General features: G+C 43.1%; 1 protein-coding gene and 2 long non-coding RNA genes across 8 annotated transcripts in view; all 3 read left to right on the top strand.

Annotated features, from left to right (window-relative positions):
- Positions 1-20,354, top strand: part of DST (dystonin) — a gene marked incomplete in the record, with an annotated part of 422,913 nt that extends 402,559 nt beyond the window's left edge. For 2 of the 6 annotated variants that reach the window (XM_064476599.1, XM_064476600.1), the window contains 14 exon segments: positions 1,083-1,226; positions 2,083-2,271; positions 3,689-3,818; positions 5,647-5,810; positions 6,594-6,756; positions 8,080-8,234; positions 8,400-8,474; positions 9,354-9,371; positions 12,091-12,208; positions 13,341-13,412; positions 14,380-14,579; positions 14,971-15,081; positions 18,070-18,193; positions 19,277-20,354. In XM_064476599.1, the coding sequence (XP_064332669.1) occupies positions 1,083-1,226; positions 2,083-2,271; positions 3,689-3,818; positions 5,647-5,810; positions 6,594-6,756; positions 8,080-8,234; positions 8,400-8,474; positions 9,354-9,371; positions 12,091-12,208; positions 13,341-13,412; positions 14,380-14,579; positions 14,971-15,081; positions 18,070-18,193; positions 19,277-19,551 (1,938 nt within the window). 6 annotated transcript variants of the gene reach the window in all.
- A 32,474-nt stretch (positions 20,355-52,828) lies between these two features.
- Positions 52,829-56,571, top strand: LOC135318588 (uncharacterized). Its single transcript, XR_010376755.1, has 3 exons — positions 52,829-53,030; positions 56,048-56,188; positions 56,458-56,571. It is a non-coding gene; the product is annotated as an uncharacterized LOC135318588 (long non-coding RNA).
- Positions 56,572-57,371: 800 nt separating this feature from the next.
- LOC135318637 (uncharacterized) lies at positions 57,372-143,917 on the top strand. The gene is made up of 4 exons (XR_010376923.1): positions 57,372-57,449; positions 59,317-59,414; positions 135,296-135,528; positions 143,890-143,917. It is a non-coding gene; the product is annotated as an uncharacterized LOC135318637 (long non-coding RNA).
- The last annotated feature ends 262 nt before the right edge of the window (positions 143,918-144,179 follow it).

Here is a 144,179-nt window from a genome sequence, read left to right as displayed (position 1 = left end):
AGTTCCATGAACGTATTTGGGTTTGGGTCTCCGAGGGCCCCTCGAAGCCCAGGGTTGCGCGTGTGCCCTACAGAACAGAGCCCACCTGTGGTATCAGCACCCTCCCAGCAGGGCCAGGAACCCCCCAGAAATAGCAGGGGGCAGGTATCCAGAGCAGGGATAGGAGTTTTAACAACCACTTATCTCTAAATGTTTTTAAATAGCGTAGAATTACCCGCAGTTATAGGAAGGGCTTCTTTGTAATCATCACATTTTGCAGTAGCATCATGCGTGCTTCTTCATGTCCTCTGCCTCCCTTCACATATTCACCAGCAGAAGGAAACCGGAATATTTAGTTTCTTAGTCACAAGACTAGAGACGTCTCAGAATAATCCAGTTTGCAACAATGGCGCTCTTTCCCACGCGAGCACAAACCACGGAGGCAGCACTCATCCTGGAAGAGGCCGGGATGCAGGGGGATGTTGGTACCCAGTCCCCAGAGCTCCGGCAGGGATGCAGGCTCCCGGTGTGGGAGTGATCAGTGCACGATGGGGTCAGCTGGCCTTTGGCGAAGCACAGCTGGTATCAACCTCTGGTTTCCAATCTCCCTATTAGTTGTTTTTTTATTCTTTCACTTAACGGGGGCCTCTATTGGGAAGAATGAGAAGATTTTTTAAAGTAGGTCATGCAAGCGGAGGCATTGAACCTGGACCCTGCAACAGCAAAGATGCAGAAAGAAACGGTTAAAAAGCATTTATTATGCAAAATTGAATAAGACACAGTCTTGGGATCTTGAGGACCAGAGCACCTAGCAGCTGGGTGTGTAAACAAATCATTTCATCTGTGCAAAGAGCCAGACTAGGAGGTACGTGACAGAGAGATTATCCTACACTTGTGTTTTGAAATCCTGTGAGAAGGCACTTTATGCAATTTTTGTCCCTTTTCCTCCCTGAATTCCTCACTTACAGGATGCTTTCCAGCTGGGAATAAACCGATCGAAGCTCTTGTGTGTTGATTGAACTCTGGCAGTCCAGTTGGACGTCACCGGCGTTTGGTTTTCAGCCCGTGCCCACAGCTGAGTTATGTCTTTGTTTCTGCTGTAGGAATTCATGAAGAGACTGGAGGAGAAGCGAGCTGCCCTCAATAAAGCCACCAGCATGGGGGACGCTCTCCTGGCCCTCTGCCACCCGGACTCCATCACCACCATCAAGCACTGGATGACCATCATCCGGGCCAGGTTCGAGGAGGTCAGTGTGTCCCAGGCCATCTTTCCAGCGGCACTGGCTTTGAGAGTCATGGGCATGGGGGGGCGGGGCATGGAATCTTGAGCAGTTAACGATGCATTTATGGCCTTGGAGTAACAGGAGGCCCCTGGAGAGGGAAATGTTCCTCACGAGACTGTTCCAATATGCATCCCCTGTCTCTGCAATCCCCTTTGCTTTAAAAAGTTAAAGGCGTTTTGCAGCTATGTCCCTGAAACAAGAAAAGGCCAGCATTTGGCTCCCTTTCAAAATGTCTGTCCCACTTCCCTGTCGTGTCCGTTGAGTAGGTTTCTCAGAGCAGCATATGCTCATTGAATGAATTGCACATATAGGTGAATTCATCCTGTATCTCAGATCTTAGCTATTTTTATTTCCGCTCCTTGCTACATGGAGTGACCATCCTTGATCCTTCAGGGGATGCATTATCTGAACTTAAACTGGAAGGCAAAGGGCATCTCTAAGCTCCCAAGGGTGATCCCCTCCCACCTCCTAGCATCGCAGGGGGCTCCTGTATCCTCCACAGGCTGGTCCTTAGTACTACTGATGGGAATTAAACAACAAGGTCCTACTGTAGAGCACAGGGAACTGTATTCAGTACCTTGTAATGGCTTGTAATGAAAAGGAATATTTACATACATGTTGTCTAATTGAATCGCTATGCTGTATGTACACCAGGAATTAACGACATTGTAAACCAACTATACTTCAATTTGGAAAAAAAAAATAGAAAGACTGGAATTGTGCGTCTAGCCAGGGTCGACCCCAGGTGACATTTCAATTGTGTGTCCTTTACATCGGTTAAGATGGAAGACACTCAGAGAAGTTTCTGTCTCCCCACCAGGTGTTGGCCTGGGCGAAGCAGCACCAGCAGAGGTTGGCCAGCGCGCTGGCCGGGCTCATCGCCAAACAGGAGCTGCTGGAAGCCCTGCTGGCCTGGCTGCAGTGGGCAGAGACGACCCTGAGTGAGAAGGACAAGGAGCCCATCCCGCAGGAGATGGAGGAGGTGAAGGCCCTCATCGCCGAGCACCAGGTGGGCAGCCGTCGTCCGCCCCCAGCTCCCCAGACCCCGTCTTCTCAGAAGACGGCTCTGCGCATCTTCCCTTCCCGGCCACAGACCTGCTCCTCCACTCCTTCCTCTGCGTTTCTGGTCCCACCACCGCCCTGAACCACCTCTCTTCTGTCTCCTGGTCTCAACAGTGTCTCCTGTCCCTGTGTGACTGGCCCTCGCTCCTCCCTTTTGGCACCCGTGGAGCCGGGCCCGGGTCTCAGGGGCTCCCAGCCCACCTCCTGCTTTTCGCTGCCTCTTCCCCCTCGGTTCCATGACTTTCATTTCTGCTCTCTCGGTGCCCTCGCCCTCTCTCGCTTACCGTCCCTTGTTTGCATCTTCTGTGCTCTGCTGCTAACATCTCCCGAGAGGACCGTGAGCAGTTCAGATACATCCCATGTCCAAGGGGACATGTTGTCTTGCTCAAAAAAAAAAGACTTCTCTTATGTGTCCTACCTGTTTTCAACTCTGAAATGATGGGCGTCACCCTGACTTACCTGTCTGCTTGTTAGTTTGTTTACTATGCATTTACAGGGAGAACCATTAAGCGTCAGCTTGGTTGGCAAAGCAGTTAGCGCTGCTGTCGCGTTGTAATTAAAGTGTAAGTTACGGGTGCCCGTGACGGCCCCGGAGGGTCTGGGCCGTGTTCTCTGTCACCCGATACGTGAGAGTGATCAGCATCCTCCAGGGGAACGGGCGTTCCAGCCGTGTGTTACTTCACTTCTCACATGTGTCCCCCTCCTCCTTTCCCCATCACTTGTCACCTAAGCCACCGCCTCGGCCATGTGTTCTAGACACACCGGTACCCAGTCAACCGTGATAGTAAGCCTCGGGAAGTGAGATCCAGGGCAAGATAAGTTAATTAACCTGAATGGCATTGACGCTCCTGGGCAGAGCGTCTGTATGGACAGGAACACTGAAGGTGTATCCACATTTAAGTGGATGCTGGATGTCCCCATCTGTCAACGCCGTCGTGAACATTTCAGACACGTGGGTGAGCTGTGCCACGGGAAACTCCTAGGGACACCCCCGCTGACTTGCCCCTTTGCAGACAGACGCTCACTCCGAGGTGCTTCGGGGAGAGCCCGGAAGCTCGGTCCTGGCTGGTGCACAGACAGGTGGCGGTACGCCCACCGCTGCACCCCGTGAGTGGTCTTCAGACTAGAGCAAATCGCTCTGTTAATGCTCCTGGCCACCTGACACCTTCTGCGGTCTTCAGAAATGAGTACAGGCTGTATGATGGTGGTTAGGTTTTTTTTCCCCTCTAGATGAAACATGCTGTTTTATTCTTTTATTCAGAAATGACAGTGCAGTCCTTTTATCCTCTTGTTTTTAGTGCATTTCTAGAGATGCTTTCCTCTGGTGTAGCGGCATCTGACTGACCCCGTGTCTTTCCTTTCAGGCCTTCATGGAGGAAATGACCAGGAAACAGCCTGACGTGGATAAAGTCACCAAGACCTACAAGAGGCGGGCGGCAGACCCTTCCGCCTTGCAGTCCCACATCCCTGTCCTGGACAAGGGGCGAGCAGGAAGTAAGCAATGGCCAGTTTCTTTAAAATGAAGGTGGTTAACGAGGAGGGGAGAGCTCCATGGTAGGGCGCGTGCTTAGCACGCACAAGGTCCTGGGTTCAATCCCCAGTACTTCCATTCAAAAATAAATACACAAATAAATCGCATTAACCCCCCCCACCAATAAATAAATAAATAAAAATAAAATGAAGATGATTAAGCAAGGAAGTTAGTTTCCTTTTGTTTTGAGTTAGTGTTTGAAATTTTGGAGCAATCGGTGATTCTCCAGGAGTTCCCTATGAGGTTTTCTTGAAAGAATCCCTGGGCTCAAGTTTGATAGCCACTTATTTAAAAATAAAAAGATAAATCTAGGTCTCTATATGTAACTTGGTTTGCTCGAGGTGTCTCTTTCAGATTAGCCGGAAGGAATTAGACAGGTAACAAGATCGGGACTCATCACCCGCTCTAAACTGTCCCCTTTTGCTTCTGTGATAGAAATAACCTTAAAGTGGAGTGGAACAGAGATGACCGTGACCTGGATAAAGGTCATGACCTAACTGCTCATGAGTGATAAATAAATATATAGCGATAAAGAAATCTGAATAGATTTCGGTCGTGTTCCCATGACATCAGGCTCTGTTTACTTACTTCTCGGGCTACCTTGGCCCCACGAAATGACATTCCGTGCGATCCTAGCTAGCCTGGATAAGATTTAAAACAAGCACAATTTACACCGCTTTGTGTATTTCTGAATGGTACCTTAGTGAAAAACCATCCTGGATCTGTCATAGTTGTGATTGCACCAGGAGGCGAGGTAACCATGGTTACGAACTCTGGAGACAGACCTCTTGGCTGTTCCCACCACTCACCCGTTGGGAAACACAACCATGGACACGTCACCTAAATCCTCCCTGAGCCTTAATTTCCTCATCTATAAAGGAGAACTATAAACCCTCATTGGACTGTGGCGAAGACTAAATGAGCTAATGTGTCTCAAGTCCTTAGCATACTTCCTGGAATATGGTTAAACACTCAATAAATATTAGCTATTAATATTTTTACATAGTCCCCTGGGAGTTAGGAGTTCTGGGTAAATCTCCACATGGACCCTAACTTCCTACATAACCTTAGGCCAGTTAGTTTATTTTTCTAGGTCACATCTCATCATTTAGTCAGACGAGGAAAATGCACTGAGATAAATTGCTCTGTGAAGTTACGCACATTTGTGAATAACAGCCAGAAAGACGGAGGAAACTTTAGTAAGGCGGTAAATTAGGGTGTGGGAACGTGCACAAGAAACGCACAATCTTGGTGGAAAATGGACTTGGAAGAGGGCTGGAATCTGAAACGTGCACTTCCATGGTTGATGGGGAATTTGTAGCGTTTCTTGCTCCGACTCCAGCGAACACCCGGTGCCCCCTGCCCCCACCTGCCCTCCTCCCAGCCTCGTTCTCCAAGAAGTGCAGCTGGATTTGCTGGGACTGATTCTCACCGACCTTGCATCACCCTGGTGGTGGCGGAGAGGAAGATCCTGGGGTACATCTTTGTCATTAAAACAGCACACATTTTAGGCTAGAAAACGTTTTAAGCCTAAATTTATTGAGAGAGCATTCCAGGCTCCTGTCAAAATACATTTCTCCTCTACTGTCTCTGAGCCGCGTGCGAACCTTGTTAAGTAAAAATACGTTTGGACCCTGACATCGTGCGTCATCTAAATTAGGGGGTTTCTGCTTGTCACCCCAGCAATGAAGCTGGTGCAGCCTTAACTAGGAACACTGAAAGTCACGCCTTCATGTGTTTCAGAACCATGGACACTTTTCCGTGCTAATAACTAAAGCTCTGTTTTCACAGGAAAACGCTTCCCAGCTTCCAGCCTGTATCCCTCTGGGTCCCAGACGCAAATCGAAACCAAGAACCCCCGGGTCAACCTCCTGGTGAGCAAGTGGCAGCAAGTCTGGCTGCTGGCCCTGGAGAGGAGGAGGAAGCTAAACGACGCCCTGGACAGACTGGAGGAGGTTCGGGAACTCAGACATCTGCCCCCGGGTTGTCCCTTGCCCTCGCCCGCCATAACGCACTGCCCGCATCTTGATTTTTCAATGTTTCTGATAATAGCTAAGCGAACTCTTTGCTGTCTGAGTGCATATCTGGCTTCTAAAATTAATGCAACGAGTGTGTATGTTTTTGTAGGGGGGAATAAAACTGATCTGTGGGACCTGGATTGAGGGAATCAAAGTAAAACGCAAATATGTTTTAACATAAAACAGAAACTAACTCCTTAGGAGAAAGTCTGGCTTGACATACGTCTGCTGGCAGCATCGCCTGGCAACTATGATCATTTATAATGCAAATCTTTTCATCGTGAATATTTTGTGACCTGAGGTATAGAGTCTCTGATTCTGGAATTGGTAGGTTTTTAGAAGTAGGGGAGTTGAGAGTGGCTGGGGGTAGAGAGAGCGAGGCCTTAAATGGTGATGTTGAGCTGGGCCAGCCCCCCAGGGACCCAGTGCTGGTGTCACCTTGGGCCGTACCTTTGTGACCTCAGCATCGTCAAATTTCAGTTTAACTGTCCAAGGAGTTTTCTTGGTCTTCCCTCTTTGTAAAGAAAAAACAGAGAGAGTAACAAAGTAATACTTTACAGGAAAAAAACCTTCAGGTCCCCTCTGCAAGATCATACGTCTCGTTGAAGGAATGGTGCATATGTTATCTGGAGGATCATTAAACCTAACTTTACTCGCGTTGTACGAGATGTAATCTGCGCATCACGCTAACTCGGCCAAAATGCCTTTTTTCCTTTGCAGCTGAGGGAATTTGCAAACTTTGACTTTGATATCTGGCGCAAAAAGTACATGCGATGGATGAATCACAAGAAGTCCCGAGTGATGGACTTTTTCAGGAGGATCGACAAAGATCAGGATGGGAAAATAACCCGACAAGAATTTATTGACGGAATTCTTTCCTCAAGTAAGTCCCGAGAGAGGTGGCCGTGACTGATGTAATCTGTAAGGAAAACGAGCCCAGTTTAAAACTGTGGAGCCAGTAAACTTGTGTTACCAATGCAGCATCCTCTTTAAACTTGGCGATGAAGTCGCTACCCTCCAAAAAAAAAAGCAGGGGCGGTGGGGGGGGGTCCTTGGTTAAAATTCACGGCTTTGGAGTCAGGCACGCTTACTAATTGTGTAACCACAGATCAACTCCTCTCCTCTGGAGCTGTGTCCTCCTGTGGTGGCATGAGGCTAATAACGCTTAACTCTTAGGTGGTGTTGCCTGACATAAAATGGAGAATCAGTAAATGCAAGTCAGACTCTTTCGTCTTCATTCTAGTTCACATTCTGATCTAGCATTGTCACCAGTAGGAAATGAAAATGCTAGAAAAATTCTTAAGGTTGTGTCGTCATCTTGTGTAACAGTTTCGCCGTGTCTGTGATTTCTCTGGCAGATGTTACTGGAAGCCATTCTTAAAGTCAATTCCATACAACTAGTCCCTGAATAAAGTGGTAGTTGACCCGCATGAAATTTGCTAACATTAAATAGTTCTTTGCCTAGAAAAAGAGCAGTTTCATAAGATTCACCCTAATTCATAGTAATTCAAGATAAATTGAGGCCACATATATATAGATAGTGTGGTTGTATTTGTATGATGTAAATCAGGGTTTCAGTTTTTAAGGACTTTAATTTATTTGATCATCCTAGTAACATAACTGACCACACTAGGATTGAAATGTACAATCAAGAATGTCTTGGGTTAGAAGTAACAAGTTAATGCTACTTTCTCTTTTTCTAAACTTAAAATCTCTTTTCAAATTTTATTGTAAGTAGATCTTACCTTTCAGTGGGGCTCTGGGATGACCTTTGCTGAGAGAATATGTTAGTTATCACTTGTACGTGGAATGTCAACAAGAAGCCAAACTCACAGAAAGTAGAAAAATGGTTGCCAGGGGCTGGAAGGTGGGGAAATGAGGGAGAGTCTGGTAAAAAGGTGCAGATTTTTAGCTCTAAGATGAATAAGGTCCGAGGATCTAACATATAACATGGCGACTGTGGTTGACAGCACTGTCTTGTATAACTGAACTTTGCTGAGAGATTAGAATTTAAATATCTGCACTCACAAAAGAGAGTGAAAGAGAACTGTATAAGGTGATGGACGTCTTCATTAAATAGATGTGGGGGATCCCCCGACGATGTGTGCCTATAGCAAATTATTACCGTTATTCTTTGAATATCTTATAATTGTACATGTCAGTGACACTTCAGTGACACTGCTTCCTGTCGTTTGGAAAATGTCAGAGTTCCCGACCAGCCGTCTGGAGATGAGTGCGGTCGCAGACATCTTTGACCGCGATGGCGATGGGTACATCGACTACTACGAGTTTGTAGCCGCCCTTCACCCGAATAAGGATGCCTACAAACCCATCACGGATGCCGACAAAATTGAAGACGAGGTACCAATTCCCTTTCTACCACGTTTCAACGGTGACAGCGTGTCCTGCCCAAACATCGCGCCCCATTCGTGCAGTTGTTTGGTGTCCCTATTGAGTTGCTATGTCGAGGTTTTCAGGCTCCCACGAAGTCATGTTAAAGGGAATACCACCGTTTGTGTCTGGCAGGTGACGAGGCAGGTGGCTAAGTGCAAGTGTGCGAAACGATTCCAGGTGGAACAGATCGGAGACAACAAATACAGGGTAAGTTTTCAAAACAGCCGTGCAGTTCCTTCACAGGATAAAAATTGAGATTTGTACGCAGTTCGAGCTGCATTGTTTCCCAGGAACGCTAATTCTTTATTTTTACCTTCTATCAAAATTTAATGATCTATGAAATTCCAACTTTTGTCATTTTAAGTGATACAAAGATAGCTTGCGTTTTGTACGTCAGAACATCTCTCTGACACATACGTTACTTTTAAGGAGAAAAGTATTCACAGGAAGACACATCTTGTATATTCAGGGTCCTTCCTATTACTTTAATATATTTTACTGCAATTAGAGGTAAGTTCTTATATTTTCAGTAACAAAGCTCTTCCAAGCCAGGAAATGAAGTTAAAATGTTGACTCATTTCTATAAATGTGAAAAAAGGCAGTGTTTTCCACTTTTGCAGAAATATTTAAAAATTTCAATCTCCATAGCCCATTGTTACCTTCAAAACAATTACTTGAAGACCCTTGTGACTTTGTCCCTCTTTCTCTATCTTTTTTCTTTTTTGGAACATCTCGTTTGTAGTAGGTAGATAGGAAATGTGCTGAGTTTCCTTCATACAGTATGTTACTTACAAATGAAACATTATTCATTTTCCTTTTATATTTCCCCATGGGACAATGTTCATCTGCCTAGTTGAATTTTTAACTTAAATTTGAAACCCAAAGACTTTCCAGAAAATCTGGGTAGCAAGTTTTCTGATTATTTGGTTTGAAGTTGGGAAAAATGGGTACTCTGCACATCTCTAAACTGGATATTCTTATCCAGAAGCCCAAACTGTGAGCGTGTGTGTGTTCTAGAATCATATAGAAAGTTTCCTGTTGAACTAATTGTGTCTTTCTTCCATTTTTCATTTTTTTTTTTATCAGTTCTTCCTGGGAAATCAGGTATAAACCAGTGGAATGTATTCTCAAGTTCCCAATGATTTTTTTTTTTTAACTTTAATTCATGGTCATCAAAGCTTGCCCTGGCCAATCTTCCCCGTGCTGTTCCCCCAGCTACTACCTTGTTGGTTGGCGTGGTGTTTCTGTAAACGCTCTAAGGGTCCTTGATCCTGGATTCCTCTCTGCCTTGTGTCTCAAATGAGGAGATTACCTTTAAGCAAACCAGATAATGAATTGTAGCTTGGCTACAAATGAACTGTAGCTTGGTACAGTGTGACAAATGCCATTTTCAGTTCCTATTTTTAATAATACGATTCATGTAGATCTCAGACGAGTACTCCTTGCAATGCAGATTTGATTGTCCACACGTCTCTTGGCAGCCTCGCTGGTGTTTAACCATCGAGGATGTACAGTGTGGGGTCAGGTAGGGAGAGACAGGGAGCATCCGGCAGAGTGACGTGGGAGGACATAGCCATGGGACATCTCCATGACACTCGGCTTTAGTAATACGTTCTCCCCAAAGCAGCTGCTGCCCATTGGGGATGTAGGGCTTAGCATCCTGAGCAGAAAGTTCAACACTGGAGGTTTTCAGTGATGTCAGCTCCAGCTCCACATCACCTCTTGTAACATCTGTGAAATTTCAGTCACAACTTTCTGCCGTTTTGACCTCCCATTTGAGCCAGTACCAACTGCGCAGGGGCACTGCCTCACGATCAGAATTCTAGAACTGAAGACAAGAGAAACCACCATGTTTAAAGAAGAGTTTTTGTTTTTTGGTTTTTTTAACTCCACGCTTTTCAAAAGAACCATGCTGTTCATAGCACCCGACCATATCATGTTGGATATTACGCCCCCACTCAGTTTTTAAGCCATCTTCCATCTCAAGTTTCAAATCATCTATTATCCTCATTGACTGCAAACAACTTAGGTTTTTCAAATAAAATTTTTCAGTTATTTTGAGTAGACATTTTGAAAAACTTCTGTTAGTTTCCATTAAGTTACCTTTCCAGTCGTGTTATTTTCTGAGTTAGTAGTTGGGACAGCATCTTTCGTTTATGGAAAGGATGAAATACCTCAAAAGGTTTAATTCACTGAAAGCACAAAGAACAGCCGTAGGGTTTTGTTGTTGTTTTTTGTCTCAGGATTTAGCTGAGAAAATTAGGAAGATTCTAAAGACAGTGTTCGTTGTCTAGAGAATGCCTTCTCAAAATAAAACTGAACCTTCGCTTTTATGATACTTGAAATATGTGTAGAAGATAACTTATTTCCCTAAAACTTTTTTGAACATAATCTTGGACCCAAAGTGTATCGTCTAATTATCTGGTTCCTTAAGGGTAATTTTCTTTAACCCCCCTCCTTTCCCTTTGCTTATTAGCAGCACCAGATTTTTTTTCTAACAAAATAAATCTGTATTTTGATTCTTAAATTTCAGTGTACATTTCAAGAGCAGATTCAGATATAGGAAAGCTTTAAGTCTGAAGGCTTAAAAGACTGTCTCAGAGGGAGCAGTATGAAAGGGTTTGACGTAAACACACGCAGACCCACTGTGCATTTTACATGCTTTCCAGGTCCTTCTGAGTTTCAGGGTCTGGGATGGTTGGCTTTGTTCTTTGTTTCTTCCTGAAACTCAGCATTCAACTTTATGGAAAAGTAGCAGATTGGTTTTACTTAGTTTTCTATTTCTCCATCGTGAGACCAGACAGATAGTCACCACTGTATCTTACCTGCCTTAAAAAGAAGCTATTTATGTCTGATTGACTCTCTCTCTGCTCTGGTATCCACTGGGTTGGCAACCAGGAAATTCAGCATGGTGGTTTTTATAAGTGGGACTCGAGCTTATTAGAAATGATTTGAAAGTATAAAGATCATTTCTCATGGGCTTTCGTAATAAATAACGTTTACGATCAGAAGCCACATGCAGGCAAGACATTCATTCAAGACTTGCAGAACCTGTAGCGGGTTCGGGTGATGGGCGATCCACTGAGAGGATAAGAAAAAGGCGTGCTGCTCAGTGTCGGCAGTTTTGGGACGCACAGCTTAGGAGAAAGCCTTTTAGACTTGAAAGCTCTAGATGTATAATTATGTGTCAGCTACCGTTCTAATCTTACAGTAACTAAAACAGCACACTAATCCAGCCTTTAACAGATTAGTCCCCCAGATCATTAGTGATGCAGGAGTTTTATTTAACTGTGAAGTCTCTGTTAGTCATGTTCATTTACTACGTTAAGTCAGAAGTGCTCAGAGAAACCAGAATGAGTTTCTGAAGATCTCTCCCATGGATTTCAGTGGCAGTTTTAGGTGTAAGAGGAAGTTTTAATGAAGAAGAATCAGACTTCGTTACATTTCCTGTAGCATCATCTCATTCCTTAGAAGCCCTGGGCAAGGGGGCCAGTGCTGCTTTTCAAGGCTGTGTTATTTCTAGAAACTTTTTTTTTGGTTACTGCCTTACGAATGTCATTTCTGTCAGGAGAAAGGAGCTCATTTTTAGAGGAGAGCTTCAGGGATTACACGTGGTAACCCTCGTCTTTTTTTCAAACTCTGGGCTAAATCAGCATGCAGCCAATCTAACGCAGATCATCACAAACCCCTCTCTTCTGAGATTTTACTAATCGCTGTGAACTAAGCAAGAAGTTAGAGTGGGGTGCCTATGCAGATCGCACCTCCCACTTGAGTTGAGAATTACCCTTGACAATTAGAGGGTCTTCTGTCTTCATCTTCACAGTTTGGAGACTCCCAGCAACTGCGACTTGTCCGAATCCTGCGAAGTACCGTGATGGTTCGGGTCGGAGGTGGATGGATGGCCCTGGATGAGTTCTTAGTGAAAAACGATCCTTGCAGGGGTAAGAAGATACTTGTGTCAAGATAATACCTCTGTGAAAATGGATGTTTTGTATTATTTTCTCAGCGTCAAAAACACATTGGGTCTAGTTTTGGTCCTTACAATGAGGGACATTTCACATGGGTCTGTCAGTCTGAAGTTCCCAGAGAACTTGTGGCAGTCGTGTAAACCACGTTCCTCTCGTTGGTAAAATCCTGGAAAAATGGACTGGTAGGCAGGAAACACTAGAACAGATTTTTTTCTTGATGAGATGGCCCCCGCCCTTGCAGTTTTCAAAAGGGGCAGTTGTACCAACCAGGGAAAGTTCATCTGTCATTAAATAGCAAAGTTAAAAGGAAAGAAAGTTGAGTGACAGGGATTGAAGAGACCGTATAATGAAAAGTGTAAAAGTGAACGTTTTTATGAAATTAAGGGGAGGTGAGGAGAGCAGTGTTTAAAATTTTTTAAAAAGTAATAATAAAGTGATAACTTGACTCTTATTTTGAAGTCACAACTTAGAGCATTAAAAATATGCACGTATAAGGTGGGAGGGTGTAGCTCAGTGGTAAAGCATGTGCTTAGCATGCACACGTCCTAGGTTCAATCCCCAGTGCCTCCATTAAAAAATAAATAAATCTAATTCCCCCCCCCAAAATAAAAATAAAACAAAAAATTATTTTAAATGCATGTGGAACATCATAGCTCTCAAGTATACTGGAGTGAGTTCCAGGCAGCCCGCCAGCCAGCCTCCTTGGCAGGGCCACCCACCCTGGGTGGTTACACACCCCTGCTCTCTGCCAAGTCACGCATACACCCACAAAAGGAGCAAAAAGAAAAAGGCTCCCTTTTGTTTTACATTTTGAAAACGATGCAGCTAAGATAGTGCAGTCCGATTTGTGAAACAAGCAAGTGAGCGCGCGCCGTGTTCCCCGGGGCTGCTCAGGGACGTTAGCGGGGCCGTGGCCAAGTCTCCCAAGTACCTTTCTCTCCGCGAGTCGGACCTTTGAGCGCTGCTTTCCCCTCATGCGACTCTTCTTCTGAGCTGTGTGCTAAGGCCCGGGCTGAGTGACCTTCGCGTAGTCAGCTGCTGACTTTGTTTCTGCTCTTGCTAACAGTATTCTTGAATGTGACTGGTATCCTGTCATTTTTTCTAGTTCATCATCATGGGAGTAAAATGTTACGTTCGGAATCAAACTCTTCAATTACTACCACTCAGCCTACTCTAGGTTGGCGACCCCTCTCTTGGCCTCTCCCCTCTGACCTCTTCTCTTCCCCTCTGTTTACATCCTCGCTTTTAATCGTTTGTTTCACAATAACACGCTTCATCCATCGCGTATGGCTTAACTCACATCCAACTGAGCTGGTGCTTCCAAATTTCAGTGTCCGGAAATTTGACAGCCCTGCAGTGAGCGTGGCCAGTGCAGGGGTGGTGCGGTGACGAACCCGCGCTCGCACGCTGCACGCCGCGTCCCGGGGGCAAGTCCTCCGCGTGCACGTGTGTCGGTCTGCGCGTTGCATCACCGATCCCCTCACGGATCCTTGGGTCTGGTGTTTGTGATTGCATGTTGTAAGACCAGAATTTTTAAGGCATCCAAAAAGAAAAAAAAAAAAAAATTACAGCTGCGCCCATATAAGTGACAAACCTGAACGTTTTCGTGTGGTCCTTCTGATTAACAAACCATCTCTGGTTCTGTGTAATTGTATGGTAATTAACCCCATCGGTAAAATACTGGCCTTCCCCGCACCTCAGTAGGACATGCAAAAGACACAGCCCCAGCTTTACTGGCTTGTCCCCTCGGGGTGGGGACAGGGTGGCGAAACCTAGCAGGCATCCGCGGCGGGTGGATTAACAGTATCTGAGCATGAGCTTCTTCCTCATCGCCACGCTCGCTGACTCTTTAATAGTGGTTATCCTTGCTGGCGTCTAGTGTTAGAATAAACACTACTTTATTTTTTTTTTTCCCTCCCCGACTGACTTGTCGCCAAAAGGAATGCATTGTCCAGGAATGCATTTGATTTTTTTTTGTTCCGCTGAGGGAGTTGGCATGGCAGAGAGGGTGTCCTTGGAACCCGCCCCGTGGTCTGTGCGGCCGGGTGGTGGGGGGGTCCCCCCGCCCGCGGCTGAGCGCCTGTCTTTCCCCCTTCTCTCTCTCTCTCTCGTCCGGGTGCCTTGTCGTGGGTGACGCCATGCAGCCAAAGGCAGGACCAACGTGGAGCTGCGGGAGAAGTTCATCCTGGCGGATGGAACCACTCAGGGCATGGCGGCCTTCCGCCCCCGCGGCCGGAGATCGCGGCCCTCGTCACGGGGAGCCTCACCCAGCCGATCGACGTCGGTGTCCAGCCAGGCCGGCCAGGCGGCCTCCCCGCAGGTCCCTGCCACCAGCACACCCAAGGTAGGCGTGCCCTCCCTGCCGCCCCCGAAGGCCCCAGCATCCTCAAGCTGGGGTACCCGCTTTCTCCAAATGCACTCCTCCTCACAATGTGGCAAAGGAAGGATTTACAATCTAGAGAGAGACCCACCTGGAGATTGTCTCCTTAGGGGCTTTGGTTACTTTTCAGATTGGTTTTTCTTTTTAAAGCTTCATTTTTTTCAATTTATTTTTTATTTTTGTATTTTGACATATATACAATTTGCCCTCAAACCTTTCCATTGATTTTTTTTTTTTTTTTGCATTATTATTCTTCCCACGAAATGTGACTCTTGGCCATGAATGTCTCTCTCTGCTGCCTTGGTTGTCACCTGCTCTCCTTCACGTTTGTTTGATTTGCCGTTGTTCCATACAGATTCTCCATCCTTTAACACGCAATTACGGTAAACCGTGGTTGACCAACAGCAAAGGGTCACCTCCCTGTAAGCCAGCCGAGTGCTCAGACTTTACCGTGTCGTCTGCAGAGGTATCGTAAGGCTCCAGCTTGCAGTCTAACCGCCTCCTTTAATCGAAGCAATCACCTACTAACACTGCCTCTTAATAAATGTACTTCTGATGGTACTGGGGCTTTTTACAGACGTCTCCAAAATAAGTCTTGACCCAGCGTTTCCAGGAAGACAGAGGCAGGGGTGAACAGAGAAAACAGGTTATGGCTCTTTGGTGTCAGCTTAACGTAGACACACCCGCAGGCCCTGTACCTCCTTTGTTTTTTGTTTGTTTTCTGTTTTTCCTCTTCCTCATACTTAATTTTGCTTCTCTGTCCTGGGAGAGTGCAGTACAGGAGATTATACCCAGACCTAAGCAATGTTTCTTTGAAAGGTGATGGTGTGCTTTGGCTTCTAGATACAATTTGGGCAAGAAATGTTACATAACCCCCTTGAGGGGAGAGAGGGAGGCCGTGTCATTTGCAAGACAGTCGCTTAAATGAAAAGAATGTGTATTGAGTGTTCACTAAGGCCAAGGTCCTTCTGAATGTCTGGTTCATTTATTTCTGCCCCAGAAACGAGACATAATCTTTAAGTTATCAGTGCAGGGGCCGGGGGGCTGAGGGACGCAGAAAGTTATCTGTCATTTTCAAAAGGTACCTGTATCTTTATCATTCAGTCATGATTATCATTCAGTGTGCTCGGTTTTTTTTTAATGGCTTATCTGTGGAGATAAGATACTTAGGTGATATAAGATTTGCCAGGATTAAGTCATATATCATATTATTCACATTCAATTGAAAGTCAACCATACATTCTTTTAAAGAAATGTCTGTCAAATGACAGACAAAGGCACCAAATAATCACATATTTGATTAGAATCACTGTGCTTGGGGGTGGGAGGGGATCCCTAAATAAGATTTTTTTCATTTAAGTATAGTCAATTATAATGTGTAGATTTCTGGTGTACAGTACAGTGTCCCAGCCATGCATATACATATGTATTCATTTTTTTATTAAAGGTTATTACAAGATTTTGAACATAGTTCCCTGTGCTATACAGAAGTAGATTTTTTTAAAAAAAGTTTCTTTTGTATCTAGTGGCTAACATTTGTAAATCTCAGACTCCCAAATTTATCCCTTCCCGGTAACCATACGATTATTTACTGTGTCTGTGAGTCTGTTTCTATTTTGTAGATGAGTTCACAGTTTTAAACCAAGGAGGTGTTTTACATTAAAGCCAAGGCCCCTTTACCAAAGTAATATAGGACCTTTAGAAAGCCTTTTATGCTTTTCAGAACTCTTACATCCTTGAATCTTCACCCCAGTCATGAGAGGTCAGCAGAGAAAAATGCCGTGGCCCTCATCTCTCAGACTGGTGTGATGGAACTGTTGCTGATGGTGGTAGAATTGGGGGCAGAAACCCATTCTTCAACTCTTTCCCACCCCGTCCCCACCCCTTCAAGTGGGCGGTGTTAGCGTCACGTTACCTCTGAGGTGTCCGTCACTTATTGTGGACCTGTTGTAGCCAAAACTGAGAAACGGCTGACGGAACCTTGGGTGACACATTGTTTTAAATATCTACTCCACTGCTCTGTTAGTTCACATTTTTAACAAGTGGAAACTCCCCCAAATGAAAGTCTAAGCGTATTATTTTGGCTACTAGGTTTCATTTCTAATAGCCTCGTAAGACAAAACAAGAGTATAATTTTATAGTGACAATAAAAATCAGGGCAATCAAGGCAGCTGAAGAGAATGATTTTGGTCCTTTTGGATTACGGACTCTGCCCCCTCCTGTGATGTATTTCATACTGAGGGTCCTCACTCCCTCCTGCATGGTTGAGATTCTGAGTTAAGGATTCCACTGGGTCAGAGCGTTCAGATCTCGGGCAAATTACTCACCATCACGGGCCCTCACTTTTCACGTTTGTGAAAAAGCGACTAGGTAAGTGTGAGGACTACTTGTGGTTAGAAGTGTGAGAGTATCTTGAAAACTTAGACGGATACAAGTTCTATATAAATTCCATACTTAAATGTATGTGTAAAATACAGAAACAAATTATGAACATTGTTAATGTTATCATTAATTGCAACTCTGATGTGTACAAAAGGTCTACATATATTTTATTAACCATTTAAAACGATTAAGGAAAAAATATTTTTTTAAATGCATATATAATTTGTATAGATTTATTTCCTCTAAACTCTGACTGCGAGTTCTTTGAGGAATGTGACACCCTTTTACTTCTCAGGGGATCTGTTTATTTTTTTTAACTTTGGGAGAATTTTCCAAATGTTAATAGTGATCTAGAAAAAGTACAGTGATTTTAGCCTTAGAATGAAACTTCACAGATGTGATTTTAGACATTTCTCTACAAAGTCCCGTAAGAATTTTTTTAAAACTCACCCCTAAATGTTGCCTAGGTATCTAGTGTATAAAGACCCCAGAAGGTGACAGATTCAAGAGACGAAGGGACATCCTACCAAGTTATAAAATGCCACTTTGGGGGGGGGGGCAGTTAGTTATGTTTGTTTAAACGATGACTCTCTAGGCAACACTCCTGTCTCTGCTTGTTCGCGTCTGTCTAGCTCGAAAAGCACTGCAGGCAGCAGGGCAGCCCAGCACAGTGTTTCTGAGTACAGTGTTTCTCTCTGTACCGTGCGGTCACCACCATCTTTCTGGCTGTACGCTCTTAACTCTGTGTAATAGCCACCGGCAATCTGAAAGATACTAACGTACTCACAGTTTGTCTGTTTTGTTTTCCTGGGGAGGATCTCCATTTTTGTGTTTTCTCTTCAGCCTGAATTCATTCCCTTTAGAAGGTCCCCTTTGAATTCAGGGAGAGAGCGAGCAATTAGTGGAGAGAAAAAAGCAAGCGGGAACCCCATGCCTCGTTTGCCTGCAAGGCTTCTCCCCTCCACCTCCCGCGTGTCTGCCGGAGGCCTCCACCCGTCTGTGCAGGGCTGTCGGTGGAGAATCATGGGCCGGGAACAGTACCCTGAGATGTCGTTTCTCTGATTCAATGCAGGGAACACCCATCCAAGGAAGCAAGCTTCGACTTCCTGGATATTTATCAGGGAAGGGTTTCCACTCCGGGGAGGACAGCGGCCTGATCACCACGGCAGCTGCCCGAGTGCGGACCCAGTTTGCTGGTGAGTGTGGGGGTCTTCCTTCCTTAATGGCTGTGTGGTGCGGTCTGAAAATTCCGGTCCCATTTCCTCCTTGGGGGAGCTGTCGCCGATCGAGGCCACTGTGTTCCTCTGAAATGATCAGTAGTCCCGGTCCTCCATCCGCAGTCAGGGATACGTGAGTCATTGGCATCAGTGACTCGAAAAATCCCTTTTGGGTTTTTTGGGGGGTTTTTTTTGGAGGAGGAGGGATTAAGTTTATTTATTTGCTTTGTTTATTTTTAATGGAAGTACTGGGGATTGAACCCAGGACCTCATGCATGCCAAGTACACACTCTACCACTGAGCCACACCCTCCCCTCGAAATCCCTTTTGGAAAGTCCCAAAGAAAGATGACAAGAGTGATGACAGAGTGACTGCAGAACAGAAGGAAGACTCCAGCAGGACCCAGCCCTTCAGGCTGGAAGGTCTGACCTCTTCTGTCTGCTTGGAAATTGCACTGCGCTCTATCTCAGGTGGCTGGAAGACCCGGCCACACTGGCCCGGACCCCAGTGGTTCTGAGAGTTCTTCACAGAGAGGGGAACTGTCCCCCCCAGGGTTCTGAGGGCAGCAGGCAAGAAGCTTCTTCAGAGTTCCAGGTCCTCGCTCTGAAATCCCTTTGTGTTTTGAATTGCTTATCCTCGGGCTCTGCACACTTCCCTGGGTCACACATGCTCAGCTTTGGAAATTGTTTTTAAAAAACTGTAAAAGTGTATTTATGCACGGAGATACACACTCCGTAGACAGAGTGTAGACGGCCTCAGAAGGCCAGAGGGGCAGCCTGGAAAGCAGTCTACACGATCCATCCGTGTGGCCAGCAAAGTTCCGTTCTAAGTGGGGTAGCCCCAGACGTGCTTCCCTGTTTGCAAATCTGGCTGTTGGTGTGTTTTGTCTACTTAAGCAGAGGCTCCTTATTGCCTCCTTGAACCCATGAGGATGTCCTGAGTGCCTCCTGTGAGTCCTGCAGAATTGCTGAGATTCAGCGTGGCACCGGGCTTCCAGAGTCCACTGCAGGTGGACCCCGGTCTCAAGGGTGACCCCCCCCCTTTTCTGCCCTCTCTCCTCAGATCCCAGGAGGACCCCCAGCCGCCCAGGAAGCAAAGCCGGCAGCCGGGCTGGCAGCCGGGCCGGCAGCCGGACCAGCAGCCGCCGAGGCAGTGACGCATCAGACTTCGACATTTCAGAAATCCAGTCCGTGTGCTCAGACGTGGAGGCCACCCCGCCGACACACAGGCCCACACCCCGGGCAAGCTCCCGGCCGTCCACGGGCAAGCCTTCCAGAATCCCCACGCCCCAGAGGAAACCAGCTGCCGGCAAACTGGACAAGTCCTCCAAGAGATAGTGCAGTTGGTTCCACCGCAGCCCCTTCCTTGAGCGTTTAATATTTAAAAGTGTGACAGATGTACAATATGCTGTAGAAATTATTGTGAAATATTGCCAAGAGGTGAGTTTAAAATTCTGCGGATGGCCTTATTTGTGTATTGGTCTTTTTATTTTATCTGTATAATTTTTGGTCCGATGTTCTGGGGAGAAAGCCGCATCCCGGGCGAAGGGGGAGCGCATTCACAACATGCACTGTCATTTCTGCACTGGAACGCGTGGCGCACACGCTAGGATCAGTCACCGCACCTGCAGGTAAGTCCACCTCCTCTCCGACAGCACTCCAGCCGAGTGCCTGACGTTAAGGATACCTCATGACACGTTCTTGCTTTTCTGGAAACTCTGAAAAGCCCAAAGACACCCACAGGGATATATGTATATGTATATATATTCCGAGATGACTTAAGTGTAAACTGAAAGATGGGAGGTGTGGGGCAAAAAGACAAACACACCCACCACAGTTCTTACCGTCCTACCTGACTGACAGACACAGAACTCACAGGAAGTTCCTTTAAGCACCTGCCAATGCCAGGCGATTCCAAGACTCTTGCCGCGTTTCTGTGCCGTTGCTTGACATGAGGCCAGAGACGTCCTGGACATTAGACCTGTTACCCTGTAAGAATATCGTGATAAAGTGCATTCATATAAATGTGAGGTTTTCTTTTGCTTGAGTGGACAGTAGCACCCATATCATTGAACTCATTTTTGTATCAGAGCAATTTTGCTTGCAGAAAGCTATGAAATAAAACATGTCCCCTAACTACATTGCGATCGAATTAATCCCCCCCACCCTGCCCCCACCCCCGGGAAAAATCAGTGTATTTTTTTATGAGCAATATCAATTTGGAGTGACCAAAAGAGACTTAAAAATGGGTTTATTTTGATTTCTCATCTGAAATAATCATGTTCTGGTATTATATCTATATTTAATAAATATATACATTTTAATTTATTATGTATACTCACATACTATAGAAAGATACTAGTATGCATTTAATAAAACATATTCACTGGAACATGTGGAATACCTGATTATTTAAAGTGAACTTTCTGTTTGTTGGTTCTAAATAAAGGTTATATGTACAGTATCTTTTAAGTAACTGACAGGCTAAGTTTGGGGGACATGAAACAAGGATATAATATATAACAAATAAATAATAAAAATAACATTAATCAGTCATTCTACAAACATTTTATTTTGGGGGGAAGGTCATTAGGTCTGTTTATTAGTTTTTTGTTTTTTTTTTTAAGGCGGTACTGGGGGTTGAACCCAGGACCTCGTGCATGCTAAGTGCGTGCTCTACCACTGAGCTCTAGCCACCCCCCATATTTTGGGCCAAGCTACTGTTGGTGATCGTAAGGCTATACAGGGTCCTGGCCCTCTTATGTTCAGGGGGAAAAGTTAATAAATCACTAAAGAAACATGAGCTGAAACCAGGGGATGTGTGACAGGTGCCTGGTTTTGTTAATGTAGTTGTGTTATTCTGGCCTGCGTACATTTAAAAATCGAATGATAGAATTTTCTTAAATATAAAAACGGCCTCAAATATAATTAGAAGGAAGGGAATGACTTCAGCTCAGCCTGCTTGAACCCTCCTCCCCCACCCCACTAAAGAGCTAGGGATTGTAGTTTGGTGCAGCCATTATGGAAAACAGTGTGGAGGTTCCTCAAAAGACTAAAAATAGACTTACCATGTGATCCAGCAACCCCACTCCTGGGCATATATCCAGAGGAATCTTAATTCAAAAAGATACATGCACCCCAATGTTCACAGCAGAACTATTTACAATAGCCAAGACATGGAAACAACATAAATGTCCATCGACAGATGACTGGATAAAGAAGCTGTAGTGCATTTATACAAGGGAATACTACTCAGCCATAAAAAATAATAGAACAATGCCATTTGCAGCAACATGGATGGACCTAGAGATCGTCATTCTAAGTGAAGTAAGCCAGAAAGAAAGAAAAATACCATGTGATATCACTCATATGTGGAATCTAAAAAAAAAAAAAAAAAAAAAAAAAAAAAGACAAATGAACTTATTTACAAAACAGAAACAGACAGACATAGAAAACAAACTCATGGTGACTAGGGGGGAAGAGGGTGGGAAGGGATAAATTGGGAGTTTGATATTTGCAGATACTAATATATATAAAATAGATAAACAGCAATTTCATCGTGTATAACACAGGGAGCTATATTCAGTATCTTGTGACTGTCATTGGTCACCTGGAGGCATTTACAGAATTTCATTTTGGTTTGCTTTCCCAGGCCCCCAAGCCATTAGAGCCACCTGGGTCTAAAGGCTCCTTGTCTAATGAAGTAAACGGTTCTTCAGCATTAAGGAAGCCGAATCCTGCAATGGACTTTTTTGTCTTAAAATTTAAAACTACTCATTCTCACATACGGGTTACCTTCTTTTGAAAAAAATGGAGTGCAAAGTAGAGGGGCCCAGCTCAACCACAGATGTGGTTCCTTTCACAGCACATCAGGGTGGAGGAGCTTGGGAAGCGCCCTGCTGGCCGTGGGGGATTGACCTGTAAGACTGGAAAGGAAGGGAGGCTGAGGAAAGGTCATTTCCTTTCCAATTTTTTTTAAACTGAAGTATAGTCAGTTACACTGTGTCAATCTCTGGTGCACAGCATCACGTCCCAGTCATGCACATACATACATATATTCTTTTTCATTAAAGGTTGTTAACAAGATATTGAATATAGTTCCCTGTGCTCTACAGAAGAAATCTGGTTTTTTATCTATTTTTTTATATAGTGACTAACATTTGTAAATCTCTAAAACTCCCAAATTTAGCCCTTCCCACCCCCTTTCCCTGGTAACCACAGTAAACAATGCTTTTTAATCATTTTAAAACCTGCTTTACATATTTGCAACAAAGGAAATTATAATGAGGTCCAGTTACTTACTACTTGGACAAAAGGCTCAAATGCATGTGCTTGTTTTGGTCAAAAAGCACTCTGACGTCACCAACCATACACGCACAGGTGCCCAAGCTGCAGGGTGTGTCCGATGATGCGGCCAGCTGGCTGTGAACTTACCTCTGGGGGCCCACAAAGGGGGCAAGGATACTAACTTTATCTTTCATTCCTTTAGTAACTAAGTTCCCTTGAGTCCCTTGGGGTTGACTTGATGGCTACCAAAACCCACTTGGGAGTCAACAGAGTCGTGGATGAGTTGTGTGCGCAAGACATAGTTCGTATGACTATTGACAATATCTGACCTACTTCACCAAATTGTTCAGCTTCGGTTGATTTTATATAATTCTGGTGTCTGCGGAAATGCTGACTAGCTAGCTAGGATGAAGGACAACAAAAATACAGGGTCTTTCTTCCTTGCTTCTACCACCAACATGCTGAATGAGGAACCTGTGCACAGCAAAATGTGTTCAAAGAAATTCTGTTACTTGTTTACCCACACTTTTATGGTACCTCATCATTTGAAATGAAAGGGTGCAAAGGAGATGAGAATAAAAAGAGATTCAGAAGTTTCCAAAAGTTATCCTCGGGTCAAAACAAAACGTTCTTTGAGAATATTATTCATCTTAAGGTAGAGCTGTTTTTGTCCCAGGGCCAGGAAATTTAGTTCCCACAGCCTGAGACCCTAACTTCTCTGCCAGTGGGCTCCACACTTCTTTGATGGCCTATTTCCATCAATGAGAGTTTTCTGAGCAAACACTTCCAATGGGTGTCTATTGGATGTTTTTCACTAATTTCTCAAGGCTCAATATAATCTTAAGAGTGAGATTTGTCTGTAACAACATTGCTGAAGGGTTATATACTTATTTCAAATAGTCTTGACAAGTTTTTGGCGCCAGTCTGGTCAAACCTGATGAGACCCTCCCTAGTTTAACTCACAACATGGCTGGTGAAGGGCTTGTTCTAGAAGTGTCATTCTGCCGTTTTCTTGTTTGGTCCTTGCATTTTAAGTGCTGCCTTGAGTCTAGTTTATTTGCAGGGATCCACTGAAGCTACATTTTGTAAAGATCATTAAAAAGAGATAAAATCTATACATTTGTTGAGCTTGACGGAGACAGAGCGCAGTCGACTGTACGTGCCCAGAGCCAAGTGAGGAGCTGGGAGCTGTTGATTTTCCCACCCTGTCCTCCTGTGACCTGGGATGCAGCCCGTGAGAGGATGCTGTGGGTACCACCACAGGGCGCACCACTGTGGTCTGCAGGACGTCCACGGAGGTTGATTCCCCCTCCTCCTCTTAGATGAAGTGTAAATAAAAATATAAGCAGACATCTTGTTTTCTTCCCACGTCGTCCTGTTTTAGTGATCACTGTTCTGCACTTTTCTTCTACCTCTTCTTGGCCGTCATTTTCCCACAGGATGGAAGGATGCTATCAAGAATCCTACTTCCTCTGCTCCAGTAATGAGCACACAGGAGTAGGTGTATGACCGAGAAGGACTCAGACTCGGGGCATTGTCTCAGGGTTGCAAGAATGTGAACTTTTGGGAGCCCTCAGCATTTCGTTAAAAATGAGTCTCGGCTGGTCCAAGTCTATATTAATTTTCATGGTGCTTATGGTAGTCTCCATGGAGAAATCAGTCATAGTCACCTGCTAGGGAGGCGGACAGGGTGAAGAGCCTGCCTTTCAGCTGGGATTGGTTGTGCATCAAAGATTTAAGTAGACTGAGGGATGTGTGTGTGTGTGTGTGCAGGGGAGGAATCTGGCTTTTCAAGAAGGCGTAAGTCTTAGGAATGTGGTATGTTGATAAATACCTATCAGATCTGACTGTGGGCATGAGTTAAAAATGGATTAACATCAAGACTACGTTTCTGAAAGAAGGGCCAACTTGGTAGAAAAACGTACATGGTTATATTTTTAATGGCTAGTGTCGAAAAGTTTGTTTCAAAAACAACCAGTCGGTGACGTATGTTCTGGTTGACAAGTGAGTCACAAAACACCTGCTTGACAGTTGACCAGTGAATTCAGGGAACAGACTCGGTTTGAAGCAATGTCTTCAGATATAACACATAAACGTTACAATGATCATGGATTAATTTGGAATTGTTTCTCCTGGGAAAGCTTTTGCTTTTTTTTTTTTTTTTTTTTTTTTAGGTACACTTGACTATGCCCAGATTGATTTTTTGAAGTCAGTTTTGGTTTACAAAGCTCTTTGGTTTACAAAGCTCAAGACACAAATATATGTCTTATATGAGGTTCCTAACCAGTTATTGAAACAGTAGATAAGTAGTATGTGAATTTTATGAAAAATTTAAACAAAGCTAGAGAGGTTGTTATTTGCCCAGGCTCACATAGCTAAAAATGACCAAGTAAATAAATATTTTCATGCTGAGACTAGTAATCATCCCAGTACACCTCACCATTACCCCAGGAACTCTGTGCTCCTGTCTGAGAAGGTGACTTCATGAGGACAGTGTGGTCATGACCTCTGAGGAACCACACCACATCTGCATTTTCCAGAGCCTCAAACTTCATCTCGAGATAGCTTTAGACTCTTCCTTTGGAGTGCTGGAAATGACTTGGCTTCCAAAACTACATTCGTTTTCCATTGTCTCATCAAATTATCTGCTTCCAAAAATGCAGTGACCTTCTAAAATTGGTTTGCTGAGTAAGATGGTCTGATTCAAGGCAGCTAATATTTAAACACCCTTTTCCTTCCAACCATTGCAAGATGTGTAATGAGTTCCCCTGTAAAGTTGCTTCATCACTTAGCTACCAAAGGGTCCCAATTCCTCCTGCTGCCACATAGGTATCCTGAACGGCTTCCTCGAATTAGACTTTGGAATATATTATATTTTGCTTAAGGTCACTAGTAATGTATGCAGATAAATGCTTGAACTCTTCAGTATGTGACAGTGCAGTGTTTCCAAAAATTTATTTCAGCTGTGGAGACATATGATGTGACCTAACCAAAAAAGGTGTAATAAAGATACATAAGGAATGATGTACTATCAAGTTTTCCTGCTTCATTTTTGGTCAGTTTCACTATAGGGCTTTACAAGGTGGTCCTAGGCATGTGTCCTGATTCTGTCACTCAAATATAGTCCAAGTCATGTTCATACTTTCATACATGTGTTCTTTCGCTCACTCTTACCTACCTCTGAATTTGTATCTTTTAAATTTATTTTTTTTAATTGAAGTATAGTCAGTTACAATGTGTCAATTTCTGGTATACAGCACAACTTCCCAGTCATGCATATACATACATAGATTCGTTTTCATATTCTGTATCTTTTAAGTATCAGTTTAATATACCAATATCAGAATCCTTTGGTTTTTGCCAAACCATGTTTGAAAAGTAGTTAATTCGGTGAAGAACTTTTATTTACGCTGACTCCATTTTGGGAGTGGGGTATTTTATACATTCACTGATACATTGTGTTATCAATGTCTGATTATTACAACTCTATACTTGTTAATTGCAGAAAATGCAGTAAATACATAAAAGTACAAAAAGGAAGCTAAATCACCCATCAACTTACTAAGAATAAATCTGATCAATTTTGGGGTGACTATTATTTTGTTTTAAATTTTTGATGTCATACTGTACTTCCATTTTGGTGTCCCCAAGTATGCACTTAAGCTAAAAAAGGCCAAAAGCATTGTAAATTATTGATCCGTAGTTATTTCAGTCTTTAAAACTGGAAATGGGGTGGTACTTGGATTGCCTTCCATTGCTGGACAACAACTGTCCTACGACGTGGGTGATTTCAAACAACTAATGTCACATTTTCTGTGGACAGGAATTCAGGCCAAGCTTCAGGGTCTCTTACTGCAAGGCTGCAGTCAAAGTTTCAGCTGGGGCCACAGACATCTGCGTCACACTTCATTTGAGGCAGGGTCTACTTTCAGATTCACTGCTTGGTTGGTTGGCTGGTTGGCTGTCAAGATTCCAGCCCTCATGGGTTGTGAGACTAAGGGCCTCAGTCCTCGCTAACTGCTCTCGCCACGTGGGCCCCTCCAACATGGCGGCTTGTTTCATCACACTAGGAAAGCCAAGAGGGCGGTGGAGTCTGACACGACAGTCACAGTGTGTCATCATCTGAGCACAAAAATGATGTCCTACCACTGCAGCCATCTTCTCCCTTAGAAGCAAATTACCAGGTCCAGCGCCCACCTAAGGGCAGGGGGTTGCACAGGCCATGACTACCAGGAGGAAGGGTTGGTGAGGGCCATCTTTGACAGCCACTTACCATAGTACTCAGTTAGAAAAACTGTTCTAATCCACTAACTTCTTTATGTAATGAAGATACTGATTTTAAACACTTCAAAGTCCCTTTCATCATCCTATGGTTTGAGGTATGACACACCAAAAATTCAATTACTAGTTCAACACCACCTAGATTGGAAGAGGAATGTTTCTTCAAAACTCTACTAAAGAGTGACATCATAAATCCGCTAGAAGAGAACACAGACAAAACATTCTCTTGACATAAACCATAGCAATGTTCCCCTAGGGCAGTCTACCAAGGCAATAGAAATAACAGCAAAAATAAACTAATAGAACCTAATTAAACTTGCAAGTTTTTGCACAGTAAAGGAAACCATGAACAAAACAAAAAGACACCCTAAAGACAACCTACAGAATGGGAGGAAATATTTGCAAACAATGTGACAAGGGCTTAATTTCCATAATATATAAACAGCTCATATAACTAATAACAAAAAAAACAAACAACCCAATAAAAAAATACACAGAACTAAATAGACATTTCTCCAAAGACAACATACAGATGGCCAACAGGCACATGAAAGGGTCAACATTGCTAATTTTCAGAGAAACAAATCAAAACTACAATGAGATACCACCTCATACCATTCAGAACGGCCATCATTAAAAAGTCCACAAATGATAAATGCCAGAGACTGTGTGGAGAAAAGGGAATCCACATACGCTGATGGTAGGAATGTAATTTGGTGCAGCCACTATGGAAAACAGTAAGGAGATTCCTTAAAAAACTAAAAAAAGACTACCATATGATCTAGCAATCCCACTCCTGGGCATATATCCAGAGAAAATTCTAATTCGAAAATATACACGCACCCTAATGTTCATAGCAGCGCTATTTACAACAGCCAAGACATGGAAGCAGCCTAAATGCCCATCAACAGATGACTGGATAAAGAAGCTGTGGTATATTTATACAATGGAATACTACACAGCCATAAAAAGAATAAAACAATGCCATTTGCAACAACATGGATGGACTTAAAGATTCTCATACTGTCAGAAAAAGACAAATATGACATGATATCACTTATATGTGGAAATTTTTTTTTAAAATGACACAAGTAAACTTACTTAGAAAACAGAAACATACTCAAAGACATAGAAACCAAACTTATAGTTACCAGCGGGGGAAAGGAAGGGGAGGGATAAATTAGGAGTCTAGGATTTGCAGATACACACTACTATATACAGAATAAACATAAGGTCCTACTGCAGAGCACAGGGAACTATATTCAATATCTTATAATACCCTATAATGAAAAAGTATATATATATATATCTGAATCACTTTGCTGTACAGCGGAAACTAACACAACATTGTAAATCAACTGTACTTCAATTAAAAAAAAATACTGGGAAGAAGCAACACAAACATCCCAGCAAAGATTGTCTACCCCAAGCCACGGGAGCGTTGTCTAACACGGAAAGGACAAACAAAGACAGACTGGAGTACACATGGGCATGGGTGACTCCCTAAAAGGGTCAACGGAGAGGCCCCGGGCAGCGAATGAGCAGCATTCCCCAAATACGGTGAGAGGACGGACGGGGAACGAAGGAGAACCACCTCACCCTGTCTCGGTTAAATGCTGTCTTGCCTCGTTCTCCTCCTCTAGGTCCCTCCCCCCTGTAACCCAGGAGGCGCCATGCTGCTGTCACACGGACACATTCGATTCTCTCCACTGGGGATACCTAGTTCTCATGGCTGGGCACCCGTGCCTGTGGTCACTGGCACCTAAATGCTCCTCTGCTGACCTAGGCGCTCCCAGGAATTAGCTAACTGGTTGGGGTTAATCTCATTCAAATTTTCTTCCAAGGGATCTGACATATGCAGCACCCGCATTCTAAAGGCTCATACCCTGGTGAAGCAGGGGAAGTAAATTTGGTGTAAGATTAAATACACCCCGAGGGCCCCCTCCTCGTACTGTGTCCCAGCGCAGTTTGACGTTGGATTTGTGCCGGTGAGATTGCTTTCCGATTCAGAGGAACTGCTTCAGAGAAACACGTTTCCTAGAAAACACCTCATTGACAGGCACTGTTTTATGGACTTGGAATCAAATTTCATCCAAGAAATTGTATGCATAATGAAATGACACTACTTGGGGATTTCTGCAGCAGCCGTGAGCCAGCCTGCCTATAAATTCGTGTTAATTTATAACCCGGGACCTTGTGCATGCTAAGCATGTGCTCTACCACTTGAGCTATACCCTCGCCACTAAAGATGTAAGGCTTTTAAAGAAGTTCATGAAATACTAAATACAATGTAATTCTCTTTTAAATATATGCCTGTGCCTGCATGTCTATATGTACCTATAAAAAAACAGAATAGGATATTCTTTGATTATAGATGATTTTTGCTCCTGCTTTTACTGTGTTATACCATGCAAATGTCATTCAGTTAGCTTATATGACTTTTGTTACTAACAATAATGGCTTTCAAAGTGTATTGTACAAAGAAGATATTATTTCCTTGAAAAACTTACATTTAACAAAAATGAAGTTTGGTGCCTTCATCCACCGTGGAAAAAAAAACAATTGAGATCTCACTTTTCATACTATATACATACGTTGGCTTTCAGGGGCAGGCAGAGCTGTTTTCCAATTTTCATTACTTCTTAGAGAAAAGCCAAAAGGTACTGGAGCCATTTTGGAGAGCTTGACTCCTTCCCACCCCTTCCCTGACACACTGTGGATTGCAGTGAAAGGATGACTGGAACCAGCTGTTCCTGAAGGTCTCTGCACTAGAAACCTCGTTTTCTCAATTCTCATCCAACCCTTTGAGAACAGAATTATCTGACACTGCTGCTTAGGAATTTGATGAAGCCCAGGCTCTGAGAACTACATGTCCAAGGCCACCAGTTAATACATAGAGGAACCTGTTTACCAGTCCAGTTCTGGCTGAACCAAAGCCTACGGTTGTTCCATGGTAGATACCTCGCTACCTGCGTGAGCCATTATTTTTCAGATGTATTTTTTGTGTCCTGGCCACACACCTATTCATCAGTATTGGGTGCTTAAGCAACTTACAAAAAACCTGAAAATATATTCCCCATCCTGCTTACCCCACCACCAACAACAAAAAAAGTAGCATAAAGTGCGTATTTTAAAAACACAGAATTCACCTAGTTTATGCAAACATTACATCCTTAAGAGTTACCCCTGGGGAGAGATTAGAAAGACAAAAGCAGAAGGATTTAAGATGCCAGTGGGGAAGCAACAAGAAATGTGGGTCTTGAACATCGTGAAGTCAATTCAAACGACGCAACTGATCTATGCTCAGCTTTGCAGGGAAATCCTTGGCTTCAGAGGATCATGTGTAAACGCTGTTTAGGATTAGGCTGAATTATGGTTCCAAGTGAGCAGAGGAGTCCACTTTCTGTGCCAAGAATCAGTGATCTTGGTTTATGGTTGCCTCTTATCTCTTTGACGTGTGGTGCCTGGGTCTCTTAAGATCAAGGACAGCTTTTGGAGCAAAGCATCGTCTTCTTGCCTACTGCCAGAGAGAAAACTGCTCCCAAGCTGGATATATGGCTGCAAATGCCAGAACTACAACATTTCTCATGTGCACCTACCAACAGGTTTGTGAAAAAATGCTGAAGAAGAACCACCACCTGATTCTAGTACACATTCTAGAACACAGATTTGAAAATGCGAAGTAAATCTTATCTACTTTTCTACGGAGCTAGAATACTGCAAAGACCCGTTATCTTTGTCAGTTGCCCTCCAGTCATGGCCTCCCTGTGAAATAGATGCACTGGAGTGACTGATCATCTGGTCACCCACGTTGTCTGGTAATTGACCTGAGTGGTGAGGGTGACCAAACAATTTCTGGTAAGAACCCTCCCCACACACTCCCATATATATACACGCCATGCACTTGGGGGGGTCTCTTTTCGTTTTTAATCCAACCCAAGAATCCTCAATCATCCATCTCAAAGCTTGAGTGTCTGTATCATGGAGTATTTAAAAACAAATAAAAGGCAGGTGAAGCTTTAGAAGAGTGCAAAAGCAATCTGGGCATGCAAGACTGACGACCTATAGGTAAAAGCAAAGATAGGGTTTTACAAATGGGAATGAGAAAGCCAATGATAGGATATAAGATAAACTTTTATCTATAGCATATAAGAAAAAAAAGTAGGTTGACTGCTCAATGGTAGACATTGGATGACGTGTAAATGACCTTGAACTGCCTTAATAGAAATGTAGTGCCCAGTATGGAGGAGTTGGAGAAAGCCCTGCTCCACTGCAGTACCTCACCATTGTAAGGTGTGGGCACCCGGGCACTTCCGGCAGGGTACAGCTCAGAACCATATTGGGAATGGACGCAAGAATACAGAAGAGTAAGATTTTATCTTACGTTTTAATGTAAGTGCCTGCAAGTTAATTATTCCAAGGAAACTCATTTTTTGCAAAAGAAATGATACAGCTTGGATACTGCTTACTTTAAGGATAACAAGTTAGCTTTAATGATAACAAGTTAACCACAGTTAACAGGTTACTTACTGCAAATCTGATGAAAAAATTCTCTTAAACTTCTAAGTGGACTGATAAATCATTTTCCAACAACTAACATTGATTCTCTCAAACATACTCTCAAGGTTACACTCAATGGATTTGAGAAATAACTGGTAAAACCTCTGAATATTACAGAAGGCTCTTCATGCTTCAAAAATGACAGATTTAGGAATCCGACTTCATGACGCCTAGACACAGAATGTATCTAAGAGTAATCAGTGGCTAAAGATCCTCTAACCATTTCTCTGATATTCCTCCCCATCCCCCAAGAAAGGGAGAGCAGCAATCTGAGTAGTTTACCCTTGTGAAGACAGTCTTTTCTAGGTTTCCATTAACATTATTCAGAATATGGAATTGCGACTATCAAACATTGATAAAGGAAACTGGAGACAGTTTACAGAAATAGAAAGATGCTCTTAGATTTGAAGAATTAATATTGTTTAAATGGCCAAATTACCCAAAGCAATCTACAGATTTAATGCGATCCCTATCAAATTATCCAGGACACTTTTCACAGAACTAGAACAAATAATCCCCAAATTTATATGGAATTACAAGACTCAGAATTGCCAGAGCAATATGGAAAAAAAAGAGCAAAGATGAAGGCACAACCCTCCTAGACTTCAGGCAATACTACAGAGCTACAGTAATCAAAAAGCACGGTATTGGCACAAAAACAGACATATGGATCCATGAAACAGAACAGAGAGCCCAGAAATAAACCTACACACCTATGGTCAATTACTCTTTGACAAAGGAGGCAAGAATGTACAATGGAGTAAAGACAAGTTTCTTCAGAAAGTGGTGTTGGGAAAGCTGGACAGCCACGTGTAAATCGATGAAGTTGGAACACTCCCTCACACCATACACAAAAATAAACTCAAAATGGTTTAAAGACTTAAATACAAGATAGAACACCATAAATCTCCTAGAAGACAACATCGGGAAAATATTCTCTGACATAAATTATAGCAATGTTCTCCTAGGGCGTCTACCCAGGCAACAGAAATAAAAGCACAAATAAACAAATGAGACCCAATTAAACTTATAAGCTTTTGCAGAGCAAAGGAAACCATAAGCAAAACAAAATGACAGCATATGGAATGGGAAAAAATATTTGCAAATGATGTGACTGACAAGGGTTTGATTTCCAGAATATATAAACAGTTTGTACAACTTAGTAGCAACAACAAAAAAGAACCCAATCCGAAAATGGGCAGAAGACCTAAACAGACATTTCTCCAGTGAAGACACACAGATGGCCAAGAGGCACATGAAAAGTTATGCTCGGTATCACTAATTATCAGAGAAACACAAAACTACAATGGGGTGTCACCTCACACCAGTCAGAATGACCATCATTAAAAAGTACACAAATGATAAATGCTGGAGAAAAGGGAACCCACCTACACTGCTGGTAGGAATGTAATTTAGTGCAGCCACTATGAAAAACAGTATGGAGTTTCCTTAAAAAAATTTAAAAACAGACTTACCCTATGATCCAGCAATCCCACTTCTGGGCATATACCTAGAGAAAACTAATTTGAAAAGACATATGCACCCCAATGTTTATAGCAGCATTATTTACAATAGCCAAGACATGGAAGCAACCTAACTGCCCACTGACAGATAAATGGATAATGAAGATGTGGTGTATGTATACAATGAAATACTACTCAGCCATAAGAAGGAATGAAATAATGCCATTTGCAGCAACACGGATGGACCTGGAGATGATCACACTAAGTGAAGTTAAGTCAGACAGAGAAAGACAAGTATCATGTGATACCACTCAAATGTGGAATCTAAAAAATGGTACAAGTGAATTTATTTACCAAACAGAAACAGACTCACAGACATAGAAAACAAACTGATGGATACCAAAGTGGAAAGGAAGTGGGAGGGATACATTACGAGTTTGGGAATAGCAGATACAAACTACTATACATAAAACAGATACATAACAAGGTCCTACAGTATAGCACAGGGAACTATATTCAATATCTTGTAATAACCTATAATGAAAAAGAATATAAAAAGGAATGTATATGTATAACTGAATCACTATGCTGTATACCAGAAATTAACACAATACTGTAAATCAACTATACTTCAATAAAAAAAAAGCTGTGGAATTATGGCCCTTTAACTGGGCCAAATCATTTAACTGGGCCAATAACATTCTACAGGACCACCAGTGAGTAGGCGACAGATCTTTATTTCATCATGAGAAAGGACTTTTTATCTATCACAGCTTTCCTAAGGGGGCTGCCTTGTAAGTAGAATTACCAGATAAAATACAGGACACCAGCAAAATCTGAGTAAGTGGTGAAAAATTTTAGTATCAGTCAGTCCCAAACATTCCATAAGACATTCTTATACTAAATATTATTCACTGTGTATCTGGAATTCAAACTTAATCCTGTCATCTTAACCTGCTAAATCTGGCTACCTATTTGGAAACGGTTGTTCTTATCACCAGGTGCTGGTGATGAAAAAAAAAACACAAAGATCACACGGAGGTGTGGTATTGAGGGTCCGAGAGTCAGGAAGGAGAGCTGGGATTGTACGGAGGAGCGCAGGGTCCGGGTTTCATCATCTTCATGGGTGCCTCCTCCGAGACAGAGCTCTGCTACACGTGGGCGGGCGGCGGGAGGTGGGGGGCGTGGGTGGGAAACAACTGACTACAGTTTATAACTTAAAGGCACAGTGGCTTTTCATGCTATTTCCATTTTCTTTGTTTCTTGCTCCTTTAGAAGGATCAACCCAACAGCTCTCCAGCCCGTAGGAGGTACAGGGGACAGTGAAGAGTGCAAAAGAGAACAGCAGTTTGCTCCTTACGAATGTTTCTTGAACTGGTGGGAGTTGCTTGGGAACCTGTTTATTGAGAGGATGGTGTTCCTACCAGCAGTTTTGCAATTTTCACCACCAAGATGCAGCCTGTCCCCTATATTTTTCTGTTTTGCTCCTAAAAGAATACGGCATAGGAAGAACCCTTCCCACAGATGGGGATCAGGGTAAATAAATTCTGGCAGGGCCTCTAAATCACATAAGAAGAGAAGTTAAAAGTTGGCCCTGTTTTGAAGTCGATGAATCCACCGCTTTGGAAACATTTCTTAATGTTTCCGAATAAAGCACTTTAGGAGGCGTCTTCCTTAAAGGAGGTTGTACAGCGCATGGTTTTAACGACTTGTCACGTGAAATCCTGAAGTCACTCCCTGTTGATAACTGACAAACAACCAGAGTTCAGCTGAGGTCCCTTTTGGGTTCGGTTCTCCCAGGCGGTGTGATCTGTTGACTGGAGACTGTTGTTAAGGCTGCAAAAACAGCCTCCGGCTGGGTGTCGGGACAGAGCGCAGGCTGCCCAAGGCATGAAAATCCAGCTGCGCACATACTTGGTGGAAGGGATGTTGCTTGAGATGTATTCTGAGATTACAGCGATGAGGAAAATGACAGCACCCCCAGAGAACCTGGGGCCAGAGCCACAATGGCTTTGGGGACCCAATAGACAAGAAAATACCCAACTTTGTGAAATGTTTTCCTTATTTTAACTGGTAGAGACCTACTTTCCCTCACAATAAGACTAATGTTCCCCATGCAGAGGGAAACTGAAAAAGTCTGACAATACAAGAGAGAATTTAAAAATACAGACTTTTAGAGTGGGGAAGGCTTTCCTAAGCAAGACACCTAACACCATGAAGGGAAGAAGGATAAGTGTTTGTCCAGCACAAATTGTCCCCAAGTCAAAAGACAGACTGGGGGAAATATTACAGCATATTACATAAGGATAACGTAACATAAAGGATAACACGTTCTAAACATACGTGAGAATACAATTCACATCAGGAGCATGAATGGGTAACTTACTCAAAGGTAAGAGTTATGAGAGCGCATTTCATTCCTCCTTAGCTGTCCGGCAGGCGTGCGAGAGTCCGACCGCGCACAGCGCGGGCCGGACGCGGTGGCCGCCCACCTGGCACCCTGCCGCCCAGCGGGCTGTGTCAGCGCTTTAAGGGCGGGTGCCTTAGCAACGCTGCTTCTGGAAACGTCTCCAACAAGAACGTGGGCTACCCTGGAGCCGTTTTCCAGGATAAAGAATATTCCCCCTCATCGGACCCAGTTGCTCTGCCAGCCAAAGACCCAGGTGGTGACTCGGCACTGCCTGCGGGCGGAGGGGAGGGCGACACGGGAGAGCAGGTGTTCCTGGCGTCACACCCGTCGGGATGCAGTTCAGCTGAGCTGGAAGCCAGGGTGAGCTCACAGCCTGAATGGCCACGGAGAGAGCTGGTCCATGGAGATGTCAGGCGGGGACACGCACTTCCACGTTGCGGGGAGAGGGCGCCTACACACACTCATCCCTCTTGCAGGGGGCACTGGAGACACTCCAGGATTCTTCCGCTTTGAATCTAGCCCAATATTTGCAACTTCTTCTTTGCTCTTTCCCCTTTGAGTCCCACGTTCCCTGCTCCACCAGCTGACAGGAGCTTCACTCCCTCCTGGGACTACTGTTCCCACGTTTACATCTTGCAAATCTGCAACATTTCCAGTCCCCCATCCTCTGAATTCCTCCATCCTCAGCAGGACGCTGGGCCTCTGTGGTCCCCTGCAGGAGCCACTGCCTCCTGCTCTGGAATTCTCAGACCTTCACACCTCATCTCCTAGGAGAGTTTCCCTCTAATCTCACATCTGTCTCAGCTGACACTTAGCGAGGAGCCACTGTTGAAGTGCCCGTTCAGTCCTGGTTCCCAAGGCGTCTGGGAGGACCAGCCTTTGCTCCACCAGCTCTCCTCTGTCCTCAGCTTTGCTGTTTCTTAGTTTTGTTAACATCATATTTTTAATGGGAAATGTATTTACATGATTCAAAAGTTAACACTATAAAAAGATGCACACAAGAAGTCTCAGTTCCACAGCATTCCATCCCATTTTACTAGTTTCCTATTTCTTCTTCCAACGGTTCTTGACCTGAGCATGCCTGTGTGTGTATATATGTATATATACACACACACAAATAAACCAATGCATGAAGGAGATTATGCTAACTTTTACCCCCCTTAACTCCAAAATTTAATTTTATATTAACTGTACTATACTTTTCCTTTTTTACATAAAAATATCTGGTTTTATACATATGTATACACACACATATTTAATGTGACAAAATACACATAAAAATGGTTAAGATGGTAAATTCTGTAATGTATATAGCTCAGTAGTGTTAATTATAATCACATTGTTGGGCAACCAATCTCCAGAAGTCTCTTCATCTTGCAAAACTGAAATTCTGTACTCATTAACCAACAATTCCCTATTTCTCCCTTCCCGCAAGCCCTTGCAATCTCGATTCTCCTGTGCTTTTATGAGTATGACTACTCTAGATTCCTCATATAAGTGGAATCACACAGTATTTGACTTTTGGGGACTAGCTTGCTTCACTTAGCATAACATCCTTCAGGCTTATTCATGACTGTAGCTTGTGTCATAAATTCCTTCTTTTTCGGGGCTGAATAATATTCCACTGTATGTATAGACCATGTTTTGTATATCAATTCATCCATCAATGAGCATTTGGGCTGCTTCCATTTTTTGACTACTGTGAATTATGCCACTATAAACAGAGATGTACGCATCTCTCCAAAATATCCTCAATTCCTTTTGAGTCAATGTGCAGAACTGCTGGGTCATATGGTAGTTCTGTTTTTAAGTTTTTGAAGAAAACTCCATACTCTTTTCTGTAGTGGCTGTACCTTTTCACTCCCATCTGCAGTGCCCTCGGATTACAATTTCTCCACGTTCCTGCCAACATTTGTTATTTTCTGTTTTGTGTTTTGCTTTTGATAGTAGCCATCCTAATGGATGCGTGGTGATATCTCACTGCAGTTTTGACTTGCATTTCCCTCATGGTTAGTGATCTTGAGCATCTTTTCATGCACCTGTTGGCCATTTTGTCCCAGCTTCTGACTATTCCAGGCCTTGAATAACTTACCAGCTTAGTGGCAACAGAAATACTTTGGCCCCCTTCTTTGCGATATTCCATAATATTTTATTTCCCTACTCCTTTCAGCTGAATGTTTACAATCTTCTTCTACTTCTAAGGTTAGTTCTTGCCCCACTTTACTGGCTGTAAAGACACTGCTGAGGAGGGAGAGATAAAGATGGCAGAAAAGAAGGATGCAGAGCTTAGCTCCTCCCACAAATACATCATAAATACATCTACATGTGGAATAATTCTCACAGAATTCTAACCGATTCTATGGAATGCAGGCAGATCTCATACAACTAGAGCTGCAAGAAAGACTACCATGTATCCAGATAGAATGGAAGGAAGAAAAAAAAAAAAAAAAGGAATCAGGATGGGATCTTTGCCCCGAAGAGGAAGCTATGAAAGAGGAAAGTTTCCCTTACCCTGGCAACCCCCTTCACCAGCGGGCAGATCAGCCAGGACAGACAGGGAGCTTCAGAGGCTCAGAGGAGGCTCAGAGCAGCCAGCCTGCCCCAGGCAGAACAGAGGGGGACTGGCACAGAAGGTCCCTAGCCAGAGATGTGTACCTGCTGGTGTGCATCGTGGCTGGGTGCTGAAACTTGGGCTTCAGCAAACATGTTTAAGGATAATATTGGGGCTGGCTGTGCAGAGACAGCACAAAGGGGCTGGGGTGTGGTCTGAGCCACAACTGGGGGAGTATGCAGGATGGGGCCCGGGTCCACCAGAGAAGCCCCATTGTTCATGCATGCACAAAGGGAGAGGCAGCCCGCATCATAACAGCCTCATTCTTGGTGTGCTCACAGCAGGTGTGGCCCTGCCTCTGAGAGCTCTGAGAGCCCACGGACCCCGTGGGTGGCCCCCATGCAGAGATGGGCTGAAATCAGAACCCATCCCCAGGGCCCACATGGCTTCAGAAGCAGGGCTGAAGTCTGAACTGCGTCCTGGCAGCACTGGCAGATTTAAACCACCAGTGGCTTTGTAAGCTCAGTGCCTGTGGGACATCCGAGCAGGTGACTAGCACTCCCGGGGCTGGGGTGGCCCTGGCATTAGCAGCTACATGCACATGGGGGTGGGGCTGGGGTCTCGGCAGACTCGGTGGCCCCCATGGTGTGTCCGGGTGCCCAGCTACAGCAGATCTGCACCAGCAGGTCTGTGGGAACAGCGCCCAAGGGACATCCAGTCTGATTGCCTGTAGCCCCACAGCTGAGGCGGGGTCAAGGGCAATGTCAACAGCAGTGCACTTTGAGAGCACACACAGCGGGTGATGGGCAACCCACAGAGCCCTTCCCAGTGGACAGTTTCTACTGAGGGATGCTCAGTGGCTCCTCTCCCAGTGGGAGCGCTCCTGCCCTGCACACCTCACACTGCAGCTCAGAAACAGATCTAGGGGCTTCTGCTCCAACAACTGGGGAGCAGACCCTGCCCCTGCCAGGGCTGAGAGAATCGCAGAGCAAAGGGGAGGCCCCACTCAACATCCAGTGCGCGCTCTGGTCACCACAACACCAATCACACCCCCATCACGGGGATAACACCCAGCACACACAGGGGAAAGACGTGGCAGCCATCCATACTAAAAACAGCCCTCGCAACAAAAATATTAGACTCATGCAGGCTACACACAGATGCTCCCACGTAAAAACAGCTCACCAAGAACACAGTAGAAACTGTTTCTCCTAAATTTATGGAATCAGAGAAATATAAGGAAGCAGAGCAACCACTTCCAATTAAAAGAACAGAGAAATCCCAGGAAAGAACAAACAATGAAACAGATCTGTGCAGTCTACCAGACCCCAAGTTCAAAAGGAGGTAATGAAAATACTGAAGAAAAAAAGTTTAAAGTTATCAATAGAAATGCAGATGACTGTACTAAGGAAGTAGAAACTATAAGGAGGAGACAAAATTAGAAAACTCATTTGCTGAGACAAAAGCCTAACTAAAGGCAACGAATAACAAAGTAAATAATGCAGAAGAATGCATAAGTGATCTGGAAGAGAGAGTAATGGAAGTCACACAATCAGAAGAGCAGACATAAAGAAAAATGCAAACAACAAAAGGAATATACAAGATTTATGGGACAATATAAAGTGAGTCAATCGACACATAATAGGGATCCCAGAAGGAGAAGGAGAAAAGAGGACTGAAAACGTTTTTGGAGAAATTATGACCAAAAACTTCCCAAACCTAACAAAGGAAACAGATATCGAGGTACAGGAAACACAGAGGGTCCCAAACAATGTCTATACCAAGACACTATAATTAAAATGGTAAAAGTTAAGGAGAGGATTCTACAGGAAGCAAGAGAAAAAGAGTTAGTTACAAGGGAACCCCCATAAGGTTATCAGCTGATTTCTCTACAGAAATGTTGCAGGTCAGAGGGGAGTGGCAGGATCTACAAAGTCATAAAAGAGAAAACCTGCAACCTAAGATTCTCTACCCAGCAAGAGTATCATTTAGAATAGAAGAGATAAACCATTTCTTAGGCAAGCAAAAACTAAAAGAATACAGCAAACCTATCCTAAAAAATGCTGAAAGGTCTAAAACTATCCTAAAAAAATCCTGTCCTATAAAACCTATCCCCAAAGTCTATCCCATCCTAAAATCTGATTCTAAAAAATATTGGATAGTCTTCCCTAAATAGAAAAGAAGCAAGAATCTACAGGGAAGAGAAAATCACATGGAAAGTAAAGCACTTAAATAAGACAGTATAGAATTTTTTTTAAAAAATCACAAAAATTTTGTGAAAGCAGTAACTACAATGAACAGCAAGAGGATAAACATGAAGATGTAAAAAAGGACATCAAAATCATAAAGTGTGGAGGAGGGGGTAAGAACGTAGATCTTTTTAAAGAATATATTTGAACCTATGTGACTACCAGTCTAAAGCAAGTAGATACAGTATGGGGCAAAGTTACTTGAAAAACAGGTTAACCACAAGTCAAAAACATATAATAGATTGAAGTAAGCCAAAAAGAAGATAACTCAAGCATAATACAAAAGAAAATCATCAAATCACAACCAGAAAAACAAAAGAAAAAGAAAGGAACAACAAAGAAATACAAAGTCAACTGGAAAATAAGCTTTAAAATGGCAATAAATACACATCTATTAATAGTTACCATACATGTCAATGGACTAAATGCTTCAATTAAAAAAACAGTGGCAGATTAGATACTAAAACAAGAGCCTACAATATGCTGCCTCCAAAAGATCCACTTTGGGGCGAAGGACACACATAGATTAAAGTAGAGGATGGAAAAAGATATTTCATGCAAAGGGAAATGACAAGAAAGCAGGGGTAGCAATACTCATATCAGACAAAATAGACTGTAAAAAGGCTGTAAAGAAGGATAAAGGAGGACACTATATAATGATCAAAGGAGCAAACCAAGAAGAGGGTATTACACTCGTTGACATACATGCATCCAATAGAGGAGCACTTAAATACATAAAAGAAATACTAACAGACATAAAGGGAGAACTGGATGGGAATACAGTAACAATAAAAGACTTTAACATTTCTCTTCATCAATGGACAGATCTTTCAGATGGAAAATCAATAAGGCAACAGAGATACTAAATGACACAATAGAATAATTAGACTTAATTGATATTTTCAGGACATTGCATCAAAAAAAAAAAAAAAAAAACCCCAGAATATCCATTTTTGTTCAAGTGCACAGGGAACATTCTGTAGGACACATAACATAGGACACAAAATAATCCTCAACAAATTTAAGAGGACAGAAATTATTTCAAGCATCTTTTTGACCACAACGGGATGAAACTAGAAATCAACCACAGACTGTGAAAGGAGAAAAAAATTGATTACATGGAGACTAAACAACATGCTACTCAAAAACCAATGCATCACAATTAAATCTAGGGAACTTAAAAAACACTTTGAGACAAACTACAATGAAAACACAACCATACAAAATCCATGGGATGCAGCAAAAACAGTCCTGAGAGGGAAGTTCATAGTGATACAAGCCTTCCTCAAAAAAAAAAAAAAAAAACTCGAATAGACAACCTAACCTATCACCTAAAAGAATCAGAAAAATAAAAACAAACCCTAAATTCAGGAGTACGATGGAAAAAAAAATATCGGAGAGGAAATTAAAAGATACAGATTAAAAAAGCAACAGAAAAGGATTCAAAGAACACCCAAGAGCTGGTTCCCTGAGAGTAAACAAAATTGACAAACCTCTGTCCAGGCTCACCAAGCAGAAAAGAGAGAGGACCCAAAAGACGAAATAAGAAATGAAATTAGAGAAATAACAACCGATACTGAAGAAATACGAAAAGCCCTAAGAGTACCGTGGACAATTACGTGCCAATAAATACGACAATCTGGGAGAAATGGGCACATTTCTAGAAATACACTGCCCACCAAAACTGAATCAAGAAGAAATAGGTAATTTCAACAGACTGATCACTAGAAGTAAAATGAATCTGTAATTAAAACAGAAACAAAACCTCCCTGAAAACTAAAGTCCAGGACCAGGTGACTTCACTGGGTAATTCTACCAAACACACAGAAAAGAACTTATGCGGATCCTTCTCAAACTCTTCCAAAAGATTGAAGAGGAGAGAAGACCTCCAAACTTATTCTGTGAAGCCACCATCACCCAGATACCAAAACCAGACAAAGACAATCCTAAAAAAGAAAATTACAGGCTAATATCTTTGATGAACATAGATGCAAACATTCTCAACAAAATATTGGCAAACTGAATCCAATAACGCATAAAAAAAAATCGTACCATACACCACGATCAAGCTGCAGTCATCCCAGGGACACAAGGGTGGCTCTATATGCAAATCAGCATGATACACCATATCAGCAACAACAAACGACAAAAATCACATGATCTTCCCAGTAGATATAGAAAAAGCATTTAACAAAATTCAACATCCATTCATGATAAAAAAAAACCCTTACCAAAGTGGGTACACAGGGGCATATCTCAACAGAATGAAAGCTACTTATGACAAACTCACAGCCAACATAACACTCAAACGATGAAGAGCTGGAAGCCTTCTCCCTCAAATCTGGAACAAGACAAGGATGCCCAATTTCAACACTTGTATTCAACATAGTATTGGAAGTCCTAGCCACAGCACTCAGACAAGGAACAAGAGATCCAAATTGGAAAGGAAGAGGTTAAATTGTCATTATATGCAGATGACATAATACTATATATAGAAAACCCTAAAGACCCCACAAAAACTACTGAAAGTGATAAAAGAATTTGGCAAGGTAGCAGAATACAAGATTAACATACAGAAATCTGTTGCGTGTCTTTACACTAATAACGAAATATCAGAAAAGGAAAGTAAAAAAAAAAAAATCCCTTTTAAAATCATATAAAAAATAAGATACTTCAGGAATAAACCTGACCAAGAAGATGAAAGACTTTCACACAGAGAATCATAAAACATTGCTTAAGGAAACTGAGTATGATTTAAAGAAACAGAAAGATATCCATGCTCTTGGATTGGAAGAATTGATATTGTTAAAACGGCCATACTACCCAAAACAATCCACAGATTTAATGCAATCCCTATAAAATTACCCAGGACTTTTTTCACAGAACCAGAATAAATAATCCTGAAATTTATATGGAAGCACAAAAGACCCACAACTGCCAAAGCAGTAAGAACAAATGAAGCTGGAGGAATAACCCTCTCAGATTCCAGAAAGCAAAAACTCTTCAATACCACAGAGCTACAGTCACCAAAACAGCGTGCTATTGGCCCAAAAGCAGATGTATGGATCAATGGAACAGAACAGAGAGCCCAGAAATGAACCCAGAGACTTAAGGTCAATTAATCACCAACAAAGGAGGCAAGAATATACAATAGAGAAAAGACAGTCTCTTTAGCAAGTGGTGTTGGGAAGACTGGACAGCAGCATGTAAATCAATGGAGCTAGAACACTCCCTTACACCATACACAAAAATAAACTCAAAATGGCTTAAAGACTTAAATGTAAGATAGGACATCATGAACTTTCTAGAAGAGAACATAGACAAAATACTCTCAAACTGTACCGGTGTTTCTTAGGTAAGTCTACCAAGTCAATAGAAAAAAACGCAAAAATAAACAAAATGAGCCCTAATTAAACTTTTAAGCTTTTGCATACCAAAGGAAACCACAAACAAAACGAAAAGACCTACAGAATGGGAGAAAATATTTGCAAACAATGCAACTGACAAGAGCTTAATTTCCAAAATACACAAACAGTTCATACGTCTCAATAGCAAAAAAAAAGCAAACCACTCAATCAAAAAATGTTCAGGAGACCTAAATTGACAGTTCTCCAAAGAAGACATACAGATAGCCTATAGGCTCATGAAAAAAATGCTCAATATCGCTAATTATTAGAGAAATGCAAATCAAAACTACAATGAGGTATCACTTCATACTGGTCAGAATGGCCTTCATTAAAATGTCTACAAATGATAAATGCTGGAGAGAGTGTGGAGAAAAGGGAACCCTCCTACACTGTTGGTGGCAATGTACTTTGGTGAAGCTACTATGGAAAACAGTACGGAGATTCCTTAAAAAACTAAAAATAGAGATACTTTATAATCCAGGGATTCCTCTCCTGGGCATATATTCAGAGGAAACTCCAATTTGAAAAGGTAACATGCACCCCAATGTTCCAAGCAACACTATTTATAATAGTCAAGACACGAAAACAACCTAAATGTCCATTTCCAGGTGACAGGATACAGAAAATTTGATATATATGTACAATGGACTACTATTCAGCCATAAAAAGAAACAATGCCGTTGGCAGCAACGTGCATGGACCTCGGAATTATCATACTAAGCAAATCAGAGAGAGAAAGACAAGTATCACATGATATCACTTACATGTGGAATCAACAAAAAAAAAAAGACACAAGTGAACTTCTCTACAAAACAGAAACAGACACAGACATAGAAAACAAACATATGGTTACCAAAGGGGAAAGGGGAGGAGGGATAAATTATGAGTTTGGGATTAACAGATACACATTATTATATATAAAACAGATTCATATCCTATAATAAACTATAATGAAACAGAATGTGAAAAAGAATATATAAAGTTATGTGTAACTGAATCTGCTGTGCACCAGAAACAAACAGAACATTGTAAATCAACTGCACTTCAGTTAAAAAAAGAAAAAAGACCCTTCTGAATCACGGCGTCTTCATTACCTTAACTTTTCCCATTCTGTAGGATTCCTCCAGATTCCCCTCCATCCTCCAGATTCTGAATTATGTGATAGGCACCATCCTGAGGGAGAGAGGAAGCCAATAAATTCTGGGTCTGCTGAACACCTCCTTTGTTTAAACAACCTAAACGGCTGAGACATTCCTGCTCCCTGCTTGATGTTTTGTTACCTGCCGCTCCAAGGGGCTTGCTAGGTCTCACCTGGACCTGGGCACCATCCCTTGAAGATGATCAATACTTCCACCTTCCGACTCTTGAGTTCTGAAACTCACTTAATAATGCTTGAAAAAACATGTCCTGATCTTCTCAATCTTTCTCCAAACTGCCTACATCAGTGGTTCTCAATTATCGGCTGCACTTTGGAATCAGCTGGAGACAGTTTTAAAGACTAACACCTGGGTTCCACCCCCAGAGACTTTTACTCAATTGGCCCAACTGTAGCCTAGGCATCAGGATTCCAATGTGCGATCCAGGTTGAGAACTACTCACCTAAATTTTGGGGATGATTAATTATTGAATGGCATTAATAAATTAATTAATGACTCGTATTAATAAACCTTAACTCATCCCTCGAAAGCATCCTAGCGTGGGCTCTCTCTGGGGGTTACCCCAGTTGCCTCTCCAAGGTCTGATCCTCTGCTAATTATCTTTGGCCCCCAGGCTTCTTCTATGATTTAATCACAAGTCCCCCTCCCAACTGCAGGCGTAAAAGGAGTGCACCGCTTTTGATCTTTCATATCTCTTGAGTCTTCAGGAACAGAGTAGAAGTAAATATCTTTCCTACCCTGCCTTGAACCCCTCTTACAGGCAGGAATACACATTGTCAAATATTAGGTCCAAGGCTTGTTGGAAAAAACTGGAACCTGAAGCCTATGATTCTAGAATTCAATTAAAAATTACCTATTTCTAAATACATCCAACTGGCATTTGCTGCGGTAAAGACACACACGCAGCTGCAAAGGCAAGAAACTTTGAGTCTAGCAGGAAAATGGGTAGAAATAACACGGGGGGGATGTTGGTCTGCACCCTACAGGCTCGCAAGTCTTGTAGTTGCCCGGTCTTGAGGCGGAAGGAAGAGCCAGGAGGGAGCGTCAGAGACGTCAGTGGTTTAATAAATGGGGGTATCTTACGTGTCTGAAGGAGGATCCTGGAGCGGCCCCCCATCGCGTGCGGCAGCCGCAGGGCAGACGCAGTAGCAGCCTTCACCACCTGGGGAGGAGGTGTCCACGTATAGGCGGAACTGACGTCCGGTTGGCTCATCAGTTACCAGGGAAACCAGCGGCTGGGGGGCGGGGCGAGGCAGTTACTAATGAAGTCCTCTAATTAAGAGGATTGGATAGTCGTGTGAGAGAAGCAGGGACTCGCTGAGCAGCGGTTGTAATGGGAGCAAGACCGCAGCCTTCTTGGATGGCCGGACCCTACCGAGGAAGATTGACAATCGGAGCGCTTTGAAAGTAAGTCGGTTTACCTCTCCTTGGGGACTTCAGAATTCCTGGCTCTGAGGTCAGTGCCCACGATTGCTTTCAGGTGTACCACCTCTAGAATCTGTGACTTCAGCATATTAAATGCTTTCTACTTCATATGAATTAGCGCGTGTGTGGATTACTTACTGGTTTCTCTCAATGGTTTCCCTTCTGCAGTCACAGGGGCTGCTTTGTGGACGTCATCTTTGCTTTAAGTCCCAACAGCAGCCCTGATTCGGGCTGCTTGGGCCATATGAGGTCAGAAGGTGTGATAGCTACGTCTCTAGCGAACAAGTCAACCGGCCAGAGCTCTTCCAGTAATCGGAGGTCAACATGACTCAGCAAAAAATGTAATTAGTCAAGATGTAATTTACGTGGTCGCTGGAGCCCTTCAACTCCCTTTCCCTGGAAGGAGAAAAGGATTGTTTAGACTCTGCATGTCTTTGGGAGGTTAGTCAGCTTAGGCAGCTGAAACAAACTAGCTGACTAAGTGGCTTAAACAACAGATCTTTATTTCTCATAGTTCTGAAGGCTGAGGAGTCCAAGATCAAGGTGCCAGCAGATTTAGTTCTCGCTGAGAGCCCACCTTCTGATCCACAGATGGTTGCCTTCTCCTTGTATCTTCCCCTGATGGAAAGCAGAGAAGCAAGCTTTCTTGGGTGTCTTATAAGGGCACTAATCCCATCATGAGGGTCCCACTCTCCTGACCTAATCACCCCAAAGGCCTCCCTCTCCTACTCCCATCACATTGGGATTAGGGTTTCGGCAGGTGAATTTGGGGAGGACAGAACATGCAGTCTTTTACAGCCCTTCTCTGTGCCTTGACCTCATCAGTGTTCAGGATCTCTACTGATGTTACTCACTGCCTTCCACCTGCCAGCCTTCCTGCCTCCTCCGGAATCTACCATCCCTGTGCCTGATAGACACTGAACCACTCCGGTGAGACCAACCCACCCACTTCTCTCTGTGTCCCCAGGCATGGAGTCCCTGCCTCCAGCTGAGCTTCCTCGCAGGTCACACAGATCCTGCCTCGCTTTAGTGACTCAGCCCAAAGTGCTCAGTAAGTGCAATGAATGTTATCTGCAGGTCTCAGTTGCAACAAACATAAACTGACCCAATCTAGCTCTAGAAACAACGGGGCTGGTCAAAAGGCTACAGAAGAATTTCACAGAACCTGGTTTCCATCTCAGTAAGGACAGACGGATGTCTAGGACTTGGGAAGTCACAGACAGCCACTCCCTGGTCCTCTGATTCCATCTGTCTCTCTCTGTGTGTCATTTCTGCTTCTTACTGCATGTGGATTCCTGGCTCCTGATTCTCTTTGAGCACCTCCCTTCTCACCTTTCTCCCAGCCTGAAACAGAGATCACTACTTGTTCTCCAATATCCAGGTGTGGCCACGTGACCAAGTTCTGGTTTGATGTGGAAGCCCTGTCTGCAACTTTGTGATTAGAGAAAAGGGGCATGTTCCTTTCTCCATCCTGCCTTGATCACGGATATGGCAGTGATGTGACTCTAAGGATGGATGGCCACAAATTCAGAAGAGCCTGGGTCCCTGGCAAAGAGGAGTTGCGATATCAAGTTTGGACAGTTTCTGTTCAGATTGTTACCTGAGAGAGAAAATAAATTACCTGGAAAGAAAAGCATGATCTCTTATCTTGTTTAAGTCAATTTTATTTTTGTCTTTATTCCAGTGGTTGAATCTGTGTCCTGATAGATGAGTCATTTGGCTTGTGACTTCAGCATCCCTTGATCCAAAATAAATATTACTTTAGTGCAGGTGCTCACCATTGTCCAACCAACTCCAACTTTGAGTTTCCATTTTCAAATTTTGATGAAAAGGAATCTGATTGGCGAAGCTTGGGTGAGCTACCCAGCCTGGTCCAATTGTCTGCGGCTGGGGTTTTGGTGGGGGAGTGGCAGAAAAGGAGGTCTATGTGACACAGAGAGTTGCTTTATCTAAAGACGGTCAATGTTGCAGGTTCATTAGCAATAGGATACAGGTGTTCTGGGAATTATTAGCCTGCCAGAAATGCTGAGATGCAACACAAATGTCCAGAAAACTAGCTTTTGTTGATTTAAAAAAAAAAAAAGCTTCTAGGATATGTTGGGGATCAGGAAAGAGTCAAGCCAAACCCTCAGAACCCTCCACTTTTGTAGGACTGTATAATTATCACTGAATAAAACAAACATCCTGCATAAATAAATAGTTCAAATCATAAAAACATGTTTTAAGTAGACCTTTAAGATTTTATACATAGTAAAAATATTTTTATGCCTAAAGTATAAATATTTTTATGCTAAAATTAACTGGAAGACTCAATATAGTCAGGTACTTGGTATGCTGGGAAATTTAGGTTATTCAGATTTTGCTGTCTATGAAGTTATTTTAGCTGTGATGTTGCCAAAATGTTTTTATCATAATATAATTAAGTGGGTACAATAGGCACATTTAGCTCCGATAATTTCATGCTCAAGTTTAAGTGTCGTATCATACTGAAACTCCAGATCAACATCAACGGACAATGTGAGATTATTGGAGATACAGTCTCCAAGATGCTCCCTCTCTAGCAATGAAGCCATTTCATTTCCATCAAGCCCTTTCAGTAGCATTTCCAAACGTGTGATCTGCAGACCACTGGGACCCAGAGATACTCCAGGAAAAGGGGCGTTCCAAAGTTCCAACAGCTTTGAAAAATATACTGCAAGTTTAGAGTTCCCTCTTGGAGACTCATAATGTGATGCATAACCAAAGTTTTGCAGCATCCTGCTAAAATGAAACATCTCACTTCTGTTGAACATTGTTTAATCCTGTGTTTCCCCCGAAGTTCACATTTTGGAAAATGCTGTGTATCTGTATGGATTAGCATCGGGAGGGACAGATGCAGTGATGAGGTTGTGGATAGAATTATTTTAAGGAACAGAGGTCCAAGTAGGGGCAATCAGAGATGAAAATGCTCAAGAAGGACAACGTTTTCATGCTTTTGAGCTGTGAGGGGGATGTAGACAGGTCTAAACAGAGCAAAAGGTGTGAAGGGAGATGTTTACTAATCTCTTTGTATATTTTTTTTATTGAAGTATAGTCAGTTTACAGTGTTGTGTCTGTTTCTGGTGCCCAGCACGATGCTTCAGTCATACATGAACACACATATATTCATTGTCATACTCTTTTCCACCGTGAGTCACTACAAGATACTGAATAGAGCTGGGATCTGGATGCAGGGATGCTAATGCTGTTCTGTCTGTTACCCCCCTTTTGTCCTGTGTGAGTGACTGCATCCTCTCCTGGAGGGTTGGGTGGGAGTATTTAGCGGGTAAGGACCTCCACCTTGAGCCCCAAGAGCAGCCCATGCTGGGGGCGTCCTGTGCAGTCAGGAAAGGGTCAGTCACCATGTCTCCCTTCTCCAGAGGCCTGGTCTGCAGGTTGGTCTCTGGGTCCATCTTTAACCTCTGAAATAGGATGGGTGTTCTGAGCCAGGTGTCCTGTCCACCTCAGGTTTAGAAGTCTGTTCCACCTCCCACGAAGCAGTTTCTCCTTTTAAAACCTCCGCCCTGTGGCACGCAGGCGAGCTAACAGAGCTTCCCGAGGGCACTTCTGGGGGTGGCTGGAAATTGAATCTCCCTCCTTCCAGCCCGAGAGCCTGATGGACAGCACTTGCCCAATTCCCAGTGATAAGATTAACTTGCCAAGACTGCAGATTCAAGGTGTATTTTAAACTGGATTTTATTTTGCTGTGGCTGCTTTGTTTATTTCCTTATCAGTGCTGCGGTTTATTTTCCTCAGTGTTACTCAGGCCTTTTCCCTAAGGAGTCTGAGAAGCCCCCTTTTAAATGAGAGGGTTTTTTTTTTTTTTTGGTTCATCTTTGGTTTTTAAAAATTGAGTTATATTTGATACACGACCTTGTGAAAGTTTAAGGTGTACAACATATTGATCTGATGTATTTCTATGACAATTGCAGCATCACTTAACACCTTTATAACGTCATATGGTTCTCATTTCTTCTAGTGTTGGAAACAACTAAGGTCTAGTCTCTTAGCAAGTTGAATTTTTAAAAATTTTATTTATTGTTTGCTTATTTTTTTGAATGTTTGTTTTGAGGGGGAGGTAATTAGGTTTATTTACTTATTTATTTTAATGGAAGTATTAGGGATTGAACCCAGGACCTCATGCATGCTGAGCATACGCTCTACCACTGAGCTGTACCCTCCCCACCAAAGTTGAGTGTTTATAGTGCCATTTTGTTGTCTGTAATCACTGGAGTGTGTATTAGGTTTCCAGGACTTGGTACCAGGTTTCTCGATCTTGGCACATTTGGGGGGCAATATAACTCTTTGCCATGGAGCCTGTCCTGTCCTGGGCACCGTGGGATGTTTGGTAGCTTCCCTGGTCCCACCCACCCTGATGCAGCACCACCAAGTTGTGACACCAAAAATGTCTCCAGGAAGTGCCAGCTGGGGAGGGGAGACTCACCCTGGACTGAACCACTCCTCAGTCATGGCTCAGCAGGGAAAAAGCCAACACTTCAGCTAGTTTTGTATTTCTACACTCCCCACCCCCAATGCAAATGGTGAGCACCTGCAAGCTCCTCTCACAGAAGGATGTGGACTCTCAAGGGCACAAACTCATGTGCTTCCAGCCCTGAGCCTGGCACAGTCTGCAGAAAATGTTGGATGAATGAAAAAAGTGAGCGATGACTGCCTAAAAATTCTTCCCAATGCGGTGAATTTGAGGCAACTGGATGTCAGCTAAGCCAACCACTGTGGCTGGGTTGGCTAACTGCACACCAAATAGGTTGCCTTGCATTCGTTTTGTTGAGTGTTCATTCATTCTTTGACTCGGAAAACACTTCCTGATGTCTTGCCACATGCAGGCAGCCTGGCCCAAGGGCTCCTGGCCGGGGCACTGGCACTGGATGGTGTGGGTCAAAGGTCAGACCCTGCTGCTGCCACATGTGGGTTTTGTGACCCCAGGCAGGTTTCCTGACCCCTCGATGCTGTGACACAGACCTTGTGGAGTTAGTATAAGGATTCAGCAACTCAATATATGAACAGCACTTAGCTGTTTCCCAGATGCCCAGTAAGTGCTAAGTGTTTGCTGTTACTCTGCCTCTTTGGAGAAGTAAAGAGGGTGAAGTACCAGTTGTGCAGGAAAACCGCTCTCATGTGGCTCAATATCGCTAATTATCAGAGAAATGCAAATCAAAAGCACAATGAGATATCACCTCGCACCAGTCAGAATGGCCATCATTAAAATATCCAGAAACAAATGCTGCAGAGGGTGTAGAGAAAAGGGAACTCTCCTACACTGTTGGTGGGAATGTAGTTTTGTGCAGCCACTATAGAAAACAGTATGGAGATTCCTCAAAAAACTAAAAATAGACTTACGCTATGATCCAGCAATCCCACTCATGGGTATATATCCAGAGGGAATTCTAATTTGAAAAACTACATGCATGCCAATGTTCACAGCAGCACTATTTACAACAGCCAAGACATGGAAACAACCCAAATGCCCATCGACAGATGACTGGATAAAGAAGAATGTGGTATATATACACAATGGAATACTACTCAGCCATAAAAAAGAATAAAATAATGCCATTTGCAGCAACATAGATGGGCCTGGAGATCATATTTCTAAGTGAAGTAAGCCAGAAAGAAAAAGAAAAATTTAGAACTCCTAATTCATCCCTCCCCACCCCCTTCCTCCGCAGGTAACCATGTTTGTTTTCTATGTCTGTGAGTCTGTTTCTCTTTTGTAGATAAGTTCATTTGTATCATTTTTTAAGATTCCACATAGAAATATGGTATTTGTCTGTCTCTGTCTGACTTACTTCACTCAGTACAGTCATCTCTGGGTCCATCCATGTTGCTGCAAACAACATTATTTTATTCTTTTTTTATGATTGAGCCCACTTTTCAATATAATTTGTGTAAGGCTGAGCTGTCCTATGGCACAGTCACTGGTGGGGAGGGGAGGATTAAAACAAAATAAAACAAAACACCACCAACAGCAATTAAAAGAAAGTGAAACCTTTCCCACCATCTGTCCCAAAAGAGAAAGTTGCTTTTTATTTTTAAAATTTTTAATAATGTCTTTCTTTCTTCCTCCCCCCATTCCTCTCTTTTCCTTCCTCTTTCCTTCTTTCTCTTTTTCTTTCTTTCTTTTCTTTCCTTCTTTCCTTTTTTCCTTCTGTTTCAGTTGATGTAAATTGGGGATGCTCTTCCAAGGGACAAAAGACATGTTTAGGACAGAAAGGGGAGGAAGGGGTGGGGCGGGAATGGTGGCCATCAAGAAGGTCAGAAGGCCAGTGTGGGACCATGAGGTTGTCCGTGGGCCTTCCTTTCACTCATCTCTTCTCTCTCTCTCTCTCTCGGCCAAGCTCGGCCTGCAGCCCTGGGTGACTTGCTCCTCCCAAAGTGGAATCTGTTCCTCCATTTAACAAAGCCTTTCAGGGGACCGCGCGTGCGCCGAGTCAGGGGCCCATCCTAAGCCAGAGAGCTTAAGTGGCCACACAGCTAGCGGCCCGGGACTAGCCCGGCTCCGTGGCTGAGCGACTCCTAACAGCAAGCAGCACCTTTCCCTGAGCGCCCACGGTGGGTCAGCAATGGCTGAGAGGCTTCACACATTTATCATCCTCACCACTCCCATTTTGACCGCCCCCAGCCTCATCCGGCTTCCCCCCGGCTCTGCGCCCCGCCCCTAGCCTGCCCGCACCACGTCATCACGGAGCGCTACGCCCCACCCAGCACGCCGGCGATACGTCATCACGGAGCGCTACGCCCCGCCCCCAGCCCGCCCTCGCCACGTCATCACGGCGTGCTGCACGGGAAGGCACCAGGAGAAGACGCCCCTTCCCAACTCCGTCGCTTGCTTACCTGCCCTCGAGTCATCGCTACCGTACAGTTGACGGGGGTCCGGAGGGCCCCTGAGATGACTGGACAAGGACGGAGGGACGACAGCCGTGGTGGTCTCGGGAGGGACGAGCTTGAGCCCGAGCGCCGCGTCCAGCCGCCCTTGGGCGCTTCACACAATGTAATTTCTTTTTTGTTGAGGTATAGTTGCCGAGCAGTATTGTATGTTACAGGTGTGCAATCTAGTAATTCAAAATTTTATACTCCATTTATAGTTATCATAAAATATTGCCTAGCTTCCCGGTGTTGTATAATACATCCTTGTAGCTTATTTTATACATAATAGTTTAAATCTCTTAACCCTCTCCCCCTTCCTTGCCCCTCCCCTTCCTTCTCCCCTCTGATAACCACTAGTTTGTTCTCTAAATCTCCAAAAGACCAGGTTTTTTATAATTTTTAAGAAGGCAAACGGGGAGAGATGGTGGAGGGGTGGGTGGTATTTTATAAAAACACAGGAACGTTTCTTTAAACTTATTTTTCCTCATCATTTACACATCTGAGTTCTCCACAACTGCAGCTGCTTCAAAGTCTTATCTTTCCTGACTCCAAAGTCACCTCCAAAATTGGCCCTTCTAAACCCCACTGATGCAGACTCTCTTCCCGCCTCCATTTTCCAGCCCCTGGGTTGATTGATCACCCGGGTTAATTTCACCTCCCACGAGTCTCATTTGCTTTGTGGTTCTCATCACTGCCCGGATTGAACCATCTAAGGCCCAGAGCTGAGCCACAAGCCCGTCAGCATCTCTCCTACTCTGAAACGTGTGCAGAGAGAGGAAGGATGACCTAGAATCCTCCTTAGACATAGAGACGGGGAAACAAGCTACAAATATACATTGACTAGAGATTTTTGATACCGTTTTAAAGAATGATTCAGGATAAATCTTAAAAGAGAAAGTTGGCTGGGCTTCCCATATTAGCTAGCTTTTGGGTGATACGTATGTACACAGTGCAAGCGAGCTGCCTGCCTCCGTTTGAACTGTAAGATGGTACCAGCACTTTGGTCTGTTATTACACTGCTAGTGCCCTCCGGTCAGAGATGGCCAGAAATCCACCTGCAGTGGGAGAAAGTTTGCACTTACCAGTTCTTTCCAGCGAGGGCGGCTTCACTCCACAGGGCATGATGGGATATCTCAGTAAGGGGGTTTAGAAATCACTTATTATGGGATTTGGGCTGGTGGTAGGGGATTTTGGTGCGGGTTCAAGGAAGATGCCATCAGGAAGCAGAGATAGTCTGACTGGGTGTCATTCTTTCTGGAAGGTACGGAAACACCTCACAGCACTCACCAGGTAGCCCCTGGGTGCAGAAGGCCAGGATCTGAAAACATCGGGGGAGGGGGTCAACTAACATATTTGGAGGTCCTTTTAGATAATCCTCACATCAGCTCTAGTTCTGTAACTAGCAAGTTAAATGCAGCTTCTTTCTTCTTCCAGTGAAACTCGTCCCACCATGAAGTATCTAGTTTTTCAGGGAGTCTTTCCTATTTTTAATTTTTAAAAGCCAGTCCTGAAAGTGATAAATGATCTTCCTGGAATTGGCCACAGTTTGCCTCCAGATGCAATTTCATGGCTTACTGGGTAGGCTTGTGGTCGGCAGGGAAGTGAACGCATCGCTGGAGCAGGCGGGACTTTCCTTTCACCTTGGGCACCGTGACCTCACTCAGTGCTCCACGTAGATCATTTTCATCTGTCCTCTCAGCACGTCTCCCCTTGAGTCAAATACTTGTTTGTGAAACTGTCCTTTTGCCCTTCCTCGCTTTGTTTATGATGTGGATCCTTTAAACAGCAGATGGCCAACTTCATCTCCTCAACATATGTTCGTCCTTTAAGGAAAATACACATTAGGCTTTTCCACAAATAGCCTGTAATGGGTGGTGCGCACTATATGACTCTTAACCTTCTTTTGAACTTGAGGACTAGCGTGAGTCAAGGGGCTTTGCCAAGGCGCACGGCTCCGTTATTCCGTGACTTGGTGCTGCTGGAGGAAAAGCAGTTCTCAAGGAGGGTTCAGTACATCTGTCACCTCCTGTCCCCGGAGGATTATCACCTCGACACAGTTCTCTCAAGGGTCCAAAGTCTTCCCTGGGCTCATGGGGGTACTTACAGACAGAGGGCAACAGAATCTCTTAAACTTTTGTATATGCTTTTTGTCATCTGAAGGATGCTTGATGATTTTGCATCTTTTAAGTCACAAAGAGTTCATAATTCTCTTATCATTAGACTTTTTTTTTTTTAACCAATAAATCTACCACATGTGACACCAGATGATTCTTTCTGGCCTCTTAGTGACATTCCTTTCTAAAACTGTAAGGATTATAGTTGCAAACCAGGTCCTCAATGATCACGGTCAGAGTGGCTTGGCACACGTGCCTGGCTCTCCAGCGTCCTTTGGGTTTTGTAACTAAAGCCAGAACTTATCTAGTATCCAGCTTTCAGACAAATTGAAACCACTTACAAGCAGCAGCATGAGAGGGGTGAGCCTTCAGTGTTTGGAGGGCTGTAGCAGCCCCCCACCAAGGGTGAAAACGAGAGACTGAACGTACAGGGCGACAATGGTCAGACCACACATGCAGATGAAACTTTGATCCTCACTCTGCAGGGACCATTCCAGGAGGTGGTTCCAGGCTCTGACAGCCCCTCCAGGGTGAAGAGGTTCCGATAGTCCCAAAGATGCAGCAGACTGGAGTTAGAGTCCTTTCTTCCTATAACCCCCAGAGCCAGCTGGGAACATGGGAAGATACTCTCCCAGTAGGCTTTATGGTGGGCAGTTGTAGCACAGAGTCTGTGTCCTTGGGTGATGAACCCCCTATCACTGAGCCTCTGAAGGGATGGATGCCTTTAAACTAAAAATGCATCCCCCTCAAGGTCCCTTCTATTCTCCAGCAGGGTAGGTCTAAAAAATTAGAAATGCTAACTAGCCATGCCTCTATTCCACTGGGTAAGTGTTTCAGTAATTAAAGCGAATCTGGGAGAATGGTGCTTGAGCAAGGTCAGCAGTGTTGACAAAAGTTTAGCAGTACGGAGCCATATGAAGGGTGAGAAGAGGGCTAACGTAGATCAAATGTTTAGATGACCAATTGGAACTGAAGGACAGATTTTCCCCTGAAGCTTTGACTCTTATTTCTCTTTCCCCCTCACCAGCTGTGCCCATTCCCACAGACCTTCCAGAGACAGGTTTCCAGTACCCGGGTGTGAAGAGGTTCCCAAACATCAGGAGTTTCATAGCTGCGATGTTTCCTCCTTGTCTCCTTGTTTTTGTCTCATTTCCAGGACATTTGTCTGGTAAGTTTCAGAAAAAGTGAAATCCCCAGGCAAGTCACAAAGCTGGCAGGTCTGTCTCCAGTGTTTCCCTTAGACTTGTCCTGGCTCCCCAGGGGAGAACGTCACCCTCCCCAGACCCATTGGTCACTGTGACCTTGGCCCTTCTCCCCTAAAAGGAGGATCTTATGCCTGATATTTCCAGAACCCTATTGTCCCCTTTCTAAAGGAGCAAGGGGTTAGGCTTATGACTAATGGATGCTGCATTACCTGCTCCATTCTTGTTCCTTAAGATGATATGGCCACCTGATTCCACAGTATGCAGGATGGACTGGACAGGAGTAGCCCCAGAAGGACCAGGTCCCTCTTCAGTCACCTGCCAGCTTTGCACCTTGGGCAAGTTCCCTCTCCGGACTTCCGTTTTCTCATCTTTAAATGTGGTGAAATAATAATACTAGGTAACATTTCTTGAATGCTTGTTCTTTGCCAGGTGCTGTTTTAAGCATATCATATTATTAACTTATAGAATGCTGACAGCAAACTTCACTTTGCTTCTCCGAGATGTGAGCACGTGTGTGTGGTGTGTGGGCTTAGTCTAGAAAATTTAGATGATTTTACTAATGTCTAAGAGTTGATGTACGTATTCAAGTGAAGACAAATGCAGTCTGGGCTGCAAATCTATGTGTGATGAATGGCTGTAAGAAGTCCTGGGATGTTCCTTGTTCTTTGCCAGATTGATGATGAATGGGAAATCTGCTCTCCTACTTGAGAAATACTTCAAAGGAGCTGGATTTTTTTTTTCCTTCATGAATTAATAAACTTTCCCCATAGTGTTGAGAGCTCATCCTTCTCGATATGTCAGTTTTGGGGTCTTGTGCCTTCAAAAAATTATTTAAACCCCCTTTCATACTTAATGCAGCACAGAGGAAAACTAAGCCATTTGCTATCCGTGGGCCCATAACTGACCAGAAGTATGTAAAACAGTCATGTTGTGTTGATGAAGATGTCAGTGACAGGGGGTCAGGGGTTTTGTCTATTTCTTTTCCCACTGCTGTGTTCCCAGGGTTTAGAACTGTGTCTGGAGCGTCGTAGGCAATGTTTACTGAATGAATGAATGAACGGGACAGCAGACAAGAATGTACGCCCTGGCTTTGCAGCATTGCTCTATGCAGAGACGTTAAAGAGCTGAAGCTTGTTGTTCTTTATCAGATGAACGCCCTTTGAAGAATTTTGAAAGCTGTAAAGCACTACAGAAATAGAGGGTGTGACTCTGACTCCCTGCTGGGTAAGTGGTTGGAAAAAAATAAAGAGAGTTCCTCTAGGAATCACTGTCAGGCCTTCTAAGTTTGTTCCGGGTTTATTTAAAGAAAATGCATGTAGGGAATAACTAGGACACTATATTCTATTTGAAAATTGAAAAGGGTCCAAGAAGCCAAATGGGAGGAAATTCTGGCTTCCTCTGATGGTTTGCTGAGTGTGTGGCAGATGTGTCTGTAATTCGGCCTCATTGTTTTTCCACCAAAAGCCAGCGCTAATCTCTTAACAGCTTCTTACCACATTAGACTCCATCTTTGACTCTGTCAGTTCCACTTAAAGAATCAGTTCCATCTGTTCAAAAGAAAGCAGCGTGGGACTCACCCAGATGTTCCAGGGAAGGGCAGGGAGCTGGCTGGGCCTCTGTTCCTCCCTGGATGTGTTGTGTCATCCCAGCAGCGAGCTGAAGCCCACGGCACCCGGGCATCACTCTTGCTCCACGTTTACATCCTTTTAAGAGCCTGCTGCCCGTGTAAGCTGGGGGGATCTAGCTCTCTGCAGAGTCCCCCACGATGTTCAGGAGCCCACTTGAAGAAGCATGAGTTGTGGATTTTAATGCTAATAATCTACAACTGGTCATTAAGCGGTTGTTTGCCCTTTTCCATTGGTGACTTTCCAATACGACTTATTTAGAAATGAAAGCTCCCCAGCAAACGGTATGAAGCTCTCTTGGTTGGGGAGGACTGTATCCTTTTGTTATATTTGCTGTTTTTTCTTTTTAAATGTATGCCTCCTTACTTTATCCTGAATTCTGTGACTTCTGGATAGTTCTCTTTTATTTATGTTTTTAAGTTGTCACCTTTTTTCCTTAAAAGTTTTTTAAATTTATTTTTTATTTTTTGAGGGGGGAGGTAATTAGGTTTATTTAATGGAGGGACTGGGGATCGAACCCAGGACCTCGTGCATGCTAAGCGTACACTCTGCCACTAAGCTCTCCCTGTTGCACTTTCACTTTTTTCCTGTAAGTCCCAACGTGAATGTAAGTGTAGATGAAATATTATTACCTGCAAGCTCACCCCCTAGAGGGGCTACTTTACATCATTAGTAATTAGTACAGCTTACTTTCCCAGCTTTTCCCAGTCATACACACTGAGATTTTTTTTTTTTTCCTTTTGAAAATCTGGTCTATTTCAGATGATACGAAGGGAAATTTTATGAGTGTTCTGACCTAGAGATGTTTTCCTCTGTGGTTTATTTAACTGCTTATGATACCCTGGGGGTGGAATTTTTGAGAATATTAATGAAGAACAAAGACCAAAGAAGGAATATCCTCTGGGTAAAGGTCCCCCAGATTTACCCTCAGAATATGTTCGGCTGCTGTCTGCTGAAGGGAGCTGAGCACCACGACCCAGCTGGCTTGAACAACCGGGGATTCATCCATTCCCTTCACAAGATGCCCTGAGGGCGGGCAGATTGCAGGTGCTGTTTGTTAAGCTCTGATTTGCTTCTCAGTGACCCTCTTGGCCTTACCTTTGTGGAGGGTAACGAGAGGCTACGACAATCCGAGGTATCAGCTCCAGGATGACCCAGAGGGTTGTGGGTCCTTTTTTCCTGTATGTATTGGAAGAGTGTATCTTTCCCGGGTACAAGGAGACCTCTTGGCAAGTGAGAGGTCAAAAGGGCATCAGAGGACTACTTCTACACCAATCAGTAACAAGGGGGTGGGACTGCCGTGGAAGGTTGGTGAAGCCTTCGGCTCTTTGGAGGAAGCAGGTGATCCAGATAAAACTGGGGTTTGGTGTGGGCAACCAAGAACTTCAGCTATGCCCTTAGAGGACCATCAGGGGGAGGCTGTTGGAAGAGAAGAAAGGTAAATAGAGTTCTTGACTTTTTTCTAGGTGGATGAGTGTGGGTCCAGAAGCCACAAGAAGCCTGAAACATTTGAAGGATGGGGGCCCTAGGCAGGACACAAAAAGACTGGGATTACAGAGCTGAAGTAAGTTTCTGTCCTGATGAGGCCATCCAGGAGCGAGTTCTAACTCTGAAAGGTTTGACGGCCTCGATCCATCTTCCAGTTAGCAAACCAGTAAACAAGTAGAGAAAAAGCCTTGGTGGTAAAATGCTAATGACATTCGTGCAAATGGACTTTTCTGAATTAGTGGAAGATTTCATTTATGTTTCCAATCGCCATTGCCCACTTTAAAAAAAATACTGTTAAACAGCCACTTGCCAATTACCAGGTTCTGGTACTGAGGGAGGTCAGTTAAAAGATGACTGACAGGATTAAACATGTGCTTCCGCTTTGCCTCTGACTGAGGGCACGTGGGCTGGCGAGTCGGGCTGGCAAGGTGGCATGGCTGGGTTCTGAGCTGTAATTCTGAAGGTCATGCTGACTACAGGTGTGTGGCTCCTTAAACTGCCGTTGGAGGGGTCTCCTCTTCTGTGCTAAACGATTTGAGGTGTCTGTTATCACATCCCTATGATTCGTTGCATGCGATCAATATATTCTTTTTCGGATTTTACTCTTCTTAGTTTTTAATTCTTCTAGGATTCTTTGTTTCTGTTTAATGTGGGAAAACATGGAAGGGCCATCTCTTGATAGTGAAAAAGAATTTCACGGAATATTCCTGTTTACAAGGGCTTTTGTTGGAAAGAGCAAAGAAACTGAGAAGGCTTTAGTGAAATTCAATGGAATACAGGCCCAAATATGGTAAAAATCAGTACTTTCTGAAGTAGCTTTTTATGTTTCTCAAAAAAAAAAATTGGGATGGACAGGGTAGCTTTGCAATTGATCAGTTCTAGAAAGGCTGAAAAGTAAATGGAGTTTCTTTTCTGTTGTGTGAGCGTCTGGCAAAATCTTCCTTAATTTCTTGCTCTCAGGTAGGGATGCCTGTCAGCATGCAAAAAAGAGCACTTTAAATCTTCTGTATTTGATAACTAATGTGACTTGGCATCTCTTTAACTTGGCATCAGGCTTTTTGTGGATTACAGCTCAATAAAAGGAGCAATTGGTGTAAACTCTTAATTCAACAGCCAGTCAATGTGAAAACTTGTTGTTTCAAAGCCACTCTAAACCAGTACTTAACCTAATATTTCATAATATAGTGGGTTTTTTTTTCCTGTGTGTGTCTTTTCTAGCGTGCCTCACAAATCTAAAACGGACCCCTGAAAATGACCCCCTTGAAAAATCTGGAAAAAATGCTTTCCTGGCCAATTCTGGTTTGCCTTCGTAGCATTTTGAAGACTTTCTATGCTAAGTGCAAACATTCATGTACCAAATTTCATGGGGCCGTCATCATTTTTAATGGGGGAAAAAAAAATCTCTTTTGGGTTTCTTTCACCTTTTTTGGCCATTGGGTCCAGAAGATGAAACCACAAACACACACTTTCCGACTACAAGCAGCATTGGTAGTGGGGAGGAAACTTGTGGACATGGGATGGGTGCAGTGAGATCTCCGAGGTTCGCTCTCCTTCACCCTGGAAACGAAGAGAACTACTGAGTGCAGGAGAGGAGCACTGCTCTCTGGTCTCAGAACCAGTGAGGGCAGGAAATAATTTCAGAGGTTCACAGTCTTGCTCTCCTTGAGATCTGGTTGGGAGAGTGACCTGTCATGGCGCCCCCGGTGCCCGCAGTCCCAGCCTGTTCCTTGAATGCTCCTCGGGTGAGCAGAGAAGCTCTTCCATGTGTCTGTGTATTTATTATTTCCTCCAAAGTAAGAGTTCTTAACTTGTGATATGTGGGTGTCCAGTGGTTTCATAAATGGGCCTCAGGAAGTCTGTGGAACTCTGGAATTTCAAGTTTTGCTCGGTAGAGAAATTTTTTTTTAAACTTTTTTTGTGGTTGAAGTATAGTCAGTCTACAATGTGTTAGTTTCTGGTGTGCAGTACAGTGATTCAGTTATACATATATATTTTCTTTTTCATATTCTTTTTCATTATAGGTTATTACAAAATACTGAATGTAGTTTCCTGTGCTCTACAGTAGGACCTTGTTGTTTATCTATTTTATATGTAGTAGTTTGTACCTATTTATCCCAAACTCCTAATATATCCCTCCCCACCTTCCCCTTTGGTAACCATAAGTTTGTTTTCTATGTCTGTGAGCATCTTTCTGTTTTGTAAATAAGTTCATTTGTGTCATTTTTTTTAGATTTCACATATAAGTAATATCATATGGTATTTGTCTTTCTCTCTCTGACTTACTTCACTTTTTATGATCATATCTAGGTCCATCCATGTTTCTGCAAATGGCATTATTTCATTCTTTTTTGTGGCTGAGTAATATTCTGTTGTGTGTGTATATATATATATACCACATCTTTATCCATTCATCTGTCAATGGACATTTAGACTGCTTCTCTGGTATCTTGGCTTTTGTAAATAGTGCTGCTGTGAACATTGGGGTGTGTGTGTATCATTTTGAATATATGCCCAGGAGTGGGATTGTTGGATCAAATGATAAGTCTTATTTTTAGTCCTTTGAGGAATCTACGTACTGTTTTCCATAAAAGCTGCACCAAACTACATTCCCACTAACAGTGCAAGAGGGTTCCCTTTTCTCTACACCCTCTCCAGCATCTATCATTTGTGAAAGAAATGACTGAAGCATTATGCTGTACACCAGAAATTGACACATTGTAAACTGACTCTAACAAGTTATATATATATACAAATCAAATTTAGAAGTCTTGAGAGAAAAGGTGCTGGAGACTCTCCTTTCAGTAAAGACCTCTCCTAAGGACCACATTTTTCAGCCCCGCCTAGTGTCCCTATATTCGGGGACCCCTCCAGAGAGGACACCTCCAGTCTTCCACCTGTGTGCTATAAGCCAGCCCCCAGGCTACTCTGGATTGGAAAGAAGGTCTGGATGTCTATCTGTTTCTCCACCTAACTTTGATCAGATTCTTCTGTCCTCATCCCCACGTCCACGCCACTCCACTCCAAGCCCCGAGCTTGCATCCATTCTGCTTTGATTTGACTTGCTCCTAGATCCTACACTCACTGCTGGCCTCATTTTCACCTTTCACAAGTCTTGTCCATCTGCTTTCCAGCTTCCGAGATCTTTTTGCTGTCATCTTGCCTACGATTCTCTTTGTACTATTGAGTTTATGCTTCACAATTTTTTTTCTTACTGGAAGATGGATGAGATAAATACGTTGCTTTAACTTGAACTGGAATGATTAACCCTTCTTTTTCATTGGTGCTGACCCGCTTATCACTGTGATGACTATGGTAGGCTACCGTGTTGGTATGTGTGATGACAGCCTACCCTTTGAAAAGAGAAATACTTGGAGGCACCATATTTCAACACAGTGCAAGTCTTCAAAGGTTTTTCGCTGACCTGATTAGTGGACTGAATCATGTGGTCTATTTAAGCACAGAAGTTGAGTAAGAGGGCTGAGAGTCAGATCTGGTTTGGAGGGATGCTTGATTCTCCAAACTATCTAGGGATTCTAGCGGATATTTATTTTGTGTACCTCCCACAGTACAGTGCCATTTTCTGGCAATCAGTTTGATTTTTTCCCATGGAAACACCCCTCCTCCCCTCTTGGTCCAAGTGTTTGGGTGAGCCTGGAGCCAGGAGACATGCATGGCCTGACTTGTTCCATGGACAAGGTTCACCCCTTCGCCACAGGGGTTGGTTCAAGGATGAACACCTGATTAGCACCATCCAGAACTTTTGTTGGAACTTTTCAGGGAGAAACGGTCTTTCCCACTGTGGTCACAAGGCTGGCAGGCTGTAAGGCCAAAGGTCCTGGTGGCCACCCTGACCCCATGCAGGGAAATGCTTGTGCAAGAGTGAACTAGAGAGAGATTAAGATTGAGACTGAGGCCTGATAATGTTAACAATGTTGCCAGACTCCTTGGTCCATCAGCGCCTGAAAATCTGCCCTTGGACTCTGTGGTTACATGAATTTTCACTTGGTTAAATTAGTTTGCTCTGTGCAACCATAGGGGTCATAACCAAAGAAGGATATATACAGGACCTTGGGGGTGTGTGTGTGTGTGAGAGAGAGAGAATTCCAAGAAATCACTGGTCCTTCTCACTTTCTTAAGTCTAAATAGGCCATTGTGCTTGTAGAAATAAGTAAAGCTAAATTGTTCATGTGAATATTGACTTCTTATGTGTGAATAAAACAAAGCATGATGCTAAAGGTTTGACTCTTTGATAAGGTTCTTTTCAGAGCCTTTGAGGATGATTTAATCTAAAGCTAATAGCTCACAGGAGAATTTCAGAGGATAAGAAAAAAAAAAAAAGAACATTACATGATTCTACCAGATGTGGGCTAAGGGAATCATTTTAGAATTCAAATAAATAAAAAGTGCCTCTGGTGTGCTTCTAATGTTTCGGTATATGCAAATTAGATTTTTATATAGTACATCTCATAATATGGCCAACAATGGAGTGAAATTGAACTTTAATTGAAAGCAGAGCTAGAGGAAAGCTGGGGTGGAAAATAAAATTTTCAGTTCCAACAAAAGCCATTTATAGTACATATCAAGACCAGGCCATACTTTTAAACAAAATTAGAAATAGATCAATAGGAAGGAATTCATTCCAAAGAATGGAAGCAAATTGAGAGGCACAGGGTAAAATCTTCTATATTTAGTATCATTCATAGGTAAGTAAGAGAAATTGTTATGCACACTTTAAAAAATTGTCCACAGCAAAGAAGTTAATAGGGAAAGGAATAAAAATAATGCTAGATTGAGAAGCATGACTGGTTTGAAAAGTGATGTCAGAACAGACATTATTTTGACATGGATCCTGTTATTTTTTAATTACATTTTCTGCAGCTTATGCATTAGATATCAGCAGGAATCGTGATCCAAGTAAACACAACACTGAAACTTAATTAAAGGATTATAGAATGCTTCCCTTTCCGCTATACCTCACTACTACATCACTGAAGGTCTATTTACAACAGTTTCTTTCGCCCAGTACATCATGCTAGGCTATCAAGAAAAAAATGACAAGACACATGAAAAGACATTAGTTTAAAGAGACAGAAGAAGCGTCAGAACCAGCCTCACATAAGGCAGAGATGTTGGGATGATCACACTAGGAATTTAAAAGAACTATGATTAACATACTAAGAGCTCTAATGGATAAAGTAGACAGTGTGTAGGAACAAAGGGCAATGTAAGCAGAGAGATGAAAATTCTAAGAAAAAGATAAAGGAATGATAGAGATTAAAAAACACTGTAACAAGAATGAAGAGTACTTTAATGGGCTTTTAATAAACTGGACATAGTTGAGGAAAGAATCTCAGAGCTTGAGGTTATAGTGATAGGATGCCCAAACCAAAAAACAAAGAGAATAAAGACTGGAAAATAAAACAAAGCAGAATATCCAAGAATTGTGGAACAACAACAAAAAGTATAATATATGCATAATGGAAACGCCAGAAAAAGAAAGGAGCAGAAATAATATTTGAAATAGTAATGACTGAGAATTTCCCCAGATTAATCTCAGACACTAAACCACAGAACCAGGAAGGTTAGCGAATACCAAGCAGGGTAAATGCAGAAACAAACCAACCAACCTGCAAACCCTGCCAAAACCTCCCAAACCTACAACAAGGCATATTACTTTCAAACTACAGAAAATTGAAGATTAAGGGAAAATCCTGAAAGAAGCCAGAGGGGAAAAACACTTTACCTATGGAGCAGTGGAGATACGAATTACATCTGACATCTCCTCAGAAACCATGCAAGCAAGAAGAGACTGGAGTGAAATCTTTAAATTGTTGAGAGATACCCTTCCCCAACCAACCTAGAATTCAGTACCCTGTGAAGTCATCCTTCAAAAGTGAAGCAGAAATGAAGACTTTTTCAGACAAACAAAAATTGAGGGAATTTATTGCCAGTAGACTTGCCTTGCAAGAAATGTCAAGTTCTTTAGAGAGAAAGAAAATGATATAGGTTAGCAGCTCAGGTCTATACAAAAAAGAATGTCGAAGAAGGAATAAATGAAAATAAACTATAAAACTTATTTTTCTTGTTTGTAAATGATCTAACACTTAACAGTATTTCCCCCCAAATAATAGCAATGAAGCCAAAGCCTGGTGCTCTGAAAAGATCAATAAAATTGATAAGCCTCCATAAAAGAGACAACAAAAATTGCCAATATCAGTAATGAAAGATGGCACATTACTAAGGATCCTATGGATGTTAAAAGGATAATAAAGAAATACCACGAACAACTCTATGCCCACGATTTTGATAACCTAAATGGATCAATACCTTGAACTACACAGTCTGCCAAAACTCACAGAAGAAATATACCATCTGACTGGGATTTCAAAATTGTAGAATAGATAAACAAGATTACACTGTATAGCACAGGGAAATACACACAAAATGTTATGATAACTCACAGAGAAAAAAATGTGACAATGAGTGTGTATATGTCCATGAATGACTGAAAAATTGTGCTGAACACTGGAATTTGACACATTGTAAAATGATTATAAATCAATAAAAAATGTTAAAAAAAAAGAAATATACCGTCTGAACAGGCCTATATGTATTAAAGAAATTGAATCAATAATTAATAACCTTCCAAAACAGAAATAACCAGTCTCAGTTGGAGTAAATTCCACCAAACATCTAAAGAAGAAATTATACCAATTATCTATAGTTTCTTTCAGAAGATAGAAGCAGAGGGCATGCTTCTTAATGCAGCATCACCCTTCTATCAAAAGCAGAAAAAGGCATTACAAGAAAACTATAGACCAATATCTCTCATGAACATAGATGCAAATATCCTCAGTGAAGTATTAACAAGTCAAATGCAATAATGTATACACAGAATTAGATACCAGGACCAAGTGGGATTTATCCCGGGTACGCAAGGCTAGTTCAGCAGTTTAAATCAATTAATGTAATCCAACACATTCACAGACTAAAGAAGGAAAAATCACATGCTCTTATCAATAGATTTAGAAAAAGCATATGATAAAGTGTAACACCTGTTTATGATTTAAAAAAAAAGCTCTCAGTAAACTAGGAACTTGAACTTCCTCAACTTGATAAAGAATATTGACAAAAAACCTGCAACGAATGTTATACATAAAGTTGAGACATTCAAAGCTTTCTCACTAAGAGCAAGAATAAGGCAAGGATGTCTCCTCTTACTGCTGCCTTTCAGCATCACACTGGAAGTGCTAGCTAATGCAGTAAGACAAGAAGAGGAGAGACAATGTATTCAGGTTAGGAAGAAAGAAGTAAAACTGTGTGTTTTCAAATGACATGATTGTGGAGAAAATCTGAAAGAACTAACAAAAAACCTTTTGAAACTCATAAGTGATTATAACAAGTTTGTGGGATGCAAAGTTAATACACAAAAGTCAATTGGTTCCCTATATACCAGCAATGAACAAGTGGAATTTGAAATTTTAAAATGTAATACCATTTACATTAGCACTCCAAAGTATAAAATACTTAGATACAAATGTAACAAAATATGTACAAGCTCTGTATGAGTAAGGCTACAAAATTCTGATGAAAGAAATCAGAAGAACTAAATAAGTGGGTATATACCATATTAACAGGTAGGAAAACTCAATGTTGTCAAGATGTCAGTTCTTTCCAGCGTGGCTTATAGATTCAGTGCATTCCCAATCAAGATACCAGCGAGTTATGTGGAGATCAGTAAATTGATTCTAAAGTTTATATGGACAGGCAAAAGACTCAGAATAACCAAAACAATATTGAGGGGCAAGAACAAAGTTGGAGGGCTGACACTATCTGACTTCAAAACTTACTGTAAAGCTAAAATAATGAAGACAGTATTGTATTGGCAAAAGAATAGACAGACAGATTAACAGAACAGAACAGAAAGCCCAGAAGTAGACCCACATAAATATAGTCAGATTAATTTTGGCAAAGGAGCAAAAATAATACAGTGGAGGAAAAATAGTTTCTTCAGCAAACGGAACTGGAACAACTGGACAGCACATGAATCTAGACACAGATGATACACTGTTCACCAAAGTTAACTTGAAATGGACCACAGACCTAAATGTATGATGCAAAACTATAAAACTTGTAGAAGATAACAGTGACAATCTGGATGACTTTGGATTTGGCACAGACTGTTTAGAAACAATACCAAAGGTGTGGTCCATGAAAATAAATTATCAATAAGCTGGATTTCATTAAAAGTAAAACTTCTGTTTTGTAAAAGACACTGTCAAGAGAATGAAAATGCAAGCCACAGACTGGGGGAAAATATTTTCAAAAGACACATCTGAAAGAGGACTGTTATCCAAAATATACAAAGAACTCTTAAAGGTCAACAATTAAAAAAACAAAACAACCTGATTAAAAAATGGGCCAAAGATCTCACCAAAGAAGATATACAAATGGAAAATAAGCATATCAAAAAATGCTCCCTGTCCTACATCATTAGAGAAATGTATATTGCAACAAGAAGAGACAACAGCACATCTACTAGAATGACCAAAATCCAGAATACTGACAGCACCAAATGCTGGTGAGGATATGGAGCAACGGGAACTCTTATTCATTACTGCTGGGAATACAAAGTGATACAGTTACTTTGGAAGACAGTTTCTCAGAAAACGAAACATTGGCTTATCGTGTGACCCAGCAATCATGCTCCCTGGTAGACAGCCAAAGGAGCTGAGAAATTATATTCACACAAAAACCTGCACATAGATGTTAAAGCATCTTTACTCATAATTGTCAAAACCTGAAAGCAACCAAAATGTTCTTCAGTTAGGTAAATGGATAAATAAACTGGTACATTCAGACAAGGCATATGGTATTGATGGAATATTAATTAGTGCTGAAAAGAAATGAGCTATCAGGCCATGAAACAACATGAAGGAAACATTAATAAATATTACTAAGTGAAAGAAGCCATTCTGAGAAGTCTACATACTTTTTGATTCCAACTTTATGACGTTCTGGAAAACACAAACCCATGGAGACAGTAGAAATATCAGTGGTTGCCAGGGTTTGGTGGGAGGGATGGAGAAAAGGCAGAGAATAGAGAAATTTTAAGGCAGTGAAACTGTTCTGTCTGTTACTATAATGGTGGATACATGTCACTATCCTGAAAATACTCTGTGTGATTTTACAATGATGGATATATATATCATTACACAGTTGTGCAAACCCATAGAATGTGCAACCCCAAGGATGAACCCTGGTGTAAACTGTAGACTCTGAGTGATTATGATGTGTCAGTGCAGGTACATCAATTACAACAAATGTACCAACTGTTGGTAATGTAGGACCATGTGGGAAATCTCTGTCTTCTGCTCAATTTTGTAAAATTTTGTAAAAAACTGGAGTCTAGTGTTAAAAAATCTAGGCCATTTTTTGCAGTAGCTTTTCAAAAACTTAAAAATATATATCCCTTTCATCCAGAAATTCTATGCTTATGTAATTATCAAAAGAAAACAGAAAAGCGTAATCCTAGAGTTATCTATACAACAAAGTAAATGGTCCAAATATCTAACATTGCGTGACTGGAAATTAGTTAAATAAATTATGATAAACTTACAATGCAACCCTTAAAAGTATGCTATAAAAATACTCATTGATAAAGGAAAATACTCATGACTGGCTAAGTCCATTCAGCCAGCAGGTGTTTACTGCCACACATGGTATGCGTTTCTTTAATAGGTACATTTCAAGAATCAGATATGTTATAATGTCACACAGTAGTAACAATTGACTAGTGTTAAAAGATTTTCACAGCCTTTCTCAGAAGTGGTTCATGCTTCCCTATTTATTTATTCAACTATTCATTTCGTTGCTAAGTTCCTTGAGGTTTTAAAACATGCTCAAACACTCTTTGACGCTCCCTCTAAAAAGACGGATTCCAGGCTGCTTTCCCCGTGATTATGGGCTGGCACTAGTGACCTGTTTTTAAGGAGTAGAATGTGGTGGGAGTGATGCTGTGTACTTCCAAAGCTAAGTCATAAAAGGTGACACAGTGTCCCCAACCCCAGACAGTACACAAGCTTCGGGAACCCTAAGTTGACATGTAGGAAGTCCAACCCACTTGAAGCTACCGTGCTAGAGCCCCACCCCCACCCCACCCACAGCCACTGAGTCAAGCACAGACAAACTGTCCCCATCAAGCCCTGCCCACGTTGCAGATTTGTGAGCAAAATAAATATCCGTGTTTTTAAAGCCACTAAATTTGGAAGTGGCTTATTATGCAGACTTAGTTAATTGCAATGAACCCTTACCTGCCAGGAAGGTTGCAAACATATGAACAAATGAATGTATGAAAGTCTGATCTGTCTCTTTCTCATTCTCTCACGAAAGACTCTTGAAGCACACAGAACAAAAACATGTTGCCAGGATTATATTTGGGTGGTGGAATTGTGCAGAATTTTTGGCTATTCCCTTGTGCTTTTCCATGATATACAGATTATCTGAAATTGGTAATATTGCTTCTATTGTCAGAGACAGTCAACAAATGAATAAACATAGGGAAGGATGAATCACTGAAAAGGTGGTGATAACCTTTTAACATAAATCACCTGTTGACAGGGTGATGCATTATAGCCCATTGCGCTCTTGAAAAGTGCTTGTTAAAATGCATGTCTTCTTGGATGGTCATGGTGCGCTGAGCTCTCTGACTTCATAGAACTGCATCCAATGTAGGAACCACCACCTGGGAAGGGAAAGACATGACTCCAGGAGGCCACCTAGTAACTTGTACCCACTAGAACTGCCACTAAACTTATTTTTATCAATATTTGTGTGCTTTGGGAAAATAGCTGGACTGACTCTGGGTTCTGGGTATTTATAATCCTTCATATAATGACTCATGGAAAAGAGAAACCCACAACGCTCAAGCGGGTGTATTATTTACACCAGCATAAGTTGATCGTTGGTCTACAGTGTGTTCCCCAGAGTGCCAGTGCCGGGAAAAGATTGCTGGGAAGAGGATAATTCGTCTTCTCTGTGCATATTCCAGAGGCTCCTCACATAGAAGGGAAAATCTGAAAATAGTGTAGCTTCCTGGCTGTTTGGGCTATGATTGTGTAGAGTGTGTGGTGGGTGATAACATTTGCTTTCCGGTCTACATCAAATAAGGCAGTGAAACGTAGAGGAAGCTGCTCTTAGTAAAAGTAATTCATATTTTCATCCCCAGGAAAGATATCATGGTCACAAGAGACCTAGGTTTGGTCTAGAAGCATCGGGCAGATCCCAAAGTAACCTGTGAATATGTGCTGCATATTATTACTGCGTCAGGATGAGGGCAAAAAGTAGACAAACAAGAGTATGAAATTTATCTTTGCCTTCAGGACTCTGGAACGGGTCCATTTTAATAATATTTAAGGCAAGGGTGAGCTGGTTTCCCAGCGCAGCTAAAAATAGCCTGTTCTTTAGTCCAAGTTCAAGCTGCAAAAAGTCGTTGGGCATCCTCTGACCGGCTGTGCCCATCGACCCCACATCACAGCAATTTCCCCCCCTTTTCACTTCCTTATATTGTGAAGGTGTTGGCTGGAGAGTGATATCAAGTGTCCTGGAGAATGACGACACTCACTTTTAGGTATTTAGTGATTATTACGTGCCAGACACTCAGTGTTTCTGTGCATACCTCATGCTTCCTTAATCCTCATGCCAGCCCCATGAGGGAGAAAACACCATTATCCCTGTTTTATAGATGAAAAAACTAAGGCAGAGAGTGAACACTGCAGAAGTCCACCCAGCTGAGATGCAGCAGAGCTAGGATTATAAAGACAGAAATAATAAATACGCTGTCATATTTTCAGGACTTCGTATGTAGCAGACTGTGCTAAACACTTTAGGTGTATTAAGAAAAATTACCCCAGACTTGACAGTTAGGCAAAATGATGACTGTGTGTCCTTTCATGCTGGAATATTGTCTAACAGGACCACCCAAGGACTATCTAATTCTCTAGGAATACATCCTTGTTTGACTTCCTATTTACTTTCTTTTTTTAAATTAGAGAATAGTCAGTTACAATGTATCAATTTCTGGTGTACAGCATCATGTCCCAGCCATGCACATACATACATATATTCATTTTCCTATTCTTTTTCATTAAAGGTTATTACAAGATATTGAGCATAGTTCCCTGTGCTTACAGAAGAAATGTGATTTTTTTCTACTTTTACATACAGTGGTTAACTACTTCCTATTTACTGTTGATTCAGGCCCAGATGGAATTAGATGCCAACTTGTAACTGAACGATACATTTCAGATAATTTTTTCGGATGGCAGAGATGCAAATAATTTCCATAGAAAAGATAACCCATAATATCAAGTTATATTACTCTATAGGATAGAGCCAGTTAAGAAAATAATTTAGCAATCTTATTCTAGCACTTTCTTTCATTTGTTCTGTGTACCGGTCTCTCCCATACTCCTCTGAATCAGTTTTGTGACCCTTTGTGAGGTAAATAACTCTTTGGGTCACGTTCAGTGTAGTTTTGGAGGACAGTCACATCTTTAACATTTTGAGAATTATGCAACTTAATTCCCACAACTTAAGTCCAGTAAAGTAGAAGATACGGTTTTCTCTGTTTTACAAATAAGGTGAGAATTGAAGAGGTCAAATAACCAGTCCAAGTTTTCACCTTGATATGGAAAGGACCTAGGGCTGCCTGATTCCACAGGCCAGGTTTGAACCAAAGTGTTCAACTCCCTGTTTCTAAGTCATTGGGGGCAGGCCCTTGTTCTGTTCATTTATATTTTAAAAAACCTGCCATCACAGACACTTGGTAAATGTTTGTACCAAAATAAATTCCAGAAATAATCTTAAGCCTTGTTGGAATAAGATAGGGTGTAACATTAAAATAATAATAATAATTCGGGGACTCATCCGACTCCAGATGTGATCTAAAGTGGTTGCTGTGAAATTCTCATTTCTGCTAATGATGGGTAAATGTTCTAATTGTCAGGCTTTTCTTTAAAGTGGTTTGAGTTGGGAAAGTCAGTCATATTCAGGATAGTGTTCTTACTAGGATGATGTTCTTCCTTGGTTCTTACTGGGTAAAAACTCTCTGGTCACGAAGTCCCAGCTTGGAGTCCTTTCTTTTGACTCCAGTGTAGTGACAATGTCTCTATTGGAAAATGAGGGTGTTTTCTCTTCTTTTTATTTTCTGCATCTGGATCTGCCTGGCTAGGCTGTTTCTCTCTCCTAAGTGCTTTTGAACCTTAACTAGTTGCCTATTGTGGTAGTGTTCGCAGATTTTAAACAAATTCCTAATTGATTCTTATACACACTTAATAACTGGCTTGGTTAAAACTCTGAAGAACTGGGATCCAGTCCTTTATTTTCTGGACAAATTACTGTTCTATTCTTTGTTTAAATTTTCTTATTTATTTAAGACAGGAATAATGGCATTTGCCTCACAGACAGTAGATGGTTGTAGTTTGAATCCAAAGATGCTGACCACACTTCCAAGAAAGCTGGTAGAGACAAGGTCCTGAAATCTCCCAGGAGGGATGTACCTGGGGGTCAGGCTTAGGTCACCTCTGGAGGGCAGAATGGGACTGCTGGGCTTAGGAAAAGGAATCGGCAGGAACAAATGAACTATTCTGATAGGAACTAGAGGGATCCAACAGTGTATTTTTGTTGGCAGGAGAAAAAATCAGCAGACTTGAATCTAGATTAACAGAGATTATGGAGTCAGAAGAAAAAATAAATGGACAGATTCTCAGAGAAGTGTGGGAGGGACAGCATTAATTGCACCAAAGATGTGTAATGGGAGTGTCAAAAGGAGAGGACAGAGAAGAGGCAGAAAAATATTCAAAGAAGTAATGAGTGAAAATTTCCCAGATTTTATAAAAACAAAACATTAACCTACTCTTTAAAAAGCTCAATGAACCTCAAAAAGGTTAAACACAAAAGTACTCACACTCAGACACCTTATAATCAAAAAGAGAAAATCTTGAAAGCAGCAAGAAAAATGACTCAACACATGTAAGTGAATCCCAGTAAAGTTAACAGTTGGCTTTTTTCCAGAAACAATGGAGTCCAGTAGAAAATGGGATAATATATTCAATGTGATGAAAGAAAAAAAAAGATTGTCATCCAAGAATCCTCTATCCAGCAAAACTATCTTTTCAAAAATGGAGGCAAAATAGAGAACTTTCAGATGAAGAAAAACTGAGATAATTCACTGCCAGCATGCTTGGCTTAGAAGCAATACTAAAAGATGTTCTTCATGCCGAAACGAAATTAAGCCAGAGAGTCATTTGATTTCACATAGGAAAATGAAGTATGTGGTAAAGGTAATTATGTAGGTAACTGTAAAAGAAAGTGTAATTATATGTTTTGTTTATTAACTAATTTAAAAATTGCATAGAGCAGTATGTATGAAATTATATTATTGGACCTGTAACATATGTAGGTAGCTATAAAAGAAAGCATAATTACATGTTTTGTTTATTAACTAATTTAAAAATTGCATAGAACAGTAACTATGAAATTGTATTACTGGACCTGTAACATATGGAAGTATAATATATTTGGCAATAACAGCACAGAGGAGTAGGGGGAGAGGAAAGGAAACTGTCTTGGAGTAAGAAAATGAAATCAGATGGTACCTCCACCCACAGAAAGAAATGAAGAGAACCAGAACTGGTGAATCAGACAGTGAATATAGAAAACTCTTTGAATACATTTTCCCCTTTTTATCTCTTAGGCATATTATATAAAATAATAACTATAGCACTGCATGATTTGGGTTTGTAACATACATAGCTTTAATATATCTGATAATAATAACACAAAAAGTTAGGGAATAAGAGTGGAGCTCTACTGGAGAAAAGCTTCTATTTATTATAGAAAGTGTATATAGATTCTAGATTAGATAGGTAGATAGATTTAAATATAGTATAATTCTGAAGTAGATTCTAATAAGTTAAAAATACTATTTATCTTAGAGCAAGCACTAATAAAGTAACAAAAAATCTTTTTAAAAATCATTAAAGTAATTTAAATCATATGCAAGAAAATGTCCGCTTAATGCAAAAAAACAGTAAAGGAACAACAGAGGAACAAAAATGACAAGGGATTTATGGAAACTATAAAGCAAAATGAGACATAAGTCCAGCGACAGGCATGACCTGTCTTGTTGTGCTGTGTTTATTGCACTCAATGCGGGTTTTACAAGTTGAAGGTTTGTGGCAACCTGGCATTGAGCAAGTCGACTGGTGCCATTTTTCTAACAGCACTTGCTTACTTTGTGTCTCTGTCACACTTTGGTGATTCTCACAATATTTCAAGCTTTTTCATTATTATTCTATTTGTTATGGGATCTGTGATCAGCGGTCTTTGATGTTACTATTGTAGTTGTTTTGAGGACCAAGAACCACACCATGAACTTAGTCAGTAAACGTGTGGGTTCTGACTGCTCCGCTGACAGTCCATTTTCCTGTCTCTCTCTCTTTCCTTGGGCCTCCCTATTCCCCAAGACACAAATATATTGAAACCAGGCCAATTAATAATCCTTCAGTGGCCTCTAAGTGTGCAAGTGGAAGGAAGAGCTGCATGCCTCTCACTTTAAGTGAAAAGCTATGATTTAAAAGCAATGATTAAGCTTAGCGAGGAAGGCACGTCAAAAGCCACGATAGGCAGAAAGCTACTCCTCTTGTGCCAAATAGTTAGGCAAGTTGTGAAGGCAGAGGAATAGTTTTTGAAGGAAATTCAAAGTGCTACTCCAGCGAACACATAAATCATAAAGTGAAGCAGCCTTGTTGCTGATACGGAGAAAGATTTAGTGTCTGGAGAGAGGATCAAACCAGCCACAACATTCTCTTAAGCCAAAGCCCCATCCAGAGCTAGGCCCTAAGTCCCTTCAATTCTGTGAAGGCTGAGAGAGGTGAGGAAGCTGCAGAAGGAAAGTCTGAAGCCAGGAGAGGCTGGTTCATGAGGTTTAGGGAAAGAAGCCGCCTCCATCACGTACAGTGCAAGGCGGAGCAGCAGGAGCTGATGTAGGAGCTGCGGCAAGTTGTCCAGAAGATGTAGCTCAGATCACTCATGAAGGTGGCTCCACTGAAAAACAGAGCGTCAGCCTTCTATGGGAAGAAGATGCCATCTAGGACTTTCATAGCCAGAGAGGAGAAGTCAATTCCTGGCTTCAAAACACAGATGGACTCTCTTGTTAGGAGTTAAAGCACTACTCTGCCATCTTGGCCCCCTCCTCAGCTGGCGACTTAAATTGAAGCGACTTTAAATATAATTGCTCATATACCAATCTGAAAATCCCACGGCCCTTAAGAATTAGGCTATCCACTCTGCCTGTGCTCTATACATGGGACAGCAAAGCCTGGATGACAGCATATCTGTTTACAACATGGTTTACTGATTATTTTAAGCCTATTATTGAGATGTACTGCTCAGAAAAAATTTCTTTTCAAAATGTTACTGCTCATTGACAATGTACCTGGTCACGCAAGAGCTCTGATGGAGATGGACAAGGAGATTCCTGTTGTTTTCATGCCTGTTAACACGCAGCATTCATTCTGCAGCCCCATGAATTGAAGAGTAACTTTGACTTTCAAGTCTCATTGTTTAAGAAAGAAATCTCATAAGGATACGGCTGCCACAGACAGTGATTCCTCTAATGGATCTGGGCAAAGTCAGTTGAAAACCTTCTGGAAAGGATTCACCCTTCTAGATGCATTAAGAACATTTTTGATTCACGAGAAGAGGCCAGAATACCAACAGGCATTAGCAGGAGTTTAGAAGAAATCGACTCCCATCTTCATGGACGACTGAGGGGTTCAAGACCCTAGTGGACAAAGTAACTGCAGATGTGGTGGAAATCTCAAGAGAAGCCAGCATTAGAAGTGGAGTCTGAAGATGTGAATGAATTGCTGAAATCTCAGGATACAACCTGAATGACGAGGCGGTGCTGCTTCTGGATGAGCAAAGAACATGGTTTCTTCCGATGGGAACTACTCCTGGTGAAGACACTGTGAACATTGTTGAAATGACAACACAGGATCAGAATATTACATAAATGTAACTGATGAAGCAGCAGCAGAGTTTGAGAGGATTGACTCCAATGCTGAAAGAATTTCTGTTCTGGGTGAAATGCTATCAAACAGCATCGCATGCTGCAAAGAAATCGTGAAAGGGAGTCAGCTGATGTGGCAAATTTCATTGTTGTCTTGTTTTAAGAAATTGCCACAGCCACCCCAAACCTCGGCAGCCACAACCCTGATCAGTTAGCAGCCACCAACATCAAGGAGAAACTCTCCACCAGCAAAAAAATTATGACTTGATGAAGGCTCGGATGATGGTTAGCAGTTTTTAGCAGTAAGGTATTTCTGAATTATGTCCATTTTTTTAACATAATGCTATGTCTTAAAAGACTACATTAGAGTGTAAACACAAACATTTCATATGCCCTGGAGAAGCAAAAAATTGCCATGACTCACTTAATTGTGACATTCACTTTATTGTGGTGGCCTAGAACTGAACCCGTGATATCTCTGAAGTATGCCTGTATATCAATAATAATGTTAAATATGAAGGAATAGAACAATCCAGTCAGAAGGTAGTAATTATCAGACCGATAAAAAAAACAAGATCCAACTATCTGATATCTAAAACAGACATGCTTTAGACTCACACAACAACTGGGTTGAAATAAAAGGATGCTGTGTGTATTTTTGGACGCCAAATGCATGTTATCCCTCACATCAATTCTCCAGTCCTCTCACATCAACTGGGTGTCCAACGATCCAATCCTATTCTGACACAACCTATCTGAAGTTAGCATTTTTTCCCACAAGTTAAAGGGTTTAATCCCAAAAGCTTCTCCCACTTCAAACCTAGCTGCAAGTGTGGGTTCCCGGGCACCCCACACTAGTGCTCAACTGACAGCAAATCTGGAGTTTCCACTGACCAGCACCCCCACCATCTCGTTTCAATAATTTGTAGAACAACCTAGAACTCAAGAAAGTGCTCTACTTACAATTATAGTTTATTATAAAAGATACAAATGAATGGCCAGATGAAGAGGTACATAGAGTGGGGTCTGGGAGTGTCCCAAGTACAAGAGCCTCTGTCCTCATGGAGGCAGGCTGTGCCACCCTCCTGGCACATGGATGTGTTCACCAAATCAGAAGCTCTCCAAACCCCATCACCCGTGGGTTTTACCCATTTCACTTGTGTGGGCACGACTGATTAAATTGCTTGGCATGGGTGACTGAACTTCATCTCTAGTTCCAGAGGTTGGGGATTAGGGCTGAAATTTCAAGCCCTCTAATCATATAGTTGGTTTTTTAACAACCAGCTCCCATCCTGAAGCTATTTAGGTACCACTCTCCCTCAACCCGAGTCCTTTCATTAGCATACAAAAAACAGTGAGTGCCAGGGGTTTTAGGATCTCTATGCCAGATACCAGGAACAAAGACCAAACATTTATATTATTATTTTCCACCACAGATAGAAAAAGATACTGCATGCAAACGGCAACCATAAGAGAGCTAGAGTATCTGTACTATAATGAGACAGAATGGACTTTAAGACGAAATGTGGCTAGGGCAAAGAAGGACATCTTATAATTCCCTAATATCCTGCAAAGTGGAATTGGAAGATGGAAAGAATGGGAGAGTCAGAAGTTGCGATGCTTGCCTACCCTATGGGACTGGTTCAGGAACTCGGCAGTCCTCAGTAAGAGCAGGGTCCGTTAGGGTAAACGTTGTTTGGGTATATGAGCTGGGGAGGCGAGATCAGGAAGATGTTTCCTCTGATTCCTTTCTTTACAGACTGTGCAGTTCAACCTGTAACTTTTATCCTGGCCTCCCTATGAACCCTCAGTGGAAATGATTTCCTGTTCACATTGAATCCTAGAAAAATGTGTATTTTATATCTTATTAGGAATAAGATTGAGGGAATATAAATTGCTTGGTTGGATGGTAATTCAATTTAATGGTTGAATGGAATTGTGTGCTTTGAAGATGACTAAGCCAAGAGAGAAATGACAAACAGTTGTGAACGAATGGAAGAAAGGCACTGGAGAAAATGAAAGATGTTTTAATACAGCTTATGGAGGGCAAAATCCTTTCATTCTTTTGCTATGTTAGTGACAGGATGGTAAAACCAAAGGAGGCATCAGTCTTTCAAAAAAGACAGTTTTATAGTGACTAGGTGGGTTGTAGCACCTAATATCCTGTGTTCACCATGGCGCCATCAAATGGTTTTTATTTAGCTTTAAGGCAGATGATACAATTATCACTTCTGTTTTTTTTCAAAGTAGGTGCTCTTCTTTGTTGAGATTACATCACTTAAATTTATTTATGGATTAAATTCATCCCTAAATTGTGAAGAGGAGAATTGTAGAATGAACAATTTCCTGATGATTCACGTAGAGCTTGGAAGAATCATTCTTACTGAAACTTTTTGGGCTCTAATCAAGGCAGGGCTAAATTAAGTTTTGAAGAGTGACAACGTTGGCATTTTTCTGTAAGAATGGAGAGAACCAGAACCCAAATCAAAGAAACTGCACATTATATAATTGGTTAATCCTAATGTAACCTTGGCCTTTCTTATCAGGGAATTATGCTACTTTAAAATAAAACTCTTACATCTTTAATTGGGAATTGGAGCATTGGCTTATTGTCATTGTGCAGAGTTTAAAAATTCCTATTAGAATCCATATTCCCATTTTGACAGGGCAGTAGGCTTAATCCAGGTGACCAATCCCTGGTGCTTGACTAGTGGAAAGTTATGTGAAACACGATGACTGATATTTAGGAGCTACATTGCTTTAAATTAATTACTTAAATTAACAATTTTTAAATAATTAAGTTCAATTGTTTCCACTTAAATGTTGTCCTGTCTCAGCTGTCCCTGTCCTGAGAAGGGCTTTTTCTTAGAAGGAGGTAATATATAAGTGCAACGTCAATTTTATGGAGCTCTGGGTAAATTTCACCTCATAAGCCTTCTTGATATTTGTGAGGTCAAGTCCCTCTGAGATAGACCATCAGTGCTGGGCGCATCTGAGCCACCTGGCCCCGCCCTTCCCTGTTAGGGAGGATGAGGAGGGTGGAGCCCTTTGACGTCTCCCTTCCCTTTAACACGCAGGTCAACTGTTCCCTAAATTCCGACAATTTTACTTTTTAAATTTTTCTCCAGTTTGTTTCCTCTTCTCTTTCCCCACTCCCATGGTTTGTTCATGGCTTCATCAGAGTCAATCTGTAAAACTGATTTTCCTACCTTCCTTTTCACTTCCTTTAAAATCTTTCACCACCTCCAAATTCAGTTATTTAAAAGCAAATCTTGAAAAGATGCTCAGCATCATTAATCACTAAGGAAACACAAATCAAAAGCACAAGAAGATACCACCTCACACGCAGCAGACTAACTGTAACACACCCCCCCCCCCAAAACCAGGAGGTGTTGACAAGGACTTGGAGAGATTGGAACCCTCACGCATTAATGGAAGGAATGTAAAATGATGAAGTTGCTGGAGAAAATAGGTTGGTGGTTTCTTCAAAAGAGTTTTGATATGATCCAGCAATTCCAGTCCTGAGAATCTACTTGGAAGAACTAAAAACAGGCACTCAAACATTTGAACACAAATGCTCATAGCATCACAATTCACATGAGCTAAAAGTGGAAACCACCCAAATGCTCATCCAAGGGTGAACAGATAGACAAAGTGTGGCCTCGCCATACACTGGGATACCATTCGGCCATAAAAAGCAATGAAGTAGTACTGATAGGTGCTACACATGGAACCTTGAAAACACACTCAGTGAAAGAAGCCAGACCCCAAAGGTCACCTACTGTAGGATTCCATTTATATGAGGTACTCAGAACAGGTAAATCTGTAGAGACAGAAATAAGATGAGTGGTTGTCAGGAACTGGGGCAGGGGGGAAGTGACTGCTTAATGAGTTTTGTTTTTAGGTAATTAAAATATTTTGGAACTTGATATAAATGGTGGTTGCACAACATTGTGAATCTGTTAAATGTCAGTGAGTTGTACACTTTCAAATGGTAATTTTATGTTTCGTGAATTTCACTTCAGTAACAAAAATTTGTTAAGTGGATGTGAGATAGGAGGGAAGGGGGCAGGGCACAACCATTAAAAGAAGGACACAGGCATTAGCATCAAGATGGTGAGAGTTTCAACTCCCGGTAGACCTTGAGGATCAAGATGGCGGGAGATTTGACTCCCATTAGACCTTGTGCTTCATTATACACTCATTATAATACATTAGCGTGGTAAATGACCTTCCAGATGCCATGACAGTTCCGAGGCTGACCATAAAGGGTCAAAAAGTGGGTGGTGGCCCAGTTCCCAGGAATCCCAGCCCCTTCCCCAAAGTAGTTGGAATAATCCCGCTACTTGTCAGCGTATGAAATTACCAAGCCCATAAAAACCAGCAACTCCACACCTTGTGGCCTTTTTCTCGCCTTCTGAGGCGGCCTTCACTCTGTCTATGGAGTATGCATCTCTCTTGAATAAATCTGCCTTCACTCTACCGTGATTCGCTCTTGAATTCTTTCCTGCATGAAGCCAAGGACCCTCACTTGATGTGGTGCGTCCCAGGGACTCGCCAAAGACCTGGGACATGGCCATCCTCCCATGCTTCATTTTCCTGTATCAGGGGAAGGGGAGAGAAAAGGTCATGGTGATGCAGTATGAGAAAGACTTGACTTGCCTTTGCTGGCTTTGAAGAAGGAAGAAGGGGCTCATGTGCTAAGAAAGCCAGAAAAGGCAAGGAAATGGATTTTCCTCTAGAAATTCCAGAAGGAGCTCAGCTCTGCCAACACCTTGACTTTAGCCCCATGAGATCTGTGTCAGACTTGTAACCTGCAGACCTGCAAGATAATAAAATGTTGTTTAACGTGTTGTTTAAGCTGCTAGGCAGATCTTAGCATATAACTTCGTTCCCTTAAGCTATTCCAAGTTACCTTACTGCCATGAGGAGACATCACCGTGGAGGTGAGCAGCACTGGGACTGGGTCCCTGCTGACTCCTTATATATCACTTTTCTTGCTGGTGCTGCTCCCTTAGAGCTGTCCTTCCAGCACCCTGGCCTGGGTGCCGTCTACTGTGCGAGACTCAGTGCACACTGCTCGCACCAGGTCACATCGTACTCCCTTCCTTGGCACTCCTGTAGCATCCTGGACACGTGGCTGTCCTGGCAACCGGATCTGTGCTGATTCTGTGTAGCTTGAGGTCAAGGCATGTCTTTAAGCCCCAAGACCTACACCACACTCTCCCCAAATTCCTGTGGAGAGGAGTGCTTATGAAAGTGTGTTGAAGGCATAAATAGACAAAATGTAGTCCAGAGAGATGAAGTGGCTTCTAGGGAATTACTAAGAGCTGGGAGTGAGTTTTCCTCTTGGGCTGATGCTGTTATGAGGAACTATATTCAATAATTTGTGATAACCTTGAAGAAAAAGAATATGAAAATGAATATGTGTATATATATGCATGACTGGGACATTATGCTGTACCCCAGAAATTGACACATTGACTATACTTCAATGTAAAAAATAATAATTAAAAAAAAAAGAACTTGCCAGTAATCGTGTCAGATATTTCTTGTCAGGACCTGTTTTTTTGTGGACCAGGATACTATGGGAAAATATTACTTTTTCTCTCTGTATTTTCCCTTTTCTCTGTTGTTCCTCAAGGGTAACCAAGCCCTTTGATGTTCTTTTGGCTTGGAGAAAGTTTCTGTAATTGGGCCGGAAACAGAAGTTGTCAGTGAGATATTTCTCTTCCTGGCTTTTGTTTTTGTAAAGCCTCGGCTTTGACAAATCTGCTAAGCTCTTTTCAGGACAGTCTGAGGAGGAGAGATTTTTTTTCCTTAGATGAAAGGAGAAAAGCAGGGTGCATGTGAGCTGTAACTTAGGTGCGCTACCCATTGGTGGTGCAGAAGCATCTAAGAGATGCCTGTTTAAGGCAGGGGATTCACCAATGAGGACGTCAGGGCATTGCGACAAACTGTCACAAATCTTCCATGACCTTTTGGATCCTGGTGTGACTGCAAACTGAGCAGGGTTTTGGAGGGACGAGTGCCCCCACAGATTGACAGGAAAGGGGCTAGGAATTGTATTTTGCTTAATCTCAGGGAAAAAAGTTTTAAAATGGGTACTTCTTGCATCTTTGAATTTGTGGACCAAGATGCATACTCACTTACATGTGGGTAACTGGAATAAAAGCATCAAGCTATGGGGAGAGAGTCTGAAAGGCCCCTTTACTCTCTAATGAGAAGATCTGCTTCAGCATCTGAAGTGATCACATTTTAGCTTTTAAAAAATTATTAGCATCTTCAAGTTACTGAGGAAGGCAATGATGTGTGTGGAAGGGCTGTCGAATAGGAAGCCAGAGAACTGGGCTGTTCCCAGGAGCAGGGACCAGATGATGAAGGTGGTAGTTTGCCTTGGATGGTGACCCTCCCAGCTCATTGCTTCTTTGTCCTCTTCTTTTGCCAGATTCCAGAGAAGCTCAGGGTTGTCAGGATTGTTGGGCCATTATCAAATATGTGCAAGGAACTTGGACAGGTATCAGGAGATCTGCTCTACCTCTAGGTACCTGGGTTAGGAGGGTATTAAATAAATGTGACAATGTAGCAGGCAGTAGTTGATCAGATCATCCATCACCTCAGAGAACAGGGCTCCAAGAACAGTGAGAAGAGGAGGAGGAAGTTGCTTTAACGGTTAGGACCATGGGTGTATTGAGGTGGGGCTGGGGGCCACATGGGGAAAAGTGTTCAGAACCAGCATGGGAGCACCAGCCCCTTGAGTCAAGCAGAGGCAGTGCCCCAGTCAGCTCGCACTGACACAGCAAACACCACAGACTGGGGGCTTGGACAGCAGACATTTGTGTCCTGCCACACATCATGTTCTGGTGAGCGCTCCCTCCCAGCTTGCAGACGGCCCATGGTGATTTGTAATCACATGGCTTTTCCTCCCTGTGCGAGTGGAGAGAGCCAGAGAGTGAGAGCAAGCTAGCTCTTCCTCGTCTTATGGGTGAAGCCACCAACCCTATCAGATTAGGGCCCCACCCTTATGACCTCAACCTTAATTACCTCCTAAAAGCCTATCACCAAATGCAGTCACATTGGATGTTAGGGCTTCAACATCTGAATTCTGGGAGGACACAGTTCAGTCTGTTGCTGGCAGAAAGGGAAGGAGGCTGGGGGGACCTAAGACCCTACTCTCTAACCTTACCTCCAGTGATACCTGCCTCTTCATAAGCCTGTCTTCTTAAAGAACAGCAGTACCTCCACTAGATTTGTCTATAAAATTATGGGAACCTGGAGACAATACCATGCTATTGTCTCATATGAAACACAAGTATTTTGGAATAACCAATGGTGAATTAGAAGGGAGGACTTGGGCATTCCACATGCAGTGCCTGGGCATTAAAATGCACAAATGTGGGAAATCCAACACATATACATAATAAAGCTCACCAGCTCTGACAGGTGTGGTCTGCTTATTGCCCTAGTGGTGGTAAACTTGACTGCTGGTCAGATCAGATGCTTTTGTTGGTCTCCTTTTTACCGTTCTGTATCCTTGTCATCAGGAATAATTTGCACGTAGGTCACAGATGCATATCTGTTGCTGAGGTCAAGTTACTGGCAAAGGGGACTGTGGACCAGGAGAAGGTTTGCATGGTGCTATTGTGTAAGGGACTTGCTACTGGAGCCTGAAAAGCAGCCACCACCTGAGATTTGAGGAGCTGAGGTGCTGGAAGTGTGACTCCCAATTTGGGGTCAGCTTGCCACTTGCAACTTGATTAAAATACAACTTGTGGACTCTCTTAGCTGTTAATTGACAAAATACCTCTCTCTTTGCCAGAAGGTACCTCTTCATTCTTTTGTGGGATGATGATTACCCAAAGCAACTTTTGTAGCTTATGTTGAGTGAAGGTAAAGGTAACACCAAAAATATTCCTACTGCAAATGATGTAGAAACGGAAGTGAAAGCTTTCCTTTATTTCATGCACGTAACTGAGGCCATGAGCTCATGCTGTTCCCAGATAAATATTTCAAGGACGAAGTGAAATAGTACCCCTGGGAGTCCAGTTGCTTCTCTTTGAAGTAACAGTCGTATAATCTCTCTTTACCTCTCTGTCGGGTGGGCTTTATTTGAATGTTTGGAGAGATCGCTCATTTCCGCTTGGGCAGAGGTCTGCAGACGAGTCGATGGGTAACACCTGGATTCAGGTGCTTTTTCTATTCACTCATTTTCCCCCCTTCTAACTAAATCACAACAGCCAGAAGTGCGTAGTAAATATAACTTCATCAATTTGACCACATAAAAACATCCCTGCCAAAAAATAAGCAAAATGAAAAGACAGATGACAAGCTAGACACAATTATTGCAACTTACGCCATGAAGAGCTAATTTCTCAAATGGTTGCATTATTCTAGGTAGTTGTGCTCTATGAAGTCACGGCCACACTGTGCTATCAAATGCTGAGCCATTGCTCCTGAGGAGATACAGCGGTCTTTTCCTGCGAGCTTTTGGTCATGGTATTTTTGTCAGCCAGTCGGTAAATAACCTTACCTGTTTTAGGTGTGTTTCTGTTTAAGGACACCTGATGCAATATATCCATAGCCACCAGCACTATAGCTCATGACTGAATGAAGCATATCAAACACACAGATTTTGTCCCCAGGGCACTTCACAGCCTTCTTGCTCTTAGGAACTGTAGACAGACTTTAGCACTGCACGTAGAAGGAATATTTTCAATAGCCAAATCACCAATTAAGAAAAACACAACAATGGAGGGGAGCGGCCAAGATGGCGGAGTGGAAGGACGCTGTTAGCTCACCCTCTCCCACGAATACACCAAGAGGGACAGCCACAGACCCAGCCATCCACTCAGAACACCTGCTGAACTTCGACAGAATATCGCCTTCTTCAAAAGACAAAATTTGCCACAAGTCTGATAAGCAAGTTTATACTGTGTAGCACAGGGAACTATATTCAATATCTTGTAATAGCTTACAGTGAAAAAGAATATGAAAATGAATATATGTGTGTTCATGCATGACAAGCATTGTGCTGGACACCAGAAATTGGTACAACTTTGTTAACTAACTACACTTCAATTAAAAAAAAAAACCACAAAAATGTGAAAAGTGTGGCACTAAGTCGACCATGAAAGGGACACTTTTTTGTAGCATGGGAGCTGAAACAAGAAGGCAGGATATGGCCTTGTTTGACCTCAGCTGGGAACGTGCACACTGGGTGACTCGGATTTTTCACCCCTCTGTGCGTCTCTGTGAATGAGCACAAAAGCACCTGGAGCATTGATTTGAGGATTACAAATAAATTTTACCAAGGGGGTAAATTCACAGATAAACAATTCTTGAATAGTAAGTATCTATGGTATATATAAAGAGTTTATAAAAATCAGTAAGGAAAAGACCGACTGCCCAAAGGAACATACATGGGCAAAGGAAATGAATAGACAGATCTCAGAACAGGAAACACAAAGTGACTCCCAAATATATGGAAAGGTGCTCAGTATCCTTGCATACAGAGGAATGCAGATTAAACTGAAATTACATTGAGATGCCATTTTTAAACCTGTCTGATTAGTGAAGATAGAAAATTTTGTTAAAATATCGTGTTGGGGAGGTTGTGAGGAGAGAGGTGCCCTCATGTTTGCCTGGGAGTGTAAAATGATACGGTATCAAATGTGAGGTCGCCTGCTCCATCGCCTGCCAATTCCATTTCCAGGAATTCATTTCCCAGATACATTTGTATCCAGGCAAAAGGCCATAAGTACAAAGTTATTCAGTGCAGCATTGTCTATAAAGAGAAAAAGCCCTGACAACAATGTAAATGTCCATCAACAAGTCTCATAAAATAAAAAAAAATGACTCAAAAGTGGACAAAAGACAAATCCTCTTTAAAAAACAACAACTCTCTGGTTCAAGGAACGATAATACATTAAGAATAGGAAATACTCAGCTTTATAAAAGAATGAGAAAACTCACTGAGCTGTATTGAATTAAAAACGTGTGCAGGGGGAGGATACAGCTCAAGTGGTAGAGCGCATGCTTAGCGTGCATGAGGTCCTGGGTTCAACCCCCAGCACCTCCTCTATAAACACACAAACAAACTTAATTACCTCCTCCTCCCTCCAAGAAAAAGGTGTGCAGTCTGTGATCACTGTGTGTGCACATGTGTACGTGTGTGTGTGTGTGTGTTTGCAGTCTAAATGGCACACAAGGCTTAGCAGTCTTCTAACTTCTGGTTTATTTTCATCAAGGTCATACACAACATTATGTGATCCCCTGTGGGTCCTTGGGGTCCTGGAGCCCTCTTCTCCCCATCCCCTCGTCCTTTAATCTTAAAGATTTAACGTGTATGAATATAAATTTCTGGGCAGGAGAGGAGGGTGGGGAGCAACAATGAGTACATGTTATTTTGCTGAAGCCTACTTATCTATTTATTATCTATTTTCATCTATATCTTATCTATATTTAATTCTCTCTTCCTGAAGTGGACCCGCACTCTCCATCCCCTGCGTCTTCGATGATGAAAATCCTAGGTCATGTGTCATCTCCCTTTGAGACTAGCCCAGAGTGTTTCCAGTGACCCCTCCTTGTTTTGTCTTATCTGTAACCTCCCAAGACCCCTATCCTATTGCAACAGCTCACGTCAAATTTCATCACGTCCTAATTTATTGATAAAATTGAGGCCATAAGATACACCATGTCCCTCCTTGTTGTCCCTCTTCAAAAAATCTGTCTACCCACCCACTCAGCCTTCCTGGAGCCTGCCTCTCCTTGGCCTCCTGTGTCGAATTGTTCCCTCTCTGCTTGTTTATTCCCTTTTGGGTGTAAAGATGCTCATGCTTCTCTCATAAAGAAAAATTCTCTCCCCTTCCTCTTCTCCCCTTCTGGTTACTGTCGTGTCTTTATCTTCTTTTCTCACGCAAGACGCCGAAACCCATGTCTGCATCCACCCTCCCTCCCCCATTCCTTCCTCACTGAGGGAGTCCCAGGCTACTGGTGTCCATGGTCCTGCTCTTCAGAAACTGCTCTGACAAAGGTAGTCGATGTCCCCTCAAATGTTGCAGCCAATGGATGCGTTTCAACCACGATCTTAGATTCACACTATCAACCAGTCAATTCTTTCCTCTTACAACCCCCCACCCCTGCCACGCGGGCCACATCCCTCCAGGTCCCTCCCCCCCACTGCTCCGTGTCAGCCGCATTCTTCCTTCTGCCCATTAAACAGGTGTTTTGGGAAACTCACCAGCTGCCATTGCTGCTTGTTTCTCTGTCTGATCCATGACCCCAGCAACCAGTGAAATCCCCGTTGGTTCACTATAGATAGGTTTGCCGCTTCTAGAATTTTGTATAAGTGGAATCATACACTTTTTTGTTTCTGGCCACTTTCACTGAGAAGAATGTTTGACTTACACTGGTTTTGAGTCTATCAACAGTCGATTTCTTTTTTTTGTGAGAATGACGTATGAATATGTCACAATTTCTTCATCTGGTCGTTTCTTGATGGATATCTACGTTTCTAGTTATGATGGTTTTTTCCCCAAATCTTGTTCTGAGGGCCGCTTGCTAATTGTTTCATTCATCTTTTGTCTTTTACTATGGTTCTACGTGCTACAAGAAAACAAAAATATGATTAAAAGTACATAAAGGAAATTGGGAGTTCGAGATTTACAGATACTAACTAATAAACATCAAATAGATAAACAAGTTCATACTGTAGACCACAGGGAACCATATTCAATATCTTGTAGTAACTTACAGTGAAAAAGAATATGAAAACAAAATATGAATGTTCCTATATGACTGGAGCATGGTGCTGTACACCAGAAACTGACACAGCATTGTAAACCTACTCTACTTCCATAAAAATATATCAAAAACAAAACAAAACCAAAAATACATAAAGGACGTATATATTTAACTGGATTTACTTAGGACTTTAAACAATTTTTAGTTTTTAATGATTTCAGGAATAGTGCATTTCGTTGTGCTTTGCTTTATTCTCGTGCACAGACCACTGGGTTTTGTTTTTATAAATTGAAGGTTCACGGCAACCCTATGTCAGGCAAGTCCCTCACCGATATGTTTCCAACAGCGTGTGCTCCCTTTGTGTCTCTAGGTCACATTTTGGTGATTCGCACAGTATTTCAGACTGTGTCATTATTATTTGTTACAGTGATCTGTGATCAGTGACCTTTGATGTTACTACCATGGCTCACTGAAGGCTCAGGTGATAGTTAGCATTTTTTAAGCAGTAAAATATTTGTAAGTTAATGTCTGAACGTCATTTTTAGACATAATGCCATTGCACATTTAACAGACTACAGTGTAAACGTAACTTTTATATGTACTGGGAAAGCAAAAAATTCCTGTGACCTGCTTTATAGTGATAATTGCTTCATTGAGGTGGTCTGGACCTGAACCCATGATATCTCCAAGCCAAGGTACACCTGCATTTCCCAAAGGAAATTGCTTCTAATTAAGAATGTGTAATCCTTTCCTCTGGAGGTCATGTTTATCTACGGAACATTTCGTCACTGTGATGGCAGCAGTGATGAAGATTTCTATAGAAATGCACACTGACCTATAAGTAAACCAGATGCCTCCGACAAAGCACTTCCTTGATCCAAAGAAACGGTACGTAGCATTTGCAGGGATTTCAGTTGTAAACGTTGGTGAATGAAATATAGGTTTCTCTAAGTTGTCCACTTGAGATTTAAGCTCTTTGAGACTTTCATTAGTTTATCATTTCTTCTCACCCTGTTTTCCTAAACAATGCTGTCTTCTTTCCAAGGTTTATTAAGTACCTACATGGGAACAATTCCTAAACTTCATCTCCAGTGGTGACTCCTCCACCCGTGCGGTCTTTAACATCCCCACTTGGATGCCACATGGGAACACATCCGCACCTGATATCCTCATCGCCATTCTACTTGTTCACTTTTTGCCTTTGGATTTATGCATTTGCTCCCCTACCCACCCCAAGCCTTAGTGATCAGTCACTAAGTCTTTCAAGGAATGTTCTGACTGCATCAGTCATGGTCCCAGAAGGAAACCAAGAGCATGTTCACACGCTGTAACGAACAAGGGTGTAAAAGCCACTGTGTGAAGGAGGTGTTTACAAAGTGTCGGAGTGGCTTGGGGAAACCAGCAAGGGATGGAGCAGGGCACAGCAGAGAGTGCCTTCCTCCCTGGTCCTGAAGGGGCTGTGAGTGGGGTCTGGAGAGAGTGGGAGTCCCGAGGAGACTGCCCGAGGGGAGCTGTGACCTCATGGGGAAGGATGCGGGAAGCAAAATCTCAGACCTCACTTTTCCTCCTACGTTTCCCTGTAACTCTGGTGCCTCCCATGGGCTGAACCTACTGGGAGCAAGCGAACAGAAGCCGATCAGTGCAGCCTTGTAGATCAGCCTTCTTGGCCGGTGAGCAAAGTGGAGAAGCACAGAGAGCAGATCTGGAGAGCACTGACTCCTTCCTCAGGGACGCAGCATCCTGTCATCACTGTTTATGTTAGGGTTTTGCCAACTTTGATACCATTAATGCATGTTCCTTTTCTCGCTCCTTAACAGTCTTTCTGTCCTATTCCCTTTGGACTTTCTCCCACTTTTCTTCTAAACTGGCTTTCTGCCTCTGGCTAGCCTGGACTTCCCGAGAGTTTAGCATCCTGCAAAGCCGTACCCGGCACACGGAGGGCTTCCTGCTCTCTGGGGCACATGCCGCCATGTGGTGATTGAAGATGCACATTTCCCCCAGCAAAGATGGGTTTCCTGACAAACTTCCACTGGGAGAGTCATCTTCCCATAGAGAACCTTCCCAAGAACCCCACGAGATTCAAGGGTGACCTGAAATGGGTGAGGGGGGGGCAGTGGGGACTTCGTTCAGAAGCAGTGATTTCCTAATAATGTCTCGATGTGACTGAACGTCTTTCCCGCAAACTTTCAGAGCTTCAGAGACAAGAAAACATAACATAGCCTATTTTGAGAAATTCCACACATAAGGTCCCTTCTGCTTACCACAATTCTTGATTTCTTCACTTTAAGGCATCCTATTTTGTTCTTCTGAAGAGGTGGAACTGGCAGACAAGACCTGCTTTCTCAATTCTTTGCAGTTTGCTATCTGTGAGTTTTAAAAGACTGGTGAATAATCAGGGAAAGTTCTATGTAAAAGGAAAGCCCTTGCCACAGACAGCTGTTTTCCTTGGGAAATGTCACCTCCTCCATCCACAAGGTACTTGTGAGGCCATCTGTCACAGGCACACTGACCTTGGCCATAGAAATGAGCATCTCCCACAGGCCGGGACAATCAGAAAGTCATTACTCTGGCGACACAATTGGGGGAGAGTCAGCATAGTGATCTCAAAAGACCAATAAAGATCCTTGCCTGGACTGATACACACACTTAAAAGAGAGAAGTTCCTTTTCATCTGAGGTTGTTAAGCTGGGTCGGTGTGACCCTGGGACAGCTGTTTGCAGTCAGGTTCTTATTTGCAAACAAGAGAAAGCCACCCGGGATGATTTAGGCAGAAAAGAAATTTACATAATGGTTCCTGGGTATCAGAGGAGTCCCTGAGATGGCAGGAGAATCAGTTAGTATGTTCAACAGCTGGGACTGTGGCCCCCAGTTACGCCCCTGAAGATACCCAGTGAGGACACCGCTGCCACCGTGGCTGAGCATGAAGGCCTGAGACCTGCAGAGCTGACCCTGAGCACAGGACCCCTGACACCACCTCCGGGCTGCTGCCGCCACCCGGAACCTGAGCTCCTAGGGCCAAAGGCCGCTCCACGTTCCCTGCTCTTTCTTTACTTTTTTTTTTTTCCTGCGTCTAGTTCCAAATTTAGGACAGCTGTGTTTGGTTGGTGTCTCCGGGATACATGCCTGAGCCTGCGCTGCAAAGGACTTTGGGAAATGCAGCATCTGACATCTTTAGCATCTGCAGTGGGGAGATGCCCCGCCGAGACTCAGGAGGTGAAAGGTTCCCTAAACCCAGAGGAGTTCAGATGCTGCAGAACCAGAGTGCCCGGTACTGTGGCAACAGCCGCCTTTCCTCGCCAGGACAAGCGGTCTGCAGGACGAAGCCTAGGTAGGGAAGGAAGAAAAGCCAAGACGTGAGAGACGGACAAAACCCAGATGATGTTTTTGAAGCCTCTGAATCTAGATGTGCCTCAGCTTTTTTTTTTTAAACGCTGGCCTATTTCTGTTAGCTGATAAATTCCTCTTTTTGGCCTATGTTACAAACTCCCTTTTGAGTTGAGCATCTGTCACTCGTAAACGAGAGCCTCCTGCCTTATATGGTCCTGCTTTCACTACTAGTGTTGCAATCATATTCTCGCTGCTTTACCAGGACATTTCCTCTGAGTTCCCTCTGCCAGTGCCTTCTGAACACACTGATGTGTTGGCGAGTGGACAGGCCTGGGTGAGGAGGGGACCCGCCCTGCCCTTCAGCCAGTCTCCTAGGTTGGCTGGGACATGCTCCCTCCAGTACCCTATGCTCTGTGTCCAGTTACAGGGGCAAGAGGTTCACGCATCTCCAAAACGTGTGGATTTGTGCAGGGATCTGTGCAGGGATCTGTTTGTAAGCACACAGTTGGAAGTCGTATCCTTCCAGGAACGGGCGTAGCTGGGCCCCACGGAGCTCGTTTTCTGGCGTAGGGCGCACCCAGAGATTGATTCTGTGGAGGGATGCGTGCCTTGGAGGTGTGCACCCGTCCCCAGGGCCGATCTCTCGTTGCTGGCCCCCCTTTCATCCTCTGGCCCCTTACCTCACGGGGATGCCCTGGTGACCAGGGGCCTCACCCCAGCTTGGTGGAACAGCGATGGGGGATGGGAGACCCTTCCTGTTTGCCTGCCAGAGTCTTCGCTTCTCTGATGGCCCTGGGACTTTGGCCCAGGAGAAGCAGGTGAGAGGTAAAGGAATTTAGGGGCCAAAAGGAGGGAAGCCTCATGTCTCCTTGGCCTCCCCTTCCTCCTGATGGCTGAGACACTGTGGAGGGCGGGGCTCCCTCGTCGGGTCTCCCTGGGAGGCTAGACAGCAGATTCTGCATGTCTCCAGCATGTGTGGGGGTTGTGAACCCGCCCCTGAACCCAAACTGTCCTTTCCTGGGGAACCGTGGTAAATTTCGGGCTGCCGAGAGGTGGTGACCGGGCAGAAGAGGAAGGGATGGGGTAAACCTAAGAGGCACGGACCGCCCCTCACCTGCTGGACCCCCGGGCACCCGAGCCCTAGCGCACCTGTGAGCCTATGGGGTGTTTGCCCTCAGGAAACAGCAGGATGGCTGCGATGCTGTGTCCTGAGGCTGAACCGAAGCCAGACAACTCTGAAGACATCCCTCATTTCATCCCCACCTAGGTGCACACATTCAGACTCTAAATCCTCTTTCTGCTTTCGGATCTGCAGTGACTCTACTTTGTAAACTGCAGAGGTTGAAGAAGTGCGTGATGATGCGTTTTTTCATCTTTTCAAACACGGGGCATTTTACTTCTGTGGAAACGTCCAGACTCTGGGCTGTATCACACTTGTTCGCCACATTTGCCTTTGAACTTGGTGGGGTTTTTTTTACAGCTGATGTAACTGGTGAGCAGAGGTGGTGGTCAGCATGGGATGTGGATCCTGGAGGAAGGGAAAGCCGGTTTTTAAAAGGACCTTTCAAGTCTTTAGGGCATTTCCTCTTCCCATAAAAGCACTGTATATTAACCTGATTAGAAATATGTAAATAAGCTGCCTCCTGCCTCTTATTTCCGTCTGTGGCTCTGCAAAACCGGCCCTTCCCTGGAAATGGGAGGAACTGATGTAATTGTTCTGTGGAAGATGAGGACTCCCGGATCGCGGCCAAATAGCTTCCTGCCAGGCCCGCTCCTTCCCTCGGTTTAATTACGAGCGATTGATTAATTGGGCTGTGATGTGAAGACATATTAGAGAATGGGAAAAAAAAAGAAGAAGACCAGAGTTCAGAATATTACACTGTCCCTGATTCATGCTTTGGCAAGAACTCGTAACTAGATTTTATGCTTTAGCCTTGGGACGGGATCTCAGAGAGCAACCTTGCCATATAAGCTCATAAAGGCCGATTCTCCGGTTTATTTTGAAAAGGTCCAAGTAGAAGCATTTGAAAAATGCAGAAATCACATTGGCCGTCGGGGGAAGTTCTGCGTTGGTGATGTGCGGTGCCCTCCTCCGAGGGACCGGGTGTTTCAGCATCTGACTGCTTGATTTTCATATATTTGACGCATCGGACATTTTGCAGGAAGGCTCTGAGGAGTTCTCCCGGTGTGGGCTCTGGGAGGGGTGTGGAAGCTAAGCCCTGTGAGGAAGGAGCTGGGGGACAAAGGCTTTTATTCCAGACCCGGGTCTGAGTCAGGCAGCCCTGGAACAGAAGCATCAAGTGACTTCGCGTGAGAGCAGGGATGCAGGCGAGAGAGTCTGACGCCAGACCATCTTTTTTGATTAGTAAATTAAAAGACAAATACAGAAAACCATGAAAAGACGTTTCAAAGTGCCTTGTATACCCCACTCCAGTGCCCGGAGAGAACGCCTGTGAACCTTCCAGTCTTTTCTGCGCATATCTTGAATAATTACAGTGATTCAGCTAAACTGTTTTGTAATAGACTTTTTCAACTAGAATGTATCATAAACGTTTCCCTGGCTATTAATTCAAAGGAAACAACTTTTAATGACTGGAGATGATTACACTTATCAGCTATGCAAGCACTTGGAATATTAGGTTTTGTGTACATATATGTGGTGGTGGTTTAATTTTTTTAATTTTTTAGGTGGGAGGAGGTAATTAGGTTTACTTATTTATTTTTAGAGGAGGTACTGGGGACTGAACCCAGGACCTCGTGCATGCTAAGCATGCGCTCTACCACTTGAGCTGTACCCTCCCCACTGTGGTGGTTTTATTTTGTGTTTCTTTGAAAATCACTGAGGTTGAGCAATTTTTTTTTTTTTGTATATTTATGGCCATTTATGTAATTCTTCTTTGGTGAACAATCGAGTCATGTCTTTGACAATATGTCTGTTGGGGGAGCTTGACTTCATCTTGGTTTATTGGAAAGATCTCCCTCTGTTACACATACGAACATGTATTTTACAGTTGTTTGCCATTTTATTTTGTTCAAGGTTTTTATTCTTAAGGTAGGAAGATTTACAATGGTATGCAATCACATACCTCAGTTTTTGTTTTTTTTTTTCTTTACGTCTTCTGCTTTTATGCCTCAAAAATCCTCTGGACCCCAAGAGTGAAAAATCCTTTTCACCCACCTTCTTCCAGCTTTTCCTCAGACACTTTACATTAAAATCCCTCTCACATCTGGAAATCCTTCTGCTGTGTGATGTGCAGGATGGTTTTTAATTGTTCTTGCATTTGTGAAGTGTTCTTTCCTGTTTTGAGTTGATTTGTGTTCTTCTGATACCATGGCCACAGTGATTTAATTCTTATAACTTACGAATGTGCCTTCATTGCTGAGGGTCCTTCCTCCTTTTTAACTATCGGTTTTGAAATTTGCTTGGCTCTTTAGGCCAGTTTAGCTTTTCTTGATACATTTTATAATCATTCTGTCAAATTTCCTTTGGAAAATGTTCCTCTTTAGGAACATAATGTGTCTCTCCGTTCACTGAAATAGTCCTCCTAGTCTTCCCTGCTGTTTTGTAGTTTTTCTCACCAGCATCTTAACACAGGTAGCCTGTGGGGACAAAACCAAAACACAAACGAAAAACTAATTTCGTGTTTTAAAAAATCAGCTTGGGGTGGAAATAAAACACAGTCGCTGACAATTTGCTATTCCACAGGCCAGTTATGCCCTATTGAGATATTCTGAGCAGAATGACTTCTGATAGCTGAATATATCAACTCAGGAGTTTTAAAAGCTTTTTCTTTTCTACCAAATATGTCAAACAAGATCAGATATTTAAGGCTGTCTATGATTTAATATGTATTTACTGGAAAATTTCAATAAGCTTTGACCTTACGATCTTGAATATCCAATCAAAGTGAAGGCAATCATTCTGTTAATAGGTTATCCCTTCTTTACAAAGCCATCAATGATTAAGATAATTTTTTTAACTTAATTGACTGCTTTCAATTGAATCAAAGGGCCTAGCTAATAAGATGACCAAAGCAATTGTTTCTTGATGTTCAGCTAATAGGAGATATTCTGTATTTATAATTAGTGCTCATTTGCATTGACTTCTAAGCAATTTGTACTCAACCTGGTTTGTTTCCAAAGATGGAAGAAAATACTGTGTTGTGATGGTCTTAGCAAGGAACATACAAGACTTATCCTAGAGGAATCACGCTGACATTTTCCTACCCAAATAGTCCCGGTTAAGTGAAATGAATGGTAAACCAGCACTTACTTTTGAAGATTGTAGTAGAGGACTGAAAATTGGAGACCACTGAGAACATCTTCCTCAGCACTGTTGAGAACAGGGACAGGAACTGCCCCAGGTGACACTTGCTGACAGGGAATTAATGGTAGGAAATGACCTTAAAACTTCATGTTCCCAAGAACTATAAACAAACTTTCCCTGGCAGCTGAAGGCAGATCCTTCTGAAACAAAGGGAGGTGTGAATGAACTTTCATGGGAGTGGGAAGTGTGGAGTGAGGACCCGGTTGCAAGTATGACCACCCGGAATTTTAATCAGGAAACAAAGCGGTCACTGCCCTGCGTGTCCACTTATGCATCTTAACCGAGAGCCCTTTCAAATCAAACCACAGAAACATCAGACCATTCAGTGTTTAGTTTTTCCCACTGAAATGAGTCTAGTAATATCAATGTGTCTTTCATCATCCATCTAAAATCACTATTAAAAATGCCATTTTATCGCTTTTTGATTAATCTATGTACCTGCAGGATATACCTTTAAAGTCGGTAGAAGCAGAAACATTTTATTTGTGTTTAGTCCAGGAATCGTTAAGTTATATATCAACAAATGAGGAATAACTGTAAAGGGTGAGGTTCTTCTAGAATGACTTATTTATCTTCGCTTTTAGAGTCACCTCTTTTCTCAAATACAAAAATATGAATACTCTGCAAATACCAGCCCCGTCCCCACCTTACTGAGTCCAAGCAGAGATTGCTGAGCAGATCCTGATCAGAGTGTTGAGATTAGCACAGACTGAAAATGCTCGGTCTCCTCGAGTCGTCTTTCAACTAAAGCAATTGGACTCGAATGTTCATGGCGATTATAATGCACCTTTAAGAATAATTTCACTCCCCAGTAGTAGAGACCAGGATGAATGGGCTTACACAGTGAGGACGTTTATTATCTCCTACAACAGGAAGTTCAGAGGAAGACGTTCCAGAGAAGGCGAGCTCACTGGCTTCAGCCTCCGGAATCTTCCTCTCCTCTCTGGTCTCGGTGGGCAGGGAGGGGTTGGCCATCTCCCATCACTGTCTCAAAGCATCATTTCCAGACACAAAATTGTCCTGTGGAAGAATGTGACTGTTTTATTTCTGCTTTTTGAGAGGGAGGAGATTTTTTTCCAGGAGTCCCCAGAAGACTTGCCCTCATGTCTCATGGCCAGATCCGGGCCATGTGACCACTCCTAAACCAGTCACTAACAAGGGAAATAAGATGATCACTGTGGGTCCAGACTAACCAGGGTTTACACTCTGAGTCACGTGGGCGATGAACCAGCAAACGAAATTGGGGTCATTGCAGCAAGAAGGAAGGAGGAGGCTTTTGACTGAAGAATCAGCATTGGAGAGCAGTTTTTCAGGTATCACACAGTCAGAATAAGCAAAGAATAGTGGCATTTTAAATCAGTTCTCAATATTTTGATGCTGACTTAAGTAAAAAGGGCAAGCTACTGAACTACGTGTTTCTGATATGCCATTAAATTTTGTATTTATTTGTAAGATCACAGAGAGCTTACATATTCTTGAAATTTTAAGCTTTTCTATTTTTTTTGAATTCAGTTTTTCATTTTATTACTTCTTGCTGTTGTTCATGGTTTTTTTGGAGAGAGGGGAGGTAGTTAGATTTATTTATTTGTTTATTTATTCATTTATTTAATGGAGGTACTGGGGATTGAACCCAGGACCTCGTGCATGCTAAGCATGCACTCTACCACTGAGATACACCCTGCCCCCTAAGCTTCTAATCTAGGTGTGTCTTTGAGAAGATTTTATTTTATTTTTTTTTTTGTTAAGTAAATTAAGGTAGAATGTATACAGGTGCATTTTTAATAATACAAAGAACACCTCAAACCTTGGAAGTGCCATTAGTCTACTGTGGTTGACCAGTTCTCCCGCCAAACACAAATTGGCCCAGTGGGAAGGGAACCCCTTACCAGCCATTGCTCCATCAGTTGCTAAACTCACTGCGCTCTTTTTCTTGCCATGAAACAATTTTCCACTCGTGGTGCTGTGGAAACACTCATCTGGAAGAAACCTGCGCTTGTCTGCTTGAGAGGTGCTGGCCTAGGGTTCAAACCAACTCCCATCAACCTAATTGCTCCTGCCACATGGCCTCAGGAGTGAAGAATTCTCCCTTTGTTTGCAACCTGACGAAGGGGCAGGGCTCCCCAAGATGCATTGCCTGCAAAAGAGGAGAGAAATACGACTGGACGTGACACCCTCCTCCTGGTTCAGTTGCGTTTTTGGCACTGCTCGGTTATACGTTTGGATGTTGCTGCACTTTACAAAACATATTTCTTTTCAAAGGAGAGCAGCCCGCGCGTGCTCCTGATACTCGGCCTCTGAGAATCGACGTGATCTCAACCAGACACTCGTCAGAGTTTCCTGTTGTAAGACTTGGCCTTCGAAGCTAAAAGCCTGCCCCTGCCCGGGCCCTGTGGGCCTCCCGATCTGCAGAGAGAAGTGTCACGGGAGGAACAAGCCTGCACAGACTCAGCCTTGGAAGACGGGGCCGCACTCGTGGTTTGTCCGTTGAGTCAGATCGTCTCACCTTTTAGCCCTCTGGCATCTACTTGTTCCCTCCCACTGCAGCTTTCATATCTTTCATCCTTTAAAAAATCCCTTTTCTTCTGTCAAAATGTGATTTCAGAAAAAGGATCCAATAAACTCAACAATACACAAGAGTAAATGCTACAAGGTTAGAGTCATGTTTGCATTCATCCTTCCGAGGAATTTTCAAGCGAGACAAATCCCTAAGTCAAAGGATTCATTTCTCATTGTGACATTTTAGACTTCCATGAAAGCCAGTAAGAAAGGTTTTATTTCTTCTTCCCATTTTCTTTTCTTTCTTCTTCTTCTTTTTTTTTTTTTTTTTTTTTTCGCTTTTTCAGAGGTTGGAATTTTTCCTGGAGACCTTGAAACCGTCCCATGTACTGAGGTGTCTTCCTACCCCGAGAGGGGGGGCTATGGCAAAATGAAAACAGACTGGGAAAGAAATGATTGTTACAGATTATGTAAAGGTTCAGAGTCAAATCCTCAGATGAATGGAACTACTCAGTGGCAACCCAGCTCCCCTCTCCCCACCTGTGTGGTTTGACCAATGAGGACTGGGAGAGCTTTTCACTGCCACGTTAGGACTCATGGGTGTATGACCCTGGGTGGTCTTCTGGCTTATTCGTGAACTCAACTATCAGGAATACATCTTAGATTAGGAATATCTTAGAAAATCCTAAACACCATATTTATGTCCTCCCTACAGACATAGCAGAGGGGACACAGCTTATGTTAAAACATCTCAAGCAGGAAGTGATGAAAAGGGAACCCTCTTACACTGTTGGTGGGAATGTAAATTGATGCAGCCATCATGGAAAACAGTATGGAGACTTCTTAAAAAACTAAAAATATAGTTACTGTATGATCCAGCAATCCCACTCCTGGGCATATATCTGGAAGGAATTCTAATTTGAAAAGATACATGTACCCCAATGTTCATAGCAGCTATTTACAATAGCCAAGACATGGACACAACCTAAATGTCCATCAACAGATGACTGGATAAAGAAGTTGTGGTATATTTATACAATGGAATACTATTCAGCCATAAAAAAGAATAAAGTAATGTCATTTGCAGCAACATGGTTGGATTTGGAAATTGTCATTCTAAGTGAAGTAAGCCATAAAGAGAAAGAAAAATACCATATGATATCACTTATATGTGGAATCTAAAAAAGAGACACAAATGAACTTACTTACAAAACAGAAGCAGACTCACAGACATAGAAAACAAACCAGAGGGGAAAGGGGGGTGGGAAGGGATAAATTAGGAGTTTGAGATTTGCAGATACTAACTACTATATAGTAAATAGATAAACAACAAGTTCATACTGTAGAGCACAGGGAACTATATTCAATATCTTGTTGCAACCTATAATGAAAAAGAATATGAAAAGAAATGTATGTACATGTATGACTGAAACATTATGCTATACACAAGAAATCATACAACATTGTAACCTGACTATACATCAATCAAAAAAAGAAAGAAAAAGGAAAAGAAAAGAAAAAAATCTCAAGCAATAAAAGAGCAAAACCATTAAAATAAGAGAAAACAAAAAGATTCAAGAACCAAGACGTTAAAAGGTCAGAGTACTTTTATACCAGAAAATGACTCATATGAAACCATTCTTTGGAGCATGAAGCTTAGTGCTGACCTGAGAATCAAGAGTCAGTTGAGGGTGCACAGTCTTCATTATCTTCCTGATCATCCATCAGGAGAGAAAAAAAAAAAGTACTAGCTCTCAACTCAGGAAGGAATCTGTCATGTAGGATTGTATATAGAGAACACTGAACAACACTGAAGAGAAGATGATTTATTCCTGGAGAGTCATTTTGGTCAAATGTGGATAGCTATTTGAAATTATTAGAGACTTGAGACGTTGGGGGACAGAGAGGTTGATGGTGAGCTGTCATTGGTTTTTCCTGATAAATATGACTCTTGACTGTTGAGGATTCCTGAGATTAAAGGAGGTAATTGAACCTATTTTAAGAGCCTCAGAAAAATATTTCCTGGAATGTTACCTAGGAGCCAGGTTCTGGAGAGATGACCTGAACACTCTGGCATCCTCTCTGGGGGAAAGATTTTATACAACCCCACAGGGCTGTTAGACTATTCAGTTCGCAGTGACTTAGGGGTAAAAATGGAATCAAATACTTTCTTTAAACGTGTATAGTCCCTCTTGTATAAGCCTGAAAAGCTGCCCCCAAGTAACCATAGTGAACAACGGTGCCTTGGGCAGGAAAGAGCAGACGGCTTGAATTTCTGAATCTTTTTGTTTGTTTCTGGGCATTTTTTAAAACTGAAGTGTAGTCAGTTACAATGTGTCAATTTCTGGTGCACAGCATCATGTCCCAGTTATGCATATATACATATACAGATGTTCATTTTCATATTCGTTTTCATTAAAGGTTATTGCAAGATATTGAATATATTTCCCTGTGCTCTTGAAGGAGAGATAACATCTAGCAAATTGGGTAGAATCAGATAAGAGCTGCTTTTGCCATGTACTCTTTACTCAGGGCAAAGCAAATTGTAGCCCCAAATCCATCCAAGAGAAAAACAGGAGGCACCCAGCTCAGCTGTCTGGGAACCGGGCAGACCTTGAGATGGGAGGACCGAGCAGCACAAAGCCCTTTCACCAGCTGCCTGTGGGATTCAGATGGTTGGCTACAGATGGAGATAAGGTGGATTTATAGAGGCGGGGGAGGGTCTCCCCAGAGGGTCTGGCCCGCAATCCCCTCTCCTAGTCAACCAGGAAAGTCATTCATCTGTTAACAACACCCAGGAGAAAATGGCCCTGGGTAACGACGGTATCTGGGCAAAGACATTGCGAGCTGGTAAAAGGAATGGCTAGTTTCCGTGCAGGTGGGCGAATTGCCGAGGCTTCTCGTTCTCGTGCGCCTCCTCTCTGACAGGCCACTGCCTGGATCTTCTCATTTACAGCACCTCATGCTGCTACTTCTGCCGGGATCCGTTAGTACCGCCTTGATGGTTCTCTCGGCCAGTTAGAGAGAATTTAACCCCAAAAAAGGGTCTGAGCCAGTAAAGAGAGCATCACTGCCAACTTGAGGGACAACTCAGAGGGACTCAGTCTTTGTCAAAGATTTAGATGTTTGTTTTCTCCGTTCTCATGAAATCATACCACCTCATTATGCTCATGATGCATTTATCTTGGCAGCCAACCCAGTGAACGCGTACTGATTACATCAGCCATCAGCTCTGATGCTCTGTGCAAGCTCCAAATTAGTCCAGGTCAGTCCAGTTCAAATTATCTGCCCTGCTCCAGTAATTAGCTTCCTTGGATCTGATTACTGTTCTGAGTTGTCACCTATTAGCAATGTGGGCATTGCTTTAAATCAGAAGTTCTCAGATTCCTGCAGGAATTCTCATCAGGGGGCGGCATACTCCCTTTCCCCAGGGGCGTTTGGAAACGTCTGGGGGCATTTTGGATTGTCCCAGTCAGATTTTAGGAGAGTGGGATCAGGGATGCTCACCACCTTGAAATGCGTGGGACAGACTCATCCAAGGAAGGACCATCTCACCCCAGATGTCCCAGGTGAGTAGAAACTGAGATGTACTGCCCAGTACCTACCTCTCAGACCTGGGTTGGGTCCTCCTAGGATCCACTTCTGACCACCAGAAGCAAATCTTCTGAAACAGAACCAACTGGTAAGGTCACAGGTGAGCAACCTCAGAACAGCCCCCACAGTGACTGTGATACAACAGAAGCCACCTAGTCTGAAGCCAAACGACGTGTACTGACGCCTCTGACATTTGCCAGTGGTGTGACTTGTGCAGGATGCCTTATCCCCTGGCAGCCTTGGTTTCTAGGTCAGGAAAAGGAAGGTATTGAAACCTACCTGGCACGGCTGTGAGCATTGAACAGGAGCCGAGTGTGCGAGCACGTGATACCCGTTACTGACACCTCTGCTGTCTGAGACACTGACTTAGAAAACAGAGGCTTCTGGTCCCCGAAGGTCAAGGGTCTCCCATTCTTTCATCAGTTTACGGGAAACAGTTTGTCTCTCCACTCAGGGCTGCGCGTTACCAGGTGTCACTGTTCACATCTCATGCAAAAATTCACCACGAAGCTTCTGATCAAATCCTAATATTTTAAACCATTCAGAGATCTGTTACTTCTCTTGGTCTTACTTGTGTGGAATTCCACGTTATTGGTTCCATTACCTTGACAAAGTAACTTATTCATTTTATTTAAAATTAAAAAAATCATATATCTTTTGTGTAGAAACTAGAGAGAAGCAAAAATAAGAACATTTAAGGAACTTAAGTGTTCCACTTCAGAGAGAGAACCATGATTCATGTCCGGGTGAATTTCCTTCCCGTGTTATTACTGATCTATTAAGTTTAAAAACAAACAAACAAACCCTAACATCATTTGATGCTTTTTTTCTTTTTTCACTTGCAAGACTGTATCTTTCTAGTTTGGCTGAATTTGCCACTTCTCTGTGTTTGGCCACCTGGCGGGCTGGGGAGGGGGGCCTCCACGTGGAGTGAGGTGGTGGACGGGTCAGGGGGCGGGACGGGCCAGCGTTTCCAGGGGAAAGTGCTCTTTGTGCCGCGGTGACCTGGAGACCTGACTCATATCCGCCCGCAGCCCAGGGAGGGGGCTGTTCTGCAAGGGAGGCCAAAAGGCCAGGGAGCCAAAGGACGCGGTTCCGTCTGCTTGGAAACGGCGCCCAGGGCCCTCGTGGATGAACCTGGGGCCCCAGCTTTGCTTCCTGGCACCGGCTTCCGTAGGGCTGGGACACTCAGAGGCTGCAAAAAGGTATCAGGGGTCTTTGTTCATGTTGTGGCAAAGCACACTCGCCCAGACACAAGGCAGAAAAATCACTCCCACAGGTCAGAAACTGCTGTTAAATGTTGGATTTTTGTGCTTTAGGCTAGTTCTTAATTTAAAGCAACCCTGTCGAGTAGCGATGAACATTGTCAACAGCAAAGAGTCGCCATTTGTATGAAACAGAAGTGTGATCAGCCTGTCTGGCAGCTTCCTTTTCTCCCTGTAGCAACCCCACCTGAGCATTTTCCCCGAGCACTGGATGAGCTACATCATTTCAAGTGAATGCCTGGTAGTCTCTTACTGTATTGTAATAATGGAAAAGAATTTCCTGTCGTTGAGCATTTAGCTCATTTCCAACTTTAGGCATTTTTGGGTATACTATATATATATATAGTCAGTTTACAATGTATCAGTTTCTGGCGTATAGCACGGTGCTTCAGTCATACATGAACATACATATATTCATTTTCATATTCTTTTTCACCAGGAGTTACTACAAGATATTGAATATAGCTCCCTGTGCTGTACAGTGTGACCTTATTGAGGCATGTTTTCAAATAGTGTTTTCCGTATTAAAAATAAAGTTAAGCAAATAATTGTGTAACCTGCAAACAAGATCACGATGAATGAACGCCCTGGTTATTCACGTGTGAGACACAGCCCATGCTAGACCCTCAGGAGGCGGACATGCCCCCGGGCTCTGCTTTGGGAGGCTGCGTTTAGTCTAACCCCATTTTTCACGCTGTAGGAAACTGAGCGAGTCAGCAAAGCTAAGCTACCTGTCCCAGCTGTCACCACGAGGAGGGAAAAAGGCCTCGGTTCTTTGTCTTACCTGAGAGAAGGAATTCAAACGGGAGACTGAAAGCGTGATGTAAACAGAAAATTTGACTAATAGAGCAAAAGTTAGTAGAGTCCATCTTTGAGAACTGAAGGCAGGCCAGCCCGAGAGAGGAAAGGAAGTGGAGCAGCTCCTTTGATTGTCCTGTCCTGTGTCCTGGCGCAGGGCGCTCTGGTGATAGAGGGACAGCCCACGTCCCTTGAGTGTTCGAGCATGCTGGTCTCCTTTGCCCGTGCTCTCACCCAGGATGCACACAGGAAAACCTGCGGAGGGGCCACACCGCGGTGCTAGTTTCATTATAATGAACATTGGGTTCTGTTAAGTCAGGTCCTTCTCTCTGCTGAGCTGCTGCAGCGTCCGATTCTAACCGGCTTCTTTGTTGGCCCTCATTTAGAGAAAGTAAAACTCTTTGAAGCCCCTTATCCTGAGCCCTGGCTACTGTTATCTGCTGGATTGTTCCCCTTCCCCTGCCCCCTGCTCATTTCTATCCAACCGCCTAACACAATCACAGGACAAGCAGGTAATAAAAACTACGGGTTCCCGACTTCCTGCCTTGTAACCATCATCTGGTTAGCCTTTAAATTCAATATCCTCAGATGTAAAAATTAAATCAACAAGAAAAGAAGAAGGTGGAGGTTGCCAAGAACAGTTTCAGCATTCTCTCTACCACAGGCTTATCAAAATATGTTTTTGTTATTTAAATACATTTCCATTCATTTCTGAGGGATGGTGCCCCCGAAAGGTACCATGGAGTGTTTTCTCTCTTCAACCCACAACATTTTAATTTTAAATCTTTTCAGTGCCTTTTATATCTGTGCTGCCGACTTTTTGCCAAGACCCTTTCACCTGCCCGTTGCCTGTTCCATTTCCTGCTATTTTGGGGGAACTCTGCTGCCCTGGTCACCTCAGTTAGTGCCCAGGGTCACAACACTTGCGTGGCAGGGATTTCTTCTTGAATTTAATAAAAGGGCCTTTTCTCGACCTTCACTGGGTTTGCAGTGATCTCAGGCCCATCTCTGAGTCTGTTCTCCCTGACGCTGCGGTTTTGAATCCAGCCTTTGTGACCCTCAGAGTGGTCCAGCCGCCTCCCCACGTGACCCCGGAGGATGTGGGCAGGATGCGTGGCGCGCCCTCCCCTCCCTGCCCTCTGCGCTCTCATCCCGTGTGTGTGTGTGTGTGTGTGTGTGTGTGTGTCTGATTCCAGGGGGATGACTTGGAATCCTATGAAAAAATCAGGGCTGCGATACCCCAGCTCTCATCTTTTTAAGATGATCAATAGACATTTTTTAAAAATTGATGCAGTTGTTTATTCGCAGTAAAAATAAAATGATTATTCAGGGGTGTTCCGAGCACATCACATCTCGCTGGTTTACTGTTGGTCAGTTTGCAGGGACTTTACACTCGGAGAGGGTCACGAATTAGCTTAAGCAACAGTTTCGTTTCCTCTGACATGGGACTTGGATGGGACGCCAGAGGCGCCGGGAATTCTTTTCTCTTGCTTCTCAGACTCGCATACTGCAGCCTCAGTCTTGCACAGGATCCTTGCTTTTAACAGGCTGCGTGGTTAGGGCTGCGAGCCTTTCTCCTCCATCCTCCATTCACATGTCAATCCAAGGAAAAACAGAACATTATTCACCAAGAGAAATTTGAGGGCGTGTTCAGACACAGCGTTTAGAAAAATCCATGACAAACGTTCTAATGCCTCATACTTTAAGGGTTTTAAAAAAATGTAGCTTTATTAGTTATATAATGAAAGACTTACAAGAAATAAACAGAGGAACACACCCTGATTCCATGACCTCACTTGGCGGACTGACAGCGGAGGAAAAGTATTGAGGTGCTTTGCTGCCCTCTGGCGGTCAGTCGTCTCCACAACACGGATGTGGCTCAGTTTTCAGAAAATACCAGGAAAATTCTGCAGAGTAATTTTGATGTGGAATGAGCTGATGTGTTCTATAACTTTTGGCAGAAAGCTCTATTTTGGAATTGATAATCATTGTCAGTTCTTATTAAATTCTATGAAAGGTTTAATAAAAATTATTCAGTATAGGGTAGGTAGAAATTTACTATTGAGAATATAAAATGTGCTTTGCTTTAGGTAAACGTCTGCTGAATAGAAGCCTTTTGCCATCCAGAAGGGAAAATACCCCACATTTCACTGTTTGTATAAAATAAAGGTTCGACACACATTTCGATCCTTCTGTTTATCCACTTGATCATAACAGGTATTTTTATGCAATTTAAAATAGTGTTAATAAATGTGACTTGTTTTCCCAGACTACGTGGAGATTTTAGATATTTTCTTTTCCTCTTTATGTTGTATTCTTTGAGTAGCTTTCCTGATACGGGGCTGTGTTGGGGGCAATCTTCCATACTCAGATGTTGGTCCTTTCTTCCGAATTCCTTGCAGTTCCAGTGAGATGAAATCACAGATACTAGAAGCTCATCGACATACCAGACTGAGTAATGGGTGCGAAGCCAGCGGGTTTGAGTGGTTCTGGTTTCTAGTTCTCTTGCTCCGTCTGCCTCCTGAGGCTGTTGCACTCCCCATCACACAGACAAGATAACCAGGGAGAGAGGCCAAGGGAGAATGTGGGTCAAATTACACTTTGATGTGGAGGATGTGGAGGTTATAAATCAGTGTCATCTGTCCCACACTTGACTCGGGGGATTTTGTACACAATGAATTTGCAGATGATCCTCAAATGTTGCCTCTTGATTCAGCCAGGTTTGACAACTATTAAGCCCTGACAACAACTTCCGCAGTTTGTTGAAAACCAATTAGGTGTGAGCCACGGTAGTGACCTCTTCTGACTTGTATCCCCTCAAATCTTAAACAAATGTGAGATACACCATCATTTTCTGTGTCGCCAAGGAAGAAAAAAATGTGCAATCAAAGTATTACTAAATGCCTCATCACGTAGCGTTTTTATTGTATAAATGTGGAAAGAGTTGTTTTGGACTTAGCTAAACGTTGGTTTATTTTATGGTGTGTCTGCGTTGTGCGTAGAGAAGAAAGAAAACACAAGCAAATTCAATTGGTTAAGGAGTTCCTAAGAGTTTTGCTTGTTTTTTTGCATTCAGTTTATCATCGCTGAATCACTTTTTACAGAGTTGTCAAGGTTCTTGCTTCTCTACCCACCATTTCCTGATGACTTCTGGGATTTCCCTCCGAGATGTGGATACCTGTTCTGCAAGGATTGGTGTGGTGCTTTCTTAAGTCTCAGCAGAAGGTTTTCAGACAGTAACCGGGACCCACACGCCTTCCTCAGATGGTTCTGAAGTGGCCCTTTGCCTGGAAGCTGAGTCGCCAGTCCTGCCACCAGGGTTAACAGCAAAGTTTGTGCATGGACAGGCGATGACAGCTGGATTGTGACTGCTTCTTCCTGATGGTGACGAAAGATGCTGTGGATTGTAAGATGCCTTCCCTCTCTGGGGATGCTCAGAGGCGGGGGAAGCGTGCCTTTCCAAACGTCACTGTGGTACCCTTGGTACCGCGGTACCCTTTCCTGTTTATTACAACCCTCTGAGGTCGGTAGGTTTTCTCTGATATATATCATTCTATGAAACTTTAGCCCTGAAGGAAGATTCAAGAGTATAGAAAATAGACTTTATAAGAGGGTTGGTTGCCTTGAAGTGACCAGAAGACATGAAAAGTGGCATAGTGCCAATTCATGTTCCCCGCCGTCAGGTGCCCATTTCCAAAGAAACGTGTTTCTTATGAATGACATATTCAGAGTACCCAGAAAAAAGGTTTCACAGGATTCTGCAGAATTTGCAAAAGCTCTGATAAAACGTTAGTGGCCTTGGGTTGTGGTTGTGATTTCCAAAAAGCCAATAGAGAGGCGTTCCAGAACATTTTTGCACCGTACCTGGAAAGAAAATCAGCGAAGCTGCCATGATCGCTTCAGGATCTTGGAGGCTGGGCTGTGGGCATTATTTTTGTAAACAGGCAGCAAGGCTCCTCCATGGAGAAAATTGAATCATCTCCAGCAAAGACACAAAAGCCTCTTCAGAAGGAAGTGGTTCCCGGCAGGACTTGGTGGCTAAGGAAGCCTCTTGAAACAAGAATGTGTCAACAAATTTCCCAAGGCTGCTCCAAGGCGCTGCGTGAGGAATGTAGGCTGTTAGCAAGCTGTCAACATCTGGCCTCAAAGGATACCTTTTATGAGGAAATCGCTCTTACTCCGTAAGGCAGTCATTGTTTGACACGGGCCACCCTCCCCGCCGCTCACCCTCTGATGTTACCGTGAAGACACGGCGTAGCTTCCGCTGGGAGACTCCCCACCTACTGAGAAAGGCAGCCGCAGGGAGCCCTGGACTCGCGTCTTCCTGGTTCAGCCGTGAAGGAGACCAGTCCCATGTGTCAGTATCTGAAAAAAACTGATTGACTTTTCTTGGATCTTGGACCCAACATTGACCGATTCCTGTGGTTTGGAGCATGGGAACTTCTGACTGGCGCACCTGCATCTCATGACTGCTCTTACGATGTGAATAATTGCTCCCCAGAAGCCACACGGCGTCAAAGGACGAGTTTCTTGAAGGAGCGAGAAGCAGGGAAATGAAAAATTGTGATCAAGAAATAAAAGTACAGCTGCATTGCTCTGTTGTTTAATTATCCATGTGACTTTGGAGAAAGAAACTTAATAACGCCAAGGCACTACTTATTAAAATAAAAAATATAAACCACTTACTAAATGTAAAAAATAACAGTAACATTGTAGGCATTTTAATTACACTTGGCCTTACACAGTTAATTTTCACAGCCTCAAAAAGCTGTGTCAGAGCCAAAGCTCTGACACAGCTTTTTGAGGTAGTGATGCCTGGGGCTACGGGCCGGGAGGGGAGGGGTGCTCACGCAGCGCCCCCACCCCGCTTCCCTGCAGCGTCTTCCTCTCTGCTCCACAATTTGGGGGGCTCAGATTTGATGCCAAGGCTTCAGTTGAGGGCTTGCAGGTGTAGAGGCTTCCACAGGGCCTTTTCCTTCAAGACTATAACATGTGAGATAAGAAAGGGTCTATATGATTACAGAAAGTTACAACCAAGAATAGAGAGACTGCCTCTGGGCGAATCAGCCGGGTAACAACCATCAGGTCGTGGTTTCTTCTGCACCCCTGTACCTCCGTCCAGTCCACTCCGCCGTCTTTACCGATCACCCAAGCAAATTGTGTCTGAACTTGGTGTGTCTCCGAAGGAGGAAGATGCTTAGAAAAATCACAGTGCCATTACCAGGTCTCAAAAATAAGCAATATTTCCTTAATATCATCAAATCGCCAGACAGGGTTCACATTTCTGATTGCCTTATTTATTTGCTTATCTGTCTGCCTATCTATCTATCATCTATCCATCCATCCATCTATCTTTTACAATGTTCTTGGCATCAGAACTCAAATAAGCTTCATCCATTACAATTGGTTGTTGTGTCTCTTAATTCTCTTGACATCTATAGGTTCCCCTCCATCTTTCTCTTTCTTTTTTCCCCTTGTAATTTTTCACTGAACACTGGTTACTTGTCCTTTGGAGTTTCCCACGGTCTGGATTCTGCTGGTTGCATCTCCGTGGTATTGTTTAATGAGCTTCTCTGTGCAGTCTGTTTCTGGAAATTGGCAGCTGGGTGTAGAGGTTTGGCCGGATTCAGGTCTGACGCTCAGCAGAACCGTTCCACAGGAGGCGGTGAGTGCTTCCACCACGCGGCACGTGATGCCCGTTTGCTCTGTTTCATTCCGCTAATTTAGTAGGGATTGCAAAGTGATGGTATGAGAGGTCTGTCTTCCCCCTTAACTGGTTAGCTGGAGGGATACAAAGAGAAAGCCCTTCATCAACACTGGAGTCCCGCTGAGTTTTAGTCTGTAAAGAAATGGCAGAAGAAAGACCTGATTTGTTCCCTTTATTTAAAAGAATGGATTGGTTTTCCCATCGCTGTCCAGTGGTGAAATGAGAATTGCTTTTTATTCTCATGGACTTAAACACATTAGGTTTGTTTTATTCCATTTTATTTATTATTCTTAGTATCCTTAATGTTCAAATTAGGATGTCCCATTTGTGGCCAGGAGGAATCTATTCAAGACAGTTCCCAAGTCTTTAAAAAAAAAAAAAGAGACAGCTGTGTGATTTCTAAAATGGACACCATTGATTGTCATTGGTGGTACATCGTAATGTAAATGCATGGATTGATTTTCTCACTTGATTTTTTAGATACTTAAAAAATATTGAAGTATAGTTGATTTACAATGTTGTGTTAGTTTCAGGTGTACAACAAAGTAATTCAGTTATATATATATATATATATATATTTTTTTTTTCTTTTCCAGATTCTTTTCCATTATAGGTTATTAGAAGATATTGAATATAGTTCCCTGTGCTCTACAGTAGGTCCTTGTTTATCTATTTTATGGATAGGAGTGTGTATATGTTAATCCCAAGCTCCAAATTTATTCCCCCCCATCTTTCCCCTTTGGTAACCATAAGTTTGTTTTCTATGTCAGTGAGTCTGTTTCTGTTTTGTAAATAAGTTCATTTGTATAATTTTTTAGATTCCACATATAAGTACATCATATGATATTTGTCTTTCTCTGTCTGACTTCCTTCACTTAGTATGACAATCTCCAGGTCCATCCATGTTGCTGCAGATGGCATTATTTTATTCTTTTTAATGGCTGAGTAGTATTCCTTTGTATAAATATACCACATCTTCCTTATCCATTCATGTGTCAATGGACATTTAGGTTGCTTCCATGTCTTGGCCATTGTAAACAGTGCTACTATGAGCATTGGGGTGCATGTATCTTTTCTAATTAGACCTCTAGATATATGCCCAGGAGTGGGATTGCTGGATCATATGGTAAGTCTATTTTTAGTTTTTTAAGGAATCTCTCTATACTATATCCCTAATAGCTGCACCAAACTACATTCCCACCAACAGTATAGGAGGGTTCCTTTTTCTCCATACCCTCTCCAGCATTTATTATTTGTAAAATTTTTTAATGACCACTTTGACTGGTGTGAGATGATACCTCTGTATATATAGTTTTGATTTGCATTTTTCTAATAATTAGCGACATCAAGCATCTTTTCATGTGCCTGTTGGCCATCTGTATGTCTTCTTTGGAGACATGTTTATGTGGGTTTTCTGCCCATTTTTTGATTGGGTTGTTTGTTTCTCTGATACTAAGCTGTATGAGCTGTTTGTATATTTTGGAAATTAATCCCTTGTCAGTTGCATCATTTGCAGTTATTTTCTCATTCCGTAAGGTTGACTTTTCGTTTTGTTTATGGTTTCCTTTGCTTAAAAGCAAAAGATTTTCAGTTTAATCAGGTCCCATTTGCTTATTTTTGCTTTTGTTTCCATTACTCTAGGAGACAGATCGAAGAAAACATTGCTGCAGTTTTATATTAGAGTATTCTGCTTATGTTTTCCTTTAGGAGTTTTAGAGTATCCAGTCTTACCTTGGGTCTTTAATCCATTTTGAGTTTATTTTTGTATATGGTGTTAGAGATGTTCTAATTTCATTCTTTTACATGTAACTGTCCAGTTTTCCCACCACCACTTACTGAAGAGACTGTCTTTTCTCCATTGTACATTCTTACCTCCTTTGTGGTAGATTAATGGACCGTAAGTGCATGAGCTTATTTCTGAGTTTTCTGTCCTGTTCCACTGATTTATGTGTCTGCTTTTGTGCCAGTACCATTCTGTTTTGATTACTGTAGCTCTGTTGTCTAGTCTGAAGTCAGGGGACTGTGATTCCTCCAGCTCCATTCATCTTTCTCAAGATTGTGTTGGCTATTTGGGGTCTTGTGTTTCCATACAAATTAAAAAACTGTTTGTTCTAGTTCTATGAAAAATGCCAAATATATTTTTTATTGAAGTACAACATATATACAGAAAAATGCACAATTGATGAAGCTACAGCTTAGATTTTAATTGATGAACGCACCTGTGTGCCCAGGGCTCATGTCAAGAAGGAGACAGCGCCCAGCAGGCCTTGGCCCTCCCCCGTCACGGGTGATCATGCCTTCAGAGGCGACCGCCGCCTGACCTCTAGCCCCGGGGACTCATCTTACCTGCTTTGACTTTGTACACATGAAATCATACCATAAGTTCCCTTCTATGCTTGCTTTCTCTTTGTCAGCTTTTTGTTTGTGAAATTCATCCATGTTCTTGTGTGAAGTAATACTTTATTCTGTTATCAGATGTTGAGTCTCTTGGACCCATGTCTACATTTTTATTCTCTTCTCTTGCATTTCTGGGGTTTAACATTTTTGGTTCTCCCTTTGGGTAGATTCTCTCAACTTTGTGTTTAGGTTTTCTTCCGTTCCCTGCGTTGTCTCTGTTCAAGGTTCCTTTTTTTTCCTCATTGTTTCGGTCTTTTGTCTTTTATGTTACAGGCCATCCTGAGATGATTTGTGTCTCCAGTTATTCGTATTTAAATGTAAGGACTAAATAGCCATTTGGAAGCATTTTCACTGCATAACTAATTGGTTGTAAGGCAATTTTGCCATAAAAGAGAAAATAACAAAAAAGAAAGACTATTAAAAAGAGATAATGAAACATGAAAAGTGAATAACAAAACTAAGAGACCTTATTGTGAAATACAAAATTTCTGAGTACATTTGAAGTGTGTGCAGATTCATGGCAACACTGCACGAATGAATGATCTTATTTTGTGGGCTGTGCTTAGGCACTTGTCTCCCAAGTCTTTTGTTCATAGTATTTTTATATACATACACATATATATATACATATATATATTTTTTATATTTGTTATATGTATTTATATTTATATTCTTTATTTGTTATATTTGCTATATATATTTATATTTATACTTTATATTTGTTATATTTGTGTTTATATATATATATATATATATTTTTTTTTTTTTTTTTTTTGCTTGTGATTTGTCTCCCTGTTTGCCATCACACTTTCTTTCACTTACATTTCTTCCGTCACTAAGAGAGGCGTCAGTTTCTAAGCTCTAGGATGCGGCTTTGTAACCAAACTTTTCATTACATTGTGAAGGCCTCTGCACTGCTGGGTGTTCATGGCATGTTGTCACATGATCCACCTATAGCCGTTCCAGAGTTCTGTGGGGAACATGGATTCACGCTGAGCCTTCGAGGCCCTGGGTCTCTTTCTCTCCCAAGAGAGTGTGTTTCAAAATAAGAAACCAAATCTTGGGGCAGGTCATCATCATCTGTCAGCTCAGTAAAGCCGTCAGCACCCTCACAACCTGGGAGACAGGCTCACGCATTGCAAACACTTGAAACCAAACCAGTCAAACCAGTTACTTTATCCTTCATGGCAAAATTGCTTTAACAGCCAATTAGTTATGCAGTGAAAATGTTTGCAGCAAAGATATTTACAGCAAAGAAGCTGATGGCAAAAATTCCAGAAATGACGCCAAATAGTCAGATTTGAAACCACCACAGGCAGTATCGGCAGGTCTTCCCTTTAGGACTCCTGGGTCCTTCCCAGGATGAGCCCTCCAGTCGCTGGCGAGGATGCGGGTGAGTTGGTGTTGGCTCTGCCTGCCCGCTCTCTTAGGCCAGGGAGCAGAGAGAAAGGTGATGCCAGTGTGAATGAAAAGTATTACCAGCCATATCAGTAAACAAAGGATGCTGCGGCCAGCAAGTCATCAGCCGCTGTCACCACCCCTGACGGTGAGCGGGGGGATCTCAGGATGAAGACAAGCAGGCAGCCTGGCCTCTGCTGCCACCCCTACCGGTGCCCCCTGAGGGAACTCAGGATGGGAAAGAACAGGACAGTGGCCCTAGACAGCCAGGTGCACGTCAAAGGGATGCTTTCAGTGAGCCCAGGCTTGTGCACCTTCCTTACATAGAAAAGCACTAAATTCCTTAATTTGAGATATTTGGTTTTCTTTAATTAACAGTAATCTTTTGATGTTCCCACTACCTGGTCTTCGTTACAAAAACTTATATATCCTGGCCCCTCCCTTGCCACTTTGGAACAATCTCTTCGAGCGATCTGAGAGGCTGTGTGCTGCGCTGAGTCCTCAAAAAGTCTGACGAATAAACTGTAACTCTCAACTTTTATGCGTTTTACCTCAGTCGACACCAGTTTGCTTGGCAGAGTGTCCCATCGGTCAGAATACAGATTTTCATTTAATCCTTCCTTCCTTAACTACATTTAGCTTTCCTCAGCACCATCCTCTTAATTCAAATTCCCTGGGAGCTCTGGTCTCCTGCTGGATGGAGCCAGGGCGTCTACCTGCTCCACAGAAACCCTCTCAACACGTCCCCGTTTTCAGACGGGCATCTGCCTGTCTTTATGACACTTGGTGCCTGCGAGTCTGATGTGTACTGGGCACCTTCTGCTTGCTTCTCTGGGTTTACTTTCGTCTCCGCCCTGCCCTGCTCGGGGCCCTGGGAGGTGGGCTATCCAGATTACCCCTGGGGCTCCCTCACCGTCTCCTCGCAGCATCAGAAATGATGCAGAGCCATCTTAGAGTCTGACGCAAAAGAAAAAAAAAAATCCTGATCTTGGCTTTATTTAAAATTAATTTAAATATTAATAATTAAATTGATTTAAATTTTATTTAAAAAAATTAATTTAATATTAAATTTAAAATATATGTAATATTATTTAAAAGTTCATGAAATTTTTGGCTTTTTTTTTAAATTAAAAAAAATTGGAAGGGTTGGAAGGAGGTAATTAGGTTTATTTATTGAATTTTTTGGAGGAGGTACTGGGGATTGAACCCAGGACCTTGTGCATGCTAAGCACGCTCTATACCCTCCACCCTACCCCACATCGATGTTGACTCTTTAAGAATTGCTTTCCCATTAGTTATCTCAATGACTGAGTTTTGGGGTCCCCCATTCTTTAAAATTTCCACCCAAAGCAAGTGCCTCATTGACCTCACCCTAGTCCCAGCACCGATGCTTTAAATATTAGGTGACAGGACTCTGCCTCCTGCTGAAATCACCTGCAGACTGTTGATTTCGTGTGCTTGGTTTTAGCAGGTGATCTGCCCGGGGAGGTTCAGACTGCGAGTGGGTCCCCTGTCTTCTGGTGGCGGTTCCGCCGTCCGTGCGGACTGGGGAGGCTTGGCCTTGCTTTGAGGTTCACCCCCAGCCCCAGATAAGCTGGGTGCTGTTTGCGTCCTAGCTCAGTTCTCCAGGCCTCTCTGCTCTGCTGCTTTGCGTGTATTAAATGCTCATGCAGACCCCAGGACATGTGCCACCTGGTACTCAGAGTACGAGGATCCCACCCTCAGATTGCAGCTCCCAGCTCCCACTTAAACTGTCCAGCAAGGTGAGCTTCTCTCAGAGTTTTGCCTGCTTGTGGATGTACAGTTACAAGGGACCGGGCTGGCTCGCAGGAGAGGCTGCAACAGACACGAGAAAGGGGAAAAAAAATACTGTGAATGTCCCACCATTCTCTTTCCACAGTATCTTTCCCTGTATCCCTCCGCATCAGTCACCCCACGACAAAGAGATGTGTGAAGTCTACCATTTTCTTTGGCGGTGGCCCTCAGGGAATACAGTAAAAGCCCACGGGGGACTTAGCAGAGCTGTGGAAGTCACAGAGTGCCCAGGAGACTGTCCACGTGGGATCTGGCAGCTGGTCATCTGTAGAATCTGTGGTCCCGGCTAGAATGTAAGTTTCACGCCCCTGCAGTCCAGGCTGTGTCTCTGACATGTGGCACCAGGCTGGGTGCAGGGTGGGGAGTAAATGAATATCTTTTGAATGTTCTGGTGACAGCTTCAGCACCACAACCACTGAAAGTTTGACTGCAGAAAATTGTATTTCCAAAGTTTTAAAATTTATTCGTGAGCCAGTATTATATTCTGCCAGTGTCTCTGTTGTCAAAGACAGAAACTGGGAACTCGGCTGGCTGGCTGGCTGGCTGGCTGGGCGTCCTTGGCCTGAAGGTTCAGCAGTCATGCCCCAGCCTGGCCCTGTGCTGGCCTCTAGTCCCAAGCCCCAGGTTACTAACTGGTAGAAAGTAAACCCAGCTGGCCGGGAAGCTTGGAATACAATTGTGGGACGTGCCCAGCAATGTTTGTAACCTCTGCTTCTAGATTACTAGTTGGGTCATCTGCAAGAGAACTATTAGATCTTAAAGCCCTTTGAGGAAGGGCCAGAAAACAAACTAAACTGAAAAATCAGCAATGTTCTTGTTGAGTAATATTTCCCTGAAATGTATTTCAGCTTGCCTTGTGTTTATTCCTTCAGTACACATTGCTTCATGCCTATTTTGTGAGAGGCAGCAACACCCTTTGAGGGATAAAAGTATGTATTAAAAAGCTATGGGGACTGCTGGGCGGCCAGCTAACGTTCTCCTGGAGGTCAGAACAGCTCAGCCCTGATGATAGTACAGGTGGTCCAAGAGGCGGGCATCTTCCCCCATCATCCTGGTTAGCAAGGGCGATGTGTTATTTACACTGCAGAAGGAAAGGGAGAAGAGAGTGGAGGGGGATCTGAAGAGAGAGGCCAAGTCAGCCTCCGAGAGATGCAGAGAGAACCCCTCCGGGTTCCTGGGGGCGCCCCGGCCCCCTACAGGGCCAGCTCCGCTTCTGTCCCTGGATTCCGTTCCACCCATTTCCTTGTGATAAAACTGTGCGTGTCAGCCGGAGTGGATTTCTCGGTGGTTTGTTTTCTTTCAACAATGAAAAGTTTCTTGATTAACATGAAAACAAAACAAAACAAACCACCAACATGAAATACAAGCTAAACAGAAGTATGAACAATGATATAAAAGAAAACCCAGCAGACAGCTGTGACGGTTAAGTCAGAAGACAGGCGTGTGGGTTTACACCTTCTCTAAATTATCGCTGTGTTCTCCCGCCCCACATTCCTAAAGGTGAAAGTGAAAAAGTTGTGTCCTGAATTTTTCAATTATTTTATTTCCGATTGATGATTTTAAGAAGTTTAATCATGTAGGAATATCTTTCGCCACTTTGGTGATAGTCCGTAGCGTCTCCAATTTCTTTGGTCAAAAACCACTTTTTGGCAGGAATGCGATGTCAGATAATTATGGCTTTGTGCGCCGAGTTTGTTTTCTGAAGGTTATTTTGATTTATGATGACTTGACTTCTCAATCTGTGTGGTTACAGTTTTTGTGTGTGTTGGGGGGCTGGGGTCTTCATGGATTACCCAACTCGGTCTTCAAAAAGCATGAAATTGAAGCAACTATATTGCCTTCTCTTACCTCAATTCATTTCATTCTGTTTAATATTAAGGTGTCAACAGGAAGTTTCCTGTCTTACTAAACTGATAATTATCGATGTGGTGAATTCTTTTCAAGGTTCTTTTTTTTTTTTAGTGCCCTAGCCAAGGGTTAGAAAGAACGTCTTTTGAATTTCTCTTCTCCGGAAATTATTCTTTGATCTGTCTCTGCTGCAGGGCATTTTTCTCCAGAAGGAACTCTGTAAATGGGAAGTCTCTTTCCCCTTCCTCTCCTGGTAGCATCGTAATCTTCTGACCTAACCCGTCTAGACGTCTACATTGCATTTTTATCCCCTACCTGACTCCATCTTCTGTGGATTAAATGAAAACACCGGTCCCTTTTCGCCTTTCTGAAGTTCATAGATCCATGATGGGATAAAACTGGTGGTAAATTCTGGTTCAAACAAGAAAAGTCCACAAGAGGCGAAATGACAGGGTTGTCAAAGACCACCCCCCGTCTTCCCAAAGCAGGGAAATTCTCCTGCTATCTAATCCCAGGGTGTTTGGAGGGCGGCTGGCCCAGGCTGAACTGTGAGGGAGACCGCACTGTCTTCCCCGCCTTCCTGACTGCCGTCAGTAATCAACACTTTCTCTCTCCCAGCGAGTGCTCCTTGCTCACTGGCCTCTCTCACCGCCCTGGAATTCCACCCAGCTCGCCTTCCCGGGCCACGGAAGGATCTCTCCATCCTCATTTTACCAGAAATCTGGGCTGGAAACGTGTCAGATGCCTGAAATGTTTCCCGGGTGATGCTCTGTGCAGCCCCTGTTGAGAACACTTCTGTAAACTGCAGGGTTTGAAGGCTGGACTGTGGGACTTAGGGAGGGGCCCCTTCACACAGGAGGGGGAAACACAGGGTAGCAGGGCCAAGAGGTCAGACAGGGGGGTCTGACTCCCTCCTGAGGGCTGAGCCCTGGCGCAGGGGTGGGCAGTGGGACCACCCAGAAAGGCTGGGGGTGCCTGGTGTGGGGCATAGTCGCAGCTTCTCTGGGGGTCACAGGATGGTTCTGGGCCACGTAGGGAATGTGGTGCTGAGCCTGGGGCCGCCCAGGGGGTATTTTAGGAATATCCAGGGTGGTGACTAAGTAAGTGGGCCGGAAAGAAGCCCCTCACAGCCCATCATCCTTCAGAGACTGAGGCGGCAGCTGACCAGCAAAACCTGGGGCGTGGTTCTTGTCTGAAACCTCTTGCAACCCTGAGGATGGGAACACCTCCCCGCCATCCAGCCAGGACTCTGAGAAATCCTCACTGGGCGCTGGAATTTTAGTTGCATTAATATTCACCCCAAATCCATTTAGACCAACATGTGCTATTTTAAGCCAGAAGATACTGAGTTTGTTTTAATTGTCTTATCAGTGTTTTTCTTCTGCTATCCGTGAGAGCTGGGGCAAGAGGGCAAGCTGAGCACAGTTACAGATAATAAAGAAGGGATGTTTCTTATGTCTGAGTTGTGGTGTGTAAACTTTTAAGGTGGTAAAAATACCACCTTAAGTCAGATACAGGCAAAGAAGACCTAAATAACTTCCCAGTGTCATCCATGGCTATACGGTGTTTGGAACTGCTTAAATGTATAATGCTTTAGATGGCTTATCTCATGCTGTTGCCGAATTCCTGAATATGAATTTGAGAAACAGTCAAAACAATGGGTGGGGACAGAATCAGAACAGCAGCGCCCCCTGGGGTGGGGGTGGTGTTATTGACCGGAAGGGCACAAGGGGCTTTCTGGGTTGATGTCTTGATCTTGTCTCGTCCATGTCTTGATCACGGTGGTGGACATACAGATGTATCACATGTAAATAACACTGAGCTGTCCACTTAAGAGCTGTGTGTTTTATTCTATATAAACTGTAATTCAAAAAGTACTAAAAGAAGTAAGGGGTAGATAAGAAAACAGTCCTACTCATTTTTCACCCAAAGACATGGGCTAAATTGTTGAAATAAAAAGCCAAGTGTGGAAAAGTGAATGATGCCAGATAAAAATATAGGTGTTGCTCGAGTCCGCCTGGGGTTGACTCAGTCAGTCAGATAGAAGACAGGGGGCTGAGATATGAACCATCAGGAAAATATGTTTTCACCAAGAGCCCCTGGGCCTCCTCTGACAACGTCTGTCTCCCTCGGAAATTTTTAGATGTCATTATGTTACCACAGCATTCTTCCAGAATGCTCCTCCTGGAACTGATTTGTCTAAAGACACACTGGCTCCTTTAAAATCAAAACTAAGCTGTCAGCACATCCTAATGGCCTGTTTTGGAGGGAAGATTGGTGACACAAGGGCCCTGGAGGACGCAGGGATCATGCACGTGGACGTTCTGAGTCCCGGGGAAGTTGTTTCTTTTCAGTGTGGGCCGTGGAGGGAGGAATGTTGGCTTCGACGTCACAGAGACAGGAGTTCAGCCCTTTCCGGTGATCTTAGGGAAACTGCTTGGTCTTTCAGAACCTTTGATGGTGCTCTGAGGTTGAATTAGATCATATGTAAGTGTTTGGCATGTGACAGGCTCTCGACAAACGAGTCTGTATTACTATTGTTATTTGAGGATTTCAAAAGACCGCCTAGCCAACATCACCATCAGTCGTGGGCAGTTGTTCTCCTTTGCAATTTTCTTCCTCTTTCTACTTCCAACTCGGAGGCAGATGACATTTTGTCTCCCTTGTTACTTTATAAGATATTTAAAGGGAGACTCCCTTTTCTGTTCCCCTGTCCACCTCATAGAAGGTTCAGCCCAGTGATTTATACAGGTAAACAACTAATGTTTGTTAACTTGAAAAGATTCTTTAATAATACTAATGTTGTAGCAGAAAAAACACATGCTATTAATATCTTAGAAGTGTTTTACATATTACTTTGTATTTATTAGTTTATCATTATCAACTTGTTATTAACACCATAGAGTGTTTCCTGATGTTGGTAAGAAGATGCTCCAACAGAGGCTTTATGGGAGGAGATGGTAGTGTCTCAGACTGGCAAGATTGGCTGTCATTAACTCCGTGTCTTAGTTAACCTATTCCTCTGTGAAAACCTCCCCGAAACTCAGTGGTTTAACATAGCAATAAATCATTTATTGTCTCTCACAGACAGTGAGAGTGGGGAATTTGGGAGCAGCGTAGCTGCATGGTTCTGACTTGTTAGCTGTCAGGCGGGGCTGCAGTCATCCGAAAGCTGGACTGGGGCTGAAGTTTCCACTTACAAGGTGTTCACTGTCAGAATTAGCCCTGGCCTCAGCTCCTCTGCATGTGGGCCTCTCCAACAGGGCTGCTTAAGTGTCCTCACATCATGGCCCCTGTTACGAGAGTGAGCAGTTCAAGAAACTAGGCAGAAAATGCAGTGCTTCTCTGAACCAGCCTTGGAAGTCATTCAGTATCTCATCTGCCATATTCTGTTGGTCACACAAATCTGCTCTGATTTGGTGTGCATGCTGACTACCCAGGGGCCTGGATACCATGCAGTGAGGATCACTGGGGCCAGCTTGGAGGTAGACACCATGCTCTGGGACCAGGGATTAGGTAGACCCTATTCCATGCACTTCCTTCAGAACAGTTGGACATTCTGAGGCTGACTCCACCTATGGGACCGCTGGGTGGTACAACGACAGAGGCATGGTTGGCAGCTGAGTGTGCGTGTCCTCTTGAGCCGTGTAACAAAGCAGCCCGCTGGAGGACCCTCGAAAGGCCAGCTTTAGAGGGCTTTAGGGCTGGAATAAAGGGGCTAGAAATTTAAAAAGCAAAGGACAACAGTAGAAATACCCTCCTGTAGAGTCAATTTCCTGAGGGAAGTTTTTTTTTCGTTCACGGCTGTATCCGCGGAGTCAGAACAGTACCTGGCATGTGGTTGATGTTTAAAAAAATAAATGAGAGATCAATGAATAAGTTTGGAGTTTGCACAATAATTGATCTCTCATACAACTTATTATAAACAAACTATAGGGGTCTTAGTCTGTTATGTAAATATCCACAGGATAACACACTGTTAATCATTAATGTTCAGAAAAGCTTGTTTTGTAGTTAGATGAGTATTAACTTAATTTTGTACTTAAATATCTGAAGAATTTACTTTTGAGAATTTTTTTTGCATGTAGTTTCTCATGAAACATTTCTTTTTCTTCTTTGTATAGCAGAGTCATGAAAGGAAAAAGAAAAAATGTAATTCTGTTGGAAACGTTAGTTCTGGAAATAGTTTTGTATTTTCATTTTAATAGCAAGTTGTAGGAAACTATTACTATTACATGAGAGCGGGCCCACTGTGGGAAAGTGTCCTTGGTGAAGCACACAAGAAAGATCACAAGTTCAGTTGCTCCGTGTCAACGACTGTAGGAAACATAATGTTTTTGATCTCTATAATATTGAGTAATGTACTTAGTTTGTCTAACTTGAGCTATGAAATTGAAATGTAAAAGACCTTTGAAGGCAAATTTGAACTCTGAAATTGGAGTCGCTCTTCACAATGAAAACTGGCTGAAATCAACAGTCAGATGTGATGGTCTCTCAACTTCCCGTTGGTTTACCATCCGTTCTCATTGTGAAGGTGACTTTGCTCTAAATCAGAGGCATCCGAGACAGACCACAGCAGCCCCCACCCCATCCCAGCAAATGTGTACCAGCCGGGGCAGTATCGGATAAACACCACTCCCCCGGACAAGAACCACACGTGGTCAACAATAGAGTTAAGTTTCAGCATTTAAATTGCAAAGGAAGTTGACAGTTGTTGCTCCCATAGACAAGAAAAATGCAGTTTTTTAAAGCTTGCCATTGATTTTTGTTGAGATCCTGGAGGTTATGTTGAGGACCACTGGGAAGGCAGGGGGTAACTTGCAGGGTCTTCACTGGTGCTGGTGAACCGCCCCTTCCTGGAGGCAGCAGGTGGAGTAGGGCTCACACAATTGTGGGTCTTCTCATAGACCAGATACAGACAATTTAGCCACTTAACAAACTACCTGCCCTGTCTGCCTGCACACTGCCCCCCCCCCGCCCCGTGATGCTTACTTTATTTTTAGCCTTAATCAGATCTTAGACTTTAAAATTTTATTTTACTGAAGCAGAGTTGATTTACAATGCTGTGTTAGTTTCTGGTGTACAGTAGAGTGATTCAGTTATACATATACATATATTTTTTGCATATTCTTTTTCATTGTATATTTGCACAAGATATTGAATATAGTTCCCTGTGCTGTACAGTAGGACCTTGTGGTTTATCTATTTTATATGTAGTAGTTTGTATCTGCTAATCCCAAACTCCTAATTTATTCCTCCCCCGTCTTTCCCCTTTGGTAACCATAAGTTTGTTTTTTGTGTCTGTGAGTCTGTTTCTGTTTTGTAAATAAGTTCGTTTGTGTCATTTTTAAGATTCCACATATAAGCGATATTATTTGATATTTGTCCTCCTCTGTCTGATTTACTTCACTTCATATGATCATCTCTAGGTCCATCCATGTTGCTGCAATTGTATTATTTCATTCTTTTTTAATGGCTGAGTAGCATTCCACTGTGTGTGTTTGTGTGTGCGCACGCGTGTGTGTGTGTGTGTATCACCAATTATGATTCCTTTTAAAGGAAATCCTCCCCCCACTCTTAGGGATGTTTCACAGGTGGGCCTACAGGAGTGCAAGCACCACTTTCCTGGGGCTGCCTTGAGAAACAGTCGCAGGCTCCGTCCCTCTCCAGGCACGGGAGTCCCTCCTTTAGCAGTTTCCACCTTAAAGCTTCAATTGAATTGCCAGCTCTGGGATTGAAGTCATTGAAAACTTCACTGAATTGTCAGCAGTGGGTCCCACAGTCCTGAGCTTCCAGAGAGCTTCTTTCCTGCTGAGAAATGGACTGCGGTCCCAGGAGGCATCTCACCGGACGCATTCTCCAGGATTCCTGGCCCACACGTGCTGAGAACTGAGAACAGTAACCCCAGGGGTGCAGACCTCTCAGCGTGGTATGTTGGCAAAACTGTGTCCATGGAAGAAAAGAGGTTCAGACCCCTGTTTGGCTGGTCTCATTAACTTGCAGGCACCCCTTATAAGGTCTCTGTGTCTCGATCTCCTTTTAGCAGAAAAGAAGATGACAATGTTAATTTTAGATTTCTGTTTTCCAGCTACAGTGTTCACTGGCCAAGCCACATTCCCATCTGTAAAGCGGAAGTAGGTGATACCTATGCCGGATGGTAAAATTCCAGTGCCTGTGAGGGTGTTTTAGAGGGTGATGCAGTCTTGTCAGTATAGGGTCCAGGCAGTGGGCACACGGGCGAGTCAGCCACCCGCTTCCCCCAGGATTCCTTTGCTTGCTCCCATGGGCAGTGGACTGCCAGGTGCAGGACTCAGTCTCATCTCCAGATGAATGGAACTAATGATATGGACATGAGGAGGAGGTGAAGGAATATAACCAACGCTGAGACAATCTGGATGGAGCCCAGTGATGCACTAAAAGTAATCCAGGATGTTTAGAGCAGCTTTTCTAGTACAAATCACGTGCATACATGTCTGGAATCAAACTTGTAATTTTCCTGATGTTTGCCTGCTTCTGACTTCCCCTCTCCTTCCCCAAGGTATGGCAGAAGCCAAGGTTTTTATTTTTCTAAGTTTTTGTTTGTAAAAACTAGAACTAGATTGAATTCTGCATTCAAATGAGGAGGATACGTAGGCAAAGCTTCCAAACCAGCGTCCCACATAACTTTGTTTAGCATTAGGTGCGAACAGTGGAGCTCAAGTCATGCTGTTTGGAACAGGGGAGGAAGAATGACCATTTAAAAAATCAGTGACTGTTAATGACACTTCAGGGGAAGAAATTAGCATTAGAGTGAATGAGAGACTGTAATTTTAAATTGGTCTGGATTAGATGGGATTTCTTAATTTCAGTTTGTATACATGATCCCAAATCAATGAGGTCTCTCCAAAATAAAGTTAGAAGATGATACGGCACGCTATAAATGCAGCACATGGAAGAAGAGACAAACATTTTGTTTGTATTGCACTGAGTTTCGTTCAACACAGCAGTGACCTGGTTACACGTACGTCATCTCATACTATCCTTACAGACTTTATCCTCATGTCCATTTCACAGACAGCAAAACTGAGTCACAGAGAGAGGCCCCAGGTTACAGGGCAGGGAATGAGTCTTAACTGGAAACCCAGATTGAAGTGGTCATCAGAGGACCAGACACACTGCAAGCGTCCCAGAGATGTTAGTGCCACCCCCTTTGTCCTCCTCCTCATCAGATAGGTAATGAAAGGAATCCACAGCCAGGCAGCCCCCAAACTGTCACAGTTAAAAAACAATAATGCTAATAACCAGAATGGGGGCATCCTGAGCGATGACCAGGGGACAAACCAGAACAGGTATCCATGCCTCCCCGCGGGCAGCTCGCCTGGCTTACCCACGCGGCTGTGGAAATGAACCAAGACCAACCAAACGGGAAGAGCAGAGAATCAGCCCCCATCACCTGCGTTTTGGCAGAGACTCAAGGGCAGACAGAGGAGTGGGAAAGCTTCCTGGTGGAAGAAAAGAAGAGTGTCAAGTGTGCACCGATCGGAGGCTGGGGTCGGGGGAAGCTGCTGGCGGGCTCACCAGAAGCAGAACATCCTACGTGATTGTTTAGGGCGGAGCTTTTTCTTTCACTAGTTGGTCCTAGGTTGGGAGCTGTCGTTTATCAAACAAGTGGCTGGTGGTTACAGAAATTATTGTTTAGCTTCCTGGATTGTCCATAGAGACGGCAGTCTGGCTTTTCCTGCAGCTCTGACCCAGAGCAGGCTGGCTTCCTGAGCTGTTTACTGTGGATAAGGGGCTTGGCTTCCTGGGCGGACTGCCGCAGGTTGTGGGTCAGCCTTCAGTTTTACACGCGGACTGGTTATGGCCCGGTTTATCTCCAGGCTCCCACAGCGCTGAGACAGCCTGCAGGGAGAGGAAGTCCTGACTGTGCTGAGCAGTGACCCAACCCGTGGCGTGCTCATGATCCTTCTTAGGGCCCACAGACGGGCTCACTTCTGAGTCAGTTACTGGTGAGCCTATTGAAGTGTTAGTGGAGCCAAGGAAATGACCCACTCTTGGCACACCAGCCAATCAAGACTGAGCCGACCAAAACCAAAGGGACAGACTCTGTAATTCACTAAATGATAAGCAAGCGCTACACAACTAGCCATCCTTTCATGGGCAACAACCTAACGTCATTGTAATTTACGTTTAACTAAAGGTGGTCTCGCTCTGTACGGCTCCTTTAAGCCACCACACCAGGGTCTAGAAGTAATAATATATCCGAGCAGGACCCTGGGGGCCCTTCCCAGGACAGACTCCCTCCCCCATGTCCTCTGCTGCAGCTCCTCTCTGAAGGACCCACAGGATAGTATCTTATGTATATGTCCTGAGTTTTTCAGATGCTAAGAACCACCACCCAAGGGAAGAAATTAACTACTTGGTGATGGAGAGCACATGGCCCCCAGACCTGGTGCCTGGGGGTTGATGGTGTTGACCGCCCTGCAACCTCCATGTGAACTAATCAGAGAATTGTGCACAGCAGATCGTGTGTCCTGTGGACTCCACTCCCCACCCCCCTTACCTGGCCTTTAGATATGCTTTGTTGAGACCCTTCGGGGAGTTTGGGGTTTTCTTGGGCACGAGCCACCCCATCCTCCTTGCTTGGCCCTGCAATAAACATTTCTCTGCCCCAAACTCCTGTTTCAGTTTGGCCTCACAGTGCCTGAGGCACATGAACCTGCCTTTGGCAACAATTTTGGTGAGCCAGAGCTGGAGTCTGTGCCCCTGGCGGGTGGACCATGGCCGGGGGCAGCCCCTCCCCTGGGTCCCAGCAGCTGCCGGAGCTCACTTGGCACCGGGAACCGGGAGTGAGTCTCCCCGGCAGGCGCTGGCCACCCTATGCATGAGACTCTTTGGAGCCCAGAAACGTCTGGAGCTGCGTCCACACTCGGTGTCGCCTGGGGGTGAGTCGCTCCAGCTCACACAGGCTGGGAACTCTCTCCACTCCATCCCGGCTCATTTCCACCGGGAAGGGAGCAGCTCTGGGCTCATTGTGAGCCACTCTGGGTCTGTTGTCTTTCGGGAGGTGGGCCTGTCTGGGGGCCGCTGTTTGGGAGTGGAAGTGAAATCCTTAGATGACATCACCTCTGATTGTCTGTGCGACCGTAGCTTATTTGTTGTTTGTGTTTTTATGTGTTTGGTTTTGGGTTAAGCCCTCGGGCTTGTGCAGAATGGGAAAATTCTACCCGCTCCACCTGGGCTCCTTCCCTTCCGGGAAGTGAGCCACTCTGGGTCCGTTCTCTTTTGGGAGCCAGGCCACTCTGGAAGCCTCTGTCTGGAAGTGGAAGAGGAATTTTGGGGCTACATCTTGTATGATCTTTTGTCTGTGGGGCCATATTTGGGGTGTGTGTGTGTGTGTGTGTGTGCGCGCGCGCGAACGTGTATCTATCTGCATTGCCAGTTGAGATGTCTCTGAGCAACGAGGCTTGCGTGTGACGCAGCCAGCGTGTCGTTCCCTGTTGCTCTGGCCTCACCTGTGGCAGAGCTCTGGCTGGGATTTTCCCTTTCTAGCTTTGGTCTTTGATTTGGCTTCACATCTGATGGGGCGCTGGATGGGGCTCCCCCCTTTTGGGTTTCTGGGGCAATGGGTTGGAGTCTCTCTTTTGGGGCCAGGGAACTGTGACCCTGAGACCGTTTTGAATTGTAGTTTGCTTGATATTTGATACCATCGGCCATGAACAATTAAGTGTGGATGATCAGAGCCCCGTTCCAGCTTATATATAATCCTCCTAGAGTGTACTTTGCAAAGCTGGGGGCATCTTCAGCCATGCTCCCGTAAATGAAAGAGAATGAAATTTTTGCTGTAACAGCTGTGACCTCAGGACTCCCTGAGATCAGAACAGTGGCCCTGACAGCTCTGCTGTCACGTCAAAGTGGGGCTTTTGCAGCTTGGCGTTTATCTTGGGTGTGTGCGTGTGTGTCTTGGTACCTGAGTCCAAATGCTATTCTCTCTTCCTAGTTTTGCTGAAAGTGAGGCATCTGAATGTGAGTGAATGATACATATATTATTACCTATTATTGTTAATTTCTGTAAGTTGCAGTGGGTATTTGGGAACTGGAAAAATAAATCCCTGAAAGTAGCTGAGATGATGGGGTTTTGTATAAACCGTTTGAAGAGGAATTTGCAGTTCTCTTCCCGTGCCTTTGAGGTATAAATGATCTACCTGGGCTCTCAAGGGAAAAGGCTTGAACTCAGGCAGAAAAACTGAGATCTCTGGTTCTGTCTGTCTTGAAATAAAAATTAACATGGAAAAGAGTTCTATTTAATTGACTTCAAAGTAAGCACTTACAAATTAAATACTTCTAAGTATAAAATAAGCTCGGTGGCAAATTTTGGGCTCGCGTGATCTAGGAAATGTTCGGCATTAACATCTGATATTAAAGCTAGCTTAAGCTGCTAGTGTAATCAACACAGACAGGTCTTCCTTTGTACCCAGGCTTCGTGAGGGGCAGTGGGTTTGTGCTTCCACCGCAGGGTTTAACAGAAAAAAGAAATCAGTTAACTTGATCTGATAAAATTCTTATAAGTAAGTTAAATGCAAATAACTTTTGGGTGAATTCTTTGGAAATAATTCTGTTTTAGGAATGTCTACTTAAAAATGACCTCTCCAGATACTTGGTACCTTGAGATTTTAGAGTTGTGCTAAATTAAGTTAAATGATGGAAATTTATTGACTAGCTGGGTCAGCCCCAAACAAAATAAGATACTGAAACAGTTTTTACTGAACATTTGGCTTCCCTTTACAGAGAAACTAAAGATGTTTAGGACATGAAATATGTTTGGTGCCACATTGAGATATTTTCTATAAAAAGCATACGTTTTTAGAAATTATTGTTGGTATTTATGCTTGCCAGTCTACAGAGTGCTAATATAAAAGATGGTTCTTAATGGCTTACTTCTTGGTTTTCACTAGAAATTAAGGTTTTTAAAGTTGAAGGTTCTAATTTAAATGTCTTCAAGTTACTAAAAATAATAAAGGAAATATTTCAGTATACATCAGAAAAGCAGGGTATAAGTTTTTGTCTAAAAAGTATGGGGAATGCAATTGCATTTTGTTAAGGGAAAAGTTTGTAGGAAGCCTAAAAAGAAGTTTTGTGCATGGTCAGACTAAGATGAGATTACACAAAAAGTAGGTGAATGGATTTTGTTATTAAAATCCTGGTGCAGGACTAGGTTTGGTTCCTCTCTGTTAGGAGAGCAAGTTCACTTGCTTGTGGCAGCAGATGCTTCTGGTAACAGGCTGTGGGAAACTTTTCCATGTTGACAAACTTCCTATCAAAATTCTAATCAAAGTTCTTGTGACTTCAGCTCATTTTGAGATGCTTCAGAGGACCCCTGAGACATCTCAGAGAACAATATTAAGCTAACTAGTGTCGACTGAAATAAATGCACAGCCTAAATGTTGAGGGTTATGTTTTATTCAGTGGACAATTCTGAGGACTCGAGCTGGGATGACAGCCTCTCAGGTCGCTCTGAGGGGCTACTCGGAAAAGCTAGGGGAGGAGCAGGATATACAGGAGCTTTACAACAAAGACCAAGTAGTTGGAACAATAAAAGATTACTTGTTACCTAAAGAAAACCAGGCATCTCAAGTTAAAGAATTTAGTGCTTTTCTATATATGGGAGGGAGCAAACATTTGGGCCCATTGAATTCATTCCTTTGACAAGCACCTAGCTGTCTAGGGCCAGCGTCCTGTCCTTTCTTATTCTGAGTCCCCTCAGGGTGCACCACTGTGAGTGGCTGCAGAGGCCGGGCTGCAGGCTTGTCTTCACTGGGGGGGTGGGGGTGGGGGGCAGGCGCTGATGACTTGATGGCTTCAGCCTTCTTTGTTTACTGATGTGGTTTGCAGTATTTTTCCTTCACACTAGGATGGGTTGGTATGTTTAAATTACACGGCATTCTCAAATGAGTGATAAATCTCCTCAGATTATATGGTACAGATAAATGTTGTTAATATAGACATTCTGGAAATGATATAAGGTTTCTGAAATTTAGTTCTGTCCTGGTATGATGCGATCAGTCATAATTCTGGTTCTAGTCTGGTTGTTATCTTAAAATGCTGTACGTCACAGCAACTTGATAAAGCTTCTTTGTCAAAAAAATTATAACCAGATCTTTACCCTCCCCTTTTGTAAGTCTTCTGTTATTCATGGACAGTTAAGCTAGTGCTTTGCAAAACTGCTTCATCTTCAGTGAGATTCTTAAAAAGGACTTTTTGACAAGTACAGGTTTCTTTTAAATCGTACTGCTGAACTGGGTGAGATACTTAAAAAGATTGAATGAAAACTCTGATTTTGTAAAAAGGATTAATTACATAGGACTGAGTAAAGTGATGAATATGGTTATAATTTTTTGGTTTTGTCTGAAATACTACTGGCTTTGAATCTACAATTTCTAACTGAATTGTCCATCAGATGCTTATCTCGCTATCAATATTGAAAGTTATTGTTTTACTTCCAACCGCACAGTTGCCCCCAACGTTTAGGATAGAAAGAGAATTCTCTCATGGCGTTGTCCCAGAGGATAACTACTCAGGATGTACAACAATGCTTTGTCTATATGTCTATTGCTAAAGGCACATGTACAGTGCCTGTGTAACAACTGGGTATAAGTGATAAAATGTATGGCCCAAAATGTGTTTCCCCATTAACAGACCTCTGAGCCGGTTCATGATAGCTGATGAGTTTTCCCCCGACATAACTAGGCAAATATAAAGGAGCCCCAGCACGAGGGACACGATCTGAACCTGGGGCAGGAGCATCACCCCAGCACTGAGGGGTGGATATTTTGATCATCATTGCTTTCTGTTGAAAGATTTGCAATCAAAAGGGGAGATGATGGAAAAATCTACACATACTGAGATAAGGGGAAGTCATTCTGAAATTATACATAATTTCACTTAAACTTTACTGATTGAAGCAACCTAATTTATGGCTTTTGGACATGCACAGCATATCTGCTTTGGCTATACAGAAGATATTTGGCTTTTTATCTATTTTTGTACCTGGTGGTTATCATTTGCAAATCTCAAACTCCCAAATTTATCTCTTCCCACCCCCTTTCCCCTGGTAACCATAAGATTGTTGACTATGTCTGTGAGTCTGTTTCTGTTTTGTAGATGAGTTCATTAGTGTCCTCTTTTTTCTTTTTTTTAGATTCCACATATGAGTGATATCATATGGTATTTTTCTTTCTCTTTCTGGCTGACTTCACTTAGAATGATGATCTCTAGGTCCATCCATGTTGCTGCAGATGGCATGATTTTATTCTTTTTTTTTTTTTAATCACTGAGTAGTATTCCATTGTTTATACCACAGCTTCTTTATCCAGCCATCTGTTGGTGGACATTTGGGTTGCTTCCATGTCTTGGCTATTGTGAATAGTGCTGCTGTGAACACTGGGGTGTATGTATCTTTCCAAATTAGAGTTCCCTCTGGATGGATGAAGGAACTATTGATATGCACTGCAATATGGATGAATCTCAATATGATCATGCTGAACGAAAAGAAGCCAGATAAGGAAAGTGTGCCTCTTGTATGAGTTCACTTGCATAGAGTTCTTACCAAATGAAAAATAAGCTGTGGTGACAGAAAGCAGGTCAGAGGAAGCCTGGGGTGGGGGAGGCAAGGGGATGAAGGTAACTGAACATAAAGTGTTAGAAGGGGCACAAGGGAACTTCGCTGGGGCGGTGGGTATATTCATTATCTTGATGTGGCGATGGTTTCACAGGTATAGATATTTGTCAAGACCTATCAGATTTCACTTTAAATACGTGTATTCTATTACATGTCAGTTATACCTCAATAAACTGTTTCAAAAAATTTAAAAAATAAATCATAAAATAATTTGGGGAAAATAAGGCAATTTCCTTTTTTTAAATTTACAGCAGTTTTTTTTATTGATTTATAATCATTTTAAAATGTTGTGTAAATTCCAGTGTTCAGCACAATTTTTCAGTCATACATGGACATATACACACTCACTGTCACATTTTTTTCTCTGTGAGCTACCATAACGTTTTGTGTATATTTCCCTGTGCTATACAGAATAATCTTGTTTATCTATTCTACAATTTTGAAATCCCAGTCTATCCCTTCCCACCCTCCGCCCCCCTGGCAACCACAAGTCTGTATTCTCTGTGAATCTACTTCTGTCCTGTATTTATGCTTTGTTTTTGTTTGTTTGTTTGTTTTTTAGATTCCACATATGAGCTATCTCATATAGTGGGAAGACCTTCTTAAGCATAAGTGCAAAAAAATACCATAAAAGAAAGAAAATATCAAAAGATTTAACTACGTGAAAATTTAAAACCTATTGAGGGGGGAGGGTACAGCTCAAGTGGTAGAGCGCATGCTTAGCGTGCAGGAGGTCCTGGGTTCAGTCCCCACCTAGTGCCTCCTGTAAAAATTAATAAACCTAATTACCTCCCTGCTGCCAAAATAGGACAATTAAATAATACAATAATAAATAAAAATAAAGAAAACCTATTAAGGAAAAAAACAACACAAAGAAAACTAAAGAGCAAAGGGTAAACTGGTAAAATCCTGACCAGTATGTCCAGACATATGTTCTAAACATATTTAAGGTATTAAGAGTTTTACCAAGTAATTAGAGAACTGAGAATGTACCAATTGATTGATGCGCAAAGGACATGGATAGGCAATTTATAAAAGGAAAACTATAAATGGTTAAGAAACATCTAGAACTTTTTCACTAATCACATCAATGCAGATTAAAATTGAGCTGGGAGATGTCACTCTCTACCTAGTAAATTAACACGCGAATTTAAAAAACTGACATAACCCCATGTTGAACATGGTGGTAGAGGAACTGGAATCCTCCTGCACTGCGCAGCTAAAGGGAGAGTGAATGTGCAACTTTTTTTGGAGGGCAGTTTGGTGGCCTGTATTAAAAGCCCTAATCCTTTGAGCTAGAAATTCCGCACCAGTAGTATAGCCCAAGAAAATAATCCCAACAGAGGAAGAAACGTCTTACCCAGTTTGCAGCTAAGTTCAACCATAACTGACTGACCTTTGATCGTCCATCTGAATCCTCCAGCCCACTGGTGATTCTCTGAGACAGCCCTTCCCAGCTCAGGGCTTGTGCTCTAAACCTCTTGGGGTCACTGCCATCACATCTCACTTTTCTTGATGATTTACATAGCTGGATAAAATATATGTTTACTCCTAACGAATGCTTTCTTAGTGTTTTCAGAAGTACTATCAGTGGATTCCGTGTCTGTTTGCAAATGGTTTGCTTTCCACGTTTCCTCCCCCGAATGCAGCATTTAATTTGACTTAAACTGAAAAATCCAGCTTAATAACCTCCAAATTTATTTGGAATAATTCTAAATAATTCCAAATTATTTCCAAATAATTAAAAATTTTGATATTTAAATTTTAAATCAATGAATTATGTATTTTTAAACCTCAGTGGTATATTTTTAGATCAAAACAGGCATGGCTTCAAGGGAAACTGACTTGTTTGCTACCACATAGTGAATCAAATATCTTTCTAGACTTCCAGTGATTCTAAAACATAATAGAAGGTTGTATTGAATGGAAAACTTTTTGAAAGGCATATAGTAATTTTTATTTTCATGAAATTATTTTTCTGTATTTGAGAGTCAAATGATCTACAGAGAAGCTTCATTAGTAAGATTCTAAAAAGGTCCTATCCTCAGAGAAAATTAAATTTGTGCTGAAGGCTACATTCATTCTCTGTGGGTCTCTGTCATGTCTTCTCCAGGCTGAGATTACAGTGATCCAGGCTGTCCTAAGAATCACAGACTCAGAAGTCGGGGACCAGGTGCCACACCCACAGAGAGGAGGACTGTGTCTGGTCTGAGTTTGTGACAGCGTTGTCTCCGCCGCGACTTGAGTTCGTGGAACTAGTTAGATGGCTCCATCAACAGCTGCCCTGGGGTGCATGTTCTCAGCTGAACAAAGAGACATTATTTCCTGACAAACAGCCCTTTTCATTTCCTTTCACCTTTGAACTAAACTGCTGTAAAGAGGGAAAGAGAGAAAAAAAAAAAATCAGCCGCCCTATAGTATTCAGGCAGTAAAACAAAAATCGAGATAGGAAACGGTCCAGTGTGGTTGTACCGATTTGGCTTTTGGCTACTTGCTAACGGGAATTGACTTCCACCACCTCCCTCTGCCCCGCAGATGGGGTGAAGCTCACAGACCCAGGGAAGCGGCGAAGGTGGGCTCACAGTCACCGTGTGTGTGTGTGTGTGTGTGTGTGTGTGTGTGTGTGTGTGACATACACACACAAAATACTTAATAAGGAAGTCCTTAAAGAAACTTGAAATTGAGACGGCTGGAGATACATGTCATTTAATAATGGTGGTGACTTCATAACCATTGTTGTGCCTGGACTGATGCTGTTATGAGCAATCTGTAAACAGATCTTGCTTTTGTCATTTGAAAGGTGGGAAAGCTGAGATGAGGGAGGTTCCATCACTTGCTCTGGGTCACCCGGCTCATAGGTGACCAAGCAGGGACCTGAATCCAGGTTTGCTCTGGCTCTACACCTGGGCTCTGGGCTATTTGGCCCTTCTTTTTCAGAACTGTCTCCACGAGGCAGGACTTCCGCTTCTGCGGAGGACGTGGACTCTGCTGGCCAAGTGATCAGGGTCTAACAGCTCCGTCCCTGCAAAGACAGGCTGTGAGCTCAGTTAGCAGAGGTTAGTCTCTTCCTCCCTCCTTACCATTTGAGAGCGTGCTTTTCAGTTGTAGTTTTGAAAACAGTAGGTGGGAAAACCTACTGTAATAGAGAACTGAGATTTACCAAGTAACTCCCTTCTCGCAAGAATTTGAAAAGATTTTTTAGGAAGCAATGCTAAGCTTTTTATAGCTGTCATCCATTCTGCAAGATGATTTTTAGACAGGATCTAAAGTGTTCCTACCTTTGACATGTTTGCCAACGTAGGGCTGTCGTCAAATTGAAAGACATTTCATTGTTCTGTGACTCATGTTAATGTGTCAGTATGACTTGTCATTCATTCAACAATAATTCCTGGGCTGAGGATTTTGTGGAAAACGTGACAAGTGGAGTCTCTACGTGATTTTTTTTTTTCTGATGCAGAAGTCAGCTCTACAATCAGCAAGAATTGAATTATGGCACCTGCCAGTTGTTTAGAGCGGGTAAAAGTGCGATACTCTGCTGGTCCACTCTTGTGATGGGGAATGTCTTTAAACTAATGGCAAATGAAGACACAGTTATAAACTGGCTTTGGTCATACAAAATCTCTTCTGTATTGAACCTGCAGTTCAGTATGCATACTGTCTTATCAAATTTGAATTGGGATAGATTTAAAAATACTTTAAAAGTTTTTAATTGAAAAGAACACATATTTTAAAAAATAGTTGACCTTAAAAAGCATTTGCAGCTCTTACTGTGAAGACAAGTTTATGTGCTTGGCTTACATAATCACCAATTTATTTTGACTCGTGCAATTAAAGATCTAGAAATAATGCAAGAATTTGGTAGGGGTAGGGAGTAAATTGTGAACCCCTTAAAATACAAACATTAAAATGTTTGCTCCTAAAGTCAAAATATGAGCTACGTTTTTAATCAGAATGCCAAGTGTCTGCAGCTGTTCAATGAATTATTTTCCATATTTGATGTTGAGATTGGGGGAGTGGGGTAAGAGAGAAAAAGGAGTTTTTACCTGTAAAGATAAAGAGGAATGTTTTGCAAAGTTTGAGCCCAGTCTGTGCTAAGAAAGGCAGGGGGGCTGTCTTTCTGGATGAGAAGTCATTAAACCCCGCAGCCTGTGCCGAGCAGCATGCAGAGAACGGAGGCCCTAATGAGAAAATATCCAGGACTTTGGTGGAGGAAGGAGCCCTGACGTCTGGAAAGCAATGAGTCTGCTGAATTTAGACAAAATAGGATCGAAAGACACTATATCAAGTTAGGGCTCTTCAAAAAGATGACTCATCCTAATTCTTAAGTCACTTTCTAGAAACCATGTGACTATAAGTCACAGAAAACGAATTATTAGAGTCATGATGTGAATATAACCAGGGTTGGACAAATTTCTATGCTGTTAACAAGCCCTGGGTTGAGTTTCTGGGTCACTTCTGCTGTCTTTTGCCTCTTGTAAAATGGGCACATGTACCTTTTTTTTTTTCATACAGGAAGCAGATGACCCAGGTCCTAAACCCACAGTGGACAGCCTGACCCCACAGTCGTGGGTTTGGACTCTGTCTTATATTCCAGAGGATAGCAAGCTGGCTCCTGCAGACCAACTGACCTCCTTTTCACATGACTCTTCTCAGCTGCAGCTGCTGGGTGAGTCCCAATCCAAGGCGGTTTCGCAGCCAAGCCTTGCGTGAAGTACATCATGCGGGTGTCTGTCCAGTCCCGGGAGGTGAGAGCTTTGATCATCTCCATTTACATTTTGAAGAAACTGTCTTAAGACAGGAGGCGGCCCCAAAAGCATCTAGTTACTAACTGGTGGAGCCAGGGCTTGAGCTCAGGTCTGTTAGATTTGTTGAGTTCACACATGTTCTCCCCCACGATTCCAAGGTGGGTACCATTCTACAAAGTTTTCTAAGTGCCTCACTGATGTCTGAACCCCTGCCCAGCTTTGGTCTCCTCCTCTACCTTGAGTTTCTAGCTGAACTGTTACCTGATATGTTTTCTTTTTTTTGGAGTGAGGGTGGGGCAATTAGGTTTGTTTATTTATTTTAATTTTTTTTTAATGGAGGTACTGGGGATTGAACCCAGGACCGCAGGCATGTTAAGCATGTGCTCTACCACTGCGCTATACCCTCCCCCCGATATGTTTTCTTGTGTTTTATCTTCCTCTGTATCATGTGTAGGCTTCTGGGGGGAAAAAAAGCCCATTTCCTTGTTTCCGAATCCAGTACATTGGTCTCTTCCTTTCCTTAGGCTGAGCTGTTTTGTTCTATTGCTGAAATTCACTCTATACCACGTGGCAGGAGGCTCACCTTTCACTCTGCTTTGTTTCAATGAAATGAGATAATGGTTGTTTATTTCTGTTCACTTGTAAGCCCACCTTTCTGAAACCCAGAGCTTTTTTAAAACCAAGTTGTTGGACTTTTAAAATATATTTAGACTCTGAGAGCCCTTGAAGATAATACATAAGATTAAGAGAGGTTCACAAAAATGGATTAAATGAAAGTAACAGCGTTTTCTATAACCTGCTCCAAGGTAGAATGTTAACTTGATCGCACTGGAAAGATCATTCGGAAAGAACCCATCCTGAAGACCCTGTGTCTCCCCACACCACCTCCTACACGTGTAACTGGGATGTAAGGATTTGCTCCTTTGTGTTCAGATTCCCTTCTTATTGAGTCCAGGTGTCCCGCAGAAGGAATCTGGGGGATAGACTTAGGTGTGCCTGTCTGGTCTCACAGTGGACCGTCCTCCTGATCTAGCCAAGCAGACGTGAGGATGTGCTGTTAACTGATGAGCTGAATCAGTAGCGATTTTATTAAGGGCTTTTCAGAATTTCCTCTCTAACTGAAAGTAGTTTCTTTGCTATTCATACCTGTTTTGAAGACTTCTAAGAATTGTTTCAACTGATTGCCAGGTAAGATGGTCAACCAGCCAGGCAAACAGGGCTGTCATTTTGATTTGCGACGCTGTGTTGTGCCGATTGCGACGTGGGATCGCTCGATTACAATTAGATTAGCTTTTGGCATCTCTCCTCTGGCGAGATTTGAGCGCCTAATGAGATGAGGAAGAAGGCGGTTTTCTGCGGGGGAAGGGAGTGGGTGTGCTGGGGCCAGGTTGCTGCCGTTGTCCCTGCGCTCTGGCTTGGAGACTTGTGATTATCCGGCTGCTTCTAGCGCAATACATTTTTAAATCATTTCCCAGGTGTTTGAATTAATCTATGCAAATTATAAATTATATTTTTAATATAAGAAGTTGAAGTGAACGGAAGACTCCAGTTATTCAAAACGACTGCCACTGGTTATTTTCAGAAAGATTGAAAGGATTTCAAAACTTAATTTTCTTTTCTTTTGTTATGTATGCACTTAATTAAAATGTGTGAAGAACTTTGATAATGAAAGACAACGTATCTAATCAAACCTGATATTCAGGTAGAACCGTGTGTTTCCCCACACAAAGCAAGAGCTTTGTGTTAAGGCTCTCAGTCAGTTGTCACCTGATGTTCATTAGATGTGATGTTGGAATAATGGCTCAGTCGTGGAGAGTGTCTGAGGTATTGTAGTAATGTGCCAGAAGTGGGTGGGGCGCAGCTCCACGCTGTCTGGATGGTGGGACATCTGGTTCTGTCTTGCCTTCTGTCTCCAGGGGTCGGGGTGGACTTCTGTTCCATGCCGCTTTCCTGTCCAGGTGTCTGGACCCTGTCACACCTCCCGCTCAGGGCCAGTGGGTGGAGAGACTGCCCTCTTAGAGCGGTGCTCTGCCCCAGTCTACTGCCCAGATGCTGACTGGTTAAGTTAAAGGAGAGAGCCCTAAATTTATGACCATTTAAGGACTTCCTCCTTTAACCCAAACAGTCAGTATTCAGTCCCTGTGCTTTGAGGAAAGTGCCAGGCAGAAAACAAAGATGGCAACTTCCGGAGTTCTCAGCATCATGTAATGAAGGTTCTCAGAAGCCGACTTGCGCAGCCAGCTTTCCTGCTCCTGGGCTGGACAGGAGGGATCACAGGCTGAGAGGGATGGGGAACAGGATGAGGACAAGAGGTCCTCAACCACTGGGACACAAGCCCCAAGTCAGTGCCCAGTCGCCCTTCCCCTGCAGTCCAGTGAGCAGCCAGCAAATCACCTGGATTGTCCAGCTGGAAGGACACTCACCTCTGTCTCAACACAATGAGGGTCTGCCTGGCACCTGGGCTTAAATACACGCAGAGGCAAAGGGTCAAACCTTCCATGTGTAGCCAACTACATGATTGCACAGAGAATCCAGAAAGGGGTAACAGTGGTAAATTTGGGGTTTCTAAGAATCAGGGACAGAAACTGCTAGGATTCACTTGGCGCACCTGGGAACAACTTGTCAAGAACTCTGAGTGGTATTTCATTGTATGTATACTCCGCAGCTTCTTTATCCAGTCATCTGTCGATGCACATTTGGGTTGCTTCCACGTCCTGGCTATTGTAAATAGTGCTGCTATGAACACTGAGGTGCATGTATCTTTTCAAATTATAATTTCCTCTGGATATAAGCCCAGGAATGAAATTGCTGAATCATATGGCAAGTCTATTTTTAGTTTTTTAAGGAATCTCCATAACGTTTTCCACAATGGCTTCACCAAACTGCATTCCCACCAACAGTGTAGGAGGGTTCCCTTTTCTCCACACCCTCTCCAGCATTTATCATTTGTGGACTTTTTAATGATGGTCACTCTGACCAGTGTGAGGTGATAACTCACTGGAGTTTTGATTTGCATTTCTCTGATAGTTAGCGATATTGTGCAAAAAGTTGGGCCTTCCTAATGGCCCCTCGGTGGGAAAAATTCAAGACTCAACCTAGATCTAAAGGTGGGCCTTTCTAGTGGCCCCTCAGGAGAAGGAACCAGAGATCTCTGCATTTCCTTCTCATATCTATTCATGCCATCAACAGACCGATTTTCTCCATAATGCTAAATTTAAATTTCAGAATGAGAGCATCTCATTGTTGCAACTAGTCACCCTTGGCTAGGTTTGTGTAGAGCTTCTGTATCAAGCTACCTCCAGGCTGGCTGGCAGGTCTCTGAGTTATCTGCCCTCGTGGGACCCAAGAAGAGGCAGGAGGGTGGCCTGAGGGGTGGGGGAGGGCCGTCACAGGTGGAGAACATAGGCTCCGTGAGCAGGGAGTAGCTCGGGGCCCTCTGTGAAGCCGTAGCCCTTAAGGAACAGAATATGGCTGTTCTGTATTGAATAATCAGACATCTTGAGGAAAAGAAAAAGACAGTTTTTTTTAATGTACATTCAGGCATTTGCCTTGTTTATAGGCAGTCAATGTGTCTACAACAATTATGATACTGGCATTAAATAAGTCCCAGCTGCATTGATTTTTTTTTCGGTTAAATGGTCTTTGTCTGTAGGGACACCCCATAATACGGCTAGTGCTCAGAGATCCCAGTGGCTCCATCACGTCCCCAGGTGATCCGTGATAGGTGAAAACGCCAAGTACCAAAAATCTGTATCACCCTGCTGCCCTCTAGTGGTGCAATCTAGAGTTCACAGTTACGGCGCTGCCATCACGTTCTACGCAAATGCAACCTTCTGCCCTAATGCCAAGTTTATGAAGCAAACTCTGCTTTTGTTTCATTTAGAGAATGCACCAAGATCCATCATATCATTATACCAATACCTACCAATTTCTTACCCTGGGAAAATCACAAACGAGGCCCATCAAACTCGCACAGAAGATCTTGCATTGGAAACCATGCAAGCTGAGTGTTTTGAACCTTCAGTGCTTTTCGGTGTTGTTAGAATTATCTGATGTAAGGAATGGAACAAAGTTTAAGACCACTGGATCCAACCCAGTCATTTTACAGTTGAGAAAAACAAGCTCCAAGATTTAAATATCTCGGTCGAAGTGCAACAGATAATTTACAGTCGAACTTAGTTTAGAATTCGAGTTCCCTGCCTCCGAGGCTGTGAATCATTCTTTCTCAGAACCCCCATAAGACGATCAGATTTATTCAGTAGGAACAGAGCCCCAGACGCTGGCTGTTGTTACCGAGAAAAACACAGGGAGATACAATGTGGTATCTCAAAAAGGGAAATGAGTCCGTCAGTTGTTCTAAGGAGGAGGGGGCTCTGTACTCTCTCTCTTTCAGGAAAACAGCACAGCTTAAAAACGCCATCTTCTTCATTGATTCCAGAGCATCTTCTGGGCAGAGCAGGAGAGAGGAGAAAGTAGGCTGAATTGGGTAGAGGCAAGAAGGGAAGGGTCTACAAGAACTCCTGTCTCCACGCTTCTGACCCAAGGCGATCTTTCTTAATCAGTGAGTAGGTTACGAGCGAGCGTGGTTTGGCTGGGAGCCTGCCCCTTCCATCCCGGGTCTGAGAGTCTGTGCTATGCGCTGAATTGTGTCCCCTAGTGTACGTCGAAGCCCGAACCCCTAGTGTGATTGTGTTTAGAGATAGGTCTAAAAGGAGATAATTAAGGTTAAGTTCATGGGGGTGGGGTCCTACTGTGGTAGGACTGTCCCCTTCTGACCTATCTCTGTCACCTGAGGATGCAGCTAGAAGGCACCATATGCCATCCCAGAAGAGATCTCACTGGAACTCAACCATGTTGACATCCCGCCACCATGATTTCATTTTAATTTTACAAATTTTGGAAACTAAGGCTCAGAGGGTAACTTACCATCCTTGTAAGTGGTGGAATGACTAACCCAACCACGGTTTGCGCGACTCTGAAGCCCGAGGTCATTCATCCCCCTGCACTGGACTTTGGCCATGTAATTTCTTTACCCACTGCCTCCAAGCCACACCCTCCGCCCCTGCCCCACCTTGAGTGAGCCCAAGGAAGCAATGAGATTCACTAAGCATGGTTTAGTAGTCACCGGAATGAAAGACACGTGCCGTGCGGCCAGTCTTCCTAGTGTGGATGGCTGCGGAGGCCACTCCCTTACTGACTTCTCTGATGCTTTTGCCAGTGTAGACCATCCGTCCTTGAAAAGCCCTCTTCCCGGGGTTTCCGTGATACCAGTTTCTGGTGGCTGTCTTTCTTCCTGTCTAACTAACTGTTCCTTCCTCATCCCTTCACGGGCGTCCTCCACGTGCCCTTGAGTAGCCCTGATGTGCCCTCATGGTATCTGTCTTTTATTTTTTGCGGGGGGAGCAATCTCTTGTACTTGGTGTTATTTGGTTTTTACTACCACCCACATTCTTTCTCTTTCCTTCTTGTCTGTCTTGAAGTCCCTCCTGCGCTTCAGATCCGTGTGCTGAGTGCTGGCTAGTTCTGTCTGGATCACTGACAGCTACTTCAATACAAATCACACATATGAACTTCAGGCATTTTGATTCATCCAATGTTCTGCCTCAAACTCATCTTTCCCCAGCACAGAAATAGCAATGACTTCCCAGTTACCCCAGCAGGAAAACTGGGAGCAGGTTCCAGTGTTTCCTTGCACTCTGTCTCCCTTACCCGGTCAATCATCAGTTTCTGACTAATTCATCAATTTCACCTCAGTAATCGCAGACTCCGCCCCTTCTCTCCTTTCCGACCACCGTTGCTGTAGCTCACAGTCTCTTCATCGCTTGCTTTTATGAACCTCCTCATCATCTCCCTGCTTCCATTACTGACACACTTAAATCTCTCCTATGACAGCTGGCCTGAATATTCCAAAATGCAACTACGACCAGTTGCGAAGGAGAAAACTGAGCTTCTAAAACAGGGGGCATAGGGTCCTTATCATTTAGTCACTGCCTTTATTTGCAGCCTCATCTCCAGTCACCTGGACAGCAAGGGCTATTTTCCAGGGCTGCTAAATTTTTTTTATAGTTTCTTGTTTACATAGCTTCTGTTGTTGGTTCTTTATGCGCTTTTCTCTGTCCATAACGCACTCTCCCTCCAAACCCTGAGCCATGACCCTCGCTCAGCAAGAATAATACCTGTAATTACTCATTTTTTTCAAGACTCAGTTGAGGTGTCACCCCCTCCAGGAAGCCTTCCCGAGATCGCATGAGGCTGGGTGTTCTCCCTCTGTGCTAACAGGATCCTGAACATTCCTCTGCCCTCGGACCTACCACTTTGTGGATGCTTGTCTGTCCTCTCTGGTGTTCCCCCACTTTTTTAAAGCCTTCATTACACCACTTCACTCTTATGTTGTCTTACATTAGTACCTGTTTTTGCCAGCTGGCGGAAATCTGAGGAGGATTTTTGCTTTAGAAAAGAAGGTGAAAATCGAAAATAAGGCCCAGTGTTTGCTTTTCAGCAGCCGTTAAAGGGGCAGCATGCTCCCGGGACAGTGAGAGGAATGCCACCCAGCTCCTTCCCGGAAGAGCCACACTCAGCATCTCAGCATCCTGCCGCTGTAGCTTTGAACTGCCTGTGAGCCTCTGCGCTTCATCTCGATTTATTCTGTGCATCTGTTAGCAAGATATGTCCTAAGGCATGAGGAACACCTAAGAAAGCTCCTAAGGGTGTGCCACTTAGTGTAAAACTAGACATAACTAAGAGTTGGGATAATGGTAAACAAAATAAAGACATTACCTGTGTCCGCCATTCACACTGCTTACACCAGTCATGGAGAAAGTGGAAAATCTGTGCTTGAGTGGATTGATGGGTACACAAAGCGTGCTGTCCTGTGAAGTTACCTTATACTCAAGGAGAAATCAGTCAGCCTTTTAAATAAGCTGCAACGGAGAGCCCTGGACGGCGGTGGTGGAAGTGTCGTGCGCATGGCAAAGCTAGTGACGGTGACTGGATCGGTGTTTGAGGAGAGGGAGGCTTCATGGCTTGAACGTCCCTGGAGAGAGTGCTTCAGCTGATACTGAAGCTGCTCAGAGTCCTCGGAAGAACTGAAGAAAATAACTACCGAGAGTAGTTAAATAAGCATTTAACCATGATGATGGAACTGCAGTGTATTGGAAAAAATTGCCAAGGAAGAGATTTATTTTGATAGAAGAAAAGCAGGCTCCGGACACAGGCATCCAAGGACAGGTTTACCCTAATCCCTGTTATCAATGCCACTGGTGATGCTGTCCACACCTCCACCAGCGTGTGGTTCAGGAGATCCCACGGCACGGAAGGGCTTTGGGAAGGCTTTTGGTAATACACTTCCTGCAACCTAAGTGCCCATCGACAGATGACTGTCTAAAGAAGTTTTTGTGGTATACACACACACACACACACACACACACACACACACACACACATATACACACAATGGAATATTACTCAGCCATAAAAGTAATGAAATAATGCCATTTGTAGCAACATGGGTGGACCTAGAGATTATCATATAAAGTGAAGAAAGTCAAAGACAAATATCGTATAGTATGTCTTATATGTGGAATTAAAGAAAAGTGATACAAATGAACTTATTTACAAACTCGAAATAGACTCAACAGACATAGAAAACAAACTATGTCTACCAAAGGGGAAAGGAGTGGGAGGGAGGGATAAATTAGGAGTTTGGGATTAACATATACATATGACTATATAAAAATAAATAAACAACAAGGACCTACTGTATAGCACAGGAAACTGTGTATTCAGTATCTTGCAATAACCTATAATGGAAAAGAATCTGAAAAAGAATATGTGTAAGTACAATTGAATCACTTTGCTCTACACCTGGAACTAACACAACATTGTAAATCAACTCAACTTCAATAAAAAAAAGAATATGCTTCCTGTTGTGTTTCGTTCACATCCAAGCAGTTGGAATATCCAAGTGACTGTTTCTGAGTACAGGTAACCCTTGAACAACAGGGGTTTGAACTGCGGGGGCCCACTTTCAAGGAGTTTTTTTTTTTTTTTTTTCAGTAAATAGTCCTGCAGTCCTACATAATCCATTGGGTTGGATCCATGGACGCAGAACTGTGGATGGAGAGGGTGCTGTAAAGTTATACTTGGATTTTCCTACTTTTGACTGGGCAGGGTGGGTGCCCCATCCCTGTGGTTGCTCAAGGGTCAACTGTGCATGAGTGGATACCTTACTCCTATTGCTGAAAAATACCATCGAGAAAAATACCTGGATCATAGGTGTCTTCTGATTGTTGACACTGTGCTGGTCATCTACCTGTCATTCCCGGAGATGGCGATAACATTCCTGTTGTGTTCTTACTGCAGAACATGAGGTTGGTGCTGCGGCCAAGACCTACCAGCCACAATGAAGTCTTACTATTTGCAAACTGTGATGCAGTTTTATTGTAAGTGCCATCGAGAGAGAGGGCAACTTTGAAGCATCGTTATGAGAGATCTGCAAAGACTACCATGTAAAATCGGCCACCACCAACCTTGGTGAGGGTGCTCTTCATAGGCTAGTGGTCTTGAGAGATGAGTTTTGGAGGAAACTCTCCCAAGGAGTGAACGATTTTAGAGCTTTGAACCATCAACAATAAATACGGCCACAGTGGTTT

The sequence above is a fragment of the Camelus dromedarius genome, chromosome 19 (genome assembly GCF_036321535.1).
Source record: "Camelus dromedarius isolate mCamDro1 chromosome 19, mCamDro1.pat, whole genome shotgun sequence".
NCBI lineage: Eukaryota > Metazoa > Chordata > Mammalia > Artiodactyla > Camelidae > Camelus > Camelus dromedarius.
This window is presented reverse-complemented; position numbering and strand designations above follow the sequence as displayed.